The 144,179-nt window shown below is 38.8% G+C and overlaps 2 protein-coding genes and 1 long non-coding RNA gene across 4 annotated transcripts; all 3 read left to right on the top strand.

Annotated features, from left to right (window-relative positions):
* The first annotated feature begins 39,735 nt into the window (after positions 1-39,735).
* Positions 39,736-45,329, top strand: LOC139130020 (FAS-associated death domain protein-like). 2 transcript variants are annotated; one of them, XM_070695736.1, is made up of 5 exons: positions 39,736-39,816; positions 41,103-41,247; positions 41,493-41,656; positions 42,303-42,467; positions 44,127-45,329. In XM_070695736.1, the coding sequence occupies exons 4-5, from the start codon at positions 42,335-42,337 to the stop codon at positions 44,393-44,395; spliced, it is 402 nt and encodes a 133-aa protein (XP_070551837.1). In that variant the 5' UTR covers positions 39,736-39,816; positions 41,103-41,247; positions 41,493-41,656; positions 42,303-42,334; the 3' UTR covers positions 44,396-45,329. The 2 variants fall into 2 exon arrangements, with proteins under 2 accessions (XP_070551837.1, XP_070551838.1); XM_070695737.1 differs by having other exon boundaries at positions 39,758-39,816; positions 41,117-41,247.
* Positions 45,330-46,507: 1,178 nt separating this feature from the next.
* On the top strand, positions 46,508-51,894 carry LOC139130021 (uncharacterized). Its single transcript, XR_011551751.1, has 5 exons — positions 46,508-46,594; positions 47,441-47,576; positions 47,826-47,989; positions 49,566-49,727; positions 51,132-51,894. It is a non-coding gene; the product is annotated as an uncharacterized lncRNA (long non-coding RNA).
* Positions 51,895-68,996: 17,102 nt separating this feature from the next.
* Positions 68,997-114,009, top strand: LOC139130025 (E3 ubiquitin-protein ligase TRIM71-like). Its single transcript, XM_070695741.1, has 2 exons — positions 68,997-69,068; positions 111,832-114,009. Exon 2 carries the CDS (start codon positions 111,971-111,973, stop codon positions 113,636-113,638), a length of 1,668 nt encoding a protein of 555 aa, XP_070551842.1. The 5' UTR covers positions 68,997-69,068; positions 111,832-111,970; the 3' UTR covers positions 113,639-114,009.
* Positions 114,010-144,179: the final 30,170 nt, after the last annotated feature.

Genomic DNA, 144,179 nt, shown 5'->3' with positions numbered 1-144,179 from the left:
TTTTAAACAAAATACTTGCCCAGGGTGTTATTTAGTGAACCCGGCTAGGGCTTGACGCATTCCTCTTTCGACCGGAATGACTTGATGTTTGTTTTTCACGGAAGGTACTACACCCCTGCAAAAATCACTGATTTTGGGCGTTTTGGGACCTACATTTTTCTTGTTTTTCCTCGTTAGAGAAATGCTAGTCCAAAATACGATCCATCAACATGTAGATACATCGACCGTCTTTACTGCTTGTAAAATGCAGTAAAATTCGTTGGCTGTGAGAAAAGCCTTAAGGATTTTACTCTCGACCACTTATGTCGGTGAACTAAATCACCAAATTTCTGGCGTTCGGTAGAGTTTCCTTGGTTACTGAGCGCGATGGACGTCGTGGAATCGCAGAAGGTCATGCCGAACATACGGACGGAGCCATCTTGATAGAAGTACTCGAAGCCGGGCGACGTTTGACACGCTGACATTGACTACAAGTCAAGTATTGAGCGACATTATTCAGTTTCACTTGTAATGATAAGGAAAGTTTAATGATGTTGCTAATTTAGAGGGACAAAGTCGGCCATTTTTCGTAAATTTTGTTTGATACAAGATAATACTTACATTGCTTGACATGTTGACAGATACTGAATAAATTGGTGACCATGCGTATATTTGACCCCGGTTTTAGACACGATAAATGAAACTATGGCGAAATGATCATGACCATTAATTCATTTTCGCGATCGTTTCATTGATCGTGTGTAAAACCGAGGTCAAATATATGCATGGTCACCCATTCATTCAGTATCTTTCAACATGTCGAACAATATAAGTAGTATCTTGTATCAAACAAGATTCATGAACAATGGCCGACTTCGTCTCTTTAAATTAATAAATGAGTGTTTCAATGTGCCTATTAGAAGTCCGGAACACGTACGAATTTCACATCCGAAGTTGTGCAGTGTTTTTACTTCATTTTACCATAGACATAGAATTGCTCCAAGTCTGTGGGCATATTAATATCAAAACAGAATAAATTCGGAATGGACCTCAGAAGACTAAAAAAAGGATATGTGCCAGGCTGGTGCTTAGATCGTGGAGTGAACACCTTGGCCGGACAGTAACTGCTATGGGGAGACAAGCCGAGCGACTGGGGGTCAGTCTGCCAAAGACAGTCTTCCCCCTCTACTGTCTTTGATTTTACCACAAACAAAAAAAACAGACTAGCAACGGGTATTGTTCAAGGCGTGAAGCAGTTATGTAACTCATGCATGTTAGCCTCGCCTCAGGTTGCTCTCGCCTCTCTTTTCCGAAGAGTGCCGACCACTGATGCATTTTTCGGTAATTTTCGGATTTTCGCCAATTGTTAAGCGAAAGTATGTTCGGCAAAGTTTGTGTTGTTGTTGTCGTGTAGTGCTGAGCGGAATTGGCATGCTGGCGAAAACGGGAGTGTTTGAGCTTCAGGAAAGTGAGTTTTACCGTTTTAAAAATTCCTCTCATACTTTTATAAATATATAATGAGTGTGTTTGAACCAAATTTGATAGTCTTTTATCGATACTACCTGGTTTTACTCAATGATTTACGGTCCGACATACCGTCTTTTACACGTTTGTCAAGGAAGGACATGTTTATGAAACTGCTGGCGTGTTATGTTTTGATTGGCGTGAAGCAGTGTTTCTGCCCTGAGAGCTCACAAAGTAACTATGGTTGTTACGCAACTGGCAGCACGATGCCATCTCGTCGTATTTGCGCATAATCGCGTGCAGTTATCAACCACAAATAAAGTTTTCAAAAAGTTTAACACCTTTGAAGCTCATTTTGATATGAAATGGCAATAGTCTACCGAGACGACCATGGAACAAAAGGCATGCCGCGTTGCTAGTCTGTTTCTATATTTGTCTGTGATTATACTTGTGTTCTGTTGTGTAGTATGATATAACTCCGTTGCCGCGTTGATCAACTCGGTGACCTGAGTCAGTATCTGATGATAATCCGAAATACCTTGGGATGGCTGATATTGTGCCATGGCTGTGACACGTTATGCTGATGAGCATTGCTATGAGGATGTCTTGGTCGTAAGCGGGGATAAATTGCCGTATATACACAAATCTGACAGAATATATATACTTTTCGATATCGAATTGCAAAGTAAAACATTTTAATCAACCTCAGTTTAGATTTTCATTTGCACTACTACGCACATGTTGATATGGAAACACAAATGAGTAAACAAGTCAAAGTTTTGATGCACCATTGTCCTAATTTGCAATTACATTTCCTTTGCAGATAAAATTGTGCAGAAGGAATCAAATTTTTTTTAGACTTTTTATATCAAAATGTTACTATATGGTAATGGATAATGTGTTTTCCAAGTCATATTCAGCAATATTCTTGTTTTTTACAAATTTAAGATGCAGCTGGCTTAATTATTTCTGATGATCAAGATCATTTTATCACAGTTGCCGAAGAAAATGATACCAGTAATTTAGTTGCACACATATTTCTTGCTATAAACATGAAATTTATTTTCTACACTATCTATACAAATGATTCCTGGTTTTTCTTTTGTTATGCTGTAAGCTTATTATAATATGATATAATGATTTGATTGTATTCAACATGTTCTAGATCCTAAAGTTCCCACTTTAAATTGTATCAACCACAAAAAGACAAAATTTTAAAATTCAGGTCTAGATATTCTGAGTTATCTGACCTAAAATTACTATTTCACAAACACTAATATTACAATGGATTATGAAGTATATAATTATGTGAATTTCTACTCATGGAGAGAGATGTACATAAATTTGTATTTGAAGTTGTTCAGACAAGGATAGCATATATTACTATAAAAATGTAAGGAGTCAGTAAAATACGGAAACATAGACAAAGGATGTGGATGTTGTCTTCATTTTCTGATCAACAAAATCAAGAATTTCCGTCATTATTTTGCAGATATATGATGCATAGTGGAGTTAACCTTGAAATCTCAGGAGTATGAAAATTATCTGCCTTATCAGGAAGCTTCAGATCTTGTTCAAACCGGACAGCTTACCTAATGCCCCATAAGATATTTATGTTGATGCTTTGAAACATAAACCCTAGGGTCTATGTATGAAATTATAATTTTGTTTTATTTTGTAATTACAAAAAAATCACACTCTCTGTATGTATGAGAGGCATGTGAATAAACAAGTAAGTTTTAATTTACAAAGAGTAATATATATTTGTGACAGAGCCTTTTGTTGCTATACTCTTACTCAATGTGGATTTACCCCATTGCTACTACACTACACTCAGGTAAAATTGTCTGAAGTCTGCTAGTATTATGATGTGAATAAAGCATTCTCAATTCAAAATATTCACTTTTCTCAGTTCTATACGGCGCGAAGTAGTTTGTTGAAGTGAGTTTTGTTAATCTCCATTCTGAAACATGCCGCTGTTTTTCTGAAGATAGAATTCTACAGAATGAAAGGTTTTGTAAATAGTTATGATACAAAACACGAATGATAAGACTAGGTGACCAGCAAACACATCAGTAAATACTATCACAGAAGAAATAACGAAGAAAAAAATTTCACCTTTAAGACGTTTTACTAAGATAGTTGGCTCGTTCATAAGTATAGACTGAATTTCAGGATTCATAAAAATTGAAATAGAAGGAAAGGAAAAAATTGAATGTGAAAGTAACTTTGAATGGCTATTAGAGGGAGAAAGGACATCTAATGAAATAAAGTGTGAAATGAATCTGAAAATTGACCTCTGGATCATAAAACATATGTTTTCTTGAGAGAGAGAGAGAGAGAGAGAGAGAGAGAGAGAGAGAGATTTCAAACAATTCTTGTACGCCAGCATGTCAGATAATGTGCTGCGTAGTTGTTGTTTGTTTTCTGGTTTCGAAGAAAAACTCACTCCTGTCAAAAAGCTGCTACAATGTCTATATGTTACAAAAGATCAGTTTATTTTTAGGTGCCCTGGTATGTGACCATGATCAGTGGAGCTGAAACAAATGCTACTGCCTGCGTACAGGTCGAGGTCTCTGTGTTCCTGGCGTTATACGGCCTCCACCATAGGCCGTAAAACGTCGGGAACGCACAGACCTGTACGCAGGGCTACCGCCAAAGTTAGGAAATACTAGTAAAAATGTGTCACAGCCGCGGTGATGAGGGAAATGTGATACTAGGTAAATTGACTCCATGTTCATCTCAAATTTTCGTAAACGAAACATCAAAATACATTTTATATAGTTTGTGGCAAAAAAAGAAAAGAAAAAAATATCATGGTATAATCACGAACTGCAGTGGACACTCGGTGGACGGTCCTCTCACCGTGCACCAACAAGTGTAATGGCAGAGTAATGACCCAGATGATCGCGAAGCTGGGCCCGTAAACTTCGCTGTGAACCAATGTAAGTACTACAAAGGGACATGCCATAAAATTTTCACTAATGTCCCATAGCAACGGGGAGGCTTCAATGAAGGCGATTTGTAAAGTTATGTACTGTACAGTTTGTCGTATCTCGTAAGTAATTGCGTATCCCGCTCTTCACCGCCGATGTACTGCCAGGATAGGGTAGTACTCAACAATAAGCCTTCTATTTAAAGTCAAGTTTCGAGGAAAAACTATACCGCCATCACTCTTTCTAACTCTTTAGTCGACTCTGGATCAAAGCATTTATCGCTAATATAACCTGTACGGCATAGACTTCCATAAAGTACAAACAATACATGCCACGATGTCGGCACCGCTCGGTGTTCCGAAAGACGATGGATCAAACATGATCGATAACGGCCAATCTTTTGTAATTTGCTCGAAATATGGACAATCAAAATCCTGAAAGAAGAGTATGAAATTAAATGAGGATTGTATAAATCAAACAGAGCCGAGCAAGCAAGCAGACTGAACTTTTAATGCGAAGGAGAGCATGAAAACAAAGTTATCATCGTACGCGTTCGCGGCCCCGTTTATTACAGTGGTGCGCGCCGGGCATGCACATGTTCTTAAGAACGCCTTTCTCGCGAATGACGTGGTATTTAGGTTCCCGTTGCAAACATTATTATGCAAATTTTATGCTAAGATCACTAAGGTGGAGATCCCGGTGCCCCATCTTAAGCCGTCTTTTTGTAATTATCTTTGAGAATTCTACAAAACAGGCTGAATCAATATAACTTCAAAACATGTGCCTGTGTAAATTATTAATATTTTTGCAACATTATATTATAGTGCAGTTTCTTTACATAGATAACCTCTCTCGCGTTGCATAATTATCACCATAAAAACAGATTTTTGAAAGGTTATGCAAATTAAATGTCACGTGATAGGTATGTAAACAATGGTGACACTCTGGTTACAAAAATGTTCCCTATATCTAGGCTTTCTGAAAATATATAATTTACGAGGGATGTAAGCTTATTAACCACTAGAGAATTGTTAGCTTAAAAAGGTCAAACTCTTGTCTCGGAACCTTAAGCTTATGAATGGTCGATTAAAAAATCTTCTAAGTCACTCAGGATTAATTAATACACTCACAAGCAAATTTTAGATATACTTGTATCTTCGATTACGTCATTAATAGACAATATCAATAAACATTATCAATGAAATGTAACATGTGCACCATTTTAATATCTGTTATGAAAAAATTTGACAGGTTGCATATACCCTTGACATGGCATTTTATTTTCTAAAATACCCAAGCTACAACACATATCGAATGGTACACTCCATACTGTTACGAGGCAGGCTGATGTAAGCGACTGGACAGAAATTACAGGGGCGCCGTCTTTTCAACATTCCAACATTTTCCCACACTCATTTTGACGACGTGGATTGGCCACATTTAGGCAAAACGCTGCCAATCAATTATGTCTATTAATAATGTATGATTTGTCTGCTGCACAAAGTTTGAAATTGGACAAAATAGGAAACACCAGTGTCAACAAACGCATCCCCTGAGTGCTGATTGGAATTTTGCCATTCCTGGTAGTTGTACATCCCCCATTTGTAACCATAAACTAAAAGATAAGGAGAGATGGGACTTGTATGGGATCAACTATGCTTTACTAAAAAAAAAATGAAAACATATCGACTGCAGGGGAACTGAGTGTGATGATGTAGCGGATCAAGTACGTCCTCATAGTGGGGAACAATTTGTACACAAGTGGAGACGTTATTGTGGAAACATGAGATAAAAATAATGTTGTCATTGTGTGTATAAAGATATTAGCGGCGGAAAGTGACAGGTAGTCAATAATTTAAAAAAAAAAGAAATTTCAGTATCAAATATATTTCAGTAAAGAAGACTTAGTCTCGTGTCAGACGCAGCACAAATGACACTCATGCTGATACGTCACAGCTGGAACGAGCGATATTGGGTAATAACCTCTAATTATCGTGTATTACACTATTTGAAAAATTTGGTTGCGAGGCTTCGTTTTGATTTGAACCAAAAAAGTACAAAAATCAGATGCGTTTACGATACTCGAACAGGAAATATCGTAAATTTCTCAGACGTAGTAAACTTTGACCAATATGCAGATCAGAAATGCACCGCGTCGGTTATCGATACGACTTTATCGGAAGTATTGGGACATCCTTGGCCGGACACACGCTTGGCGTGATGAGCGATATTGGGCCCGAAAACAGCATCTGATGCAGGCCGATGACGTAGTCCTCAAAAGATGAAAATTGATATGTTATTTTGCATGACGTCGACTTCTCTCTTCCGATCGTTATATCCAAATTTGCCCGGCGTACCGTACACATTTGCCATCGTTGGGTGTAGGGTTGAAGCCACAAAACCAAACCATACGGCCTTTTTCAGGGCCACCAAAATTTTCAGAAAGAGAGTACCCAATAACACACATTTTCTTCTTCCTGGTTACTGAGATTAAATAGGCTTGAATGTAGTCTGATCACGTTTTTTACCCCCAGAAATGCGGCAGGTAGGTAGAAAAAGTTGGAGAACTGTGAAGAAACTATTGTGCACGTCTTTCGACACTGGAAATCTTGACACATATTTTATGTATTTTAATCACCTTTAGCAGATAAGGCGAACGCTAATGAACATAAGTACACATCCAGCTAACTCGTGTCTTACTTTGCACAAGGTTTGATTGACAGTGGTATTCAAATCCCCATCGGCGTCCCTTGGGTCGACGTTCCCACTAGCCACGCACAATTACTTACTAAAATTGTCTCGAAAACCTGTCGGTTTGAAAAATATGAAGTCATTATGCATTGATCAGGTATTCACCCTGCTGTAGAGCGTTCCCATTTCATGATTTTTCATTAAAAAACACGCAAAAAACCGCAATTTCTGGACTTAAGGTACTCGTACTGTGTCTCTTTGCATAACAATCGTCCTTTTATGTAATTTGGTATTTATAACCAATGGGCGTCTTTAAGAAGTACCTGAGGGGCACGCAGACAAAATTCTGAAAGTTATTAGTACGTGGCTTAGAATACAATACACATGACTGTATAACTTTAAAAGCAGTAAAAATATCATATGAAACGTGGAAAAAGATTTGGATATGTCAACTGATTTCAACCATAACATTCATGTGAAATATTGCAATTCATTGTAACTTTCGTCAAAATTTGATCTCCCTTACGATGGCAAATTGCCTATCAGGTTATTTTCGAATGACCCATTCATTTCTTTCAGATGCACTCATTAACAGCCATTGAGTTTGTAGCGTCGATAAAATAAAGACGACTGTATTTTTTCAGATCACCTACATATTTTTAGCCGAACTTCATTGAAGGAGGTTATTGTTCCCATTGAAATGTTTGGCTCTCCAGAGTTAGCCAATCTGTGGACAATATGTTTTCAATAAATGTTGCCTTTTAATCGATTTTTGTACGAATTAACATAAATGATACAAGAAGTGACTTAACAAATGCTGCCCTCCCACATTGTAATTTGTGTGAGAGTGTAGCATTACTTGTTGTACAAGAGACAGCGTATGGATGAAAAATGAAGGCATTATGACCTTTCTTAGTCAACGAATTCACATAATTAAGTTCTTCTTACCCAATGCATAAATTAATGATAGAAAAGTACGAAGCAATCAAAGGATTGCCAACAACCTTTCTTCCAGTTTTCACCATTTTCAACACTGAACATCGCAACCTAAACATTTTATTCCTCTCACAGAAATCATTCGTCTCATCAAAAGTGCTGCAACATACTGTTTCGTATAAAGATTCTTTTTTTTTCGAAATCGATCACATCGACTTTCAAATATAGCTGAGAGCGCCATCAAAAGAAGATCTTTCCACCAAGTCAAACTACATTTGGCACAATAACTCTGCGATTAATTCCCTCGCACTTGACCGAAATTCTGAAGCAAAGCATGTATCGTACACCCACGGCTTCTAAACTCATGCCCAGTCACATGATTGTCAGGGTGTCTATACAGTCATACCGAGTATATTACACCATGAATGATGTCGGCGGTATTACTTCATAAGATAGACATCACGGTAGTCATGAAAAACATGTAAGTGTACGGAAACTATTAATCCCCCTACCGCGCCGCAGCAAGACGTGTCTAATCATTGACAATAAGACTCGTGTATGTCATCCGAATTTCTGCAAAATAAATTACGCAAGTTTCTGCAATGTTCTATAAAACGAGGGGAATCAGTTTATATAAATTTTGAAAAAAAAATTGTTTCAATACTGCAGCCTCTGATAAGGGTCAAGCATTCCCTGTATCTCGTAACTGCAAGCTTTTCCAACTTCTGTCAAGGTTGTGATTTAATTCCATTGGACGCCTTTAGGCGCTGTGACCAGGCTTTATCAATGTACAAATAGCGATCATTCACTAAAAGGACGTGGAAGACGAACGAGAACGTCGTGTTTCCATGCATGCCGGAGTTTTTTCCAAACGCAATATGCACCATTGACGGGGGTATGTTGCACGCAATATATCGTCCATCAACGGGACCACAACACAACTTTTACAGCGGACATTCTCGTGTCATGCGATGAGCACCCAGTTAATTTGTGACAACAGGGGGAATATAATATATCTACACCCTTGATTTTGGGGCCATTTGAATGACAACGGACAATTTCAGTTGCTGCCAGGCATCGGCTCTGGACTGGAATTGGATATTCCGAATGATATATATTTGTTAGCTGATCATGGATACATGAACAAGTATCCTCTTAAGACAGTTTCCAGCGAGTCAGCCTGTTGGCGAGAATCGAATGGATTGCATAATATTTAATCGTGAATTTAATCAGTGTCGCAAAACATGGAGCACGTGATAGCATATTTCAAGACCTATAAAGCCACAAAAGAACTGTACCGCAAAGCTCGTTGGTTAATGCCTGTAGTTGCCGACGTGTGTGCCTTTCTCGCCCGGTGCCACATTAACTTAGTGCAAAAACGTCGCCAGGGAAAATCCCGCAAACATTGTCTATTTGATTTTGTTGTTTTTGCCTGGTTACTAATATATAAGAGAATTAAAACCATCGCTACTATCACCGTATATTGTGCGTGTAATAGACATTTTATCTTAGCAAAAATGAATGGTTTAGGCCAACCTCCTGGCCTGTGGAAGTCGTGCTACTCACGATGTGAACCTATCATCTAAAAATCTCACCGCCAATCCAAGGTTCCAAATATATACCCTAACATGACAATTTATCCCCTCCCGTCGACCGCATCAATGAACGGTCCCTTTTTGCAACTATTTCTGTCAATTGTCTTGTCCATGACACAAAGCAGTGCCCGAATATTATAATGAGACGAGAGACGACGAAAGGAACGGACGAGTTCTCGTCGGCTACTAATTAATTAGGCTGCTGTCCAACCGGGTTGCAGAATTTGCGACGAGACATGCAAATGTGACGAAAGCGGACCAATGGCATGCTTGGAAACACGACGTTCTCGTCCGTTTTCCACGTTCGTTTAGTGAAAGATCGCTATTGGAACGTGCCGTTTGAATGAGGCGAGAGGGAGATGAAACAGAGTTGACGGGCATTTGGTATACTGCTACAGTATAACTCGATTTTGAAGCTCTGATCTGACGACCTTTCAGCAACGCCTCAGCAAATGACCTTTCCAACCACTGCCTTCTTTATTGTGACCAGTCTTATGAAGACTGTGCGAAAATTATATCCATTTAGTATTTCTTACATGTCACGTTCATTACAACCTCATTAATAGATTCCTCATGGCGAATATGGATCCTTTGAAGGACTTTACGGCAATGACGTCGACGCATTGTCACGTCATTGAGGCCCTTTCCTGTGTTCCTAAAATGCCGAAATTCTTTGGCGCTGAAATTGTGGAAAAAGCTGAAACAAAATATCATATTTCAGCCAGATTATGAAAGTTTCAAGATTTATGACAAGTTTGTCGTCCAAAAGATGGGTTTCATTTTAATTTTAGCCTGGTATTCAATTTCGGTCATAATGTAGAGATCAGGAAATAAATCCTAATTAACCTTATTTACTTATTGCTATTTGTTGCCTCGTTCGTTTCACTCATTTCGCCCACGTATCCATGTAGGCCTACTTTTCTATTTATAACGAAAACGCTGTTCACTAAAAACATAAAGATCCAGAACAAATTACACAATACAACAAATTTAGAGACTAAAATATCTGACAATTGATCTTCCATTAAGAAATATGTGCATTCTTACAGTACAATGCACACATACACATAGGTACAAACACAGACGTACACATACACATGGGTACATACATATAGGCATATACAAATACATACCATTAGCTATATATACATAGCTACTACAATAGCTACATACATACATACATACATACATACATACATACATACATACATACATACATACATACATACATACATACATGCACACATACACGCAACTTGTCACCAATACAGTTACCACCCATTGGCGCCTCTCCTCCTCAGCGGCCATGCAACTGAAGTTGACGATTGCGGCTTCACCACCGGTCAACCGGAAATACATGCAGTGTACATGAAGAGTTCATGTATTTTGTGACATGCATATGACGTAACGATAGTAGATTGACGACGACACTCATAAAAACGCTACGACAGAACAGCTAGCCAGAATGAAGAGATGACCGCGAGTTGCTATCGTCACCGAGTCAGAATAGTTCTCCTTAACGCTATACTTTTACACGAAAATGATGAATGTCTCAACAGCTGATAACAAGACGGAAAACTATCAACTCTCACTACCTTCGGTGTTGGCAACCCAGATGACAGGGACCATTGAGGTAATATTCTCTGTCATCACACTCTTTGGCAACTTGGTTTTTGTGGCTGCCGTTATTTTGAAGAAAAAGCTGAGAACATTCACGAATATTTTTCTGGTTAATCTCAGCTTCACCGACATCCTCACTGTTCTTCTGGTGTCATCTTTTTCAATTGACTCATTTTTCCGCCGTGGTTGGCACTTCGGACAAACCTTGTGCGCAATGCATAATACCCTGCTCGTGCAACTCACTTGTGTTTCCTTGTACTTGACCGCTTTCATCGCAATTAATCGATGTATCTATGTCTTACGTCGTAACATGTACAGCCGTGTCACCAACAAAATAACGGTCGCTTTTGCACTGCTATTTGCCTGGCTGTTCCCTCTCGGAATGTTCGCCTCCAGTATTCCGCAACAGGCCAAGTATGTTCGACCACTTCTTCGTTGTCAAGCAACTGACGGCGCCGGGCGGCAGGTAATAATCTCTTTCTATCTTCCGTGTCTAGTCACACCCATTTGCTATACCTTGATTTTCATCCACGTGCGTAAGAGTCGTCAGCGTGTTCAATCTCATCTTGGCCAGAATACCAATACAAGCACAACACCAAGTAAACAAGAAGTGCGAATGATGAAAATCTTGGTTGCCGTGTTTTTTCTGATACTTCTGGGTTATTTGCCGTATTTGGTCGTCGTCAATGTTCACATTGCGCTTGGCATGCCTAAATCGACTGAATTCCTTGTCTTCGTACTTCACCCATGGATACACGTCGCTGGCGTTCTCAATCCTATCCTATACGGTGCAAGCAACAAGGATTTCCGTGACGCGTACAAAGAGGTCCTCACTGGAAAACTTTTCCGTTCCAGTACACCGACAGTCAGTGTAGATTTCCCAAGGCGTGGTAGTCGACTGCATCGGACGGCAACATCTGCCGATGTTAGTGATGGCATTAATCGATTGACACCTGCAACAACGAACCCGTCAAATAATTTATCTATCTTTACCCAAACTGGAGAAAGAGACGGTATTGTTGAGTTACAGCCGATTTCTAGTTATATTTAAGTTTGTGGTGTTTTTCAGAATAACTTACCAATACTAGATTATATGATAACGATAATATTAAATGATAGTACCCAGCGTCATTAGCAGGTTGATTTGCATGGCAAATGCCATTATTTTATCAGTTATTATCGAAAAAGTATGGATTGAAATCTGTGTGACGTTCACCTCATTCTAAAACTTCTTGCACACTTTATTGAGATTCAACTATCAGCATTAATGGCATCAATAACGAAGACAACGAGAGACTATTAAATATCCTAAATGTGTGGATGTGAAGATGAGGAAAACAATGAAATTCGCCAACTAATCATTATAAGACAGCGGACAAACGAAACTCATTGAATTTGAGGGGCAGTTTTAGATTAGTTTCAAGTTTTACTACACTGTGAATGCTTCAAATTCAAAAATTACACTTATTGTACTTATAAGTGTGCAATACTTGACAGAGTGACAAACTTTGAACCAAGTTGATTTTTCACAAAAGCATGTGTCAACAACTTAAAATATTGGTGAGTACCTAAGGGACTGGTCAGTTTATTGGGCTTATATATATGAGTGTTTACTATATGCATCAGTATCTTACAACGTAGTAAAAGTGATGAAAGGAACATCTTTTTTATGAAGTCGGGAAAGAAATCTTTCATTTTCATGTACTTGGCAATTACACACATTTACTAAAAATTGAAGATTTGTTCTTAAAGTAACAGTGGTGTCAGGAAATGTGGTGCTTCGATTGTATACAAAGTGCGAACTTTTCATGAAACGTATTAGAAACAAATTAACTTAATAAACACTTGTTGAGGTCACTATTCAATTCTAACGTGTGTAATATAATATATTATCGACCACAAAATTTCAATCTTAATAATAATTGTACAGTGGTGTCCGTAGGACATGAAAATGCTATTTTAATGATTCGGTGTTTTTGAATTTTTTTCTTTCTGTTAATACAAGACAAGATTTACTAAGAACCATTTTACCCTCTTTTCCTTCTGAGTTTGTCATTTTACAACCAATATTGTTATCACTTGCAGATTGTGATGTCGGAATAAACAAGCAATGTCACTTATTTTTCATTGATGCGTTCTTCATCATTACGGGACACTTGCATTTAAAAAAACAGAGCATTTTTAGCCCCCTTTCTGCACTGACAATATGCGATCCTAAGTAGTCATATCAGATATTACATAACGCTGTGCCATCAACTTCAAGGGCAAATGATTGTCTGTAGGAGTTAAGTGTATGAGGCATTGAGCTTTGCCCTACACAATCACTTATCGCTATCACTAATTGAATACATTGTAAACAGCTTACAAGATGGCAAACAATTTTAATTAGGATGAAAATACCCGACTTTCTGGTTCATAAGTCGGGTATTTTTGCTCTGTTTTTAAGATGGTAGTGTCCAATTATTTTCATTCCACGAATAAGGTATGTTATAATCAGATGAGCAAACTTATCGTGGAGGGAAAGATTCTGGGTAGCGCAGTTGTATAGATGTTGCCCGAAGAACAAGAGCTAGGTTTCACGTTACTATAAGAACGGAAAGCTATTTATTCTGTGATGCAAACATGTGTGACGACAGAAGGATTTGCTATTCAAACTCTTTTTCGACGACCCTCTAAGTCGACGATCGACGCAGAATTTAAAGGAATCCAGAAGGAAATAATGTAAACTGTGTCTGAACAATTAGAATGGTACGATATCCGTTTATGCGCTAATTTATGATGAAAGACATAAGTGGCATCAGTTGGCATGTAGTAATATTTTGTTGAGGACAAAAACATCCGCTACGACACTGGTGACAAAAACGTGTCACCTTGGACATTTTTGGTTAGTAATAAGACCTCGAATTCTTCATAATGACAATCACAAATGCATAGTTCTTTACCCAAAAACATGTGTCTTTAAACTAGCTCAACCTTTTCAGCCATTTCTAGTATGAAATTCATCTATTGCTTAAAATTTCAGTTTGGCTTCTGTAGTGTTGTGTGTTTTACCTGTAGAAATGCAGCATTCTGAAAGCATGATGGACTGCCTTAAACCTTTATGACTTACGTCGGTGACAAAACGGTCAGCTGCCGTATGAAAGACCCGCAGTGCAGTCCGGGTAACCAAGTGTAGTTGTTTGTGTGCCGTATATAATTACCGGATTTCACGTTCAGAAAACTATGCCATGGTAAAAGTACTATCATACTTCTCTTGGGGCATTATGTACGTGGTCATATACGCGGGTTTTTAAAGAATTTTTTATCAGGCTATAATATTTTTTGTTGCTATGGTCGTCTGTTGATACTTTGTGTAGGAAATCTGTTTGTTTTGCGATTTAATTACATATGCCATGCTTACCAACACAACTATGACGTTGGGGACTGGTTAATTTTTTCGGCGGGGGAAGGGGCGATTGATGACTTTTGGCGGACATAGAAAAGTGACTGACCGCCACTATTCGAAACTTCGAAAACAGGGTGACCCCTTATTCCGACTTTCGAAAACAGACCTGGGGGAACCCCCCGAGACAAAAGTAAAATAAAATGGTGAATATATTATAATATATTAAATATTATACAAAAAACGTTACCATTCAGATATTCCTGCAATGAATATTTGTTTTATGTTACGAAGTTTTATTTGTAAAAACGTCCATATATATAGGGCTCGGCGGCCTTTCACACTTCATAGCTAGCGCCCTCACTGGTACTTTTGTTTAATTTTGTATGAAAACTGCAACCTATCGAAATCCGTTGCATTGAGTGAATTATTTTAACATTATGATATTAAACATGCAAAGCAATATAAACACAGTCGACATTAAGACAATTGAAAATTGTTTTTATCTACAACCCAGAACGTCACTGCGAGAACATATAGGAAACACTATGTGAATTGAAAGAATCCAGAAGAGAGCACTACGAATTATTTACCCATTTTTGTCTTACAGTGAATCACTTTCTCTATTACAGCTAGACACACTCGAAACTAGACGTCAGAAAATTTGTAAAAAGTTTGCTGAGGAAATCATAAAACCAGACCATAGACTAAATTATCATATTCCCCCTAAATCAGGTCACGGATATTCGACAAGGAATAAAAGCTTGGTTAACTTTAAAATCCGCACAAAACGTAAAGAATCAAGCCCTGTAGTCTACTGCATTAAACTACTCCAGAGTTCATGATTCTCTGTCCTGTGTTGAGCTGTTGTGAATGTTGGTTTTGTCAAATTTCTGTTGTGTCTATTTTGATGTCTTGTCGTCGTTGTTGTTTTTTAATTTTTCAAATTCTTTTAGGGGGTTTTTGGTGCTCGTTTTTTGAAATTCCAGTTGATGTCTTGCTTCCTTGGGAGGTTTTTTTCTTGTAGTTTTTTTTTTTTTAGTGATGTACTGTAAATTTTTTTATTGACTGTGTTGTAAACTCATTTTATTTGACCATTTTGGGTCACAATTTGAGTATTAATAAACCATTATTATTATTATTATTAAACATTTTACAACTTCCTACGGGCATGCACCATGCCTAATGCAAGTAAATACGAATATGCCCCAAGCTTGTCGATCTTTAATGTCCTTTTCTGGCTTGTAGTGTAATCATCGTTCAAGTCAAGTAGACGGGATGCCAAAATAGTTTCACTGTATCAGCGTCCACGAACGTCGCTTGCCGTGTATGTACTGCACCGTGCTGTCCCGAGAATGAACATTGTACTTGCGCATGCGCGGGCCAATCAAACCTAGCCTGTTATGAGGAAGTAAGACTTTGGGGACATTTCCCTCATTATTACCCTGGAAAGGTAAGGAGTTGTTCAATTCTGCGTATGCGACGCCCTCAGTTGCAGACTCATGGAATGACGAAGGATAAGACTTGTGTCACACTTGCACAGCTCGAAGACTCTCCATACTTAGATCTTGCACGACCTGCTGCGACATTACATTCCGGGTGTGCACTTCCTGTTAACTAGTTTCATCCGTATATGAATTTAACCACAGAAGTGACAGATTAGAAGAAAATTCAGCGAAATTATGTCAATATGCCATATTTGTGTGGCTTTAAACAAAGGCATATAATCCTTGAAGTGTGGACAGAGGTTTATCCAGTGTAACCGTATGTAGGCCAGCCCAAAGGTGACTCAAGGTCGTGAGAACCAGTGAGGCATACAACACATATCTCTCTCTCACTCTCTCTCTCTCTCTCTCTCTCTCTCTCTCTCTCTCTTCTCTCTCTCTCTCTCTCTCTCTCTCTCTCTCTCTCTCTCCTCTCTCTCTCTCTCTCTCTCTCTCTCTCTCTCTCTCATTCCCTGATCTGTTTAGGTCCGCCATGATTCGTCGCATTCTCTTCATGAAATATTCATTTCAGTGCATCATATTTTATCTAACCGAATATTCTTTGAATATTTTCTACATGCCGGCGATAGCCGTACTTGCTTTTAACATGTGGAAGTTAATGTGAACTTCTTGTGGTTAAGACCTGAGTAAATGACATTGAAAATATTGCAAAGACAAAACTGTAGTTTATCTCGTCATTTCTGTTACTTGATGTTTGCTGTTTTACAATACTTTTCCTTTATATGACTAGCTATTTGTATCTAGCGGGTAAAAGATGTACCTCAGCAAATGTGTATCTTCTCTTTGAGCAAACATATGTTTCTGCTGTGCAGAGACGTACATGAGGCATACGGCATTTTCTTTTCTGACATACTCAAACTACAATACATATCGAATGGTGCACTCAATACTGTTACGAGGCAGACTGATGTAAGCGACTGGACAGAAATTACAGGGGCGCCGTCTTTTCAACATTCCAACATTTTCCCATACTCATTTTGACGACGTGGATTGGCCACATTTGGGCAAAACGCTGCCAATCAATCATGTCTATTAATAATGCGTGATTTGTCTGCTGCACAAAGTTTGAAATTGGACAAAATAGGAAACACCAGTGTCAACAAACGCATCCCCTGAGTGCTGATCGGAATTTTGCAATTCCTGGTAATTGTACACCCCCCCCCCATATGTCACCATTAACTAAAAGATAAGGAGAGATGGGTCTTGTATTGGATCAACTATGCTTTACTTATAAAAAATTGAAAACATATCGACTGCAGGGGAACTGAGTGTGATGATGTAGCGGATCAAGTACGTCCTCATAGTGGGGAACAATTTGTACACAAGTGGTGACGTAATTGTGCAAACATGAGATAAAAATAATGTTTTCATTATGTGTATAAAGATATTAGCGGCGAAAAGTGACAAGCAGTCAATAATTAAAGAAAAAGAAATTTCAGTATCAAATATATTTCAGTAAAGAAGACTTCGTCTCGTGTCTGACGCAGCACAAATGACACTCATGCTGATACATCACAGCTGGAACGAGCGATATTGGGTAATAACCTCTAATTATCGTGTATTACACTACTTGCAAAATTGGGTTGCGAGGCTTCGTTTTGATTTGAACCAAAAAAGTACAAAAATCAGATGCGTTTACGATACTCGGACAGGAAATATCGTAAATTTTTCAAACGTAGTAAACTTTGACTGATATGAAGATCAGAAATGCACCGCGTCGGTTATCGATACGACTTTATCGGAAGTATTGGGACATCCTTGGCCGCACACACGCTTTGCGTGATGAGCGATATTGGGCACGAAAACAGCATCTGCTGCAGGCCGATGACGTAGTCGTCACAAGAAGAAAATTGATATGCCATTTTGCATGACGTCGACTTCTCTCTTCCGATCGTTGTATCCAAATTTGTTCGGTGTATCGTAAACATTTGCCATCGTTGAGTGTAGGGTAGAAGCCACAAAACCAAACCATACGGCTCTTTTCAGAGCCACCAAAATTTGTAGAAAGACAGTACCCGATAATACATTTTCTTCTTCCGGTTTACTGAGATTTATCGACTTGAATGTGGTCTGATCACGTATTTTATCCTTAGAAATGCGGCGGGTAGGTACAAAAGTTGGAGAACTGTGAAGAAACTATTGCGCACGTCTTTCGACACTGAAAATCTAGACACATATTTTATGTATTTCAATCAAATTTAGCAGATGAGGCGAACGCTAACGGACATAAGTACATATCCAGCTAGCTCGTGTCTTACTTTGCACAAGGTTTGATTGACAGTGATATTCAAATCCCCATGGGCGTCCCTTGGGTCGACGTTCTCACTGGCTACGCACAATTACTTATTAAAATTGTCCCGAAAACCTGTCGGTTTGAAAAATATGGAGTCATTATGCATTGATCAGGTATTCACCCTGCTGTAGAGCGTTCCCATTTTATGTTTTTCATTAAAAAACACGCAAAAAACCGCAATTTCTGGACTTAAGGTACTCGTACTGTGTCTCTTTGCATAACAATCGTCCTTTTATGTAATTTGGTATTTATAACCAATGGGCGTCTTTAAGAAGTACCTGAGGGGCACGCAGACAAAATTCTGAAAGTTATTAGTACGTGGCTTAGAATACAATACACATGACTGTATAACTTTAAAAGCAGTAAAAATATCATATGAAACGTGGAAAAATATTCGGATATGTTAACATGTAAAATATTGCAATTCATTGTAACTTTCGTCAAAATTTGATCTCCCTTACGATGGCAAATTGCCTATCAGGTTATTTTCGAATGACCCATTCATTTCTTTCAGATGCACCCATTAACAGCCATTGAGTTTGTAGCGTCGATAAAATAAAGACGACTGTATTTTTTCAGATCACCTACATATTTTTAGCCGAACTTCATTGAAGTAGGTTATTGTTCCCATCGAAATGTTTGGCTCTCCAGAGTTAGCCAATCTGTGGACAATATGTTTTCATTAAATGTTGCCTTTTAATAGATTTTTGTACGAATTAACATAAATGATACAAGAAGTGACTTAACAAATGCTGCCCTCCCACATTGTAATTTGTGTGAAAGTGTGGCATTACTTGTTGTACAAGAGACAGCGTATGGATGAAAAATGAAGGCATTTTGCAAAATGATGACCTTTCTTAGTCAACGAATTCACAGGTAATTAAGTTCTTCTTACCCAATGCATAACTTAATGATAGAAAAGTACGAAGCAATCAAAGGATTGCCAACAACCTTTCTTCCAGTTTTCACCATTTTCAACACTGAACATCGCAACCTCAACATTTTATTCCTCTCACAGAAATCATTCGTCTCATCAAAAGTGCTGCAACATACTGTTCCGTTTAAAGATTCTTTTTTCGAATCGATCACATCGACGTGTAAATATAGCTGAGAGCGCCAACAAACGAAAATCTTTCCACCAAGTCAAACTACATTTGGCACAATAACTCTGAGAATAATTCCCTCTCACTTGGCGAAATTCTAAAGCAAAGCACGTATCGTACACCCACGGCTTCTAGACTCATGCCCAGTCACGTGATTGTCCGGGTGTCTATACAGTCATACCGAGTATATTACACCATGAATGATGTCGGCGGTATTACTTCCTAAGATAGACATCACGGTAGTCATGAAAAACATGTAAGTGTACGGAAACTATTAATCCCCCTACCGCGCCGCAGCAAGACGTGTCTGGTCATCGGCAATGAGACTCATGTATGTCATCCGATTTTCTGCTAAATTACGCAAGTTTCGTCAATGTTCTACAAAACGAGGGGGAATTAATTTATATTTTGAATTTTTTTTTGTTCAATACTGCAGACTCTGATAAGGGTCAAGCATTCCCTGTATCTCTTAACTGCAAGCTTTTCCGGCTTCTGTCTAGGTTGTGATTTAATTCCATTGGACGCTTTTAGGCGCTGTGACCAGCTTTATCAATGTACAAATGGAACGTGCCGTTTGAATGGGGCGAGAGGGAGATGAAACAGAGTTGACGGGCATTTGGTTTACTGCGACAGAATCACTCCATTTTGAAGCTCTGATCTGACGACCTTTCAGCACCGCCTCAGCAAATGACCTTTCCAACAACTGCCTTCTTTATTGTGACCAGTCTTATGAAGACTGTGCGAAAATTATATCCATTTAGTATTTCTTATATGTCACGTTCACTACAACCTCATTTATAGATTCCTCATGGCGAATATGGATCCATTGAAGGACTTTACGGCAATGACGTCGACGCATTGTCACGTCATTGAGGCCCTTCCTGCGTTCCTAAAATGCTGAAATTCTTTGGCGCTGAAATTGTGGAAAAAGCTGAAACAAAATATTATACTTCAGCCAGATTATGAAACTTTTTACGCGATTTATGACAAGTTTGTCATCCAAAAGATGGGTTTCATTTTAATTTTAACCTGGTATTCAATTTCAGTCATAAAGTAGAGATCAGAAAATAAATCCTAATTAACCTTATTTACTTATTGCTATTTGTTGCCTCGTTCGTTTCACTCATTTCGCCCACGTATCCATGTACTTTTCTATTTATAACGTAAACGCTGTCCAACAAAAAATAAAGATCCAGAACAAGTTACACAATAAATAAATTCAGAGACTAAAATATCTGACAGTTGATCTTCCATTAAGAAATATGTGCATACTTACAGTACAATGCACATATACACATAGGTACAAACACAGATGTACATATACACACTTATACATACATACAAGCATACATAAATATATACAATTAGCTACATATACATAGCTACATATATAGCTATACATAGCTACATACATACATACATACATACATACATACATACATACATACATACATACACGTACACGTACACACAAACTTGTCACCACAGTTACCACCCAAAGTAGAAATGAAATTGCCCTCTGTCCATCGGCGCCTCTCCTCTTTAGCGGCCTTGCAACTGAAGATGACGATTGCGGGTTACCAGCGGTCAACCGGAAATGCATGCAGTGTACATGAAGAGTTCATGTATTTCTTGACATGCATATGACGTAACGATAGTAGATTGACGACGACACAGATAAAAACGCTACGACAGAACAAGCTAGCCAGAATGAAGAGATGACCGAGTTGCTATCGTCACGGAGTCAGAATAGTTCTCCTTAACGCTATACTTTTACACGAAAATGATGAATATCTCAACAGCCTATAACAAGCCGGAAAACTATCAACTCCCACTACCTTCGGTGTTGGCAACCCAGATGACAGGCACCATTGAGGTAATATTCTCTGTCATCACACTCTTTGGCAACTTGGTTTTTGTGGCTGCCGTCATTTTGAAGAAAAAGCTGAGAACATTCACGAATATTTTTCTGGTTAATCTCAGCTTCACCGACATCCTCACTGTTCTTCTGGTGTCATCTTTTTCAATTGACTCATTTTTCCGCCGTGGTTGGCACTTCGGACAAACCTTGTGCGCAATGCATAATACCCTGCTCGTGCAACTCACTTGTGTTTCCTTGTACTTGACCGCTTTCATCGCAATTAATCGATGTATCTATGTCTTACGTCGTAACATGTACAGCCGAGTCAACAACAAAATAACGGTCGCTTTTGCACTGCTATTTGCCTGGCTGTTCCCTCTCGGAATGTTCGCCTTCAGTATTCCGCAACACGCCAAGTATGTCCGTCCACTTCTTCGTTGTCAAGCAAGCGACGCCGCCGGGCGGATGGTAATAATCTCTTTCTATCTTCCGTGTCTGGTCACACTCATTTGCTATACCTTGATTTTCATCCACGTGCGTAAGAGTCGTCAGCGAGTTCAATCTCATCTTGGCCAGAATACCAATACAAGCCCATCACCAAGTAAACAAGAAGTGCAAATGATGAAAGTTTTGGTTGCCGTGTTTTTTCTGATACTTCTGGGTTATTTGCCGTATTTGGTCGTCGTCAATGTTCACCTTGCGCTTGGCATGCCCAAATCGACTGAATTCCTCGTCTTCGTACTTCACCCATGGATACACGTCGCGGCGTTCTGAATCCTATCCTATACGGTGCAAGCAACAAGGATTTCCGTGACGCGTACAAAGAGGTCCTCACTGGAAAACTTTTCCGTTCCAATACACCGACAGTCGGAGTAGATGTCCCGAGGCATGGTGGTCGACTGCATCGGGCGGCTTTTGCAACATCTGCCGATGTTAGTGATGGCATCAGTCGATTGACACCTGCCACAATGAACCCGTCAAATAATTTATCTATCTTTACCCCATCTGGAGAAAGAGACGGTATCGTTGAGGTAGAGCCGATTTCTAGTTATATTTAAGTTTGTGGTGTATTTCAGAATAACTTATAAATAGTAGATTATATGATAAGGATTATTTTAAATGATAGTACCAAGCGTAATTAGCCGGTTAATTTGCATGGAAAATGTCATTATTTTAGTTATTATTGAAAAGTATGGATTGAAATCTGTATAAGTTCACACCATTCTCAAACTTCTTGTACACTTTATTGAGATTCAACTATCGCCATTATTGGCATCCGTAACGAAGACAACGAGAGACTCTTGAATATCATAAATGTGTGGATATGAAGAAGGGGGAAACAATAAAATTCACCAACTAATCTTTATAAGACAGCGGACAAAGAAACTCACTGAATTTGAGGGGGCAGTTTTAGATTAGTTTCAAGTTTTACTACACTGTGAATGCTTCAACTTCAAAAGTTTCACTTATTGTACTGATATGTGTGCAATACTTGACTGACTGACAAACATTGAACCATGTTGATTTTTCACAAAAGCATGTGTCAACTTCTTAAAATATTGGTGAGTACCTAAGGGACTGGTCAGTTTATTCGGCTTGGGGGCCGGCGGATTATTTTTGCTGACGTCAAGAAATGGCTGACCCCTCTCCTTCCAGCTTTCGATATATATATATATTATATATATATATATATATATATATATATATATATATATATATATATATATATATATATATAAAATATATATATGTGTGTGTGTGTGTGTGTGTGTATAGATATGTGTGTGTGTGTGTGTGTTTGTGTTGTGGTGCGCGTGTGTGTGTATTGTTGTGTGTGTATGTGTGCGTGTGCTTGTATAGAAGACATGTCATGCGGCCGGAGGTCGTGCAAAAACTGCAACTGAATGATGAAATTCGTTGCTGGTATGCTTTACTACATGCAAGTATGAGCCCATGTTATAAATAAAAAACTGCACTTGCCTCAATAACATGGTGAACCCATCATTCCCCGGCCAACCCCCAGGCCGAAGTAACTGACCAGTCTCTTACAACGTAGTAAATATGACGAAAGGAACATCTTTTTTTATGAAGTCACGAAAGAAATCTTTCATTTTTATTTCTTGGCAACTACACCCATTCACTAAAAATTGAAGATTTAAATTTGTTCATACAGTAACAGTGGTGACAGGAAATGTGGTGCTTCGATTGTATTCAACGTGCGAACTTTTCATGCGACGTCTTAAAAACAAATTAACGACGTAATAAACACATGTTTAGGTCAATATTTAATTCTAACGTGTGTAATATAATATATTATCGAACACAGAATATCAATCTAAATAATAACTGTACAGTGATGTCCATAGGACATGAAAATACTATCTAAACGATTCGGTGTTTTTTGAAAAGTTTTTCTTTCTGTTACAAGACAAGAACCATTTTACCCTTTTTTTCTTCAGAGTTTGTCATTTTACAACCGATATTGTTATCACTTGCAGATTTTGATGTCGGAATAAACAAGCAATGTTAGTTATTTTGCATTGATGCGTTCTTCGTCATTACGGGACACTTGCATTAAAAAATGATGCGTTCTTCGTCATTACGGGACACTTGCATTAAAAAAAAACCAGAGTATTTTTAGCACCCTTTCTGCACTGACGATCTTACGTAGTCATATCAGATATTACATAACGCTGTGTCAGCAACTTCAAGGGCAAATGATTGTCTGTAGGAGTAAAGTGTATGAGACGTTGAGCTTTGCCCTACACAATCACTTATCGCTATCACTAATCGAATACATTGTAAACAGCTTACAAGATGGCAAAAAAATTTAATTAGGATGGAAATACCCGACTTTCTAGCTCACAAGTCGGGTATTTTTGCAGTGTTTTTAGATGGGAGTGTCCCGTCCTGTTCATTCCACGAATAAGGTTTGAGTATGTTATAATCAGATGAGCAAATTTATCATGGAGAGAGAGATTCTAAATAGCGCAGTTGTAGAGATGTTGCCCGAAGAACTAGAGCTAGGTTTCATGTTACTATAAGAACGGAAAGCTTTTTATTCTGTGATGCAAACAGGTGTGACGACAGAAGGATTCGCTATTCGAACTCTTTCTCCACGACCCTCAAAGTCGACGATCGACGCAGAATTTAAAGGAATCCAGAAGGAAATCATGTAAAATGTGTCTGAACAATTAGAATGGTACGATATCCGTTTATGCGCTAATTTATGATGAAAGACATAAGTGGCATCAGTTGGCATGTAGTAATATTTTGTTGAGGACAAAAACATCCGCTACGACACTGGTGACAAAAACGTGTCACCTTGGACATTTTTGGTTAGTAATAAGACCTCGAATTCTTCATAATGACAATCACAAATGCATAGTTCTTTACCCAAAAACATGTGTCTTTTCAACTTTTCAGCCATTTCTAGTATGAAATTCATCTATTGCTTAAAATTTCAGTTTGGCTTCTGTAGTGTTGTGTGTTTTACCTGTAGAAATGCAGCATTCTGAAAGCATGATGGACTGCCTTAAACCTTTATGACTTACGTCGGTGACAAAACGGTCAGCTGCCGTATGAAAGACCCGCAGTGCAGTCCGGGTAACCAAGTGTAGTTGTTTGTGTGCCGTATATAATTACCGGATTTCACGTTCAGAAAACTATGCCATGGTAAAAGTACTATCATACTTCTCTTGAAGCATTATGTACGTGGTCATATACGCGGGTTTTTAAAGAATTTTTTATCAGGCTATAATATTTTTTGTTGCTATGGTCGTCTCTTGATACTTTGTGTAGGAAATCTGTTTGTTTTGTGATTTAATAACATATGCCATGCTTACCACACAACTATGACGTTGGGGTCTGGTTATTTTTTTCGGCGGGGGAAGGGGCGATTGATGATTTTTGGCGGAACTCGAAAACAGGATGACCCCTTATTCCGACTTTCGAAAACAGACTAGGGGGACCCCCCCCCCCGAGACAAAAGTAAAATAAAAATGGTGAATATATTATAATATATTAAATATTATACAAAAAACGTTACCATTCAGATATTCCTGCAATGAATATTTGTTTTATGTTACGAAGTTTTATTTGTAAAAACGTCCATATATATAGGGCTCGGCGGCCTTTCACACTTCATAGCTAGCGCCCTCACTGGTACTTTTGTTTAATTTTGTATGAAAACTGCAACCTATCGAAATCCGTTGCATTGAGTGAATTATTTTAACATTATGATATTAAACATGCAAAGCAATATAAACACAGTCGACATTAAGACAATTGAAAATTGTTTTTATCTACAACCCAGAACGTCACTGCGAGAACATATAGGAAACAATATGTGAAAACATTTTACAACTTCCTACGGGCATGCACCATGCCTAATGCAAGTAAATACGAATATGCCCCAAGCTTGTCGATCTTTAATGTCCTTGTAGTGTAATCAGTAGACGGGATGCCAAAATAGTTTCACTGTATCAGCGTCAACGAACGTCGCTTGCCGTGTATGTGCTGCACCGTTCTGTCTCGAGAATGAATATTGTACGTGCGCATGCGCGGGCCAATCAAACCTAGCCTGTTATGAGGAAGTAAGACTTTGGGGACATTTCCCTCATTATTACCCTGGAAAGGTAAGGAGTTGTTCAATTCTGCGTATGCGACGCCCTCAGTTGCAGACTCATGGAATGACGAAGGATAAGACTTGTGTCACACTTGCACAGCTCGAAGACTCTCCATACTTAGATCTTGCACGACCTGCTGCGACATTACATTCCGGGTGTGCACTTCCTGTTAACTAGTTTCATCCGTATATGAATTTAACCACAGAAGTGACAGATTAGAAGAAAATTCAGCGAAATTATGTCAATATGCCAAATTTGTGTGGCTGTAAACAAAGGCATATAATCCTTGAAGTGGGGACAGAGGTTTATCAAGTGTAACCGTATGTAGGCCAGCCCAAAGGTGACTCAAGGTCGTGAGAACCAGTGAGGCATACAACACATATCTCTCTCTCACTCTCTCTCTCTCTCTCTCTCTCTCTCTCTCTCTCTCTCTCTCTCTCTCTCTCTCTCTCTCTTCTCTCTCTCTCTCTCTCTCTCTCTCTCTCTCTCATATTACCATGATCTGTTTAGGTCCGCCATGATTCGTCGCATTCTCTTCATGAAATATTCATTTCAGTGCATCATATTTTATCTAACCGAATATTCTTTGAATGTTCTTTACATGCCGGCGATAGCCGTACTTGCTTTTGACATCTGTAAGTTAATGTGAACTTCTTGTGGTTAGGACCTAAATAAATGACATTGAAAATGTTGAAAAGCAAAACTGTAGTTTATGTCGTCATTTCTGTTACTTGATGTTTGCTGTTTACAATACTTTTCCTTTATATGACTAGCTATTTTATCTAGCGGGTAAAAGATGCACCTCAGCAAATGTGTATCTACTCTTTGAGCAAACATATGTTTCTGCTGTGCAGAGGCGTACATGAGGCATACGGCATTTTCTTTTCTGACATACTCAAACTACAACACATATCGAATGGTACACTCCATACTGTTACTAGGCAGGCTGATGTAAGCGACTGGATAGAAATTACAGGGGCGCCGTCTTTTCCACATTCGAACATTATCCCATACTCATTTTGACGGGGTGGATCGGCCACATTTGGGCAAAACGCTGCTAATCAATCATGTCTATTAATAATGCATTACTTGTCTGATGCACTAAGTTTGAATTTGGACAAAATAGGAAACACTAGTGTCAACAAACGCATCCCCTGAGGGCTTAGCGAGATTTTGCCATTCCTGGTAAATGTACACCCCCATGTCACCATTAACTAAAAGATGAGGACAGATGATATCTGTATGGGATCAACTATGCTTTAGTAAAAAAAACAAATTGAAAACATATCGACTGCAGGGGAACTGAGTGTGATGATGTAGCGGATCAAGTACGTCCTCATAGTGGGGAACAATCTGTACACAAGTGGAGACGTAGTTGTGTAAACATGAGATAAAAATAATGTTTTCATTATGTGTATAAAGATATTAGCGGTGAAAAGTGACAAGCAGTCAATAATTAAAAAAAAAGAAATTTCAATATCAAATATATTTCAGTAAAGAAGACTTCGTCTTGTGTCTGACGCAGCACAAATGACACTCATGCTGATACGTCACAGCTGGAACAAGGGATATTGGGTAATAACATCTGATTATCGTGTATTACACTATTTGCCAATTTGTGTTGCGAGGCTTCGTTTGGATTGGAACCAAAAAAATACAAAAATCAGATGCGTTTCCGAAACTCGGACAGGAAATATCGTAAATTTCTCAGACGTAGTAAACTTTGACCCATATGCAGATCAGAAATGCACCGCGTCGGTTATCGATACGACTTTATCGGAAGTATTGGGACATCCTTGGCCGGACACACGCTTGGCGTGATGAGCGATATTGGGCCCGAAAACAGCATCTGATGCAGGCCGATGACGTAGTCCTCAAAAGATGAAAATTGATATGTTATTTTGCATGACGTCGAATTCTCTCTTCCGATCGTTATATCCAAATTTGCCCGGCGTACCGTACACATTTGCCATCGTTGGGTGTAGGGTTGAAGCCACAAAACCAAACCATACGGCCCTTTTCAGGGCCACCAAAATTTTCAGAAAGAGAGTACCCAATAACACATTTTCTTCTTCCTGGTTACTGAGATTAAATAGGCTTGAATGTAGTCTGATCACGTTTTTAATCCCCAGAAATGCGGCAGGTAGGTAGAAAAAGTTGGAGAACTGTGAAGAAACTATTGCGCACGTCTTTCGACACTGGAAATCTTGACACATATTTTATGTATTTTAATCACCTTTAGCAGATAAGGCGAACGCTAATGTACATAAGTACACATCCAGCTAACTCGTGTCTTACTTTGCACAAGGTTTGATTGACAGTGATATTCAAATCCCCATCGGCGTCCCTTGGGTCGACGTTCCCACTAGCCACGCACAATTACTCACTAAAATTGTCCCGAAAACTTATCGGTTTGAAAAATATGAAGTCATTATGCATTGATCAGATATTCACCCTGCTGTAGAGCATTACCATTTTATGATTTTTCATAAAAAACACGCAAAAAACGCAATTTCTGGAGTTAAGTTACTCGTACTGTGTCTTTTTGCATAACAATCGTCCTTTTATGTAATTTGGTATTTATAACCAATGGGCGTCTTTAAGAAGTACCTGAGGGGCACGCAGACAAAATTTTGAAAGTTATTAGTACGTGGCTTAGAATACAATACACATGACTGTATAACTTTAAAAGCAGTAAAAATATCATATGAAACGTGGAAAGAGATTTGGATATGTCAACTGATTTCAACCATAACATTCATGTGAAATATTGCAATTCATTGTAACTTTCGTCAAAATTTGATCTCCCTTACGATGGCAAATTGTCTATCAGGTTATTTTCGAATGACCCATTCATTTTTTTCAGATGCACTCATTAACAGCCATTGAGTTTGTAACGTCGATAAAATAAAGACGACTGTATTTTTTCAGATCACCTACATATTTTTAGCCGAACTTCATTGAAGGAGGTTATTGTTCCCATTGAAATGTTTGGCTCTCCAGAGTTAGTCAATCTGTGGACAATATGTTTTCAATAAATGTTGCCTTTTAATCGATTTTTGTACGAATTAACATAAATGATACAAGAAGTAAATTAACAAATGCTGCCCTCCCACATTGTAATTTGTGTGAAAGTGTGGCATTACTTGTTGTACAAGAGACAGCGTATGGATGAAAAATGAAGGCATTTTGCAAAATGATGACCTTTCTTAGTCAACGAACTCACAGGTAATTAAGTTCTTCTTACCCAATGCATAAATTAATGATAGAAAAAGTACGAAGCAATCAAAGGATTGCCAACAACATCTAAGTCGGTTACTGTGACCAACTCTTTTTGGTTGGAAGCAGTGGCCGACTGGTTTTGTGTGAGGCCCCGCAGCTAGGCGATGTTGCCGTTAGTGTGTGGGGGTTCGAATCCCGTTTGGGCTATAGTATAATTAAGCAATAACCCCCGCCGCAGGAGGGTATACACGAGATTTTGGTACAATGCGCGACATATAGCACGAGCCGATAGGCGAGTGCTATATGGAGCGAATTGTACCAAAATCGAGTGTATACCCGACTGCGAAGGGGTTATTGCTATTATATTATATCAACTTGCGTGTATTTGTTGTCTTACTTGGGTATTTTCATCACTCTAAGCGCCAAATGCAGAAAACGGACGTCTGAGAGATCGAACGTTGGAAATTCTGCGCCCGAGACCGAGCATTTTTATAAGTTGGGATTCCGTACAGGCACACAGTATCCTACGATAAATACGCATTACGTCCATATCGGCATTGCATTTTATTCGCATGCAACACGAACGATACTTGTCAAAAATACCTGCTGCACTCACACAGAAAATGGGTCAAGAGTTCAAATCAAAAGAAAAAAGTAACAATTTTTTTCGTAAATTTACATAAGAACAATAGTCCTGGCTTTTTTGGCATACTAAAAATAGATTTGTCTCATTCTGTACCGCATACCGTCGCGACATTCAGTGGTGGCACAGTGAAGTTACAGGATCTATTTTTGATGGATAATTTGGACGTTAATTGTACCAGAAAACAAGCAGTTTTAAAATAATCCAGACTTGCGATGACTGCAACTGTGATGAACAGTTGTGCAGATTCTGAGTGTGTTGCCCGATGCAGGGAGAGCTGGACGCTGACACTGCTCGTTGCATTTGATGTCAAATATCGTCGCAGTCGCCAGGAGTCATCCCATTGTTATTTTGAACTTCTTGGTCTACATCGTTAGGACATCCCGATCTGTTATAGCCCAAACTTTGGTAAATAATATCTGACATACCGTTACTGTGAGGAAGTGTCAATTTATTTGTGTATGAACGAATACTATCTACATTTTAAAGAGTGGTACGAGGATATATCGCGTCTCGACTCCCGCAAAGTGCACGGTGCGCTGTCGCCCTAATATTTGTGTACATCATACCCCAAACGTGCTGCTTCAGAGATGTCTTTCATCATCGATCCCAACTTATTAACACCAAGAGGTGAGTTACAGACCCACACTTTATCTGTGTATCGAAATTCGGTCTTCGGTCACCGTCTTTCTCGAGGGTCTGTGGTTTAGATAGGTACGTTCAAATGCACCGACCGGGCAAGTTTCGAAAATGCTGGTTTAGGGGCCCGTTTTAGCACTGCTACCAGTGCTAAAACAGTATTTTAGCATCGGTGGAATGAGCTCTCGTCCAATCAGAATGGCGCATGATAGCATGATATAATATAATTTTTATTTCTTCCAGTTTTCACCATTTGTCAACACTGAAATCGCAACCTAAACATTTTATTCCTCTCACAGAAACCATTCGTCTCATCAAAAGTGCTGCAACATACTGTTTCGTATAAAGATTCTTTTTTTTTCGAAATCGATCACATCGACTTTCAAATATAGCTGAGAGCGCCATCAAAAGAAGATCTTTCCACCAAGTCAAACTACATTTGGCACAATAACTCTGCGATTAATTCCCTCGCACTTGACCGAAATTCTGAAGCAAAGCATGTATCGTACACCCACGGCTTCTAAACTCATGCCCAGTCACATGATTGTCAGGCTGTCTATACAGTCATACCGAGTATATTACACAATGAATGATGTCGACTCTATAACTTCATAAGATAGACATCACGGTAGTCATGAAAAAATGTAAGTGTACGGAAACTATTATCCCCCTACCGCGCCGCAGCAATAGTGTCTGGTCATCGGCAATGAGACTCATGTATGTTATCCGATTTTCTGCTAAATTACGCCAGTTTCGTCAATGTTCTATAAAACGAGGGGAATCAGTTTAATTTTTAGTGTTTTTTTGGGTTCAATACTGCAGACTCTGATAAGGGTCAAGCATTCCCTGTATCTCGTAACTGCAAGCTTTTCCAACTTCTGTCAAGGTTGTGATTTAATTCCATTGGACGCCTTTAGGCGCTGTGACCAGCTTTATCAATGTACAAATAGCGATCATTCACTAAAAGGACGTGGAAGACGAACGAGAACGTCGTGTTTCCATGCATGCCGTTGGTCCGCTTTCGTCACATTTGCATGTCTCGTCGCAAATTCTGCAACCCGGTTGGACAGTAGCCTAATTAATTAGTAGCCGACGAGAACTCGTCCGTTCCTTTCGTCGTCTCTCGTCTCATTATAATATTCAGACGTTGCTCTGTGTTGCCGCCACGGTAGCGCTTGATTCTTGCCTTCCAATCAGAGAATAGCCATGCGTACGACAGATGGGTGGCAGGACTGTGCATGAGTGAGTGTCGATATAAATGCACACCTGCCCATCGCGTTCCTGTAATTCTAGGGATTTGTCATTATGAAAGCATGTGGTTGTTACAAAGATTGTAGGCTGCGCAAACTGCTTAACTCGAGTCGTCCCTTGATACATTCACGGCGCCTTTAGTCTTGGAAAATTACGTTGCATATCTATCACTTGTTTTAAATCAAATTTTAAAAAGAAATAAGATGTATTTCTTTATTGCATTGTTCTGGATGCAAACTGGCGGAACTGAGGAGTCTTTGAATCAGATTGTCATCGATCTATATCCAAGGTTAAACTGTTCTGAGCGTCGAGCGATGACACCAAGAAATCGATTCTTAGTGGTACTGATCTGGTTAAGAAAGTACCTAAATTAAGATACACTGGCATTATTGTTTCAAGTTAGCATATAAACCGTTTCCAGAGAAATTACCCATTTGGTACCCTTGTTGTGGCACTATTTCAGAGGAATGGTTAGTTGGCCTTCAAGGGAGGATATTGAACTCTCCGAGGACACTGGGAGTTTTTTCCAAACGCAATATGCACCATTGACGGGGGTATGTTGCACGCAATATATCGTCCATCAACGGGACCACAACACAACTTTTACAGCGGACATTCTCGTGTCATGCGATGAGCACCCAGTTAATTTGTGACAACAGGGGGAATATAATATATCTACACCCTTGATTTTGGGCCATTTGAATGACAACGGACAATTTCAGTTGCTGCCAGGCATCGGCTCTGCACTGGAATTGGATATTCCGAATGATATATATTTGTTAGCTGATCATGGATACATGAACAAGTATCCTCTTAAGACAGTTTCCAGCGAGTCAGCCTGTTGGCGAGAATCGAATGGATTGCATAATATTTAATCGTGAATTTAATCAGTGTCGCAAAACATGGAGCACGTGATAGCCTATTTCAAGACCTATAAAGCCACAAAAGAACTGTACCGCCAGCTCGTTGGTTCATGCCTGTAGTTGCCGACGTGTGTGCCTTTCTCGCCCGGTGCCACATTAACTTAGTGCAAAAACGTCGCCAGGGAAAATCCCGCAACATTGTCTATTTGATTTTGTTGTTTTGCCTGGTTACTAATATATAAGAGAATTAAAACCATCGCTACTATCACCGTATATTGTGCGTGTAATAGACATTTTTATCTTAGCAAAAATGAATGGTTAGGCCAACTCCTGGCCTGTGGAAGTCGTGCTACTCACGATGTGAACCCTATCATCTAAAAATCTCACCGCCAATCCAAGGTTCCAAATATATACCCTAACATGACAATTTATCCCCTCCCGTCGACCGCATCAATGAACGGTCCCGTTTTGCAACTATTTCTGTCAATTGTCTTGTCCATGACACAAAGCAGTGCCCGAATATTATAATGAGACGAGAGACGACGAAAGGAACGGACGAGTTCTCGTCGGCTACTAATTAATTAGGCTGCTATCCAACCGGGTTGCAGAATTTGCGACGAGACATGCAAATGTGACGAAAGAGGACCAATGGCATGCTTGGAAACACGACGTTCTCATCCGGTTTCCACGTTCGTTTAGTGAAAGATCGCTATTGGAACGTGCCGTTTGAATGGGGCGAGAGGGAGATGAAACAGAGTTGACGGGCATTTGGTATACCGCGACAGAATCACTCGATTTTGAAGCTCTGATCTGACGACATTTCAGCAACGCCTCAGCAAATGACCTTTCCAACCACTGCCTTCTTTATTGTGACCAGTCTTATGAAGACTGTGCGAAAATTATATCCATTTAGTATTTCTTATATGTCACGTTCACTACAACCTCATTAATAGATTCCTCATGGCGAATATGGATCCATTGAAGGACTTTACGGCAATGACGTCGACGCATTGTCACGTCATTGAGGCCCTTTCCTGCGTTCTCTAAAATGCTGAAATTCTTTGGCGCTGAAATTGTGGAAAAAGCTGAAACAAAATATTATACTTCAGCCAGGTTATGAAACTTTTTACGCGATTTATAATAAGTTTGTCATCCAAAAGATGGGTTTCATTTTAATTTTAACCTGGTATTCAATTTCAGTCATAAAGTAGAGATCAGAAAATAAATCCTAATTAACCTTATTTACTTATTGCTATTTGTTGCCTCGTTCGTTTCACTCATTTCGCCCACGTATCCATGTACTTTTCTATTTATAACGTAAACGCTGTCCAACAAAAAATAAAGATCCAGAACAAGTTACACAATAAATAAATTCAGAGACTAAAATATCTGACAGTTGATCTTCCATTAAGAAATATGTGCATACTTACAGTACAATGCACATATACACATAGGTACAAACACAGATGTACATATACACACTTATACATACATACAAGCATACATAAATATATACAATTAGCTACATATACATAGCTACATATATAGCTATACATAGCTGCATACATACATACATACATACATACATACATACATACATACATACATACATACATACATACATACATACATACACGTACACGTACACACAAACTTGTCACCACAGTTACCACCCAAAGTAGAAATGAAATTGCCCTCTCTCCATCGGCGCCTCTCCTCTTTAGCGGCCTTGCAACTGAAGATGACGATTGCGGCTTCACCACCGGTCAACCGGAAATACATGCAGTGTACATGAAGAGTTCATGTATTTCTTGACATGCATATGACGTAACGATAGTAGATTGACGACGACACAAATAAAAACGCTACGACAGAACAAGCTAGCCAGAATGAAGAGATGACCGAGTTGCTATCGTCACGGAGTCAGAATAGTTCTCCTAATGCTATACTTTTACACGAAAATGATGAATATCTCAACAGCTGATAACACGACGGAAAACTATCAACTCCACTACCTTCGGTGTTGGCAACCCAGATGACAGGCACCATGAGGTAATATTCTCTGTCATCACACTCTTTGGCAACTTGGTTTTTGTGGCTGCCGTCATTTTGAAGAAAAAGCTGAGAACATTCACGAATATTTTTCTGGTTAATCTCAGCTTCACGGACATCCTCACTGTTCTTCTGGTATCATCTTTTTCAATCGACTCATTTTTCCGCCGTGGTTGGCACTTCGGACAAACCTTGTGCGCTATCCATATTACCCTGCTCGTGCAACTCACTTGTGTTTCCTTGCACTTGACCGCTTTCATCGCAATAAATCGATGTATCTATGTCTTACGTCGTAACACGTACAGCCGCGTCACCAACAAAATAACGGTCGCTTTTGCACTGCTATTTGCCTGGTTGGTCCCTCTCGGAATGTTCGCCTCCAGTATTCCGCAACAGGCCAAGTATGTTCGACCACTTCTTCGTTGTCAAGCAAGCGACGCCGCCGGGCGGATGGTAATAATCTCTTTCTATCTTCCGTGTCTGGTCACACTCATTTGCTATACCTTGATTTTCATCCACGTGCGTAAGAGTCGTCAGCGTGTTCAATCTCATCTTGGCCAGAATACCAATACAAGCCCATCACCAAGTAAACAAGAAGTGCAAATGATGAAAGTTTTGGTTGCCGTGTTTTTTCTGATACTTCTGGGTTATTTGCCGTATTTGGTCGTCGTCAATGTTCACATTGCGCTTGGCATGCCCAAATCGACTTCACCCATGGATACACGTCGCTGGCGTTCTGAATCCTATCCTATACAGTGCAAGCAACAAGGATTTCCGTGACGCGTACAAAGAGGTCCTCACTGGAAAACTTTTCCGTTCCAGTACACCGACAGTCGGAGTAGATGTCCCGAGGCATGGTGGTCGACTGCATCGGGCGGCTTTTGCAACATCTGCCGATGTTAGTGATGGCATCAGTCGATTGACACCTGCCACAATGAACCCGTCAAATAATTTATTGATCTTTACCCCATCTGGAGAAAGAGACGGTATCGTTGAGGTAGAGCCGATTCTAGTTATATTTAAGTTTGTGGTGTTTTTCAGAATAGCTGATAAATAGTAGATTATATGATAAGGATTATTTTAAATGATAGTACCCAGCGTCATTAGCCAGTAATTTGCATGGAAAAGTCATTATTTTAGTTATTATCGAAAAAGTATGGATTGAAATCTGTATAAGTTCACACCATTCTCAAACTTCTTGTACACTTCATTGAGATTCAACTATCGCCATATTGGCATCCGTAACGAAGACAACGAGAGACTCTTGAATATCATAAATGTGTGGATACGAAGAAGGGGGAAACAATAAAATTCACCAACTAATCTTTATAAGACAGCGGACAAAGAAACTCACTGAATTTGAGGGGGCAGTTTTAGATTAGTTTCAAGTTTTACTACACTGTGAATGCTTCAACTTCAAAAGTTTCACTTATTGTACTGATATGTGTGCAATACTTGACTGACTGACAAACATTGAACCATGTTGATTTTTCACAAAAGCATGTGTCAACTTCTTAAAATATTGGTGAGTACCTCAGGGACTGGTCAGTTTATTCGGCTTGGGGGGCCGGCGGATATTTTTGCTGACGTCAAGAAATGGCTGACCCTCTCCTTCCAGCTTTCGATATATTATATATATATATATATATATATATATATATATATATATATATATATATATATATATATATATATATATATATATATATATATATATATATACGAAAATGGTTTGCTTGTCAATGCAGGCAAAGTATAGTGCTCAATGTATTTCTGCAGGGCGGGTAATACTGAGAATCTTGGAACTTGTAGTTGTCACTCTACAGGCTGTTTCATGCGCTATGCAATCATCATCTGATGATTGCTTAGCGCATGAAACAGCCTGTAGAGTGACAACTACAAATTCCAAGATTCTCAGTATATATATATATATATATATATATATAATATATATATATATATATATATATATATATATATATATTATATAATATATATATATATATGTGGTGTGTGTGTGTGTGTTGTGTGTGTGTGTGTGTTGTGTGTGTGTGTTGTTGTGTGTGTATGTGTGCGTGTGTTTGTATAGAAGACATGTCATGCGGCCGGAGGTCGTGCAAAAACTGCAACTGAATGATGAAATTCGTTGTGGTATGCTTACTACATGCAAGTATGAGCCCATGTTATAAATAAAAAACTGCACTTGCCTCAATAACATGGTGAACCCATCATTCCCCGGCCAACCCCCAGGCCGAAGTAACTGACCAGTCTCTTACAACGTAGTAAATGTGACGAAAGGAACATCTTTTTTTATGAAGTCACGAAAGAAATCTTTCATTTTATGTTCTGGCAACTACACCCATTCACTAAAAATTGAAGATTTTGTTCATACAGTAACAGTGGTGACAGGAAATGTGGTGCTTCGATTGTATTCAACGTGCGAACTTTTCATGCGACGTCTTAAAAACAAATTAACAACGTAATAAACACATGTTTAGGTCAATATTTAATTCTAACGTGTGTAATATAATATAATATCGAACACAGAATATCAATCTAAATAATAACTGTACAGTGATGTCCATAGGACATGAAAATACTATCTAAACGATTCGGTGTTTTTGAAAAGTTTTCTTTCTGTTACAAGACAAGATTTACTAAGAACCATTTTACCTCTTTTCCTTCAGAGTTTGTCATTTTACAACCGATATTGTTATCACTTGCAGATTTTGATGTCGGAATAAACAAGCAATGTTAGTTATTTGCATTGATGCGTTCTTCGTCATTACGGGACACTTGCATTAAAAAAACCAGAGTATTTTTAGCACCCTTTCTGCACTGACGATCTTACGTAGTCATATCAGATATTACATAACGCTGTGTCATCAACTTCAATGGCAAATGATTGTCTGTAGGAGTTAGTGTATGAGGCATTGAGCTTTGCTATACACAATCACTATCACTATCACTAATCGAATACATTGTAAACAGCTTACAAGATGGCAAACAATTCCTGGCTCATAAGTCGACTTCCTGGCTCATAAGTCGGCAGATCGTCCATGTAGTCGACACGACACGAAGTGTCTGATACCGGCTACCGAAAACTATGAAAAATAGTAAAGAATGAGCTACAAAATTACTATCAGTTTAAGTTGCAGGTAGAATAAGTCTGTGCCTTTGTATAAAATACTATAAAAATAGTAGAAAGTGAGCAACCAGCTGAAAGTTAGTCGAGGAGACCTTAACCGCATATTCATTTGCATCTCATTGTCGGCTACATGGACTGTGTGCCCATAAGTCGGGTATTTTTGCACTGTTTTTAGATGGTAGTGTTCCGTCATGTTCATCCACGAATAAGGTTCGAGTATGTTATAATCAGATGAGCAAATTTATCATGGAGAGAGACAGATTCTAAATAGCGAAGTTGTAGAGATGTTGCGCGAGGAACTAGAGCAAGGTTTCGCGTTACTATAAGAACGGAAAGCTATTTATCCTGTGATGCAAACATGTGTGACGACAGAAGGATTCGCTATTCGAACTCTTTCTCCACGACGCTCAAAGTCGACGATCGACGCAGCATTTACTTGAATCCAGAAGGAAATCATGTAAAACGTGTCTGAACAATTAGAATGGTAAGATATCGGTCTATACGTTAATTTATGATGAAAGACATAAGTGGTATCAGTTAGCATGTAGTAATATTTTGTTGAGGACAAAAACATCTGCTACGACACTGGTGACAAAACATGTCATCTTGGACAATTTTGGTTAGTGATAAGACCTTGGATGCTTCATATGACAAAACAAATGCAATAGCTCTCAAGCCCCCCCCCCCCAAAAAAAAAAAATAATAATAATAATGATATTCTGTTGATTCACGAAACTAGCTAAACATGTGTCTTTTCAACTTTTCTGCCATGTTAAGTATGAAATTCATCTATTACCTACAATTTCTGTTTGGCTTCTGTAGTGTTGTGTGTTTTACCTAGAGAAATGCAGCATTCTGAAAGCATGATGGACCGCCTTAGACCTTTATGACTTACCTCGGTGACAAAACGGTATAGCAGCTGCCGTATGAAAGACCCGCAGTGCAGTCCGGGTAACCAAGTGTAGTTGTTCGTGTGCCGTATATAATTACCGGATGTGACGTTGAGAAAATTATGTACTAGTACTATCATATTTCTCTTGGGGCAGTATGTACGTAGTCATACACGCGGGTTTTGAAAGAATTTTTTATCAGGCTATAATATTTTTGTTGCTATCGTCGTCTGTTGATACTTTGTGTAGGAAGTCTGTTTGTTTTGCGATTTAATTACATATGCCATGCTTACCAAACAACTATGACGTTAGGGTAAGGTTAGTTTTTTTCGGCGGGAAGGGGCGATTGGTGAATTTCGGCGGACATCGAAAAGTGACTGACCGCCGCTATCGAAAGTTCGAAACAGGGTGACCCCTCATTCCGACTTTCGAAAACAGGGGGACCCCCGAGACAAAAGTCAAATAAAAGGTAAATATATTATGATATATTATATATTATACAAAAGACTTTACCATTCAGTTATTCCTGCAATGAATATTTGTTTTATGTTACGAAGTTTATTTGTAAAAACGTCCATGAGGGCTCGGCGGCATTTCACGCTTTATAGTTAGCGCCCTCACTGGTACTTTCGTTTAATTTTGTCATGAAAATTGCAACCTATCGAAATCCGTCGCATTGAGAGAATTATTTTAACATTATGATATTAAACATGCAAAGTAATATTAACATAGTCGACATCATCACAATTGAAAATACTTATTATTTACACCTCAGAACGTCACTGCGAGAACATAGGAAACAATATGTGTAAACATTTTACAACTTCCTACGGGCATGCACATGCCTAATGCAAGTAAATACGAATATGCCCCAAGCTTGTCTATCTTTAATGTCCTTTTCTGGCTTGTAGGTGTAATCATTGTTCCAGTCAAATAGACGGGATGCCAAAAGTTACACTATATCAGCGTCTACGAACGTCGCTCGCCGTGTAGGTACTGCACCATGCTGTCCCGAGAATGAACATTGTACTTGCGCATGCGCGGGTCAATCAAATCTAGCCTGTAACGAGGAAGTAAGACATTGGGAACATTTCCCTCATTATTACCCTGGAAAGGTAAGGAGTTGTTCAAGTCTGCGTATGCGACGCCCTCAGTTGCAGACTCATGAAATGGCGAAGGATAAGACTTGTGTCACACTTGCACAGCTCGAAAATGAGGACTCTCCGTACTTTGATCTTGCACGACCTGCTGCGACATTACATTCAGGGTTGCACTTCCTGTTAACTTGTTTCATCTGTATATGAATTTGACCACAGTAGTGACAGATTAGAAGAAAAGTCAGCGAAATTATATCAATATGCCATATTTGTGTGGCTTTAAACAAAGGCATATAATCCTTGAAGTGGGGACAGAGGTTAATCCAGTGTAACCGTATATAGGCCAGCCCAAAGGTGACTCAAGGTCGTGAGAACGAGTGAGGCATACAACACACATCTCTCTCTCTCTCTCTCTCTCTCTCTCTCTCTCTCTCTCTCTCTCTCTCTTCTCTCTCTCTCTGCAAATTAACATTACTGTTATCGTAGGTGCAATAATACTGAGAAAATCAAAACCAACGGTTTCATCACAGGTGGCCCATACACTATTAATAAGCTTATTATTGAGTTTTTGTCAGTTTTCTCTGTCACAGTCAGTCCCTCTCCTTTTCTTCATGCTCTGACTGATCGTAGTAAATAAAATAAATGACTATATAGCCTAACCTATAGCCTCTTGACTCTTTATTTATTTTACACCCCATTACAAGGACGCTTATCTCTAATATACACATCTTGTAATTAATTAGTCAACACAACTAATTATGCTAATCCGTGGACTTATCAAGGGTTGGTCAACATTGCAACCTTTCCTATCTTTCGCGATGTTGACCAACCCGTAAAATCCCTGATAAGTCCACGGATCAGCATAATTAGTTGTGTTGACTAATTAATTACTACATGTGTGTATGAGAGATATAAGTCCTTGTAAGGGGGTGTAAAATAAATAAAGAGTCACAGAGGCCAGGTTAGGTTATATAACCATTTATTTTATTTACTCCGATCAGTCAGAGTATGAAGAAAAGGAGAGAAATGATAGAGAAAAAAGTGAGAAAAATTCAGTAATAGTTTTTTGGCCGCCTGTGGTTTCATTTGGTAGTTTACACGCAGATTGTAGTAGTACGCTACATCATTTTGTTTTCTATGGCATTGTATCAAGTGTAATGGTCTAAAGAACACGTACAAGGTCGCGACGAATGCCGTCAAGATGTGAACTTAGGTCGCAGGTCAAAAGTCACATATTTGTTGTCGTCTTTTTTAAGTTTATTGATTTCTGCAAGCAGTACCACTCTAACGAGACTCAAATGCAGTTGCTTATCATCAGAATCCGAAGATGTCTTCAGGCCACGTCATGATCTCTTACTGTTGGAAGAACAAAGACATTGTCTGGAAAATTGAAGAGGCGCTGAGGACAAGGGGAAATAAATACATGGATAGACAAGAGCAATATTGGAAGTAAGTGTTGTATCACTTTCTAGGTGATGGCCTTTTATCATTTAGCTGTTTAGGATCATAAAATATCTTAATGAGAAGAAAATGACGATGAAAACGCAAGTGAACGAGCCTGATAGACGGAGAACAATATCAGGCAGAAACTTTATAGTTTTACATGGAAATATGGAATGCCTATATAATTTGGAAGTTTAATAAGATAAACTGGCACACTAACCTCTTTTCTGGGGTTCTTGTTTCAAATTCAGGTGAGCTTTATGAAAGTATGGCTGCAGGCGTGACGGTGCTAGTGCAGTCATATTATGCATATCGGATGATTACTGCAGAAGCAAAAATTGTGAAAGAGAAGCAAAGTACGCTGGTGATAAAAAGAAAGTTATTATACCTATCAAGTTAGAGAGGGCTTCAATAGGTAAGTGGTATTCATTAAGTCTTCAAGTTACCCATGCGTCCACCTCTACACAACCGTTCCGGTTCAAACACTCGCTCCACATGCCAAAAATGTCACTTTGCAAATATTTACGCTTATCAGAACTCATTCGACAATGCAGGTGATGGAAGCAATGCGGTATGGTAGAAATAAAGACAAATCGATTTAGTCAGATGTGTGAAAATGTGAAGGGCTGGGGAACTGTGTGGGATTGTTTATGAAGCAGGATCTTTTGAGTTCAAGTGATGGAGACAGAGGCGGCGGCTCTATTTCTTCAAACTTTATTACTACAGCTACGATGAACTACTGCTACAATAATATAATGTATCAGTGGGTGGATAAGTGACGACCAGATCCAGTGGTGAGCGATGCGCTCTGAGTATACGCATACACATACACTATACTGTGCATAAACATATACTAAAGTAAAGTGGCTAATTCAGGCTGTGATATAGCCGGTTTTGGCGGGAAAGTAAGAAGTGTCTTTGATTGGTCAGAGATGAGTCACACGTCAGAGAGAGAGAGAGAGAGAGAGAGAGAGAGAGATCTATATCGTCGTACCCTGCCATTTACTTACATGTCACATCGACTCCTGTGTCAGTTCTTCTCACTCCTTTACCCATTTCAGCTCCCTGGGTTGGACTGCTCATCGCTGGCAAAATGTACATATCTTTTAGCGATGGTGACAGTGGAGAGAAATTCAATGAGAACATAGAGAGTCTGACAAAGAATCTAAAGGATCAGCTCGATGATGATCTCAGAATAGACGGTGCAGTCCGAGCAGCGGTATCAGGTACGAATTTTGACATTTGAACAAGTCTTTCCTAAAACCTGTGTGATGCTTAAGTCGCGCTCGATAGTGTGTACTCTCGCCAACATGGAATCGGGGCAAGAGAATCACAATGTGCTTTTCCGTGAACTCTTAGCGAGAACTTCATGTACACTTACTGGAAAGTTGTTTTCGTGAGGTATAGCGAACTTGGACAGTCCACCCCTAACGGTACCTCTGACACATACATCTACTACTGTAAACAGAATTAGAACTTATTTGGGAGAATCGGATCGTCACATAATTCAAATTTCTCATAAGTGTTAGGTGCCCTATAGCTGAGTGTTGCAATATTACAAATTACTCATAAAAACAAGTGTATAGCTTAAAAAGAGAAGTAGACGAACAAGCATACGATGTTGTATGTATGTATGTATGTATGTATGTATGTATGTATGTATGTATGTATGTATGTATGTATGTATGTATGTATGTATGTATGTATGTATCTATGTATGTATCTATGTATGTATCTATGTATGTATCTATGTATCTATGTATGTATCTATGTATCTATGTATGTATCTATGTATGTATTATGTATTTACTGTCACTCATCGGCCCTGGCGTTTTGAAAATCTCCCAGTAATGCCATGGGCCCTAAGTTAGAATAACAATATAGAAATCCTTATACGGTTTGACGCACACAAGGAAGAATGTCGATGGTGTTTCAGCTAGCACCGTCGCTCCCCCAGGCCAATACCTGAATTCCAATTTTACAATCATGTTATGGTAAAGGCAAAGCTTTGGTTTGGTCGGACGATAGGGGTGAGACATGTATACACAGTGTAGTGTACAACACACAAGCTTATTTCGTATGGGCATTGTGTTGTGACAAATGCTTGCGAATGAAATGCGTGAAATCAAAAACAGAGATCAAGTTTTAATAGTAATGATGTTTTTCACGGCAAAAAAGTTAGTATCAATGAGATTTGGAAAAATTAAATGATTCACTACTCCTGGTTGTTGCCTAGTTGCCATAGAAATATTTAACTGGAAAACCGACATTACAAGTTTTTCACTTTGACTAAAAGTACACTTTATGTAAGTCTTTGACGAATCATGTTAACCTAGTTACCATGAACCTTTGGAGAAACCGATGATATTTTTTTGTCTGAATATGTGGCATGAAAAATTATAATACATGTGTATTCATAGAAATACAGGACATTAAAATTTAATGGAATTGTAGAATAACATTTTGAGCCCCTAATAGTTGCCTTAGAAATGCATGGCGAAAATGGAAATGATTTTCCTTTTCATCCTAAAATGTCCTTATTAAGAAATCGTCGTAACAAGCCTAGTTGTTTGCTATTCGCTTTTAAAAAAACCACTACAGCTGTAGAGCCAAAATGGTTGCAACCGTAACAGATGACGTTAAAATATGCATCAATTTTGTTTACTGCTATGCAAAAAAACATTTTGTATTTCTAACAATCATTTTTACATGGAATTTATTGACAATCGATATTTTTCACGCCCAATTGGTTGGCAGGGAAACATGAAGCATTAAGATAGGCGTTATTTTCGCTCGTTTCAAATCAACTTATCCTATTATAAAATTTCCGGAAAATGGAATATATTATTATTATTATTATTATTATTATTATTATCCTCATGCAGACACACCACACACGAGAGTCACCGAAGACAACTTAGACACCGTAGTAGATAATATCGGCAAGGATTGGAAACGATTGGGCCGAAAATTAGGTATTACAGACCCTGACCTCGATGTACTCCAAATGAACAATAGTCACGACGTAAAGGAAGCTATCAGACAAATGCTGAGACAGTGGCGAGAAGACAATGGAAAAATGGCTACAAAGGAGAAACTGAAGGAGGCTCTTGTCAATGCAAAGCGAAGAGATATAGCCGATGAGATATTGTGACTGTATTGATTCACGTAGAACTCTGCCTTGAACTATAAATAATCATATTGAAGGGACGTAAGCTGTAACTTGTGGCCAGTTTTCCAGTATTCTGCTTCTGTATATCAACTGCCATGTCTGACCCCAATCCGTATGTCATGCTGAAATTTTGAGTATTATTTTTTGGCAACACAGCTTGTATATGTGTAGTGATCATTGTTTATTGTTTACAAATGAATTCTAGTCCGGAATACATTTTTTAACAATAACAATGGAGATTATACTCATATAGGTTGTGTTGATATGCAAAAAATTCTTGGCATTAAATTACAGTTTAGGTATTCAATGCAGAAAGTGTAGGGAAACCACAAAACAAAAGTTCTGAAAAAATAGCCAAAAGATACAGCTTATGGAGCTTTAAGAGGGAAAACAGAGACACTTTGTGTAGCATTAAACTTTTGCAGAATCTCCCCTTAACAGTACTAGTACACACTTTGTTTTATACTCCTGTAAGATATAATAAGGTGGCCAACGCAGTCTGATCTTGATTAATTTTAAAAGGGATATCATGAATTCATTTGCTTAAAGTTTACAGATACGCAGCGTTCATTACAAGTTTGTCTAAAAGCACCTGGTAAAACACCAACACTTATTAAAGTTGTGACACCTAGTATTTAGTCATCAAAAAGCCAGAGACTCAATTTCATTAGGCCCGCTTCTTCGCCCCTTTTACGAAAGTCGTTGTAAAACTGTAATACGCATTTGTGTACTGTGATGCTTCTTTGCGGTGTGAGAGGCCATGGAAGCGTTACAGTACACAAACGCGGCCTCTAACTCTCAGTGCGCCCAGGGCTAATGTTAGACATTCTGAAGCTCAGACACTACTGGGCAGCTTAAAATAAACAAGTATTCAAGCATTTCTACTTATCATTAAAGCTGTTGTCAATCAAAGTGAGAGCCTACACATTTGTTTGGTTAATTTTTCGGTCTTTCCAAAAAACAAAACGTATTTCCACACCACACAAATCCCACACCCCTCCCCCCAGTTGAAGCTTGAACGTTAACAAGTCATTTGTATAAGTCTATAAGAAATGCTGAAATATCATAAAGGCCGACTGAGCATGTCAGTACGCTGCCACGTCAATTCTGGTTGATAGATTCTTATTATTTATAGCAATCTAAGGAGTCTGAAACTGGCCTATTTTCTTCCAAAATTTGGCTTGTGGGAAATAATCCGATATGAACCGTTAGATTCAGCCAACCATTTGGACAAACGCTTGCGAGACTCAGCACATCAGCCGTCGTGTCTCCCTAACAAATGCTGATGATCTGAAAAAAATCTTATAATTGCTGATTTATCGACATTGATTTGTCGACAAACGTCTACACGATTGACTGGATTTTAATCCCGTGATGATTTTAAACATATCAAGTGCATAGTGTAGTAAGTCGTTCAAACACCGATACCTTTTTGTTCCCCTAACCTAATTTGAGATTGCGTCTGAAGTAATAGTATCTAGACGCCATGTCATGGTTGTATGAACTTGTATACAACTTTTACGTCAATTTCAATCCAGCAACAATTTGAATTTTGTACCACGTTGAATTTCTGGTGTCGCAGCCTCGTTATAATAAGCGTGTTCTGAATTCTTTGTCCATGAAAAATGCCGACTCAGTTACGGTACTAAACATATTTGCAGAAATTTGGTTGAACAAAGTTCATTAGGCCTAATTATAATAATTTTTTCAGACGTAATCAGCTACAGATGGGTTTGCGGGAAAAATGAAAACTATTATATTGATATGCATGGTCCCATCAAGATGATTTTTCTCACCGGTTAATCATGATCAAGTATATTGTTGTTGACTGCGCACGGTGTGCATCATTTTCCGTCTGTGCATTTTGTTCGTTTCTTAAATTGGACTGTTAAGTTGGTGCTTTGTTAGTATTGATGTTGTTGCCCCCTCTCCGCGAAACCAGTGAGACCGTATCGTTAAGCAAGCAATTTTACCCATGTACTGCGAAGACAAGTTATTGCCCAATTGTAGTCAGCAACAGGTGTTCGAAAATCGTCTAGAAACCCGAGCAACGAGCGCCCCCACTGCTTGAGGCAAACTTCATGACTCACAAACATTCGTCCACGCATGCGTGGCCAATCGGCCTTTAACGAGCAACGCGGAAGTTACATTGGATATTTTGCCGATTCATAGTCTGGAAAGGTAAATAAAACATGTTGCTACGCATTCATTTTTATCATGCATGGAAACACTGGATGCACGAAAATATCTGAGTGAGATCGGTGACGGGAAAATGAAACACTGCATTGCATGGAAAACGAAACCCTACTCGTCATGAGACCAACCAGTACTTCCTGTTCACCAGTGTCATTTGTAGATTACTAGTTATCCTGCGGAATTTCGATCAATGTATATTTTAGATTTATCAGGGATCACAGATGAAACTAGTGTCAAAACTAATCTGTCAATTTTGGATGGATGATTACGCGTCCCAAATACAACAGTTATACGATTTTCGTGAGGGTCGATCGATGGCGTATGTTCTGACCTTGACAGTACGATAACCTCCTAACAAACATCCCTCCCCTCTCTCTCTCTCTCTCTCTCTCTCTCTCTCTCTCTCTCTCCTTTTATCGAGAGTGAAGTCATACCTAGGGTATACAAAGTGATAATTTAATTTCACATTTGCTAAACGTTCAATACATTCAAGTTGTGTGCATCAGAAATGTAACCAAAATCACAACACCAGAATTTCAAAGAATTAATAGGAACAGTAACCCTTTACGTCACACTCCTTTGCTTTAATCACAATATTTTATTATTTTTCTCTGATAAACAACCACCATTTAGTTTTTTTATACAAAATCCATGACATTGACAAGGATATTATTGATGACATGATATAAAATATCATTGTCTCAAAACCCGGGAGTCCTTTTAGTTCGTTTCTTAATGTGGACTGTTTAGCTGATGCTTTGATGTTGTCCCCCTCCGCCGCGAAACCAGCGTGACCGTATCGTTCGCAAACTATCGTTTTAAATAATATAGGGTCCCGATCTGAAGATGGCTTCAGGGCATGTTATGATCTCATACTGTTGGGCGAACAAAGACGTTGTCTGGAGAATCGATGAGGCATTGAAGAAAAAAGGGATAAAAACCTGGATAGACAAGGATAAGATGGGACGTATGTATATTTATTTCAATGTCAAAAGATGGCTTTTTATTATGTATTATTTACGGCATACTTGTATCCCTAATAAAACGAAAAGACGAAAGACGAAAAGACGCAAGCTCGACAGACAGACCAAAGAAGGTGGACGGAAAATCGCCGCAGCTTGCGTGAACGAACAAAACTTCCTTGCACGAGGAATTGATCAGAGCATGTACATTTGAAACACGGGCACTCATTTTTGTTTTTTTTTCTGACACCAAGGGAAACTTTATGAAGCGATGGCAAAGCCGTGGACGATGCTAGTATTGTCGTACTCTGTCTATCAAAGGCTTACTGCGAAAGTGAGAACTGCAAACGGGAAGCAAGCTACGCTGCCGACAAGAAGAAGATTCTGATACCCATTAAGCTGGACCAGACAGCAACAGGTATGCAAGTAATTTGTGAATGTTTGCTGCCACCTCTTCACTTCATATAACAAGTATTATAGGGATGACAAAATCGCTACATTGTATTCGTCCTTCACAGGATGCTAAATCAAAACGGAAAATAGAGTTGTCAACTTGAAAGTTTTCTCTGTTTTCAACACAACCCTTTTAGCGCATTAAACAATATTTCATTGCATTTTTTAAACTTAAATTTGAATCACCAGTTTCATCCAAGTTTAGCAAAATTATCCCTTCTCGGCCATGAGACAGAGGAATGACAAGTTTCGGGTCAAATCCGATCACGCCCTCAGTGTCTACACGACAGGGATAATTCACATATTGAAAAAAGGCGCTTTGAGACTGGTGCAACTATGCGGCCGACTTGTGTTTCTATGCCAACGCGGCAGGAACGTGTTACTGTAGCTTAGATAATCTTTACCCACAGTTCCTCCACCACTGGTCTTGAAAACCGCCATTTTTCTTGTAATTTTGGTGTAATATACTTTATTAACTTGGATAAATCAGAGACCTCAGGGTTTGTACAGTGCAGTAATTCTGTCAACACTCATACTTGTTACAGGTGAGTGCATTAAAAACACTACTCAAATCGAAGTCTGAAGTCTGTGAAAGGTTAAAAAGTACTTAGAATATTTTACACCAGAAGCATTGGAAACGTGAAAAGTGTTGTAGTATAAACCTGTACATATGGAATGTAAGCACATTCACAAAGTCGACTAAGGAGTTAATTGTTGTTGAGCCATATCAAGTATTGACACAAAGAAACCAGTGGCACGTTTCCAGACCGGAGGAAGGGGGACTGTGTCTCATTCTACATAATTGTCAGCGTCCCAGAAATCAATCGAGCCCTTGCATCCTCGACTCAAGAATATTTTACATATTTTTGGCATCGGTGCAGGGTTAACGCTAGGGGCTTTCATGAAATCCTGCTGGAACTGGTCTCAATGTTAAAGGACACACGCACACTAGCTGAACGGTGGAAACGCAGCTATCCAGCTATCGGGTAGCATGCGTCGCTATGCGCGTCATCAAAACGTCAACCCCGCCAAGGAGTAATCAAGATTTTTACTCTGACCGGCCGTCTCGTCACGCTATTCTACGTTCGAACGCGCGACGTCCTTATTAGCACATCAATAGAAGTAAACGTTCGCTGCTGGAGTGAAAATCTTGAGTACTCCTTGGAAAATCAGCCGAATTACGTAAACGAACCAGATATTTTGTTCACAAAAGGAGTTAGGGAATGAGCAATAATCAGAGTTGAGGCAGGTATAGGTCATTTTATTGAATTACACTCACTTTGGTTTATTTTGCCGTTCAAAGTTCCGACACAAATGGTGTCGTCGTAATGGACCCATTTTCACCGCAAGTTGGCCAGCAGCTATCCGTGGCGGGGTTGATCTTCTGAAGACCCGCATATCGACACACGCTACCCCGCCAACAGATAGCTGCGTTTCCACAGCTAACGCACGCCAATCAGCTTTCGCATTCAAACGCAATATGGCGCCGCTGTCATCTATTGTCAACATGACGTTTTTACTTCACCTTTGAACTCTTTCAGCCCCTTGGCTGGAACTGCTGATTGCCGGCACGATGTACACACGTTTCAGCGAACACGACAGTCAGGTCACATTCGACGAAAACATAACGAAACTGCTTAAGCATATACACGATCGGGCAGAAGGGCATCTCCAAGAAGACGGATCAGGTGCGCCTGTATCGGGTAAGACAGTATGGGCTCTGAATTTTTCTTGGATAGCCGATTGAGGGCTGGAGGTCAAACGTACTAGGTAATGGAAAGAAAGGTTAGACACCACTGATCGACGAGAAGTCCAAAGCCAACAGGATAATTAAATCATCCATTCTCAAAAAAAAAAAACCCTTAGTAATGTCAGCCTGGCGAAAATACATGCACCTCAGAGTTCAAATATTAATTCGGCATAAACTGCTTTTGATGGATATATGCCAAATCTAGGCAAAAATTCACTGTCGGGCAATTCTTCATTTTTACTTTGCCAGTCAGGGTTCCCCATTAGGAAGTGTAAAATCACTCCCATGATCTTGAATACGTGATACTTGATAATTGATTGATAGTTGAATAATTGACCCCAACATTTCTTATGGTTGCAGTGACGGACTGGCAATGTGAAGGAGTAGAATTACCTCGCAGTGGATCGTTCGTCGGTTTCTCAAACAAGTAAAGTCTTTTGTGTCACGTAGGCATTTCCCACGAATTACTACACTCCCTGTTTTCATTTGCCCTACAAACACTGCCATTAGGGTATTCAATGAAACTTTGACCTAGTTGAAAAGAGAGGTCAACGCACTATGCAGTTTATGCGTCAGTTTTGCGGTGAAATAAGAAGGCAACGTGAATGCCGATTAGTCCTATAGGAATGCAAGCGAACAGACAAAAAATAAGAAAATAAGAAATAATAAAAATAAAAAATAAGAAATGATTTGTGTTTTTATTGAATAGTCAATCACCAGAGCTGTGCCCACACCTTGCCTGTACACACAAACATACTGATGACATAATATCCGGTTGTTCGAATCCATAAAACATTGTTTATTCTTCTTCATTTATTCTTCTCTCTGCAAGCAGGGATCGAAGCAGCTAGAGATTTGAGGACTGTAAAGCTGCCATGTTTCCGTGAATAGAACAACATGAGAAAACAGTTGGTAACATGAAATCAACACAACTCAAAATTCGTGAAAAGATGGCGACTTTGCCCCTTTCGTTGTGGTACCGTACACCATGTCATCCAAACTCCAAAAGGTTGATGTCGTTGTTAGTTAAAACAAAATCTCTCTCCGATGAAAGAAAGATTTCACTTTTTAGTGAAGCTGAAGCATGGACATTTGGAAGTCGTTGAGAAGCACATTGAACTATAAATTTCTATAAAACTTAGATATTGATATGTAGCAGGACATATCCAAACACTGAAGTGCGTATAGGATGACTTCCTCCAGTATCGCAGTGATGCAAGATTAAAATAGAGAAACACAAATGTGCAGGGTAAGCAGATAGCCACACAGACTGACGAACATGCTTACAGACTAAGACAAAGAATGGTATCAGACTTAGATTAGGACTAAGTAATTTTTTGTGTTCTGTTTTCATTAGCGCCTTCAAACATGCAGGCGACAGACGGGGATTTCGACATCGTGGCAGGAGATAATGGCGTCGGGATAAGATGGAGGATCCTCGCCAGAAACCTTGGCTTCGCAAATCCAGCCATCGATATGCTGGAAATGGACAACAAACCCTATGGGATGTCCCACGTGATCTTCCAAATGCTCATAAAGTGGCGACAGCGGAACGGGAAAGTGGCGACAAGGAATGCGCTGATTGCAAAATTAAGGGTAAGCAACGAAGGGATGGTAGCTGACCTGGTTCAAGAGAACCACACCTGATCATTTTCGTAGTATTATCAGTGAATTTAAAGGAAGGACGCGGAACTCAGGGAGTTAAGCTGGCTTCTTATACTCTTAACCAGGCTTGATAAGACTTATAAAATGTCAATGTGTGCATTTCTCTTTCTTATATTTGTTTTCAAACGCTTTAACCGTGCTAAAGACATTTGCCGGTATCACATGTTTAACGCCGTATGAGGTAAAAACTTACAGGTATGCAGTGTCAATAGAGCATTCATGGCCAAAATATAATATAATAGGCTGTAAAAAGACGAATCGCAAATGAAACATTGAAAAATAAATCAATAGATCTAATTCGCCAAATTATTTACTCCCACATATCTAACTCAACCCCAATATCTCTTTATATGTAAATTTAGTTTTTATGTTATGTGTTTTCTGAACTGAAATTTTAATTGTAAATTATGAAAGTAAAACTAGGAAATAAAACATTGTGTGTTTAAAAGTAATAACAGAGCTCTATGTATTGTTTTCTTCTTCGTGTAAGTAAAGATCGTTACTAGTAATTTTATTTCCAGCAAACCAAGATATAAAGCTTCGACGGGCGGGGGTGCAACACGCCTTATTGCTTCTCCTCGCTGATTGGTGGGTCTTGGTTGGTAAGCGTCCTTTGCTGATGCATCTGTTCGCTTTAGACACCGTTTCCGGTTCAAGTACCTGCTACCACAAAACAACACTACCACTACCACTTGGCAAATATTTACGGTTAACAGAAGTCATTGAAAACTCAGGTGATGGAACCTGTGCACTATGGGAGAAATAAACCAACTGCATTAACTCAGAAGTATCAGCATGCGAATGACAGGGAACTTAGAATGAGAGGTGGAAACGGGAACAGCGTCGTAAACAAAATACTCAGAGAGAGAGAGAGAGAGAGAGAGAGAGAGAGAGAGAGAGAGAGGGGGGGGGGGGAGTGTGTTTCCATGACCTCGTACCCTGCCATTCACTTACATATCACATCGACTCTTATATCACTTTTTCACTTTCGTGTAACTTTTTTTCAGCGCCCTTGGTAGGACTGCTCATTGCTGGCTAGATATACATATATTTCGGTTAGGGTGACAGCCGAGACATATTCAAACAGAACATAGAAATCTGATTAAGAATCTAAAAGTTCAGCCTGATGATAATCTCATACAGACATTGCAGGAGAGGCGGTTTCAGGTACGAATATTTGACCTTTGAACGAGTCTTGCCCCTAAACTGTTTTATGTTTACGTTCGCACTCGATTGCACGTACTCTCGCCAACATTAAATCCGAGCAGGAGAATCACAGTGTGATTTTCCCCGTGAACTCTGCGCGAGAACTTCATGAACTTGGCTGGAAAAGTTAGTTTCGCGAGGTATAGCGAACTTGGACAGTCCGCCCCAAACGGTACCTCTGACACATACATCTACTATGGTGATAGCTGGTTGGCAACCCCGTGTTTATAAGTACAGATTACAGACGCCTGAGGTTTACATCATTTTTTATATTTTTAGATTAAAAACAGTGATCACTGCAAATAAGTTGGTTGGTAACTAGTGTGTTTTTACATGACCTTATAATGTAAGTTAAACTTTCATATATCATACGTTCCGAAGCTCAGCGACTACGAAGCAGCAATAACTAAACAGATACTCAAATAATTATACATATTAATGAAGCTTCGGAAAAACAAAATGAGGGCTTACACACTTGTCTGATTTATTTTTCGGCCTTTCAAAAAAACCCATATTTCCAACCAGCCCCCCTCCCCGTGCAATGGGCGCCCCTAACTGCCTGACGTGGAGAAGCTTAGTTCCATGATTAACGAACATGCGCAGACCAATCGGCCTTTGGCAATCAACGCGGAAATGACATTGAACATTTCGCCAATTCATAATCTTGAAAGGTAAATACATGTTGCTCCGCATTCTTTTTATCATGTGTGGAAACATTGGATGAAGCAATGTAACTGAGTGAGACAGGTGATGGGAAATGAAACACTGTATTGCATGCATTAACAACTTAAGAATGAAACTATCTACTCATCACAAGACTCCCCAGTAGGTGTATTATACCGCCTTGTTCGCCGGGGTCATTTGTAGATGAACAGTTATCCGGCCGTATTTCAATCAACGTATATTTAGGTTTATAAGTGATAATCTATGAAACGACCGTCAAAATAACTATAAATTTTGCAGTCGATGATTAACTGTCCCATCAAAACGACAAGAGAACAAAAGGAACCCGATTAACAATCTAAAGGACCAGCACGATGTTAATGCCCAGATAGACGGTGCAGTCCGAGCGGCGGTATCAGGTACGAGTATGACCTTTGAACTAGTCTTGTCCAAATGAAACTTCATGGTGTTTACGTTCGCGCTCGGTGACTGTACATACTTGTGCTAGCATGAAATTGGTGAAAGAGAATCACAAAGTGGTTTTCTCATGAATTATGGACGGGAATGTCATGAACTCGTGTGGAAAGTTATTTTTGCGAGGCATAGCGAACTTGCACAATCCAAATTACCTTTAGCTCTGACTGATAAATCTACCATGATATCCGAAAGCTAGGAGACGACTCTCCCCGGTGTTTACGAGTACAGATTTATCAGGGATAATTAATGAAATTACTGTCAAAAGCACCCTATCTGTCTATTTTGGATGGATGATTGACTGTCCCAAAACACGACCGTTATACGGTTTCTCGTGAGGAGGGTCGATCGATCGCGCATGTTTTGATGTTGATGGTACATTATCCTCAAAACATACTCTCTCCCCCCCCTCTCTCTCTCTCTCTCTCTCTCTCTCTCTCTCTCTCTCTCTCTCTCTCTCTCTCTCTCTCTCTCTCTCTCTCTCTCTCGAGTCGTAGGAAGTCATAGGGCAAGCAAAGTCATACTTTAATTTCACATTTATTAGACGTTTAGCTTTTGTGCATTAGAAATTGTTGACATGTCACTACGTGACATGATGTTCAGCAAATGACACCATTTCGCTGACTATACCGTTTTCTCTCGACAAGCTAGTAGGCGTTTACATCAATCAGCTACACAATACGACGTCTCGTGATTGACGATTCGACGTTTTTTTTTCTTCTGAAATCTTCATTTGTGACACTTGTATGACCCCCTTGACCTCTTAAGTTGTCGGGTGTCAGCGGGGCATGTTTGAGCACTTGGTATACGGCGCGCATGTGCATAGCCTGCTTTATTGTGTGACTGATACTTTATTCATCGCGAGCAATGATACCTTTAAAAACTCGAATATTTACTCTTTGACTGATATATGCTAAATCTAGGAATAAAACCACTGTCGGCCATTTCTCCATCGCCACGTTCTGACCAGTCCGCAGCGGCCATTGAGATGTGTTCTGTGAACTTGAACAATTGGCCCTCTGATTTCTAATGGTTGCTTTGGCGGAGTGGCAACGTGAATGTGGACAATTGCCTGGCAGTGAAGTTTTCGCCAGTTTGTCTTTCTTGCCATGCAGATATCCGAACGGCTCCAAATCCTGCTTTCATTTGCTCTATAAACACTGCCAAGAAGGTATTCAATTAAACTTTGACCGACCTGCAGAGAAAGGTCAACACGCCATGCTTAGTATGCGTGACGGCAGTTTTGCACCTAAATGGATTGGAATTTTCGACTCAAAGGTGGCGGTTTACGAGGGCGCCGTGAACACTGGTGCCTCCAGTGAAAACCGAGCAAGCAAACTGACAAAAGTAAAGAAATAAATTTTTTATTTATTTATTTTTATTTGTAAATGCATCATCTAACAAACAAACGCCCAATTACAGGATGAGGTACTCATATTCCACCGCCTAATGGAGCAATGAGGAGTAAAGTGCCTTGTTCCGGGGGCACAATCACCGTGCTTGAGTAGCTCGCACTCACCATCCTCCGACAGTGAGTCCTTTACTCTGGACTTACTGGGTCACAAACTCACTATTCTGTTATAGTGAGATCGGTAACCTAACCACTGCCCCACGGCGCCTCCTTATGTTTTCATTGAAAAACCAGTCATTTTAAGAGTTCTCACTACTCACATCTTGTGCATACACAACATATAATAATACAGGTGGTATAATTCCTGGTCAATTGGTTCCATAAAATAACGTCATTGAAGCATTTATTCTCCTCTCTGGCAAGTAGAGGTCGCAGCGGGGTAAAAATGTGACTGACAACTTTCCGGGTTTCCGCGTGAGTACAACAACATGATAACCAGTTGCTCACACAAGAACCCAAAAACTACCGAAACTTCGTGAAGCGATGGCGACGTAGTCTCTTTCGTTGATATAAAACTGGAAAAAGTCGACGTTAGTTAAGGTAGAACGCCCTTGGGGGGACTGATATTCCGACTCTCAAACTTTTACAATTCTTTTCTGATATACAGCTTGTGGGGGTTCATTTTAAAGGTCTTGGTGTAAGAAAACTTTTTACCCGCTTAGTTTTTTTCGAAATGCGAAAAGTTTATTTTTCTCCATAGAGTTAACACAGGGATGGCGGCCATTTTGAATTTTAAATATTGGTAAATCTTGGGTTATTTGTTTCTCTAGTACCAAAATTTGCACGCTGAACCCCCGATTTTCATTGTTGATTTTGAAAGAAAATGGTTGACAGATTCCTGAAGGAAAATTTGAGCAAAAGTTTAAGTCTTTCACTTTCGAGGTGCGTTCTACCTTAAATCAATAGTGCCCGTTTTACTACGTCTTCGCAAAAGACACCTCCCTTTCCGATAAAAAAAAACTTTTTAGTGAAGCTGAAGAGTTTAGACTTGGAAGATACTGATAGGTACCTTTAATTGTAAATGTTATTTAAAGGGATCGTAGGAAACATCAAAACAAATGCGTGTTAGATAACTTTCCTGACATCGCAATGGTGCCGCGGAGAGAAAAAAACGAAACAAGCGCAGTCACAATGTACAGAGTAAGCAGACGGCCACACAGACTGACGAACATACATACTGACTAAGACAAAGACAGCAACAGACTCAGAGTATGAAGTATTTCTTGTGTTCTGTTCTCATTAGAGTCTTCCCAAATGCAGGCGACAGACGGGGATTTCGACATCGTGGCAGGAGATAATGGCGTCGGGATTAGATGGAGGATCCTCGCCAGAAACCTTGGCTTCGCAAATGCAGCCATTAATATGCTGGAAATGGACAACAAACCCTATGGGATGTCCCACGTGATCTTCCAGATGCTCATAAAATGGCGACAGCGCACCGGGAAAGCGGCGACCAGAGATGCACTGATTGTAAATTTAAGGGCGAGCAACGAAGGGATGGTTGCTGACCTGGTTCACGAGAACTGCAACTGAGAGGAAAGTTTTGGTAGTATCACCAGCGAATTTAAAGACAGGGCCCGCATCTCAGGGAAAAAGAGAACTTCTTGTGTACACCCCACTTTCTTACCGGTGCTTTTAAGCGCTTATACCGTGCAAAGAAGCATTTGGTGGTATCATATTTAACGACGTATAAGGTATAATCTTATGCAGCGTCAACGGAGCATACATGTAAAATCAAAGAATAGATCTGTTTACCAATAAAGTAAACAGTGACTCCCTCATATCTAATCAGACAGAGTGATTAAATTTTAAGCCCAATATCTCTTTAGGTGTTAATTTTTTTATCTTTTGAATTTTCTAAACCTATAATTTTAAGTATATCTCTTGATTTTTGCGTAGGTCAGCGGAGCGGAAATTATTGCTCTGGCTCGCGAGAATGAATTTTTAGTTTCTTTGACGACTATATTGGACAAGGTCAATAAACTAGGACAGTAGGATAGAGACCAGAGAGAGAGAGAGAGAGAGAGAGAGAGAGAGAGAGAGAGAGAGGAGAGAGAGAGAGAGAGGAGAGAGAGAGAGAGAGAGAGAGAGAGAGAGAGAGAGCTTTATTACATGCCTCGATGTGAGTGCAAATAAGTGTATCGATTTGAATAGGAACATCCGGGGAGTTAGCGAGCCGTTGAATGATGTACTGACCGGTTTTTACGGCTACCCTGTCCTGTGAAGCCCTTCGACGTTTTCGACTTCAAAGTGGACGCTAGATGTACAATACCCATACGCGCACTGCTATTTTGACTTTCGTTAAAATCTGTTTGATGCTGGTCGATAATGGTAAAATTGTTTGAAAATGCCCTGCATGTAACTAAATGTCATATAACATTAACTGTGAAGATACATGTAATAAAAATATTATTGCCTGAATACATGGGTTTATGTGCCCTCGCAGCAGCAGACAATTTGCCCTCCTGGCGTCGGGCAACCTGCTCTCGGGCACATAAACCCAAGTATTCAGGAAATAATATATATTATGTTGTTCAGGGAAACCCTATCTGCAAACCGCTGCGTAGCCATCCATGAATCGGCCGTAGAGCGGTAATCATACATAGCGCACTGCTTGAAGCGTGATTTTTCTAGCTAGGTCATTGAATGAACCTGACATTGTAATGGCAAAAAATGACACTTGCTCTGCTGCAAAGATGCAAAAACGTAGAAATTACGTCTTAAAAATCAGTGACTGCTGCTATTACGGTAAGTGTGGCCTGCCGTGGCAGGCTCCTTGAATTTTACCGTTTCGATAATACAAGACAGTTTATGACCTTGTTGCAGTACACTTGGGTGATGGCAATTTCACTTACGGCGAGAAGAAAAGTATATCCGTTTAACGCTACCAACCGACCCTAATTTGATCTATTTCACATTTTTATCAAAAAATCTTTACATATGCAATACTGCTCATGTTAATCACTGCACACACTGCAATAACAGTGAACAGATGGGGCCGCATTTAGAGTACTGTAGCATTGATATTCAGCATGGCATCTGCCTTTGAACTTGTCTGTGACGGTTATTTGGAATTGATACAGAGTCATGGTATCTAGTAAAATCGTAGAAAGCTAGATCAATACAATGACACTTGTTGATTTTTTTTGAGAAACGTATTTTGAATGAATAAATGATTCTGAAAAGTTGAGTGGCAGAGATGAATTATGCAAATGTCGGGACAGTACTGCGTATTCAGCTTATTTACCATGTACATGAACGTATCTGATGAGAGCGTGATCCACGTCCAAATATAATGAATTAAGGAGAGTGTTCTGAAAAGAGTCAGTTTAACGACAAGCCATGGAAGCCAAACGTAGAGTGGGGACACACCATGATCATGGCATAGATACAAATATAAGTGTATAAAGGAGGCGGTTCAACGAGTACTTTTCGTCTTCTTATGATCGTTATTTAAAATATACCGGCTATTCGGCAACACAGAAGTTGCCTTCTTCAGGGCAAAAGCTGGATGTATTGGGTGGAATTATATGAGCTTAAGTTGAGGATCGGAATGGTCAAGTTCAACGTGGTGGGACTCCTTAGGTAGAAAAAGCATAATGAATTAATATTTAAAAAACAAATCAAATGCAAATCTATTGCACAGTTGCACAGGTAGAAAAGGTATTTTTAAATCTTCGCAAATTATATAATAATATCAGATTTATATTTGGTGAGCGTCGAGCCTCCTGTGCGTTTTGCAAAATTTGCAAAATCATAAACAGGTTCAATAGGGTGAAGTTTCCTTCCCACTCTTGCAGTAGGCCTACATCTATATGAAAACAAATCGCTGAATGCGCATGGATTACACTGAACGCAGCCGTTTATGGTGTATCAGACACACGGCTGTGTCAAGTGTAACCATGCAGTTCAGCGATTTTACCTGTGCAGCAGAAAACTTAACCACGTGAATCCGTTCAGTGATTTTTCAAGTGTTGCAAAAGGGAATCTCAATCATAATCGAAGAAAGATCTGCTTTTATTAATAACATTCATATCTAATAATACGTATATATCCTGCTGAGAAGAATGCATTCTCCGCTTGTGACGTACAATTGTAGTGCAGCGATAGCATTTAAAAATATTTATTTATTTATTTATTTATTTATTTATGTATGTATGTATGTATGTATGTATGTATGTATGTATGTATGTATGTATGTATGTATGTATGTATGTATGTATGTATGTATGTCTGTCTGTCTGTCTGTCTGTCTGTCTGTCTGTCTGTCTGTCTGTCTGTCTGTGTGTGTGTGTGTATGTATGTATGTATGTGTGTGTGTGTGTGTATGTATGTATGTATGTATGTATGTATGTATGTATGTATGTATGTATGTATGTATGTATGTATGTATGTATGTATGTATGTATGTATGTATGTATGTATGTATGTATGTATGTATGTATGTATGTATGTATGTATGTGTGTATTTATTTATTTATTTAAACTGCATGAAAACGCAATAATACAAATAAATTCACGGTAATGAATTGCCTGTATTATAGAATAATACATGTGAATTCACATGAATCCACGTGAATACAGGCTTTCTGAATACAAGCTATGGATTCTTGACTCTATTTATCTGTATATGCACTCTTCAGCTAAAATACAGACAATAATCCACGCTAATACAGTAAGTATTATCGTGTTTTTATGCAGTGTTAATTATTTATTTATTTATTTGCTCATCAACAGCGCCATCAGGCAGCCACTGACAGACAAGAAAATAAAGAAAAGGATAAAATACACTAAAATTCAAACAAACAAAAAAGTACCCTAAACATCAAACAACGACAAAAACAAATTGAAATATCTTTTAAAAGTTGAATGAGATTCTACAAAAACATCGATATCGCAAACCTTATCAATCAAATCATTTAAAAGTCGTGAAGTACGTCGAATCAGGCCATATTTTGTAACATCAACTCTACGGTAAGGATGTGTAATAGAGGTCTATGTCTAGCAGAGTATCTAGTTACGCATAGGTCATAAAAGCTTGTTATCTGTGGATTCATACGAAGATAAAAGGCAGTTCCGCACAAACATACAATCAAATAGTTTCCTACGCAAGAACAAAGGTTGAAAATTAAATAAATTACAGAGAAATTTGCATAATTTGCATAAGCTTTCAGAAATCGTTTTCGCTATGTTTTGTCTCAATACTTCAAAATATCTGACTTAAACCTGCTGGAATGCTAGCTGTCACAACGCTCTTTCACAGTGTGTCTCAGATTTTTATATCTTGCTTGGTTTTTTGGGAGAACAATTTTTAAAGAAATCAACTAGTGTTAAATTCACCGCTCTGGAAGTTTTTCTGGCATAAAATTGTTTTAGAAGGTTTAAAACAATCCTGACACCAACTTTGGACGATCCTTAGGACAGCTTGCACTCAAACAAATTTAAGCCACATATCTCAAAGCATTGAAACAAAACATACGGAAACCGATTTTAGAAAGGTTATGCAAATTACCTGTCACTTGATAATTATGTAAACAATGGTGACACTATCGTAACTAAAATGTTCCCCTATATCTATGCATTCCGAAAATATATACTTTAGCTTATTAACCACTAGAGAATTGTTAGCCTAAAAGGTCAACTACTTGTCTTGGAAGCTTTTAGTATTCAGGCCTAATGTAAGTGCGCCCCCTGATCCGATGAAAATGTCGTTGGTACACATACAACTAGGCGGTATCTGTAGGATAAACTGCTGTGTGCTTGGTACGCTTGTTCCACAATGCCCAAGTGACTTCCTTGCAACCGTTTAAGGAATTAATAAAGGGAAAACATAGATAGGAAAGAAGTCCATTGTGTCAGGATTCATCTCAGCGTAAGAGCGCTGGTATAGTGCTTCCGAAGGTAGCACCGAAACGCATGCGTCACTGCTGGACGATAAGGTGCTTTAAATAAAATCCTTTGTTTTCAGAGAAAATTAAAAAAAACACACTATGTTAACACTGTTACAAATAAAAATATTATTTTCTAAACGAAAAACAAATAAAAAATTGAGCTTATGTTAATACACTTTTGTTTTTCTCTGTGTATGTTTTTTTTGCTTGCCTGCCTGGCTGGTAGGTTTTTCAAAACATCAAAGGACGGTAAACAAAGAATTTTCTTTACATGGTCCAAGCATAATTTTCCAAATACTAGGTAACACGGTCGCCGCAAATGCAATGCTATACTTCTTGTAACTGCGTCCTCGTACGCCGAGGACTAACTTCAACTGTTTTTGCTTAATCGGAGTAAGATTTGCAAGCAATCAAGTTATAAAACCACAAAATTAACAGAAAATAACTTGAAAATAAATATAAAAACACAAATATTTTCGTTTGGGATGAACCACTTAACACCGACCGATAGAATCAGTGTACGCATTGCACCCGGCAGTCGTTTTAGGGGTCACCGACGTTAACACAAAGTACGCTGCAGTGTGTACTGAGTAGTGAGTCTCAGCGAGTTTCTCAACACATAGCCAGCTAGGCTGCAGAGGAAAATCAACACCGTGACCTGAGACGAAGTGGGGTATGTATCTTGAAAGTATCTTCTTCGACGACTCGGTGTTTTGCTCTGTTTTCTGTCCCCTATAAGAATCTTTCCACGGTTATTTATGAACGCTCTAAATTTCCCACATGTTTTGTTGTAAAAGGAGTCAACTTGCGGTTTGCCGCTCTGTTTGGCCATGAAGCATACGTATTGCGCACTGTTGCATTTGAATGGTCCGATTTGAATTTTGATCACGTGGTAACCCGCAAAAGTGTGGTACTTTAACTTTCGCTGAAGGAGATCTTGAAGTACGATGTGAAAGTTTGCCCATTTTTGATCTTTCAACATACTAGAGTAAATTACAAAATGGATACAGTTTGACCCCGTAATGTTCTCCGCATACCTACGGTATTTTATTTGTCGGGCGTTTATTTTGTGGGGTTTTTTTGCGTGACTTGAAAAGAGTATGGTTGGGCAATTGGCAAGCTCAGCTGCAATTACACCTTTGTGAGTTATTAAATACAAATAACCACAAGTAAGCAAACAAACACCGTTCTTTATTGACAAACAGAACACAAATACAAAGCTTTATTGATTCTTCATTTTACATAAAAATAATCATGTTACGCAATAGATAAATAAATACGCTTTAATAAACAAACAAGGAGCCAGAGTTCCTTATGGTTACATGTTGCTTCATATTTCCTCTTATCCTTATCCTTACCCGGTACCCGGAATCGAACAGAGTTCAAACATATTCGGTCGAATGTAGTGGACAGTTCCCTTTTTATTTGCAAAATGTAAAATGATCTCCCATTCCAATGACTGTATACAGGGCCAAACCTGGCGACACTGTCTGAAAAGTCGAATGTAATAACTTTCCTATGTGTCGTGTTCTCTCGAAACCTGGAATAGGTCATATGTTCATAGAAGGCGTGGCTTTCATCATGCAATGAATACACATCGAATTTAAGCAGTGGCGCTACCAAACATTGTCGAGCATTTGACATACGATCACAAAAGCTACACCCTATGACTCAGAGAATCTCGTAATTTACACTCGTTTTATAAACACCCTCTAAAAAGAACGTTCACGTGTATTGCACTTTTCTTGTTAATCGTTAATCTGGACAACATTCTTCACGACCTTGGTTATCAACCATGTGCTAAACGTACTGTTGACTTCGGGGCGTGCTGTAGACGTCATTGTAGATGGCTTGGGTCCATTTCTGTATCCACTGCAACTCGTTTGTGCATATGTTGATATTTCCAAGTAACATCATTAGGCGCTGAATTGTTTCAAAGTAAACAGAGGAAGTCTTCTCGAATTCATCATTATTTATCTTTCGGTCACAACAAAAGTGTACAATGTGAATGTGAATCAATATGAATTCATGAATCAGAAAGGAGTTATCAACCTTGGTGGCTCTGAAAGCAGTAATTTTATCCTGAAAATTGCTCTCTACCATTGCAACAGTAAATCGGCTTTATCTCTGATCAACGGTACGGAACTGCCTGCTACCCCTGAAATCGCTGCACTGTTACCTTCCCAGCTTCACCTAGTCTAGATAGCGAGGGAACGGTCACTACACAATCACTACCATATACCAGGTATTTAATAATCATGCCGTTTCCCCTACCACCAGGCTCCCATATTCTGTTTTTTTTTATATTGAGTCAAGAGGGGGATAGGCTGAACGTCTGCATAATCAATCACTATTTTAATTTAGATTTTGAAAGGCAATTTTTACATTGCTTTATTGTTAATGTAGTATGCGCCTGGAAAGTTTAAGACTTTAACCCCCTGTTAGCTTTATAGCGAAAATAAATTTTGGATTTTCCAAAATTAAAGATGGTAAAACTTTTCTTTCGTCAATAGCTTTACAATAAACCCCCGCAAGGGGTCAGATCAGAAAAGAATTGTAGGCATTTGAGAGTGCGATTATCTGTCCCCTAGGCGCGTTTAGCTTTCATCCTAGAGTTAACAAAGGAATGGTGGCATTTTGTATTTCAAATATCGTAAAATTTAAGGTAATTTCGTTGTTATGGTACCACTGCAAATTGTGCATGTCGACAAATGAAGTGCTCTTTTATTAATTTTTGAAAAGGAATGGTAGACCGTTTTGCAGATGTTTATTTATTCTCGAGACGCAGAGGAGGTCCCGGATGAATATCGTACGTTAGTGGCATGTTGTACATTGCACAACCCCAGCGTGCTCTGGTTCTGAGAAATTGATTGAGAAATTGAAAGATCTGTGCCGTTAAATGTCAAACGCTACAATCTGGGCGTGCCATCAAATGGTTACCGGACCTGATGGAAACAAGGTATCCAATAGTAAGCGGGCATGCAGATGCGCATGTCTGCTGAAGCGTTCATTCTATAGTTTGAAAACAGATCGTCTACTCGGTCGCACATCGCTTGAGTCAAACTCTGGTTCCTGTTTTGACCTAAGGAGGACCCTAATCTGTGTGAGTACAGAGACTTTATAGGGAAATTTACTTTGTTTTATGCGATCGTTTATTGAAGATGCATTCTAGTGATTTTGATAGCACTAATGGCGATAGAGAGCACTGGGAGACTCGAGAGGCATGACCTACGTAAACACTAGTGAAGCGGAAGTTAAAAAAATCACTTATCAAAAAATCCATGACTCGCTTCTACCTGAATTTCCTGCTATAATACGCCGATTTAAAGTGAACGTTAGGGTTCCCATGAATTGGGTTCAACAGACACTAAAGTAAGATTGCCAAGTGAAAAGCGTCACAGAAACGGCATCACAAAGAATGTGCCTCGAGGATAGATATTCTGATTCTCAAACTTTTAAAATTCTTTTCTGATCCACAACTTGTATGGGTTCATTTTTAAACACTTGGGGTAAGAAACATTTGCACCGTCCTAGTCTTCAAACTCTTTTGCTCATGGAGGTAACCCAGTGATGGCCGCCATTTTGAATGACAAGTATTGACATATAACAAATAATTTGTTTCTCTTGTTCCAAATTTTGCACGTTAACCCCTGATTTTCATTCTTGATTTGGTAAGTGAGTGATTCAAATTTTCATTGAGGGAAGTTTGAGCGAAAGCTTAAGTCGTTCCTTTCCGAGAAGCAAACTACTTTATGGCCTATGTGCCTTACATGTATGTGTGTCCTTTCATTGACTCGGCTGCCGGCTCCAAAATTCTACTTTGATGTAGAATTCGCCTTTTGTTTCAGATATCCAGACACTAAAACTTTTGCCGTGCTTTTTGTTTTGCCTAGTACTAGTGGAGTGACTTCAGTTTATATGGTCTAGGATTTGTGAAAATTAAAAATCTAATTTTTCTCTGAAAAGTTACCACAGAACAACGTCCATTTTGATTATTTCAATGTGTGTAATTTGTTTCCCTAGCTATTACCAAACTTTACACAGCGTCTAATGATTGTATTACTTGATTTAGAAAGAGCCTTAGCGACGTCAAGTTTTAGCAAAAACGTTGTCGATAATATTCGAGGAGCATGTTGCCTGAATTTTACCATGCTTGTGTGTCACGTATTCCAAGGCGTCGTTCTGCCTGGACGGGAGATAAAACCGGCTGTGATTTTGTTTCTGATTTAACTATTCACACTTTAAAAATGTACATTTCTTTGGACTGGCCTTACTAGATGCATTGCTTGCCTGTTAATCAATGATTTTGTTTCTTGTTTAACTGGTCACACTTTTGAAAATGTGTATTTCCTTGAGCCGAGCTACCGCAGAGGCGTTATTACTGTGCGCGCTCATCATTGAGCAACACCATACCATTGGTAGACTAGTTGGAGATAAACTTACACAGCAGTGTCACAAATAAGTCATTTAGTGACGGGGTGTTTTTCGGTTTACAACTAGATAAATTATCGGAGGTAGAATATTATTAATCCAGTGTTTACCTTAAAAATCACGGAATGTTTTTTGGCGCGAACAAACTAATTACATAGTTCAACACATTTTGCCATGTGATCGCAATAGATGACCTTAAATGGGTGACTGAACTCTCATTTAGAACAGCTTACTCTGAGTACTTCGTACGTTTCAAACTGCCATTGCCTGACATTGCAATGGTATTTGACCTCTGTTTCGTACTCTGAGTTTCTTTAAAGTGTTTTTTGTTTTTTAAAGTAGAAACAGAAAGTCAGAACTTAAAGTTTTGAATAGCGGATCAAGTATGGTTGAAATCAATACTTACATTACATTCACTATCAGAGAGCCGCTATTGTCCTTCGAAAGGATATGCAATTTACAAATGACCTGCTTATACAATGTTAGAGTGTGATAGTATTTGATAGGCTTATAGCGTTACTGTAATTCCACAAACACTTATAGTATGCGCGATACAAACCAGCGTATCCCCTGCTTCAAAATACCCGACAGGCTCTGGTAGATAAATAATGACACCCTTAAAAAATCAAACCATCATGGCAGTTTCATCTTGGACTGTGTTGTGACTCACAGTCTCCAACTTTATACTCCTTCGGAATAGAAAGTTTTACATTGTTTTCATCCGTTTGCTTATGTAATGTTGCCTTATCTACCATAGAACTTTCTGAAAGTCGTCATTAGTCTTTTACTTTTCTGAGTTTACATCAAAATTAGGCTATGTGTCCTGCTACGACCTTTTACAGGCTGTTGCTATAAAGTTTAATTTGTGAGTGATATTTTACCCCGTAAAACACAACAATCTCGCTACATTTCGTTCTAAGCACTTTGCATGTCCAAATCATTTTGTACTATCACATGGTGGGCTCATTTGAAGATTATGGAGCACTACTACTGAATATAGCACTTGCTTATTTTGTGAACACAGAAAATCTTATTTCCTCCTTAGCAATTACGCCGGAATGGGCTATTTGTTCCCCTCATATCACGTTTTCCGCGTTAAAATTCAGACGATGTATATCTTACACTCATCAAGTATATTTGTCACATTGAAATTCCTTATACGCTGTTCATCTCCTTCTGGACAAAACTAACATATCTAATAAAAAAATATCATTTATAAAAATACCTACTTAATTTTTTTGACAATTATTTATATTTATGTTCCATTTTAACCCAGTGAAAAGATTCTTGCTTTGTGTAACGAATGGCCTATCAATATCGCTGTACACTGTGTTTGTTATAATGAAACTTGTTCTGTGTCATTTTTATTTGTTTACTTTCATTCAACAAGTTTCAAAGTACAATCTCAACTGCCACTGGTGGTATCGAAGAGGTAACACAATCAGTTTAACAGCTGTAATAATGATGTAGCAATGGCAACTTACGGTGTGGTTAACCATATTTTGACAGTCGGGAGTAAGTTTTCCTTCGCGAATACCCTCGCTACGATCTGAATTCACCACTTTAAAACACAATTATAATAACACACTAGATGGGGTATTGAGCGGTATTGGCAGGTTTCACGATTGAATGAATGTTTGTTGACGACACGACACACTAGTGAACAAATGACAGGTGTCCTTTGACAGTTTGATTGTACAAGATATATGATGGGTAGAATCGTGACCTTCCTGCTGAATTTTAATGCACTTTCTTTCTGTGCCACTTGGCACTGCATCGCAACATCGCAACGAGTATTTTACAACCGATTCGTATATTGCATTTTCTAAGTAAAGTCATTTTGAAATTAGAAATTGATTAGACTTTAAAATCAGAAAACAAATTTCTAGAGTATTGATGAAATCGTGCTCAGTAATCGAACATGTGCTCTTATAACATCCATATGTTATGGTTCGTCGTTTCCTTAAATAATTATGATCTCAATCTAGTAGTTGAAAATGTAAACGTCACACTTTTGCGTTGCCTGCACAACAATGTATGTCGATCAACAAATTTAAGGAATTTTATATCTGTTACAATTTCTAAGTAAATATAAACAAGCTTCATTACATTAAAAGTAATAGATTTATCATAAGCTCTAAATGATAAGCTATAAACTCCTCTACCTTAAAAAACTATTGTTGTTCTCGCCGTCACCTTTCACATACAATGTCACTGTCAGCGTATTCGAGGATGTCTGTAAGCAAATTATTCTGTATATTGCGCAATATACACAATGGTTACAACGGTCTCACATAACTGATAGGTATCGTCAAACACATCATAGTGTAATAGTTGAAAACAGAAGTACCGTAACTATGGTGACAAAAAGACATGTCTAGACGGCTTTCAGAGATTTTTCTTCAATCCAAATTTATTCTCGTTTTATTATTGTGAATTTCCATTGTGTTGCGAAAGCTGTTGTGCGTAGATACTTCGAACTTATCTCGTGCAAGTTTATGAAAGGAGGACCGCAGAACCAAGTAGATCATCATTAGCCGCATTTTCATTTTTCAGGGGTGTTGACACATGGCCATTTTAGAGATAACTTTTAGTTCATCGAAAATTTTGGAGGAAGAAATTTTGAAAAGTGCATTTGGTATTTGATAAGGGAGATTCAAACAGGAAATCTCACTTCTAGGGTGACAATAATGTGGAAAATTTCCACTTTTTAAAATGTAGATATCTTAAAGAAGTAAAAGCTATTCTCTAGCTTAAAACCACAAAAGAATTTTCATAGTGGCTTAGATATAAACAAAATGAGTATCGCAACCTCTTGACATTTTTAATAATTAGCTGTGCATCTATTGAGGCTGAGTTAAATCTAGTTTCTTTAAATTTTGACGACCACAAAAGGTACAAAGATAAATAGAAAACTGACTTTTCGGTTTTCACTTGACGAAGTGCTGCGATGTTTTACAACGCATTGTTTGCACAACGGTCCTCCGACAACTTTACATTCATCAACTGTTACGACGTCTTGGATATATTAAGCAAAAACACACTAAATTCGAAAATAGCAAAATATTCGGGAAAAAGCCATATTCTAAGAAGTGGTGTTACATAAGAAGGAATTCATGCTCCTTGTTAATTTGTTTGCTTTGTTTGTTTGCTTTTGTTTGTTTGTTTATGCCCGTTTGACATTTTTTACTTACGATTATTTCCGTATAGAATACAAAATCGATAGTTGTATTTTCTGTTCAAGGACTAACTTCAACGGTTTTGCTTAATTGGAGTAAGATTTACAAGCAATCAAGCTTTGAATCCACAAAATTGACAGAAAATAATTTGAAAAGGAATTTAAAAACTCAGAAATATTTTCGTTTTGGATGAAACAATTTACACCGTCCGATAGAATCTTGAATCAGTGTGCGCGTTGCACCTGGAAGCCGTTTCAAGGGTCACCGACGTAGCACAAAGTACTACGCTGCAGTGTGTAAAGTGGGTCTCAGCGAGCTTCTCAACACATAGCCAGCTGGGCTGAAGAGGCAATCAACACCTGTGACGAAGTGAGGTATGTATCGTGAAAGCATATTCGACGACTCGGAGTTTTGCTCTGTTTTCTGTTCCCTATACGAATCTGTCCACGTAAACGCTGCAAATTTCCAATATGTTTTGTGCCAAAAGGAGTCAACTGGCGGTTTACCGCGCTGTTCGGCCACAAAGTATACGTATTGCGCACTGTTGCATTTGAATGGTCCAATTTGAATTTTGATCAATTTTTGTACATCACCCTTTGAGAGCCAAAGTCAATTTTTGTCACCTTTATAAAATGTAACCCCAGTCAGTTTTTTTCAGATTTTTGCCAACATTTTGATAAAAGTCTGTAGCCAATGAAATATGACGTCTGTTCGGTTCAAAATTATCATAACAATAACAGACAAATTCATAAAAACTGGTAAAATGTTACCCTAAAATTTTTGTGGGAAATATTACTGCGCTAAAAGGGTTAACTTTTGCTGAAGGAGATATTGAAGTACGATGTGAAAGTTCGCCCATTTTTAATCTTTCCACATTACTAGAGTAAATTACAAAATGGATACAGTTTGAACCGGTAATGTTCTCCGCATACATCCGATATTTTATTTGCCAGGGATTTATTCACTTTACTCTTCAAACAAACAAAGAAACAAACATACAGACAGACACTCAGACAGATAGACAAAACACAAATAATCACAAGTAAGCAAACATACACCGTTCTTTATTGACAAACAGATCACAAATACAACACCTTATTTATTCTTTATTTTGTATAAAAATAATCATAATACGTAATAGATGAATAAATACGCTTTAAGAAACAAACAAGGAGCCAGGGTTACTTGTGGTCACATGTTTTTTCATATATCCTCTTATCCTCCGGAGGCGCGTCGTCAAGTTTGAACTGAAAACAGAGACCAGATACGAACTGAAAATGCTCACGTGATTCATTATATATTGCAGTTATGTGTACATTGTAACTGTGCCACTTGTTTGCAACTTCATTGAAACTATGATGATCAACATAATGAACAATAATCACCGCCGATTAGCTCATGAAGTATACAAATATGTAATTAGCTGAAATAAAAATATTAAAGTTCTTTTACTGCTGTATTGTATTACCACTTTATATAGCAAGTGTAATTACCGTTGGCCAAGTCCTTCAAGTCATACATGCCGAGCTGTGAAAGTTCATTAGACATGCAAATTATAAATTAGCTGACATGAATATGTGAAATGACTTTTGATATTGTTTTATCATATTTTGCCAACTTTGATCAAGTAAATCTCAGTATATACCCATAATAAGTTCATTAAATATGTAAATTAGAAATTGGCTTAAGTAAAAATGCTTAATGATTTTCATATATTTTAATAATGTTGTATCATGGTCTGTGCAATATATGTAGCAAGTTTTGTCAACTGTGGTCAAGTTGATTCAGATATATATCTCTAATTAGGAAAGTTCATTAAATATGCAAGTTAGGAATTGGATGAAGAGAAAATGCTTGATGACTTTCAATAATATTGTATGATAGTGTCATTAATGTACATAGCAAGTTTCATCAATTTTTATCAAGTCAATTCAGATAAATATCCCTAATTATGAAAATTCACTTAATATGCAAATTAGGAATTGGCTGAAGTAAAAATGTCTTTTGATTTTCAATAATGTTATATCACAGTATCTTTGATGTATATAGCAAGTTACAACAACAACAATCAAGTTAATTCAGATATATATCCCTAATTGGGAAAGTTTATTAAATATGCAAATTCGGAATTGGCTGAAGTTAAACTGTTCAATGACTTTCAATAATGTTAAATCATAGTATCTTTAATTTACATACCAAATTTGGTCGATTTTGATCGAGTCAAATCAGAAATATATCTCTAATTCGGAAAGCTAATAAAATATGCAAATTAGCAACTATATTTCATGTCACCCCTTAATGGTTCCCCCTGCTGAAATATCTTGGTATGATCAACATTTGTAGCAAATCTCATCATATTGTGTCTAGTCGTTTTTAATGTATATCTGGGTTTTTTTTCTAAAATCATTAATTATGCAAATTAGCAAAAAGTATGCAAGCCACACCCACCAAAACTAATCAGTTCTTGCCATTTGCTAACTGAATCTATGTACAAGATTTAATTCTGATCTGATGAGCCGTTTTTGACATATTGGACCAACAGACAGACACAGAGACACACAAACACACAGAAAGACAGACAACAGACATTGCTGCGACATATGCTCGCGTGGGTAAACACGTGAGCAAAAAAAACCGACAACGTGTTTAAAGCGCTTTGCTAATAATATACTAACCGTAGTGTTGGATATTTTGATGAAATACGTCACTGGTTACACCCACTCCCAGACATTATTGATCTCTTGAAGATAAGGTGGTAGCCCCGCCGGAGCGCCAGTCAGGTATTTGGAATTTAGCAATCAGAAGCCGGTACCCTGAATCGAAAATAATATAAGCTCATGCATATTCCGTCGAATGTTGTGAACGGTTCCTTTAATATTTGCACAATTTAAAAGGATATTCAATTTCAATGACTGTGGACAGGGCCAAACCTTGCGACGCTATCTAAAACGTCAATCTTAAGGGTTTTAAATGTATATGTGCCATGTTGTCTCAAACCCTGAAATAGGTCATATGTTCATAGTAGGCGTGGCTGTCATTATGCAATGAAAACAGATCGAATGCAAGCAGTGGCGCTACCAATCATTGTCGAGCATTTGACATAAATCAAAAAAGCTACACCCTATGACTTGGAGTATCGCATAATTTACACTCATATTATGAACACCCTCTAAAAAGAACGTTGACATCTATCACAGTTTTCTGTCAGGTATTTGGAATTTAGCAATCAGAAGCCGGTACCCTGAATCGAAAATAATCTAAGCTCATGCATATTCCGTGAATGTTGTGAACAGTTCCTTTAATATTTGCACAATTTAAAAGGATATTCCATTTCAATGACTGTGGACAGGGCCAAACCTTGCGACGCTATCTAAAACGTCGATCTTAAGGGTTGTAAATGTATTGTGTCATGTTGTCTCAAACCCTGAAATAGGTCATATGTTCATAGTAGGCGTGGCTGTCATTATGCAATGAAAACAGATCGAATGCAAGCAGTGGCGCTACCAATTATTGTCCAGCATTTAACAATCAAAAAAGCTACACCCTATGACTTGGAGTATCGCATAATTTACACTCATATTATGAACACCCTCTAAAAAGAACGTTGACATCTATTACAGTTTTCTCGTTAATGTTTAGTCCGAACGACATTCTTCACGACCTTGGTTATCAACCAGGTAAAGCGTACTGTTCACTTTGGGGCGTGCTATTGACGTTATTATACATGGCGTAGGCCCACTCCTGTATCAACTGCAACTCGTTTGTGCATATGTTGATATTTCCCCGTAGCATCGCCAGGCTCCCGTATTCTGTTGTTTTGTTTGAGTCAGAAAGAGAACACATTGAAGGTCTGCGTAATCATCACTATTAAATTTTGAAAGGCATTTTTTACACTGCTTTGTTCCTTAGGTAGTATGCGCTTCGAAAGTGAAAGACTTAACTGTCGTTTCCTCAAAATGTTCCTAAATGAAACGTTCGACCATGACAATCGGGGGCCAACGTGCAAAGTTAGGAACTCGGGAAACAAATTACCAAACGTCTTGTGAGAAATTAACAATGGCCGCCATTCCTGTGTTAACTCGTTAGTAAAAAAAAAATTGGATTTTCAAAAATATTCGATGGTTAAACATTTTCTTTGTCCAAGAGCTTTGGAATGAACCCCCACAAGTAGGTAGATCAGAAAAGAGCCGTATACGTTTGAGAGTGCGGATATCTGTCCCCTAGGTGCATTTAGCTTTCATCCTAGAGTTAACACAGGAATGGCGGCATTTTGAATTTGAAGTATCGGTAACTTTAATTTTAGGTAATTTGTTGTTATGGTACCACTGCCAATTGTGCACGTCGACAAGTGAAGTGCTTTTTTATTAATTTTGTAAAGGAATGGTAGACCGTTTCCAGATGTTTATTTATTCTCGAGACGCATAGGAGGTCGCGGATAAATATCGTACGTTAGCGGCATGTTGTACATTGCACAACCCCAGCGTGCTCTGGTTCTGAGAAATTGATTGAGAAATTGAAAGATCTGTGCCGTTTAATGTCAAACGCTACAATCTAGGCGTGTCATCAAACGGTTACCGAACCGAGGGAAACAGAGTATTCAATTGTAAGCGGGCATGCAGTTGCGCATGTCTGCCAAAGCGTTCATTCTACAGATTGAAAGCAGGTCGTCTACTCGGTCGCAGATCCCTTGAGTAAAGATTTGTTTCCTGTTCTGACCAAAGGAGGACCCTAATCCGTGTGAGTACAGAGACTTTATAACGAGAGAAATTTACTTTGTTTTATGCGATTGTTTATTGAGGATGCTTTCTAGTGATTTTGATAGCACTAATGGCGATAGAGAGCACTTGGAGACTCGACAGGCATGACCAACGTAAACACTAGTGAAGCGGAGGTTAAAAAAATCACCTATCAAAAATCCCATGACTCGCTTCTACCTGAATTTCCTGGTACAGTACGTCGACTCTCAGTGAACGTTAGAGTTCCAATGAATTGGGTTCAACAGACACTAAAGTCGGATATTGCCAAGTGAAAAGCGTCACACAAACGGCATCACAAAGAATGTGCCTCGAGGACAGATATTCTGATTCTCAAACTGTCAAAATTCTTTTCTGATCAATAACTTGTATGGGTTCATTTTGAAATGCTTTGAGTGTGAAACATTAGCACCGTCTTAGTCTTCAAAATTCAACTTTTTTTGCTCACAGAGGTAACATAGTGATGGCCGCCATTTTGAATGACAAGTATTGATATATAACAAATAATTCGTTTCTCTTGTCCCAAATTTTGCATGGTGACCCTGATTGTTATTCTTTATTTAGCAAGTGAGTGATTCAAAGTTTCATTGACGGACGTTTGAGAGGAAAGTTAAGCCGTTCCTTTCCGAAAAGCATATTACTTTATGGCCCATACGCCTCACATGTACGTGTGTCCTTTCATTGACCCAGCTCTGGCACTGGACTCGAAAATTCTACTTGAGGTAGAATTCGCCTTTTGCCGGATATCAGGACTCTAAAACTTTTGGCTTTGCCGTTTTGTTTTGCCTACTACTTGTGGAGTGACTACAGTTTATTAGGTGTTGTATTTGTGAAAATTAAAAATCAAATTTATCTCTGAAAAGTTACCATAGAATGTCGTCCATTTTGATTATTTAAATGTGTGTTGTTTGTTTCTCTAGCTAGTACCAAACTTTACACAACGTCTAGTGATTTTTAATACTTGATTTAGAAAGAGTCGAAGTGACGTTTAGTTTAAGCAAAAATGTTGTCGATAATATTCGAGCAGCATGATACCTGAATTTTACCATGCTGGTGTGTCACGTTTTCTAATGCGTCGTTCTGCCTGGATGGGAGATAACACCGGCTGTCGTAAAATGCTATAAGTGTTATAGTTGAAAAGGTACCCTTCACCTAGCATGGAAACTTAACATAGAAAGAGGGTTGTCCAGATGAAGGGGGAAATTGGAGGTGAGAAAAAATGATTTAAATTCGAGTTTAGACAAAACAGTGTAAACTTTTCGTACCGGGCATGAAGACAATGTCTTGAGGCTTACAAGCTTCTATCACGTTGTTGAACGATATTATTAATTTTTGACCACGGGGTTACCATTTTATGGTTAGATTTTACTTTTTGCAATTTTCAATTTATCAAATTCGAAAATGGCGCAAGAATAACATACAAGTACACTTTAAGTATGCATGTCGATTAATCCCACCATTTCCGAAGTGAATATATTTAATCGTATAACATGAAACTTTCTTTGAAGTTTGTCACTACAGGTGTCTGCATTGATCTTAGTAACGTAAAGTCTAAGTACTTTGCTCATGTACACTTTAACCGTACTTCTTTGACAACGCGGTCACAAATGGCAAATTGTCAGCGGTGACTGTCATCGACCATGATGATATTTACTCATTCGACAATATACAAATAAGTAGACCTGGGCGGGAGCTAGAGCTATCTCATGTAGTGTAGTGACAAGATATGTCGATCATTGTGCACTGTAGGTGACTCGTTACAATGAATTATATTACCATGCCTTGGCTGTCGCATTTTGGTTGGTCGAGGTGAACCACGTGGCTGACCACAAATACACAGTAATGGTTTGTTTACAAGCCCGTGAATATGAATAATATGATAAACAACTCAAAGTATCGTAAATTTACAGCTTGTACGTAAATCATAATCAATCACAAAATAAAATGAAGCACTTGTCGGCCAAGTTGAGATACTTTTTTCTGAAAATATCTCCGGATTTGCCAATGTTTTACAGTGCGTGACATTTTGTCGAGTATTGCTCAGTTCTGGGTCCCAGTTGTCGTTCGCACCGGAAATTTTCGCAAGTTTTTGACGGTTTCCTTCGGTTCGTAGATAATATAATGGAAATAACAGACTCCACTCTGACCACTAACGTTTACTTATGGGCGCGGGCTCGAGGAAAGCCAAATTAACGGGCTCGGCAAGCCTCGCCCGTTAATTTTTGGCTTTCCTCTCGCCCTTGCCCATCAACAATTTGATAAATTTTATCGCTGAGTTGGACACACTGTTAGTAATACCAAATGTAAAAATTCGGTAGTTCTGAGGTAAAGTACACGGACTACTTTTTCTTTTTAAATCGAGTCAACACAAACATACGTATTCTAATCTGCACTATAGTGTCCTTATGACTGGTGTGTCACGTATTCCAAGGCGTCGTTCTGTCCGGGTGAGAGATAAAACCGGCTGTGATTTTGTTTCTGGTTAAACTACCCACACTTTAAAAATGTATATTTCTTTGGACTGACCCTACTATCAATGATTTTGTGTCTTGTTTAACTCGTCACATTTTTAAAAATGTAGATTTCTTGAGCCGAGCTACGGCAGTGGCATTATTACTGTTCGCGCTCTTCATCGATCAACACCATATCATTAGTGGACAAGTTGGAGATAAACTTATACAGCAGTGTCACAAATAAGTCATTTAGTGACTGGGTGTTTTTCGGTTTACAACTAGATAATCATCGGGGGTAGAATATAATTAATTCAGTGTTTACCTTACAAATCACGGAATATTTGTTGACGCCAACACACTAAATACAGGGTTCAACACATTTTGCCAGGTGATCACAACAGATGACTTTGAATGGGTGACTGAACTCTCATTTAGAACTATGAGTACTTCGTACGTTTCAAACTGCCATTGCCGACATTGCAATGGCATTACTGTGTTTCTTTAAGTTGTTTTTTTTTAATTAGAAACAGAAAGTCAGAACTTAAAGATTTAATTACCGGATCAAGTATGGTTGAAATCAATACTTACATTACATTCACTTTCAGAGAGCAGCTAATGTCCTTCGAAAGGATATCTAATTTACAAATGACCTGCTTATACAATGTTAGAGTGAAACAGTCTTTGTTAGGCTTATAGCGTTACTGTATTCCACTAACACTTAGTATGCGCGATACAAACCAGCGTATCCCCTGCCACAAAATACCCGACACACTCTGGTAGATAAATAATGGCACCCTTAAATAGTCAAACCATGGTGGCAGTTTCATCTTGGACAGTGTTGTGACTCACAGTCTCCAACTTTATACTCCTTCGGAATAGAAAGTTTTTACATTTTTATAATCCGTTTGCTTATGTATAGTCTTCATTTTTAAAAGTTATAGGGAATTCATATGATGATTAAATAAAAAGGGGGATTTAATTTATATTTGGTTTAAAACACAAAGCCACGTTTCTAACATACGTAACAAACGTATGAAACCGAAAATGAATTTCATTCCCGCAACCTCAGTTTTTGATGCATAGCCTAGTCAAACACATGCCAAGCTGACTTATAAACTATATTACATGATACAAATTCGCCTAAAATTGAAGATATGGCGACAGCATTCACATTGTCATTATGGGACATATTTGTCTTGGTTTGCGTTGCACTCATAACAGAGCAACAATATCCGTTGTTTGAATATCTTGAATGTTGTGTAAAGCTTCACTCTGCCGTATACTGTCGGCATACGGCTATTAATCAACCAAAATAAACGTATCCTAACCTTTTGATCTTTTGCGTCTGATGCCAAATGTATCGTGCAGCTAACCTTGTGTTACCTTTGACATCGTCTGACACCTTAGACTATAATAGTCTCCTCTAACACACGTTTCCACTCCTTTATTAGCTAAATTTCTCAGAGTTTTTTTCATGTTGAGCTCTTAAATATTGGACACACGCTGTCAATAATCTATCCGAGAAGGTTACATCAATAGAATATGACATAAGATTGGTCCAATTAACATTTCCATGCAAAGTAATGCATTTCCAGACCAATGAGACGTTTGTGATGCACAAAGTTTAGTAGGACCATCCTGAACCACTGGTAGTTAGTGGTGGTACCAGGTGTCCGGAATGGGTAAGCGTACCCTGCCAGCATGCTTCACCCGTCAGGATTGGTCCCAAAATTGTCTAAATCTTATGAAGTGATACCGGATATGAATCACTGTAATAAGTCAAAGTTAGGAATGCTGTCGCTAATCATTTGGGTGACTGAGGTGTAGTATTTGGCCACAATGTCGCCATATCTACCACAGAACTTTTTGAAAGTCCTCGTTAGTCTTTTTACGTTTCTTAGTGTTTTCATCAAAATGAGGCTATGTGTCTTGCTACGACCTTTTACAGGCTGTTGCTATAAAGGTTAATTGATGAGTGATATTTTACCCAGTAAAACACAACAGTCTCGCTACACTTCAGTTCTAATCACTTTACATGTCCTTTAATCTTTACAAATCTTTTTGCATGATCACATGTTTGGACTCATTTGAAGTTTATGGAGAACTTCTACGAAATATAGTTTTCACTTGCTTATTTTGTGAACTCTGAAAATATTTTTCCTCCTGAGCAATAACGAAGGGATGGGTTATTTGTTCCCTCGTGTCAAGATTTCCGCGTTAAAATTCAGAGGATGTATATCTTACATTCATCAAGTATATTTGACACCTTAAAAGTGCTTATATGCTGTCCATCTTCTTCTAGAAAAAATACATAATGCATAATAAGTACGGGTAGTTTTCAATCAGGTTCGAACCCACAACATACGGCATGAGTCGCCTAGCGGAGAGGCAGCGGACAGATCAGCACCTGCTAAATCCCCAACAATCATCATTTATAAACATATTTACTTTATTTACTTGTCACTACATCGACAATAACTAATATTCATGTTCCATTTTTACACAGTGAAAAGATTCTTGCTTTGTCTAACGAATGGCCTGACTATATCGCTGTCCACTGTGTTTGTTTGAACATTCCATTAATCAGCTTTTTCCGTGTCATTTGTTTTTGTTTAATTCATTCAACGAGTTTCATAGTAAAATCTCAACTGCCACTGTTGGTATCGAAGAGGTAATAAAACAAGTTTAACAGCTGTAATAATGATGTAGCAATGGCAACGTACGGTGTGGTTAACCATATTTTGACAGTCGGGAGTAAATTTTCATTCGCGAATACCCTCTCTACGATCTGAATTCACCACTTTAAAACACAATTATAATAACACACTAGATGGGGTATTGAGCGGCATTGGCAGGCTTCACGACTGAATGAATAATGTTTGTTGACGACGCGACACACTAGTAAACAAATGGCAGGTGCCCTTTGACAGTTTGATTGTAGAAGATATATGATGGGTAGAATCGTGACCTACCTGCTGAATTGTAATGCACCCTATCGCAACACCTGAGTATTTTACAACCGATTCGTATATTGCATTTTCTCAGTAAAGTCATTTTGAAATTAGAAATCTGTACCGTCATTAAAATTGATTTAGACTTTAAAATCAGAAAACAAATTTCTAGAGTATTGATGAAATCGTGCTCAGTAATCGTACATATGCTCTTATAACATCCACATGTTATGGGTCGTTGTTTCCTTAAAGAGTTATTGTTCTCAATCTAGTAGCTGAAGATGTAAAGGTCAAACTTTTGCATGTCCTGCCTCAACAATGTATCTGTCGATCAACAAATTTAAGGAATTCCACATCTGTTACAGTTTCTAAGTAAATCTAAACAAGCCTCATTAAATTAAAAGTAATAGATTTATCATAGGCTCTAAATGATAAGCTATAAACTCCTCTACCTTAAAACTATTGTTGGTCTCGCCGTCACTTTTGCACATTTAATGTCAGTGTCAGCATATTCGAGGATGTCTGTAAGCAAATTGACGAGTGTTATTCTGTATAGCTGAGTGTGGATTGCGCAATATACACAATGGTTACAACGGACTCACATAGCTGATAGGTATCGTCAAACACATCAGAGCGTAATAGTTGAAAACAGATGTATCGTAACAATGGTACAATGGTCAAGACGGCTCTGAGAGATTTTTCTTCAATCCAAATTTATTCACGTTTTATGGAAGTGAATTTCGATTGTGTGGCGAAAGCTGTTGTGCGTAGATAAGGTTTTGACCAGTTAACAACATATACGCACGAGTTACACTCGTCGTATATGGAGGGAAATGGTCCGAGTGGTACACCCGACCAAAGGTCTGTTTAATGCTAGTATATCATACCAGTGTATTGCAATTTGTAATAAAACCAAAAATAAAGCGCACGAAGTCCATTTTTGAGATCGGAAAGGCTAACTATGCAGTATATTATGAATACATACACTGTCTTGAGTCTGGAGCAATCAGGGTTCAGGATATACAGTATCAATACACTAGTCCACTAATGGTAAAAGTACATTTTCAGAATTTTACGACTAGTCCAGGAATTTGTCTGCACATGGGAGACATGGTAGACTTCACAGGGGAATCTACGTTGGTACAAATCATGATGTATTATGGGAAATCTCTAGTACTGTGGACCATGATAACAATCGGGGGTCAACGTACAAAGTTAGGAACTAGGGAAACAAATTACCAAAAGTCTTGTGAGAAATTAACAATGGCCACCATTCCTGTGTTAAGTCGTTAGTAAAAACAATTCTGGATTTTCAAAACAGTTAGATGGTTAAACGCTTTCTTTCTGCAAGAGCTTTGGAATGAACCCCCACAAGTAGGTAGATCAGAAAAGAGCTGTAGACGTTTGAGAGTGCGAATATCTGTCCCCTAGGTGCATTGTTGGTATCGAGGAGGAAACGTAATCGGTTTAACGGCTCTAATAACAACGACTCTGTGCCCCCTTAACTGTTGACCATATGTTGACGGTCTTGAGTAGGTTTGTCCTCTCAAATACCTTTGCCATGATCTGAGTCGACGACTTATAATTACACACCAGATGGATAATTTATCAAGAGGCAGTGGTAGGCTTCACGATTCACTGAATGTTTGTTGTTGACGCGACACATTTTTCATTAATGGCGTGCAGACTGCAGAACACGCATATGCCCAATGGCTAGAATCGTGACCAGACTGTAATGAGACCCTTCTTTCGGCGCCACCTGGTACTACATCGCTACACATCCAAAGTTTTCAACAGAATCGTGCAATGCATTTTCTTTAAAGTCATTTGTAATTGAAAATTTACTGAGTCATCAAAATTGATATACACATTAAAATAAGGCAAAAAAGTTATCTAGAGTAGCGGATACATCGTGTAATTGAAGATGTCTTATAACATCCATCGCTTATGTAATGGGTTGTTGTTTCCTTAAAGTATGCTTGATCTCAAGTAAATGAAGATGTAAATATCAAACTTTGACGTATCCTGACTCCAAAATCTAACTGTCTATCAGGAAATTAAAGGAACGTTTTAATTTGTCATCGTTTGTAAGTAAATCTTAACACGTGTCAATCAGTTTAAAGTAAAAGATTCATTATAGACTAAACTCTTTTACCTAAACTATTGCTCTTCTCGCCATTAACTTGGCACAAATTATGGCAGAGTCTGTGTATTTTAAGTTGTCTGTAAACAAATGGACGAATAATATTGTTGTGGACAAATGTAGATTGCGTTGAATATGCAGTAAGTACAATCATTCTCACAAGATTGTTAGAATTTGTCAACGAAATAGCGTTCATTAAGTTGAATGATAGAGAGCTTCTATGATAATGGCGACCACAAAACGTGTCTAGACTGGTCTTTGATATCTGTACTTGTTACAATTTGTCGACGAAATAAAGTGTACTTTTTAGGTTCAATAATTTGAATGATAAAGAAGTCCAATGATAATGGCGACAAAAAAGACCTGTCTAGGCTGGTCTTTGATAGCCGTCTTTTTTAGAATTTGTCGACAAAATAAAGTGTACTTTATAGGTTCAATAATTTGAATGATAAAGAAGTTCGATGATATATAGCGTCAAAAAGACCTATCTAGGCTGGTCTTTTATATCTGTCTCCAATACACGGTTGGTCTAGTTGTACTAAAGGTTATATCAATTGTGTGGCGAAAGGTGCTGTGTGTAGACCAATCGACGGTGATATACCCGGCAGTTCAAACATCTCACGCAAGCTTGTTATACGAGGATTGCAGAACCTAATAGGTCACTATTACCCCGTATTTACATTTATTAGTAGTATTGACACAGGGCCATTTTAAAGGTAACATTTAGTTCATCGAAAGTTTCCGGGTGAATAATTTCTGATAAGTGTATTTAAAGGGGTTTAAACAGGAAAGCTCACTCACAGGACGCAAATTATATGAGAAATTTGCAATTGTAAAGTTTAGATACCTTAAATAAGTACAGCTCTGATCAGACTTCTGTAGCTCATAACACAAAAGACTGTTCATGGTGGCTTATAAATAAACTAGTCATGTATGGCAACCTCTTGACTTAATGAATTATGAGCTGTACATGTCTTAGAGTTGCTCGGTTGCAACCTTTGACATTCGTAAACTTTGTAGCCTTGCATTGCAATGTCCATTCCAATATCTCGAATTTACTCCGATCCGTTTAATGTTATTCTATGGGTGCCAATGTCGTTGCCAACAGTCATTGTCAAAATTGCGATGCTATTCGCAAAAGAGCATTATCCTACAAGAACTAGTCACCGATATCTTACATGGGAAAGAATTCGCTTTTCGCCAAGATATTTGGACTAATGCTTTGATTTTGATTCACTACTATGGAGGGCCTATTATAACGCTTATTTTTACCGGCTTGCTTTTGTTGACATTAAAAATAAAATAAAATTTATCCCTAAGATTAACATAAGAATGGCGTCCATTTTGAATGTTCGTATATTGTGTTGTTTCTCTAACCTACCACCAAACTTTACACGGCGTCCCATATTTTTAATAATTGATTTGGAAAGGGAGAGACAAAGTTGTAATCGTTCAATCTCCTTTCGCATATTAGCCATTCATTGATTGGGTGCCTTTCAGTTCAGAACTTCATATATATAATAAGTTCTAACGACGCAACCTCCCACTGCGAAGACTTCATACAGCATTATGCCTTTACCTCAGGCAAGTTTTTTTTTTAAACTCCTCTTTCGTTTTTGTCGTTTTCATCATTCTCAATCAGTTGTATTGTATTTTTAACCAATACCACATAGATATCAGTTTTTACGTGTAAAATATTAGCCGCCTCTGATGACTACATTTTGTCGTCTGCCACACAGTTACGTGTGGTTCGATACATAGTGGCCGCCGCGCGCCGCGTGGTAAGCTTCTATGCATACCACGCGGCGGCCGCCGCAATGGCACGTAAGTGTGTTAGTCACCTATGCGATTTCTGGCGGAAGAAGCAAACTTTGTTTTCCGTTTTTTTCGCCAAGTCAGTAAGACTCAGCTTTCTCCAACGGGGCATGAACGATCACCGACGCGAGTAGTACTATGGCGTACAACAGCGCCAGCGGAGACTCGTACTCCATAGCTTAGTTGACAATGGCACCAGTGCCGAACGTTAGATGTTTGGAAGCTGAATTTAGGTGGGCCACCGGAATTCAAACTTTTACTTTTTTGAGGACATATTTTTATCTATATCTCGCGATCGGCGCAGTCGCCACGTCAAATATCGACCATTGGCATTAAACAATGTGTTTCAAAAATGTTACCAAGTCGGAGTGCCTCTTTAATCTACAATAACCTAACACGCGCAATAAAAACCTAAGTACTCCCTTCTTCAAAATATTTTGAAATACTTTCTTAGATAAATAGTTGCAACCTAAAATAATCACATTATGGTGACAGAGTACAGCTTGGACTGTATTGTCTTTAAATTTTAACGAAGACTCACACATTCTTTAAATTGTACTTCTTTGGAGTGGAGCATTCTACACTTCTTTCATCCGTTTGATTGTATAATCGTCATGTAGTTTAAAGTTCATGATTTCCAAGTCCCGGAGGTTGCGCTGTCCGGGCACATGCATCTTGTTCCCAAAATCAGGGAAAAGGGTGTGTGTGTGTTTTGTTCATCTATCAGGCAGATAAGATTTGAACCAGAATAGCGCGCAATCTTTGATTCCAAAACAGTATTCAAGTCGATAAAGGAGCATTTCATGATCTGAAGTTTCAAACACAGTAGAGAGGCCTAACAGGGTCAAAATGCTGAATTTACTTATATAATGCAGTGAGGAGGCCTTGAGGAATCTTCATGAGCGACGTTTTCGTGCAGGGCTGATTCAACAATGTGTTTGAAATCAGAAAACATTAGTCATTTTACTGCATAAGAATAATTCGTTCTGTGATTTTCGAAAGGAGAGGCAAGTTTGAGAAAGGTCGGTACTTCTTAAATCGTTTTGGTCAAGTGATATGTCTTTATGTGAGCAGTTTTATAGACGGCTGGGAATATACCAAAAGTGACAGGATACGTCATGTCTTTGGTAATGGTGGAAAATAAGATGTCTAAACTAATCAATCAAGAGACTGTTGGGCATAACATCGAGGTCACAACTTATTGCAGGTGTCTTTAGAATCATACGTTTCACGATATCATCAGCAACAGGTTTGAAGTAACTGAGATGTTCTCTGTGCATGCTAGGCTCAGTGCACATGGGAAAAGAGCATCAGTATACGTATGGTCCAGGTTTGCTCCTATGGTTCTGAATTCGTAAAAGTGATTTAGGAGATCAATAGCATGGTAAACTGTAGGAAGGGGGAGAGGGTTTCTTGTTGCCAAGTAAATCATGTGTAACACTGAACAATGCCTTTCACGTTTGACTGTTACTGATTTTATTAGCGTATTTATAACATGTGCGTTGACTGGTAAATACTGGTGCTGTTCTCTGCATTTCTCGGTTGCGCAGCCGCGCTTAAGGTAGAACGCACCTCGGGGACAGATATTCGGGCCTTCAAATTTTATCAATTTTCTTCTGACCTACCACTTGTGGGGGCTCATTTTGAAGCTCTTGGTGAAAGAAAAGTTTTCACCGTCTTAGTTTTTCGAAAATCGAACATTTTATATTTTCCGATAGAGTTAACACAGGGATGGCGGCCATTTTGAATTTCAAATATCGAGAAATCGCAAGTTATTTGTCTCTCTTGTACCAAAGTTTTCACGGTGACCCCTGATTTTTATTCTTGCTTCGGTAAGAGAATGGTTTAATGTTTCACTGAGGAAAGTTTGAGCAAAAGTTTAAGTCTTTCACTTTCGAGGTGCATATTACCTTAAGTAGTAGCTAGGGTGAACTTTGTGTAAACTGAGAGCCTTCACTCTCTGCCAGGTGGAGGTGTTCGGCCTTGGTAATAGGCCACTCAGCTACTTGGTGTTAGTAGCCTGTAGGTGGCCACGCTATATATTGAGATAGTACGCGCCTCGAACGTAAAAGACTTAACTTTTGATCAAACTTCCCTCAATGAAACTTTCAACCATTCTCTTACAAAATCAAGAAGAATGAAATTGAGTTTTGGAACTAGAGAAACAAATTATTTAATTTGTACCGATATTTGAAATTCAAAGTGGCCGCTATTCCTGGGTTAACTCTTCGTAGAAAAATACAAGTTTTGGTTTTTCGAAAAACTGAGAACGTGAAAATGTTTCTAACTCCAGGAGCTTTAAAATAAGCCCCTCATAAGTTGTAGATCAGAGAAGAAATATAAGACAATTGAGAGTCCGTATTGTATCTGTCCCGGAGGCGAGTACAACCTCAAGGAAGGCATTTCAGACAGGTGGTGAGAGTCAATGCTAAATAAATGAAGATATGTTTATCTTTCTGAGATAGTTTTAGTCCGGTAAATATTTCTCCGTAAAAAAAACAAAAATCAAAACCGGAACCAGCAGTAATAATGTTTTCCCAAATATGGACAAGTGGTGAACGTCGTCAGTTTACGTTCTGGTTACAAGAGTGATGAATTAGACGGTAAAACAAGGTCTTGATGAAACTCAAATGTCAAAGATGCTACTAGGAGCGCAACATCATGAATAGCCAATTATAGGCAACACTGATGTGATAATATTTTCAGTACTCTCGGTATTCTATTCGACTTTGACACATCTTTAATGCTTTGTGGCATTATCTCACCCACCTTTACTGTAAATTGTGGTGTTTTCTGTGATTATCCCTAAAATGTGTTTGTTTTGTGAACAAAGGATCTTTAAATCGCAAAAGGAACACAGATATCTCGAGATCCTAGAAGTGCAGCAACTAGGCGTACACTGTATATTTCAGACTGATTAGTAAGCTTAAATGTCCTATATTCATTTGACACACACTGGAACTGGTGCGTATGCTTTAACTCTAACATAGCTACCACGGAATTACGATAGACGTCAGAGACAGTTAAAGCGTTGACATTGTCCCTTAAAGGTATTCGGTCACCTGTTTTTAATAGCCAATCACAGATTTTACGCGGGTGACCGCTTTTTAAAAAGCGGCCAGCCATGTCATACTCAGTAGCGTCGTGTGCATGAACTTTGACGTATCAACTATGGAGAAGTGACAGCTACATGTGTTAGGGGTAGTGCGCTACGCCCCGCCCCTTTACCATATATGGAATACCCTAAAGTTAACACGGGGATAGCGGCCATTTTGAATTTCAAATATATGTAACTCTTGGGTAATTCTTCCACTTTCGAGACACATAGCATCTTAACTTTTGACATTTTTCATGTAGGCTCTTGTCATACTGCTCATTTCAGATTTTATTGTTTTTTTTTCACTAAGTTCGTCGTCACCTGAAGGGGGGTGCTTCAGATTAAAGCCAGCTGATTAGCCTCAATTTTTTGAGTGTGAAATATTTGCATCATTGCAAACTTTTGAATATTTCACAGTATATGCTGTCAATCTACGGTATGCGCGTATTGTATGGTCTACCTGCCTTTGCATGATTTTTTTTTTATAATTTTTATTTCAATTAAGAACAAAAAAACAAAGCAGAGAAAAACACATCACAAAGGAAAAAGGAAGAACAAACACAAGAAAAAAGAAAGTGTACGAGCCTAAACATTACAATTGGCCCAAAGGAGCCCACTTTGCTTCAAACTTCTTTTTGGTGAGAAATTTTTGTTCTATGTACATTACTTCTTTCACTTTTTGGACAAAGAAATTGACAGTTAACTTAGTATTGGCATATCTAATGGCGTAAAGTTGAAATTTTGCAATTAAAATAAGATGATTTAGAAGAATTGTTTCTTGATTATCGCGAATGCCAAAAAGTACAGTGTAACATGATAGTGAGAGCTTATTACTTAGTCTTGAATTACATAAAGCTTCAAAGCCTTTCCAAAAATTCTGCGCATTTTTACAATACCAGAAAAGGTGCTCAAGTGTCTCCTCTTGACTACAATATTTACAATTGCTATTTGGTTAATTTTATTACGAAATAAAAATAGGTTTGTGGGCAAGATTCGATGAAGAATTTTAAATTGGAAGACTCTGACCTTCTCTTCTGTTGTTATTTTATATGGAAGTCTCCATATTTGTTTCCAATTTACCTCATGCTGATCGTTGTCACTTAGGTTATAAAATTTGGATTCTGAAGTAGCACGCACAAAACCATTTTTTACAAAAAGTCTGTAGAAGTCCCTTGTATCACCTTTCCCTTTATCAATTCTAATTCTCTCAATCAAAGGTACTCTACATTCACTATTGTTCCCACGCATGATGCGTTTCCATGAATTTTGTATAGCATTGATGCAACCGTAATATGTAACAAAATCAGTACTTATATGATATTTATCTATAAACGTTCATAAGAAATAAAAAATTCACCCTTGTCATCTAATAAATCAGCAATGTGTTTGACTCCTTTGTTGAGCCAGTCATTATAGCAAACACTTTTACCACTAATCAAAATGTTTTCGTTATTCCATAGTATTTCTGAAATACCTTCTTGAAAATTAGTTGGTCGAGTATAACTGTACAATTCTTTCCAGAATATTAGAATATCTTTATAAAATGAAGGAATTACGATAGTCATTTTGTCTATGCTATAGTTACAACTAAACAAAAATTGTAGCCCTCCAAATCAAATAAAATAGCTTTTGCCAATAGTTCCCCAAGGTAAGCTTGTTTTGATAATTCTTTCTGCCCAAGCTTATTTGAAGGCTTTGTTCTGAAGTTACAAATCTATCATTCTCAAACCACCTTCATCGAGGTTGCCTATCAGAGTGCTACTTTTAATGAAATGTTTTTTCGCCCTCCATAAATAGGAGAATAAATACGCTCTCGCTCTCTAAATACAATCATCTGGAATAGAAATGGAATTCATAACGTATAGCAGATTTGAGGCCCCAAAAACCCTTGCCAGTGTTACTTTCCCTCTAATTGTCAAGTCACGTGATCTCCAAATATCTAGTTTGTCACACATTTTTCTTATCTTGGTATATACATTGAACAGATGGTTTTTCTTTTTATCGTGACCTAAAAAAATTCCCAAATAGGTCCACTAGTTGGTGTAATACAATCCAGAGCTATCCAATTGCGCTTTAAGCTGCCCAATAGTAGCAGTTCTGTCTTTTCTAAATTAATATCTAGGCCTGAGAAACTATGAAAGTCTTCCAACAAAGCAATAGCACGTGATACAGAATCTTGATTGCTCAGCGTTAGAGTAGTATCATCTGCAAACCCACAAATAGTTTGTACGTGACCATCTGGCAGGAAAATTCCTTAAATTTGAGTATTTGTTCTCATTGCCGTAACAAATAGAGCTGTAGACAAAGGGCAGCCTTGCCTGATCCCTCGTTCTAATTTAAACCATCCTGTTGAATAACCGTTGTTCAAAACACAACTTTCAATGTCATCGTAGAATACTGCAATCCATTTCTTAAAGGAGTTACCAAAGTTATATAAATCTAATGCTTTAAAAAAATTCAATTCAAGAGTGTCAAAAGCTTTGGTAAAATCAACAAATAACATAGCTCCTGGTTTTCCTGTATTTTCACATAGATCCACCATATCTAAAATCAATCGAAGGTTATCAATTATTTTCCTCCCTGGTATAAAAGCTGACTGATGAGAATGAATGATATCTGGAAGAATACCTTCAAGTCTTTTCGCAATACACCTACTTGCAATTTTATAATCAGAGTTAAGTAGTGAAACTGGTCTCCAGTTTTTTAAATACTGGTGGTCTTTTTCTGGTTTTGGCAATAATGTAATAACAGTTTGTTTTTGTGTTTTAAGACACCACCTTGATATCCACAGTTTAGGGAATTTTTAAAGCATCTCCCAATTCATCCCAAAAGAACAAATAAAACTCAGGTAGTAGACCATCGCTCTCTGGGGTTTTGTTTTTTGTTGCTTTTTTAACGCTTGATAAATTTCTTCCTTTGTTAGTAACCCCTCACAAAGGGCCCGTTTATCTTGCTTAACCTTAGGTATGTTTGCTTCCTGGAAGAAACCATAGATGTCAGCCTTCTCTAAATTTGGATGCGCAGACGTGTAAAGATGGATGTAATATTCTTTTATTTTGTACAGAATTTCCCTCTGGTCTGTAGTTTCACCATTCCCATCTTTTAACAAATTTATATTTTTCTTTGTATAATTCTTTTTTTCCAGGTTTAGGAAATATTTTGTACTTTTTTCACCATCTTGATACCATTGAGCTCTGGATCGTATGGCTGATCCTCGCACTTTCTCGTCTGTAATCACATCAAGCTCTCTTTTCAGAGTTTCATACGTATTTAAAACATTTTCATCAAGATTCTCATCAATTTGTTCTTCTAGTCTATGTAAATTTTGACGAATTTCTTTTTCTTTATCTTTTTTCTTTCGGTTTTCTTTTTAGAATAAATAACAGTGGCATCTCTAATTTTATATTTTAAAAATTCAAACTGTGATTGGTGATCGAGAGTAGCGAGTTCAGCGTCATTAAGAGTATCTCTTATAAGAGAATTCATTTTGTCAGTGTATACCTTGTCATGCAAAAGACTACAATTAAATTTCGAAAAACCAGGTCCTCTTGGTTTTTGTTTACATATTTCAATAGTAATAACAATAGTGTCATGGTCGGACTTTACCCCAGGAATGATGTTACATAACTTTACTTGTTTCTGAAAGCTAAATGGAATGAAAAAATAATCTAGTCTCGAGGCAACACCGCCTCTTCTCCAAGTTAATCTATGTCTGAAAATATCTATAAGATCATGACTTTCAATGAATAAAAAAATATCATTTCTAAATGAATTTCTTGGGTCTGGTATTTTACTCCTTTCTCCATTAGTAGATCTAAAGGGATGTTAATATCTCCTCCAACAATTATCTTACTGTATGGAAAATTACAATGCAGTACAGAGTTTACTCTTTTCAAAAAATTAACCTGTTCATTTTCCTTATTTGGGACATAGAAATTAGCCAGTACCACTTTAAAGTCATCAACGGAAATTTTCGCAAAAATATATCTCCCTTGATGGTCTGTAAAATAATTTTTTAAGGAAAAATCTAAATTTCTACGGAAAAGAATTGCTGTACCACAGCTAGAGTGAGACCCGTGTGAGTAAATAATATTTCCTCCCCATTCATTCTTCCATTTACGTTCTATTTCAACACTGCTATGTGTCTCTTGTAAGAAAATTACATCTGCTTTTTGATTTCTGCAGAATCTGAAAATTGCTTTGTGTTTGACAAAATCTCTCATTCCTCGTACATTGAAACTAAGAAGCTTAACGGACATAACTCACAATATTGAATATTTCACAGCATATGCTGTCTATCTACGGTATGCGCGTATTGTATGGTCTACCTGCCTTTGCATGATAAATATGTTTGAAGATCTAGTTTCAGGGGGAACAGACAGGATAGACCGGACGTCATCATTCGCACGAAAAGAGCTATAAAAATCCATAAAAAGAGCCATATATTGGACACTTTTTAAAACGTCATATTTTAGTTGATGATATGCTGAAAGTAATATGAAAATAAAAGAAATGAAGACACTGATTCCAAATCACAAGAAAGACGGATTGCAGTTGCCTATTTTGAAGTTGATATTTCTAACGTGCCCGTGTGCGTAGGTTTGGAGTTTTCATTAGAAATACACAGTGTCTTTGAATAGAACTTTACCGTGCAACTTTTTACCCACAAATCTCTGTTTAACTTAATTATACTACCCGCTTTTTTGCACAATGTCACACTTAAGTGTAAGCAAAAAGAAATTTCTGCTTTGTTTCTTGAATTTTTTTATCGGTCCATCATCCAACGGGCATTAGCCCAATTACAGGATGAGTTATGAATAACCAACTTACCCCAAAAGGAGCCCTGATGAGTAAAGTGCCTTTCTCAGCAGGGGCGCAGCACCGTGCTAGAATCTCGAACTCACCGTCGTCCGACAAGGAGTCCATTGTCGGACAATAAGTCCATTGAATTGGCATGGGAGAAATCTATCATAATGTAAAATGCTTTGTCCGTAACGTTTGGTGCTAGAGAAACAAATTACCCGATATTTACCCATATTTTGATATTCAAAATGGCTGTCATTCCTGTGTTATCTGTAAGGGGGAAATAAAGTTCCAGATTTTTAGAAAACGTGAAAACGTAGCCTGTCAATAGTGTGTATTCAGATTTGTAGGGGCTTAACGGCCTCAAGGGTTGCCACTACTTGTAACACGAGCCTGGTAAATAACGCTGCAGGGCTGAACACTTAACACATTCGAGACGGAAAAACGAAACTGTTCACTCGCGATAACTTAATAATTACCGTACAGTCCAAGGACGCTAATGGAGGCAGCAGTCAACCGTAGCCAGCCGGTCATAGCCACTACCACAGTCCACCAGTCACCTATTCTCAATATTTAACAATCAGCCGGATAGATTGACAATGCTTTGACACTCAGAATGAGCTAACGGGTGGTGAGCATCGAAGAAACCGGTCATTTTGTTTAAATACAAAAAATATCAAGGCTATAATCAACGTGGCCACCTCCGCGTTTTCCAGATACTGACAGCACCTAGGTTGTAAACCTTGACTCTATCGTAGAATTTAAAGTGAACGGTCCAACTAGTTCGAGGCTACCTTTGTCTAACAATGAGCGAATTCTGACGTTCAAATGACCATGAACTCAATTTGCCTTAGCTGACGTCGGTGTGACTACATTGTATTGTCTGCCATCAGCCGGACCGTCAATGGCCATGCGTGGGTACTTTCGTCTCCAACTATTATCTTGCCATCGCCTTAATAAATCTGTTCGCGTCAACAGTTTTGTTGCTAAGTAGAGAAGAGAGCGGAAGAAGGTGAAATAGTTTACATTCTTAAAAATTTACCCGAGTGTATAACGCAAAAGGTACAGCCTGAACGAAGATATAATATAATGTGATATGATATATATATATATATATATATATATATATATATATATATATATATATATATATATATATATATATATATATATATATATATATATATATATATATATATATATGTATTAATTTATACAGGCTACTTAGGGAGCGTTCAGTTATTATGGCCGGGTTGGGCAGGCGTTTCTTCCCGCGCATCAGTCAAAATAAGTGAGCCCCCCTACCCATTGCACCAAAAAATTGATGAATCCCCCCTTTTCAGATGACAAAAAAGTCATGACCCCCCCCCCCCAATTTGCTTGCGTAAAGCTGCACACACGAACACCTCTAGAGGGGGGAATATAATCCCAAAAAAAATCTTAGATTTTTTCAAATGACCCCCTTACAAACTCACAAGGTGTTTTTGTTCAAATTTTCCCGTCTGACTTGCCATAATTTTGACATTACCCCTCAGAGGGATTGGATAGAAACTACGGGTGGATTTCAATATTTTTGCGCAAGCGTGTGTTGACAACATTTTGATAATCAGCTGTTGATAATGTTGATTCACTATACATGGTAGTCTATGAGAAAACTATGTAATACCCTTAAAAACATTTTTACAATACTAAACTAAATTAATTTGTACTTTTATTGGTGTTTGACAATTGATACAAATCAATTTGATTTAAATAGGGTATTTGAACGTTCAGATCTTATTTATATTGGTATTTCACCTAAAAGTATAATTTCACTTTTCATGGTACTAGTAGTCTACAGGTAACTGTTAAGTAATTTCCCTGACAAAACTTGCTATATCTCTAATATGTAAGTAATAGGAATTGTTCATTGCCCTCAGTGAGCTCGATTTAAGTAACACAAACCTCAGAATTGCCAGGGCAAGATGTCCATGTGACAGATGATTATAATTTTGTTCAGATTTACAGTTAAATGACTTCAGAGGATGAAATCATGCAGTGAATCATTTTTATCTCCTAGAATATTTCTGAACACTGATAGTGCTTTTTGACGGAACGGATACTTATGAAAATTAAGTGCCCCCCTCCCCCTCTGAGCCGTTTGAAAAATACATGACCCCCCCCCTTTGCAATTTTCAAATTTAAGGTGATACCCCCTCCCCTGGATTTTGCCGGCCCATCCCCGGCCGTAATAACTTTGACATATACAGGCTCTTTGAGGATAATATCATTCAATATATCATTTAAACAAGTAAATATAAAACTGCAACACTGGATATCCTTGCGTATTTATTGACTTTTTTGTTGTTTTTGGGGGTTGCCCTAAGTAAATGCTATTGCTAGATGCCATTTAACCTGAACTAGGGAGTCCCATTGAATTTCGGGTAACCCAAAGGGTCCAGCTGGCCAGATGATATTGGGGAATTGTCTATCGTATGAACAAGTTTCGGTGCGGATTAGTATATGAGAGGAGATTCTGAGGTATCGTGCATCCAAATACCTTGAATCGTGGTCGGGTTCTCTGACGGTATTGTTACTGGTTTACAGATAAAGGTAAGCTATTCACATGGTGCTATTCAGTTGCCTGTCTAGGACGGACTGTGATCAGCGACATATTTTCGTCATAATGTGATGTATGTATGCGGGTCAAAACATTTCGCGTTTGGCAGGCGGTTTTGATGTGAAAACATCGCGGCGAACGATTCTTGCGGTTGACGGCAGTAAAACAATCCCATGGGGTGTGAAAATAGTAATTAAATAAAAATCTAATTTTTGGCATGCCGCCTGTGTGCAAACACATAAGCTTGATGATCAAAGTAGATTGTTTATTATAACGGAGCTATTATGATCCACATGGTACCTTGCTATATTCGTTTCTTCTATTTTTACATGTGTAGCCCGATTTTAAAAATATGCGTTTTTGCCCACACAGACAATGGGCGTCTAGCGTTGTTTATATGATATGTCTGTCGACATGTTCCACACAGTGCTTTCGGGGAACACTTGTATTGCAAGTAGTGTGGTTTTGAAGTCAAATAAATAATGTCTTGATCTTCAAATTGCAAACAATTTTGTGAATGGTAAAAAAGCTCCCCGGTGCGAAAGCCGGGATTTAAACTGGCGGAGTGAGGCACTGCCAGAAAACAAAGGGGCACTCAAACATGTAGGACCTTGTAAGGGCAGCGCTACCGTCGTACATCAGCTGTTTGTCGTATTCGGATGCCATTCGTTGTTTTGACAGGGGATTCCGAAGAGAATTCGTCTAAACTACCAAGCTATAAAAATGCCACTCGGTTTAACCATTTTTTTTTTTCTGTCATCAACTCCATGTATTTAGGAAAACAACACTGTATTGTATATAGCTTTAATCATAATATGCTTACATCTAACTTGTATTCAGGTCGACAAACGGTAAGCATATTTTAGCACAAAGTATATCCTCACTTCATGATCATGAGCTTTTCATTCGCAGAGGTGCGCATCCTTCCACCTTGAACTTAAGCGTAGAGCAATAGCTATATACAGAAGGCACATACGCTAATAACAATTGTTTGGCCTTGAATGTACGGTGTTGTATATGTACAGCAGTTAGTTCCATAATGGCCTGTTTTTTGGTACTGAATGTAATTTCCAAACATGCGCTACATTAAGCAAAGAAAGATCGTATTAAAGATGAAAAGAAGCTCTATGCTATCTAGGCCTAGGTCATGGGTAGTCGATAGCTTACTCTTTTACACGTACACGTTGCAGCATGTGGGCGTCAAGTACGCCCACATGCCACAACGTGTATGATGAGAGAGAGAGAGAGAGAGAGAGAGAGAGAGAGAGAGAGAGAGAGAGAGAGAGAGAGAGAGAGAGAGAGAGACGGCAGTTGTTTTATTAAAGATATTTTCACCATTGACTGATAGTTCAGTTTAAATTAATTCAAAAACAGGCATAAGTATTATAGCGTCAAAAGCCATGTTCGAATCGCAGCTCTGTTGGCCGATTTCACGTCTGTGGGAAACATTCTTTATCTACACGATATTTTTAAGTGTGCAGAATCGTGGTATATATGAATCATAATCGCGCTGTGGACATATTGAGGAGAGCTTGTCCAAGGCTGTGTTCTTTGACAGAGTGATCCACCAAAACTTTGGTTTTGACTCCAACTTGACATTGCCTATAGTAGAAGGCAAAGTTAAGAGGTGTGGTCGGTCCCTTTGTCTATTTTGTCCACACTGCAACTTTTCCCCAAAAATTCTGGGCACGGCGATTTGATTAGGCCTACTACTATTACGCACAAGTGGTGGAGCGGCACGGTCCCTCTCCCCGCTCGTGGTGAGGCTGGGGACCATGTTCTCTCCTCCGCTGGAAAATTCTCCGACGCCATGTATGCGTCCTGCAGACAAACGTGCAAAGACGTACAGCAAGGCACGTTAAGAACATTTACTCATAAAGTAACCTTAAACGTGGCTCAATTGGAGTAGGGTGAACTATGTGAGTAAAATGTAGCGAACGGTGGGGAAAAAATTCTCAATTGAAATGTCGGGCAGGGCGGGGCATTTAATAAGTCATTTGCGATGGCTTCAAAACAGGAACAAAAAGAACATAATAAAAGCTATTTTTCGAAAGTATTGTCCATTTCCAGTATTCCTTTGCAACCTCTTCATACATGCTTCTATGAGTTTTAGCGCGCGGGGTGAAGTAGGTCTCTTCTTCACTTACACATTTGAACTGCGTGTGGTCGGCTATTTGCTCTCATGTACACATCATTTCTTGTCTGTGTGGGTTGCAATATTGATGATTTTAACGTAACGATAAAAGTCCAACAGAGGTCATGCTCCCGCCCAGCCCAAGAAACGCATGGGCAAACTTTGGTGACCGTGTAATTTCTATTGAGGTTCAAGGCTATTGACGGTGTACTGTGGTAGATAGGCACGACCCTGACAATCGATTGACCTGGTTTGACCATGTCGACAGGTACAGTCAGCTGTCACGTGGTTGGCGAGCCGCGTCGTCATTGGCCATTTCCCCACTCAACGTTGCAACGGAACCGATAAAAAAGGCCATTGGCAGGTTCATAGCCACATAGAGAGGCGACGGCTCGTTTACGTTAAACTCAACACGCCAAGAAGTCTAATATATCAACGGTTCTCGATTACACCTGTGAACTGTTCTTGAAAGGCAACATCTTCACAGGGGTAATATTCGACCACACATCTGTGCAATTTCCAGCATCGTGGAGTATTTTCTGTACCGACGAATAGGAAAAAGGAGGCTACTCGGTTTACTAGTGAGTACATTTGTAAGATAACCACTATCAAATACCAGCGCAGCTATATATTATTTGCGATATCGAGCTTACAGTCAGTGTAAAACCTTGTTTCAAATCTTGGAGATATATTGTAACAGTTTGAGAGACCAAATTTTTTGTCCATGAGGCGCGTTATTGCAGATATCCCATCCACATGTAAACCAGCAACTCTTTGCTCATGTATCGTCCATGTTAGTACCTGCTGGTATGTATTAAATACTCACAGACAAGAACATCAAGCAGTCGATAAGCCAAAAGTAATCATGCGCAGGGATGAGAAAAGAGTGCTGCACTCAGTCTAACAAGAAGACTCCAGGTCTTTGGGGCACATTTCGTCAAAAAGATCGGCGAATTTTAACTTTGCAAACGACCGACCTCGGAAAGATTGACCGTACTACCTCTTACGTGTAGTGTATGTATCAGCTTACAACGTTTACATTTCGAGGTCAAATGACTCTATGGCTTGTGATATCAAAAAAGCATATGAGCTCACGTCCGGACGGATAACAAAAGTAGCCAGTATGACGGTGTAGTAAATAATTAAGAATTCCGAAAGATATTTTTGAGAAGAAAACCTGTCACCTATTTATCTTGCATTTATAGCATTCCTCTTGTTTACACTGCTTTTCACCAAGTAAAAGAACGACGCAGGCGCTAGAATTGCACAAGAAGCGAAGCGAGTATTTTTGCCAGTCTCCAAGGATTTTGAGATAAATTACATTCAGCTTGTCAACTCAGTCTATACATGTGTAAACTGCATTGTTGTCGCATGGCAAAGGAATTCTGGTCCGGACTAGAATTTCAACGTCAAAAACTACGTTGCATCTTGCACTTATTGCTCATCGTTGACAGCCTATCTGGAGATATTTTTTAATTCATCAGGGTGGGGGTAGAACAATAAAATGTGTGTTGGTATTAAAAGAAAAACGTCGTAAAAAGCCAATTCAGGCTCTTCGGGGATAATGCCATCAAAATAAATTTTAAAACAGTCAATATAAAACTCCAACAATGGATATGGTTGCTTATTTATTAGTTTTATGTCGCCGAAAGCCAATGGTATTGCTACAGATGCCATTTAACCTGAACTAGGGAGCCCCTTTGAATTTCGTAAACCAAAGGGTCCGGTTACCTAGTGATGATATTGAGAAATTGTCAATGAACTAGTTCAGTGTGGATTGGTATATATCGTATATGGTACTGTATTCGGTATAGCTCATCCGAATTCCGTGAAACTAGGTAGGTTTCGCCGTATTGTTACTGACTTACAGATAAAGGTAACTTATTCACGTGGTACTATTCAGTTGCCTGTCTAGGACGGACTGTGATCAGCGACACATTTTCGTTACTATGTGATCTATGTATGCGGGTCAAAAAATTTCGCGTTTGGCAGGCGGTTTTGATGTGAAAACATCGCGGCGAACGATTCTTGCGGTTGACGGCAGTAAAACAATCCCATAGGGGTTTAAAATAGTAATTAAATAAAAATCTAATTTTTGGTTTGCCCTTGCCGCCTGTGTGCAAACACATAAGCTTGATTATCAAAGGAGACTGTTTATTATAACCGAGGTATTAAGATCCACACGGTACCTTGCTATATTCGTTTCTTCTATTTTGTCATGTGTAGCCCGATTTTAAAATATGCATTTTTGCCCACACAGACAGTAGGCGTCTAGCGTTGTTTATATGATATGTCTGTCGAGATGTTCCACACAGTGCTTTCGGGGAACACTTGTATTGCAAGTAGTGTGGTTTTGAAATGAAATAACTTGATCTTCAAACTCCAAACAATTCTGTGAATAATAAAATAACTCCCCGGTGCGAAAGCAGGGTTTTAAACTGGCGGAGTGAGGCACTGCCAGAAAACAAAGGGGCACTCAAACATATATGACCTTGTAAGGGCAGCGCTACCGTCGTACATCAGCTGTTTGTCGTATTCGGATGCCATTCGTTGTTTTGACATGGGATTCCGAAGAGAATTCGTCTAAATTACCAAGCTGTAAAAATGCCACTAGAGGCTCGGTTCAACCATTTTTTTTCTGCCATCAACTTCATGTATTAAGGAAAACAACACTGTATTGTATATAGCTTTAAATCATAATATGCTTACATCCAACTTGTATTCAGGTCGACAAACGGTAAGCACATTTTAGCACAAAGTATATCCTCACTTCATGATCATGAGCTTTTCATTCGCAGAGGTACGCATCCTTCGACCTTGAACTTATGCGTAGAGCAATGGCCATGTACACAAGGCACATACGCTAACAACAATTGTTTGGCCTTGAATGTACAGTGTTGTATATGTACAGCAGTTAGTTCCATAATGGCCTGTTTTTTGGTACTGAATGTAATTTCCAAACATGCGCTACATTAAGCAAAGAAAGATCGTATTAAAGATAAAAGAAGTTCTACGCTATCTAGGCCTAGGTCATGGGTAGTCAATAGCTTACCCTTTTACAAATACACTTTGCAGCATGTGGCGACAAGTACGCCCACATGCCGCAACGTGTATGATGAGAGAGAGAGAGAGAGAGAGAGAGAGAGAGAGAGAGAGAGAGAGAGAGAGGGCAGTTGTTTTATTAAAGATATTTTCACCATTGACTGAAAGTTCAGTTTAAATTAATTCAGAAACAGGCATAAGTATTATAGCGTAAAAAGCCATGTTCGAATTGCAGCTCTTTTGGCTGATTTCACGTGTGTTGGAAACATTCTTTATCTACACGATATTTTTATGTGTGCAGAATCGTGATATATATGAATCATAATCGCGCTGTGGACATATTGAGGAGAGCTTGTCCAAGGCTGTGTTCTTTGACAGAGTGATCCACCAAAACTTTGGTTTTGACTCAAACTTGACATTGCCTATAGTAGAAGGCAAAGTTAAGAGGTGTGGTCAGTCCCTTTGTCTATTTTGTCCACACTGCAACTTTTCCCCAAAAATTCTCGGCACGGCGATTTGCTTAGGCTACTACTATTACGCACAAGTGGTGGAGCGGCACGGTCCCTCTCCCCGTTCGTGGTGAGGCTGGGGACCATGTTCTCTCCTCCGCTGGAAAATTCTCCGACGCCATGTATGCGTCCTGCAGACAAACGTGCAAAGACGTACAGCAAGGCACGTTAAGAACATTTACTCATAAAGTAACCTTAAACGTGGGTCAATGAGAGTAGGGTGAACTATGTCAATAAATGTGGCGAACGGTTGGGGAAAAAATTCTCAATTGAAATGTCGGGCAGGGCGGGGCATTTAATAAGTCATTTGTGATGGCTTCAAAACAGGAACAAAGAAGAACATATATAATAAAAGTTATTTTTCGAAAATATTGTCCATTTCCAGTATTCCTTTGCAACCTCTTCAAACATGCTTCGATGAGTTTTAGCGCGCGGGGTGAAGTAGGTCTCTTCTTCACTTACACATTAGAACTGCGTGTGGTCGGCTATTTGCTCTCATGTACACATCATTTCTTGTCTGTGTGGGTTGCAATATTGATGATTTTAACGTAACGACAAATTTGAGCAGCAAAATTACCTACAGGGAGTTATAAAATCGCAAGTAGGTCAATTTGCCCAACTTGATAAAAGACCAACAGAGGTCATGTTCCTCCGCAGCCCAAGAAACGCATGGGCAAACTTTGTTGACCGTGTAATTTCTATTGAGGTTGAAGGCTATTGACGGTGTACTTTGGTAGATAGGCACGACCCCGACAATCGATTGACCTGGTTTGACCATGTCGACAGGTACAGTCAGCTGTCACGTGGTTGGCGAGCCGCGTCGTCATTGGCCATTTCCCCACTCAACGTTGCAACGGAACCAATAAAAAAAGGCCATTGGCAAGTTCATCGCCACATAGAGAGGCGACGGCTCTTTCACTCAACACGCCAAGAAGTCTAATATATCAACGGTTCTCGATTACACCTGTGAACTGTTCTTGAAAGGCAACATTTTCACAGGGGGTAATATTCGACCACACATCTGTGCAATTTCCAGCATCGTGGAGTATTTTCTGTACCGACGAATAGGAAAAAGGAGGCTACTTGATTAACTAGTGAGTACATTTGCAAGATAACCACTATCAAATACCAGCGCAGCTATATATTATTTGCGATATAGAGCTCACAGTCAGTGTAAAACCTTGTTTCAAATCTTGGAGATATATTGTAACAGTTTAAGCGACCAAATGTTTTGTCCATGAGGCGCATTATTGCAGATATTCCATCCACATGTAAACCAGCAACTCTTTGCTCATGTATCGTCCATGTTAGTACCTGCTGGTATGTATTAAATACTCACAGACAAGAACACCAAGCAGTCGATAAGCCAAAAGTAATCATGCGCAGGAATGAGAAAAGAGCGCTGCTCTCAGTCTAACAAGAAGATCCCAGGTCTTTGGGGCACATTTCGTCAAAGATCGGCGAATTTTAACTTTGCAGATGACCGACCTCGGCAAGATTGACCGTACTAACTCTTACGTGTAGTGTATGTATCAGCTTACAACGTTTACATTTCGAGGTCAAATGACTCTATGGCTTGTGATATCAAAAACAGCATACGAGCTCACGTACGGACGGATAACAAAAGTAGCCAGCATGACGGTGTAGTAAACAATTGAGAATTCAAAAATATATTTTGAAAAAGAAAACCTGTCACCTATTTATATGACATCAAATCGATTCCAGCAATCATTATCATTCAAGGCAAATAAATTACCAGGTCCAATAAACAGTAAAAACAAACACACAAAGAAACATAAGATCACTGACAAAATCGGTAGTACAATCTTGAACCACTATATAAGTGGTGGTACCAGGTGTCCGGAATGGGTAAGCGTACCCTGCTAGCATGCTACACCCGTCAAGATTGAACTAGTGTGACAAAGTTATTGTACGGTAATTCAGCTATCTGCTAAATTACTGTTCTGAGTCAAAGTCGGGAATACTGTCTTTCATCATCTGAGTGACAGATTTGCCATATTTAGATATAAGATCTCCATATCTACCATAGAACTTCTTAAAAGATCTAACCAACCTACTTTGTGAAAATCCTTGTCTCACAAGCTTTAAGACTAATAAGCTGTGTCTCTCTTGAAAATCTCCATATGAATCACAAGCTCTACAGTATCTCAGTAGTTGTGAAATGTACACACCATAAGCTGGACTCGACGGAATATTACTGGTCAAGTAGGGAAAGTTAATGATTTCAAAATTAAAATCATCCCTTTTATCATACAACTTGGTGTGTATTGCATTGTGTCTAATTTCAATAAATAGATCAAGATACGATGCTGAGTTCATGCTCTCCGTTGTTTTCTTTAATTTCTAATTCATCTGGATATATGTGATGGAGGTAATTAGAAATTCCAGGATTGTTCAAACTGATGAGATCATCAATATATCTATAGGTATTATTAAAGGACTTTGCAACTCTTTTAGATCCTGAACTATGAAGAGTCTGCATGAACTCAGCTTCATATGAATACAAAAATAAATCAGCAAGAAGTGGTGCACAGTTTGTACCCATAGGAATGCCTATAGTTTGCCTGAATGTCATACCGGCAAATGAGACATATATTTGTCAATTAGGAAGTGTAGCATCTTAATTACTTCCGTATCAGTGTATTTGCATTTGGCATCTAAAATAGCCTGAATTGTGTTTGATGACAATGTAATCATACCTACGACTGCCATTCTTGTAAAAGAAGGCCTGCTTAACCAATGATGACAACCTAGTTTTAAGCTTGTTGTGTGGGATGGTGGTGTAAAGTGTAGAAAAATCAAATGTGCGGATTGAACCATATTTGCTTTTGTTGGTATCTAGAGTATGTAATAATTCTTTAGAATTTTTCAATATCCACATCTGATTAATCCCACTCGTTTCATAAACCTTGTCACAATAACGTACCAGACCAGATTTGATGGTTGACAAAATTGTGGTCAAGAGTTGTGACAAGCGTTTGGTTGTACATCTGCTGCAACCTGCTATAAAACGTTGCTTATATGGATTCTTATGGATTTTGGGAATCCAATATAGTCGAGGTAGAACATTGTCATCATTTGATAGCTTGATGCCAAATGCATTCAAAACCGATGAATGATTATCAAATATTTCCTGTTTGGACAGGCTTGATGGACAGTAGGTGGTATTACTGTCACCTGAATTAATTTTCAGTTCATTCATCAAACACTGAATGTAGAATTGCTTGCAGACAAAAATGATGTTATTAGAAGCTTTGTCTGCAGGCACGACAACATATTTATCATGCAATGCATCTAGGCATTCACGTATGGTGGAGTCATCAAATGAAGATGTTGTCTTGATGACAGTATATGAAGAACGAAGACGTGATATACGTTTCTGAACTTTATCTCTGACAGTACGTAACCAGTCAGAGAGGCACTCAACGTCTTCATCTTCTACAGAGGCCCACTTCTTTGCATAAGTCTCGGCAGCATCCATAATGATTTTAAAATTATAGTTCCAGTTTATGGTTGGTGGCTCACGATATTTAGGGCCATACTGGAACAACTGCCGAAGTTTATTATTCGTGACGATGTTTAGGTCACCAGTTATTACACGACCATACGGCTTGTAACAAAAGGAAGATGACGTGCAATCACAAGTAATGTCATGAATGTTCTCCAGGTCTAGATCCTTTAAAACCTTATCTTAACTTTATCTTGCATTTATAGCATTCCTCTTGTTTACACTGCCTTTAACCAAATAAAAGACCGATGCAGGTACTAGAAGCGCACAAGAAGCGAAGCGAGTATTTTTGCCATTCTCCAAGGATTAGGGACTGGACATAAATTACAGGGGGGTGGGCCGGTGTTTTTCGAAACACCGCTGCGTCAAAAATTATGACCCTTTAAAAGTTCATGCACAAAAATTAGTGACCCTCCCCCTTATCCGTGCATAAAAATTAGTTACCCTCCCCTGTAACTCAATACCCCCCTAACAAACCCGCAATGCGTTCAAGACCTCCTTCTGACTTGCTGTACTTTTGAAGTCCCCTCGCAAAAGGAAGGCGAAATGCGGCCGATATAACGCTTTGTCCAAAAAATATCAAATCATATGTGTGTGATAAGCCATGTAAATGTACTTTGCATAAAGTGGCAGATAAAAAGTACATGCATGTACAAAAAATGTAATATTTAGATTTCATCGGTAATGTCGATTTACTATGCATGGCAGCCTATGATGAAACTATGAATAATTTTTTTTAATACAAAACTAAGTAAATCTGTGCATTTATGTACACCTAAGTATAAGTATCAATGTTCATGATTAGACTACAGTGGTTTCAAGTCAATGGTTGTGCAAGAAATTTGATTTTGGAATTTCACTGAAATGTCCATTCACTGTGCATGGCAGCCTATGATGAAACTATGAATATTATTTTTCCAATACAAAACTAGGTAAATCTGTGCATTTATGTACACCTAATTATTAGTATTAATGTTCATGACTAGACTACAGTGGTTTCAAGTCAATGGTTGTGCAAGAAATTTGATTTTGGAATTTCACTGAAATGTCCATTCACTATGCATGGCAGGCCTATGATGAAACTATGAATATTTTTTTTTAAATACAAAATTCAGTAAATCTGTGCACTTATGTACACCTAATTATTAGTATTAATGTTCATGATTAGACTACAGTGGTTTCAAGTCAATGGTTGTGCAAGAAATTTGATTTTGGAATTCGTTCACTGAATGTCCATTCACTATGCATGGCAGCCTATGATGAAACTATGAATATTATTTTTCCAATACAAAACTAGATAAATCTGTGCATTTATGTACACCTAATTATTAGTATTAATGTTCATGACTAGACTACAGTGGTTTCAAGTCAATGGTTGTCCAAGAAATTTGATTTTGGAATTTCACTGAAATGTCCATTCACTATGCATGGCAGCCTATGATGAAACTATGAATATTATTTTTCCAATACAAAACCAGTAAAGCTGTGCATTTATGTACACCTAATTTTTAGTATTAATGTTCATGACTAGACTACAGTGGTTTCAAGTCTATGGTTGTGCAAGAAATTTGATTTTGGAATTTCACTGAAATGTCCATTCATTACGCATGGCAACCTATGATGAAACTATGAATATTTTTTTCCAATACAAAACCAGTAAATCTGTGCATTTATGTACACCTAATTATTAGTATTAATGTTCATGATTAGACTAGAGTGGTTTCAAGTCCATGGTTGTGCAAAAAATTTGATTTTGGAATTTCACCGAAATGTTGATTCACTTTAAATGTACATTGTAGGCTAAGAGGAAATTACAAATAACTCATAGGTTATCTGATCCTTAATTGTTATTCAAAAGTTGTTCGACCTGAAGCTTCCAGTTGTTATTGATGACATTTTTCACTATACTGAATAGTTTGTATTCCGTCAATGTCCTCAAAAAATGAAAAATGTACATACAACTTTATGAACATTTGACACCGACCTATACCAAATGTATTGTCAATGGTAGAATGATATCAAATAAGTGATCTCCCAAATTGTTATTTAAAGCGTCATTATAGGGACATTTTATATGTACAATAGAGGAGTTGGATAAGTAGAAACCATGACAACTTAAATCAATGTGGCTGCTTGGATCATCAATATATTGCTTATTATACCCTTAAACTTGTGCCCGAAGGGCGCGCCGAAAATGGAAATGACAGAAAATGAAAGTGCCAGGAGGTATGTTTTCTTTTTTCAGTATTCCATATTCTTTAATACATGCACATGCAATTTCAGCTTTGATGCATAAAAAAGGTGCCCTCCCCCATAGGCTTGCACAAAATTTTATGACCCTTCAAAAATGCTTGCGCGAAAAACACCGGCCCACCCCCCCCCTGTAATTTGTGTCCAGTCCCTTATGAGATACATTACATTCAGCTTGTCCACTCAGTCTATACATCTGTAAACTACACAGTTGTCGTTGGCAAAATAATTCTGGTTCAGACTAGAATTTAAATGTCAAAAATTACGTTGCATTCTTAACTTATTGCTCATCGTTGACAGCCTATCTGGAGATTTTTTTTAATTCATCAGGGTGGGGGTAGAACAATAAAATGTGATTTGTAGTTAAAGAAAAACGAATCGTGAAAACGTCGTAAAAAGCCAATTCAGGCTCTTCTGGGATAATGCCATCAAAAGTATATTTTAAACCAGTCAATATAAAACTCCAACACTGGATATCGTTGCTTATTTATTAGTTTTATGTCGCCCTAAGCCAATGGTATTGCTACAGATGCCATTTTACCTGAACTAGGGAGCCCCCCCCCCCTGAATTTCGTAAAGAAAAGGGTCCAGTTACCCAGTGATGATATTCAGAAAATGTAAATGAACTAGTTCAGTGTGGATTATATATCGTATATGGTACTGTATTCGATATAGCTCATCCTAATTCCGTGAAACGAGGTAGGTTTCGCCTTATTGTTATTGACTTACAGATAAAGGTAAGCTATTCACGTGATACTATTCAGTTGCCTGTCTAGGACGGACTGTGATCAGCGACACATTTTCGTCACTAAGTGATGTATGTATGCGGGTCAAGAAATTTCGCTTTTTGGCAGGCGGTTTTGAAGTGAAACGCATCGCGGCGAAGGATTTTGGCGGTCGACAGCAGTAAAACAATCCCGTGGGGTGCATACTATGACAATTAAAAGAAATCTTAGGTTTCCCAGCCATTTGCAAACACATTAGTTTGATGATCAAAGGAGATTATTGTAACGGAGCTATTACGATCCACACGGTACCTCGCCGCTATATCAGTTTTCATATATTATTACATGAGGAACCCAATTTTTAAAATGTGCTTTTTAGCACACTCAGACAATGGGCGTTCATGGTTGTTTACATGATATGTCTGTAGACATGTTCCACACAGTGCTTTTGGGGGGGGGGGGGAAATGATATTCAAGCAGTGTAGTTTTGAAATGAAATAAATAATGTCTTGATCTTCAAACTCCCAATCAATTCTGTGAATGATAAAATAGCTCCCCGGCGTGTAAGCGGGAGATTTAACTGGCGGAGTGAGGCACTGCCAGACAACAAAAAGACACTCAAACAAGAAAATTTGTGTGACCTTGTGCGAACACCAACTGGGGCAGCGCTACCGTTATACAACAGCTGCATGTCGTATTAGGATGCCTATCGTTATTTTGACAGGGGATTCGGGATAATCGCCGTCGGATCCCGAAGAGAATTTGTCTAAAATGCCAAGCCATGGAAATGCCACTCGAGTCCCCGTTCAACCATATTTTTTTCAGTCATCAAGTCCACGTATTTAGGAAAACAACACTGCATTGTATAAATAATCATGACATGCTAATAGATTTTTAGGTTTTACTCAGGAACCAGTACTTGCCGTTACTGTTGGTCGACAAACGGTAAGCACATTTACCACAGAGCATATCCTCACTGCATGATTCATGAGCGAATGAATGAAGCTCATTCATGATCATGAGCTTTTCATTCGCAGAGGTACACATTCTGCGACCTTGAACTTAAGCATTGAGCGATGGCTTTATACACAACGCACACACGCGAGCCTCGCTAACAATTGTTTGGCCTTCAATGTAAAGCGTTGTATGTGCGCAGCTGTTGGTGCTACAATGGTCTGTTTTTGCCAGTGAATGTAAAATCCAAACATACCATATTGCTATGATCTCGTGACAGAGTTAAAAGGCTTTCCTTTTTTCTGTCGCTACATTTAGCAAAGCCAGATCGTAAGGAAAAAACTCACTATATTTGGAGCAACAAACGCCACCTAGGCTTAGGTCTTGGGCAATCGATACCTTACCCTTCTACACATACACCTTGCGGCTTGTGTGCCAACCTTGTCAAAATGAGAGAGAGAGTGAGTAAGTGAGAGAGAGAGGAGGGGGCAGTAGTTTTGTTGAAGGTATTGTTACCATTGACTAGTCTATTGCCACAAGGAGTATTTTCTATACCGACGAATAGGAAAAAGGAGGCTACTTGGCTAACTAGGGAGTACATTTATAAAGTAACCACTATCAAATACCAGCGCAGCTATCTATATTATTTTGCGATATCGAGCTTTCAGTCAGTGTAAAACATTGTTATAAACATCATTACGGATATCCTGTAGTCCCATATAAGACAAGTTGAAGGTCCGAAACTTCATTACAAATCGGGCCCTGCTGTTATATAAAAGCGTGAAATATGTAAGAGACAAATTGCTTCAAAATCACGCCTGCTGGCGTGTTTGGCGATTAAAATCGAATATGGCTGCCGTATATGAGGTTTTGTTTTGTTGTTTTGGGTTCCAAAGGTCTGTTTTTGCTAATGTTTGGACCAAAAGACAGGAATCTGCAGCTGATAGGCAGTCCATTTGTCATTAGCAGCTGCCCGTGCTTAAAAGCTGTTGATGAGTGGGGTTTTTTTTTTTTAGTTTTTCGGGGTAGAAAAAGTTTTATTCTGTGCCATGGAGCGAAGTTCCAGCAGGTGGTCGTTTTTGTTTTGATAGGAGGGAAGAAACATTTCATTAGTTCGCCAGAACTTCTGAAGATGTTGCCGGGCTTATGCCAAAAACGGAAGCAGAAATATGTAGCAAATAGTGGGTAGTGGGGAGATTTTCAGTGAGTGAGAGGTGAAACAGGGAGCTTACGCGGAACGGGAGAGGTGTGATGGGCGTGGTGATGTTTACAAACCAACTATCAATTTTTGCTAAACATATTAATTTTGTCCAAATTGTGTTTAGAATATTATAGTTATAATTAATACACCCGTGGTAACGATTTATGAAAATTGGCAGGTGGGTTTGTGCCTGATTATACGTATTGCATATTCATCTCTCTGAACCGGCAACCATTGACATATCATTCAGGAGATTCAATCCACACCTCGCTGAGTTGACAACCAGACAAATATGTTATCTACAGCATGGTTTAGCTCATTTTTTCATTAAGGTAGTTCGCGCTTTGTAAAATGAAAGACTCAATCTTTACCTCAAATAAACTTTCAACAATTCTCTCCCAAAGGCAAAAATAAAAATAGTTGGCCACTGCAAATCAAGGTAGAAGAAAATAACCCGATGTTTACTAATTATTGAAATTCAAAATAACCAGTACCCCATGTTATCTCTAATTGGAAAGATAAAATTCCAAATCTCTAGAAAAGTAAGCCATTAAAATCTTTGGTAATATATTGTAACAGTTTGAGAGTCAAACTTTTTGTTCATCGATATGTAAACCAGCAACTTTTGCTTCACCTGCTGGTGTGTGTGTGAAATACTCACAGACGAGAACACCAAACAGTCATGCGCAGGGATAAGAAAAGAGCGCTGCATTCAGTCTAACAAGAAGATCCCAGGTCTTTGGCACCCATTTCCTCAATGGATGGCGACTTTTAACTTTGCAGACGACCGACCTCGGCATGATTGACCGTACTACCTCTTACTTGTAGAGTATGTATCAGCTTACAACGTTTACATTTCGAGGTCAAATGACTCTATGGTTTGTGATATCGAAAAAAAAACATACGAGCTCACGTCCGGACGGATGACAAAGCCAGCATGACAGAAAAGAGTAAAGAATTAAGAAATGCATTTTTGTCACCTGTTTATATATTTATCTTGCATTTATTGCATTCCTCTTGTTTACGGTTTTTTTAACCCAGTAAAAGCACGATGTAGGTACTAGTAGCGCACAAGAAGTGTGGCATCCGTCAACTGCACATACCGATAACTCCCGAGTGTGCGTCACGGTGTTCAAGTGTTGCCAACCAGACAGGACAAGGTCACCGTCGAGGACGGTTAACAATGTATAAAGTACAACGGCCTAGGGGGTACACCAATTGATACATATGGGGAAGGAGGAGCCGAAGGATTTTCGAGACAAACAGTATAACCGACTCTTCTCTCCCTAGTCTTTCCTAGCTGTTGCTTAAATTTACGATTTTGGTTCGAAAACCGTTAGTAAGCACAAATTATGAAAATCTGACATACTCCCCCGCCCATTTTTTCAATCACTTCTGGTTCTCAATGAATTATTTCAAGGTGGGAAATGATGAATGTATTCATGATAGGAAACTGAGGCAAAACCAGATAGACAAAGCAAAGTAATGAAAAAATTACATTTTGAATTTTTTACATTATCTTTCTTTATTTACACCGAACACTAAAGTTTTGATACACTTTTCAAAAGATCCATTGCATGACGGCACGTCACAAGTTATAAATGCTTGTTTGTTTCTTCCTTACTGACAGCTTTCCTTATTTCAAATAAAGTGTGCCATTTTGGTCAATCGGGCCATGAATATTGTTCAATGAACCAATTTTCATTACACAATACTCTCTAGTATATTGTAATATAAATAATAACTTCCTCTGTGTAATCACTGATTGATCAGTTTATGCAATATAAAATGGTCATTCAAATATATATATATATATATATGTATATGTATATATATATATATATATATATATATATATATATTATATATATATTATATATATATATATATATATATATATATATATATATTAATCAGGCTGATTGTTATCTGGTTCTCATACTTACTACTACTATTGATTTTGCAAATTCACTGAAAGCTAATTGGCAGCTCGCAAAAAAGGCAAATGTATGATCGACCAAACATTCCTGGGCTATCATACTTCTACCCCATACACAGACAAAAAGTTTGCGCTACTTGGTTCGACCACGGGCCGGATCGTTGTTCGACTCTCCTTGCCCTCTTGTGAGTGCTTGGATGTCTCGAAACTACCCCAATACAGAGTACGTGAGTGCCATCGAGGGATCTTGAAACCTTTCCGCGCATGCTCATTGTAGCTCTGGTCAAAGTCTACGGCCGTCACCTAACAGTTGCATGCCCGAGAACTTCGCTGTCGATCAACGGCCGATGAAAATGGCAGGATAATTTTTGAAAGATGAGATATGACAGTATTTCCCAAGAATTCATAATCTTAGTTCAAAATCAACAAAAACTGTCGTTATTCTCCGATCGTACTTTCATTATTTTCCCTAAGTTCATTTTCATTTTTGTCGTAAGTTACGAACGTTACGAGCGACAGTGAGAGCACAGTCTGCTAAATGGGCGAAATGATTTCAGCAGAATCTGACAACCAAACACATACTGCTTCTCCATGCACTGACACTGTACACTTTATATGAACGTGTGTCGCCGGGGGTAAGCGCATGCGCGGCGCAAAAGTTTTCAAACAGCCAGGCAGCGGTTATCACTGGTAGCATCAGATCGGATTTAATGTCATATTCAAATGTAAATATACTAAACGTTAAAGTGCTATACGATTGAGTGCAAGCTTGATCTGATTTTCCCTTTTCATTAAAAAAATCGCTTGCTACTGTACCTCTACTTGACAAAAACGCTTTAAAGCTGTAATTAAAAATTGTCGCTATACAGGTAAAATGATAAATTTTGTTTCGTGATCCAATCTCTTTTCGTCCCCGTCCCCACACGGATATCAAATGGTGAATCCCTCCCTAGTAGTGGCCGTGACATATGCACGAGTATGCTGCTGCTATATTTTAATTAAATTCTTGCCAAGGACAGCATGTATGCATACAGGTCGATAACACGGTCGATACCCACACACACTGCTACTGCACAGCCTTGTAACTAATTCTGTCGCTTGAGCAGAAACACAAACAGTATAGAAGGACAGGTATTGTGTGCCATGCAAATATACATTTCAGCTTTGGCGGCTATCCCGTGGGATAAAATTAAAAATTTATTTCTTTTTATATGTTGATTCTTGGGAAACTAATCGCCCTTTGTGCTTCCCATGTTGCAATTCTTACTTTTCGCTAGGGCGGGATACTGGTGAATGAGGTATTGCATGCCTCGAAATGGAAAACCTTAACTTAGCGAATGTTAGATATATTCCATTTTGAAAAAAGGAAGAAATATTAGGGGTTACGACTCATAACGTATGTACAACAAAGAAAATGCCCCACAGTTCCGGAAACAAAGTTTAAAATGGCCTCCATCCCTGTGTTAACTCTCTGTGGATGAGATCAATTTTCGACTTCAACATGGCTGGACCTGAGAAACTTTTCGCTCACCATGAGCTTCTAAATGAACCCAATAAGTGATAGACTAAAAGAGCACTAACATTTGGGAGTGCGAATGTCATTAAAGAGCCGAGGTGTAACACGGGATGGGTTTCTAATAGAGGAAATATTGCCACAGCATTAGATCTAGATGTGTAGACACAAACGCCTTATATTACTCATATTGATGATGAACTATGATAATCAATTTACATTTCAGTGCGTTTAATAATTTGGCAGTAGGTGCGACCAGTACTGAGTAGATTAACATTCTGGGTGATCGAGATCTGGTTCAGTTGTACGCATGGACGATTCCATTACAACGAGCAGAAATTACAGATCAGATTATTTTATCTTTTTTTTTTAAATCACAAACACTTTGGGAGCATACTAGCTGACATGTAGTATATTATCAAACCTCGGAAATCCATATTGCATCAAGAATCAATACCGTGACAAACGTATTATCTTTGCAGTTAGAATGATGGTTTTGGGTTCACATTAGTCGTCGTCCTTCGAAAACGACGAATTTTAACCTTTGCCTTGGAGTTGCGCACAGCACTGCAAATACGTCAAGAGGTCTAGACACTGTCAAAAATTTATACGTGTGTATGGAGCAATAGAAGATGTTTAAAAAGATAGGTAAAATTCAATACGTATGAACATTCTTACAGTTCAAGTGCGACAATTTTGACATGTTCTTTTTTATTTACTTTGTAGATTTGAACATGGATACCGATATTCTCCGCTGTTCAGTTTGTCTGGAGTTCTTCAAGGAACCACGCCTGCTTCCCTGCGGGCACAGCTTTTGTTTCACTTGTCTGTCCAACATCGCGACGGAGGACGGCCGCAGCCTCAAATGTGCACTCTGTCGTTCAATACTGCAGCTACCGGTCTTGGGCATCCAGGCTCTGCCCATCAACTACTATCTAACCAGCTGCGTTTGTATAGTGAATTCTTCAAAGCAAGTTACGCGGCGAAGGAGGAGGCTGGTGAAGATGGCTCGCCCATGCCCTGCGATGAAATCCTCGATCGCCTGCTGCAGCTGAAGTCCGCCTTTTGTGGGGTTCATGGAACGGACCAGGTGAAGGTCTTTTGTCACACCTGCAAGACTGCAATTTGCCTCGGTTGTGTGGAAATCGGGGATCACGCACGCCACTCTCTCGTCTGCCTGCCGTATATCGTGGAAAAGAGCAAAGACCGCTTCAGAGAACTGCGAGCAATGTGTTTGGGCGTGCAAACAGACGCGGACCAGAAAGCGGCTTTCCTGGCGACTTCTAGAATGGATATGGACGCGGGAATTGCCGGCGAAGACGACTCCGAAATCGACGAACACATGAGGGGTTTGTTGCAAGACTACAATCTGAACTGCGCTTCGTATGAAGAAGAGTTAATGAAAGGACAATCGAGAATTGCGGAGGCTATTGCTATTTGTGACAGGCTCTTACGTGAAACGGATGAAATTTCGTGCTTGGCGATGGAGGAGACAAGTTATGAGGAGGTAGCACTGGTTGCGCTTGACTTCAAATCGGGGAACTCTTCTACTTCAATAAATCCGGCGGAAGCCAGCGCGTCTCAAGTGCACCACGCCCCCGCAGCAAACGAACGTAACGGCAACTTCTCCGCAGAAAATAACCGAGAGGAGGTGTTTGTGGACACCTTCGATGCCCGGTGGCAAGTCGACAGAGTGGGAGATCCGAGCTACGGAGACGGAATGGTTCTGCCCACGGAACTCCGCCGACCCGGAGGCTGGCAGATGCCCTGGGCAGTCGCTGCCGTAGAGGAGGGCAAGTTCTTCGCGACGGACGCAAGATCGCTGTCCGAGTTTAAGTGCGACGGCGAATTCGCCGGGGACGTCCCGCTTCCAGGATATGAGCAGCCCTGCTTCCCCACCGGTATTTGTAAAGCCCCTGGTAACAAGTTGCTGATTACGGATTCTGCCAATGGATGCTTGCTTTTATATGACCATGGCAACCGCCGCATCCTCGGGAATTTCGGACTCGGACACCTTACGGAACCTTATGATGTGACGGTTTTGTCAAACAACCTGATCTACGTCGTGGACTGGTTTTGCCACGATCTTAAGGTGTTCAACGGTGATGGTCTCTTGGTAAACACTATCGGAAGACACGGAAGCCAACCGGGAGAATTCGAATTCCCGTGGTCCATAGCCTCCAACAGCCGCCAGCAACTGATCGTTGCGGATAATGGCAACAGTCGCATTCAGGTCCTCGAGGCGGACGGCAGGGCAGTCGCTCAGTTCAGCTGCATCGTCGACGGTGACCCCCGGGCGGACAGTGGGAAGCCTCGCGGCATTGCTGTCGACGAAAACGACGCCATCTACGTCTGCTGTGGCAACGGTATCCATATTTTCGGCGCAGATGGAAGGCGCTTGCGTAAACTTGACCTCAATGAGGAACGTGTGCATCCCTTTGGCATAGGTGTAATGACGTCTGGACTTGACAATCGAAAGTACATCCTCATGTCAGAAAGATATACAAACACTGTGAAACTTATACAGCTGTGATAAAACTATGCTCTACCTGTGGATATTCAGAGGTGGAAGAGAGAGAGAGAGAGAGAGAGAGAGAGAGAGAGAGAGAGAGAGAGAGAGAGAGAGAGAGCTTTCAGACCGTTGATAGAATAGTATTTGCACCAATTATTTCAAGTTTGATTTATACAGAATGTATGATATGTATCACTAACAATTTAGTCTCGTAAGACAGCCCAGAGATTTGTGTTGGGCGCCCAAGTGAAATACAATGAAGCTACAACCCAAATTATTTTGTCATAACGAATAACAAACCTTTAGAAAATAGCGGAGAAAGACAGGGGATTTTAGCAAAATACGTGAAGATGTTGAAGTCGAAAATAAAAGTAAATAATCCACGAAATAAATTTCTGTGGTATCAAATTTCTAAACTTTCTTTGCATGTTTTTGGAAATGCCTCTTCATTCTATCAATGGTGGGCCGCCTTTTACACCTCAATGAACGTGAAATGTCCCATGATTCAGTCTGATTTCCCAGTGGTCAGACTTTGATATGTAGCAGGTACAAAGAACTCGAATACAACTGATATCTCTAGTTTTTAAAGGGACATAAGCTGTAACTTCTGGCAAGTTTTTCAGTATTCTGCTTCTGTATATCAACTACCGTGTCTGACCCTAATCCGTTTGTCATGCTGAAATTTCGAGTATTCTTTTTGTCAACACAGCTTGTATGTGTGTAGTGATCATTGTTTATTGTTTACAAATGAATTCTAGTCCGGACTTGAATACAATTTTCAACAATAACAATGTAGATTATACTCATATAGGTTGTGTTGATATGCTAAATACTTGGCATTAAATTACAATTTAGGGATTCAATGCAGAAAGTGTAGGGAAACCACAAAACAAAAGTCCTGAAAAAATAGCCAAAAGATACAGCTTATGGAGCTTTAAAGTAAACCAACAGATTGCCTTTACTCACAAAACGTTCTCAATGCGATAAATCAATACTGCTGAAACACAGGAATTATGTGGACCGGGTAGTGTGTAAAAGTGTAGTTAATGCTGTGAGTTTATACTATGTTCCGACGTTATGATACGTAGCTTTACGACCGAGGTTTGAAACGGACTTGTCTGGCTTGCAAATAAAACTGCCAGTTCTAGTCGAAAGATATACATAAATCCTACAGTCAGTTACCTCGTTCGATGCGGAACTTTGAAGACTCTCTACAGTCAAAAACACTCTCGTGTCACAATAAAATGAAACATCAGGAGAAATTTGTCCGTGTTTTGACAACTCAGTGTTTCTGGAGTCCGCCGTTGTAATAACGCAACCCATTATTGTGTATTTTTTTCGACTAGAACGGGCAGTTTTATTTGCAGGCCAGACAAGTCCGTTTTAAACCTTGATGGTAAGACTACGTATCAGAATGTCGGAACGTAGTATAAACTACACTTTTTCAAACTACCCGGTTCACATAACGCCTGTGTATTGCAACATAATCAACTCGGAGGAGAGAGCAAATTGGACTTTGTTTGACAGACTTTCCGACCTTTGCGAATCATCGAAAAATTTCGATGTGAAATCAAAAATGAAAATCGCAAGAGATATTGAAACCCCACAGACCTGTGTTGTATACTTCTCAACATATTCGCATACCTGTGATATTAATCATTTTAATTTTATTTGGTCATATTTGGTGAAGATGGCCGTAAAGATTAGTAATTTCGGTGACAGGGCCGCGGCCCAACTAATACACGAGTTTTTGTGTCCAGGAGCATGTGACAATTGGCCCGACAGCAGGAGGGCAAATTGGCCCTTGCTACGAGGGCACATAATCTATGTATTCGGGCAATAATAGTTTTATCACATGCCTCTTCACAGTTAACACTATATGATATTTAGTTACATGCAGGGCATTCTCTATCGACCAGAATCGAACAGATTTTAACGAAAGTCAAAGTAGTAGTGCGCGCATGGATATTTTACATTTAGTGTTAACCGTCTAGTACCTCGACGTCAAAAACGTCGAAGGACAACGAAAACGTCAAAGGGGTTCACCCGACCGACTTGCAGTAACTATGGAAAACGGTCCGTACATCGTTCTCCCGGCCCGTTAACTCCCCAAATGTTACTAGTATTTAAATCAATGCACTGATTTGGGGCTAATAACATATGTTTTCTAGTCCGTTTGTGTTTTATATGACCAGCGACAGTTTTGCTTTCTCCGTTGTTTTATTAACTTTGTCTTTCAGTATAGTTTTGGTCGGGCCGAACCTCTATAACTTGACCTTGCCCTACGTCACTTCATCGAATTTGATTCGTTCTCCCTCTGCAAGTAAAGTATCATGTATCAATCTTCCCGTCTTTCAATCCTGAATAGCTTTCTGCATACATGATGTCAACTTCCGTCCTTAGCACGGACTGAAGGAAAAAAATCATGTTTAACTATAAAAATTATGCCTTTAACCAATGTTCGACCTTTCTATACAGTTGAGGCGCGGACTTTGCTGTTTCAAGATATTTCTGCAGGGTCGTTATCAGTACGGTCAGGGATCGGGGACGATGGGTAACTGCAAATTTATAGCTTTAAGGTGAAGCGGTAGATATAAATGGTGTATTTTGCGACCTTGCTCACCGTTAGCGCTACAATGCCCGGCCGGTTGGTATGTTTGTTTTCAAAATAAGCGCGAAATCAGTTTAGTGCACTCGGGGTACCAAATATATTCGTTCTACTGTGTATCATTGTACTTATCTATCAAAATAGAACATTTCAGAATCATCTACACTAACCTTGTCAGTTTAGGGGTTAAAAATCGCCTGGGTCACAGCGTTCGCACTCGACAAACATCATTGACAAAACGAAACATTAACGGTGTATCCGCTTTGCTTTGAGCTAAAACGCGCCTCGGGGACAGATATTTGGACTCTCAATTTCTACAATTCTTTTCTGATCTATCATTTGTGGGGACTCATTTCAAAGCTCTTGGAGAAAGAAAAATTTTCAACATCTTAGTTTTTTTTGAAAATTCAAACTTTATTTTTTCCCTATTGAGTTAATACAGGGATGGCTGCCATTTTGAATTTCAAATATCGCAAAATGTTGCGTAATTTTTCTCTAGTTCCAAACTTTTCACGGTGCCACCAGATTCTTATTGTTGATTTGGCAAGAGAATTGTTGAAAAGTGTTATCTGGGAAAGTTTGAGCAAAAGTTCCAGTATTTGTACAAATGGGTGAGTGACACAGGTGTTAAGATGAGTTTGAAACACACGTACCAACGGCAGTGTAGCGCAGCTGGTGAGCGAGGTCGCAAAAACCAAAGGTCTCCGCGACCCAATCATCGTATAGAGCTACAAGTTTGTAGCTAGATGATGGGCTATTTGTATCCCGATGACAGACCCGCCGGACGCATGACCGATGTTGAGTTCGCGGCTCCAGCACGGTGTTGTGCCCCTGAGCCGCACTTTTCTCCTCATTGATCCATTTTGTATTGGGTTATGGGTACCTCACCCTGTAATTGGGTTCGACTGTCTGTTCATCCCTTATAGCAGATTACGCACCTTTGGTTCACTTTCTCCCAAGGTTTTCTCATAACTTTCTTGAAGGGTCGATACAGAATCGCTAAATATAACTCGCTTTCTTTTCTCACGTCATGTCATTCAACTTCCATGTCACGTCTTGGGTTCTTCAATTCAGTTTGAATGTCCACCAGTATGTTCATTATAGAGTATTTTCAGGATCACGAATTGACGTTATATTGCTTCCAATGAGTGGCAAAAGAGAACCAGTGGACCGAAGATAATTGCTTCTTTTTTGTCAAAGGGCAAGGACTCAACTTCGCGTCACTACTCAATTGAAGTGATGTTTATCCATAGACTGGTCCCCTGTCACCTGGCTTTTCTCGACAGCTGAGTTACTGCTAGCCAAGTCAAGGCGTTTACTCCGCGATCTACGCAACAGCCAACTGTTTAGCGTGGCAGTCTTCTGAAACGCCCACAGACTTGGAGCAAGTATATTAATCTACTGCTCCTTGTTTTTGCCTGAACAGTGCTGTTTACGGAATGTCAATGTCAACTTGCGTATTAATTCTGCCACGCTGTAAGCACTGAAGAGAGGTGACTACAGCAAGCACTACATAGCTGACACCAAAGCTGCTTATACACTTCTTGTATATTCCGTTGATTTGGGTCTCCGTAGTGTAAGACGAGTAGGAATCCAGGCAGACAGTGCGCCAATATTTCTGGTGGCAAAAAACCACCAACTATAGCTCTCCACGCTTCAATACTGATACCCACTATTTCAGTTCCACTGATACAGCTTCTGCGCTTGACTTGATACAAAAAAGTCCCAGTGGTTATTAAAAAAATTAGTGCAAAATTTCAGGAGGCGATGTGTCCAGACTTCCTCTCTGCAAGAGGTCACGTGACCATAACTCGGCCGTATTTGAAAGCGATCATCACTACCTCACAACCGGCAGTACTGACCCGGTGACCCGGTAGTGTCTAGATAGCTACCTACTTCACTGCCGAGTCGCGGTGCACTGTGCATTAAGCTTACCTCATTGACGTCCCGTACATTTTGAATCTTCGCCCGATCGCAGTGTTTGTGATACGTTGAAAATGTCTGACATTTGACCACCTCGACAACACTCGCAACATGATAACGATAGCGGAAGAGAACGACTACTGGACGGTTTGTTAGCAGCTTAGCCGTGACTGTTAACCGTGACCTGCTGACTTTTTTGGAACTTTCCTCACCATCACTGCCCGATTGTTGGACTGAAACTGTCGGTCACATGATCACTGTGTATACAAATAGAGCTCAGTCAGGACTAAAATGTCATTGTGCGCAAAAAAAAATTCAGTGTATACATGTCATGGCTGCAATGCTTTTTATGTCAACATGGAGAGCAAAACAACAAACTATAGGGACACTCAATAAAAATACTGAAAAAATTAGCAAACGTTATGGCAACTTACTTTAAACATTAAATTATTTGAAAATACTAAGGTTCCTAGACAAGAAATTGACCTTTTAATCTCACAATTCTCTGGTGGTTAATAAGCTCAGAACCCCCTTAAATTATATATTTTCTTAGGGTACAATTTGGTAACCACAGTGTCACTACTGTTTACATAACTATCACATGACAGGTAATTTGCATAACCTTTCAAAATCGGTCTTCCCTATGTTTTGTCTCAATACTTCAACATTTCTGACTCAAACTCACTGGAATACAAGCTGTCACACAACACTCTTCTAAAGTGTGTCTCATATTTTTTATATCTTGCTTAGTTTTTTAGCATAATTTAAAAAAAATTAACTAGGGTTAAATTCGCTGCTCTGGAAGTTTTTCTGGCATAAAAATTGTTTAAGAAGGTTTAAAAAATTCTGAGACACACTTTTAAAGATCCCTGGGACAGCTTGCACTCACACAAATTTCAGCCATATATCTCAAAGCATTGAAACAAAACATAGGGAAAACCGATTTTTGAAAGGTTATGCAAATTACCTGTCACGTGATAGTTATGTAAACAATGGTGACACTATGGTAACAAAAATGTTCCCCTATATCTAGGCTTTCCGAAAATATATAATTTAAGGAGGTTCCGAGCTTATTTACCAATAAGATATAGTTAGCTTTGAAAGGTCGATTTCTTGTCTTGGAACCTTAATATCTTGCACATGTACATCACCGACTTTGTTTCAAAGTTATGCAACCTTCCAAGATGATATCAGAGATACATCTAGTTAAGTACTCAATTTCCTGTTTGATGTAAAGCACATTGCTTTAGAAAATGCTCGAGAGGGGGGGGGGGTGACTGGTCTTTAAAATGCTGCAAACTAGCCACTGCCGTCTCTTGTATTTTTTCATCAATCCATCACGGAATATACCACGGTAAAGCGACGCTAAATTTAAAAATGACCAGGACTGGTGTTCACTGTGTGGGAGCATCATTCGGGCCTTCCCAAAATAGATCCTGATACTTCTTGATCATGTTCCGATACTCAGATTGTAAGTTGTGACGAGATTGGCCTTGTTTATTTTAGGATATAGCTTAGCTTTACAGAATATCAAAACAATATTCTGCAGAAAAAAGTTTTCTGAGTGCTTGAAGTTTGAATGTTGAGATTAACATGAGAGAAAATGCCGAGAGAGTTTGACCGGTTTGACCTCGCTGTTAATTTTATGCAGGAAATTACAATAACAATGCTTGGTCGAATGACGCAGTGCCTTGAGGGTTGGATCACCAGTGGTATATGGGGAGGAGTACCTTCCCGATGGTGATAAGTGGTGCAGATTACCGTCGCCTAGGTGACTGGGTATACGCGTGCCAAAAGACACCTATGGTTGATTTCCTGTTGACCAGTCGGATGGCAGAGTTGCAAATACCTGGACTGAACCATTTGGTTTTTGTGGGTGTCTGTGGTACTTTGACAATATAAGTAAAAATGCACATATATTGAGTTTATTGTCTTGTTTATGAGCGGCCAGTATTTCCAACAGCATAAATTATGTGCATTTGCCCTTGAAGGAATAAATAATTTTCGAATAAAACATCGCGAATGTAACTACATTCCTTAAGCTCGACGTACACTTAAGTGCCCCAAAGAACATGAAATCGCCCGACTTTCGATTGAAGAGATGAGTTTTGCCAAACCGCGTATACAGAAAAAGTGGCAGATGACTTTATTTTTAGAATCATAGACAGTATAGCGAGATGTAAAAATGTGAAACAGGCTCCCCACCTAACTATCCTAAATGTTTTTGTGTCGAGTTTGTGTTTGATTCGTTTCGAAAATGTGTTCCTACATTCTTATCGAAAATGTGTTCCTACATTCTTATCGATTGTTTGTGTTAATGAAATGTTTGTTTCGCTTTGGATATTTGTAGAGAAGTTTGGATTAGTGTGTACGGTAATCTTTTGTTTGTGTGGGGAAAGCTTATGGCGAGACGCAGCCGGACCTATGTTGTTACAAAAGTTGATAGAGTCGCCCTTTGACGCTTGCGTTTCGAAACCCGAGTGTGGTTTCTCATCAGTCGCAGTGTAGATTCTTTCCTTAGTTTGTGTTTGTGAAAATTTATTTTAATGCATTTTAGTGGTCTTGCTTTCCGATTAGCGAGGCAAGTATATTAATTTTGGTCACGTTGTGAGTCCGTTTGGTGGTTCGGTTTGTTTGTTCTATATTTCTTTACTTCGGTAAATTTTGTTTTGACTGGTGTGTCTTTTAGATTTTTGCGGAGGTTTGTGAATTTTTAGGCAATAAGTACCACTGCGGGGTACGGATTTTATGTTTATTGGATCAAGATACTTATACAAGTATCCTGGTTGATGTGCTTGTTCTCGTACATTTTAAATAATAGTTTCATTTACTTTGTTTACTATTTGTTCTGGCTTGTTGTGTATAATACTGAGTGTTACGTAATTGCCTTTCGCATTCGAGTACGTAATCGTTTGTGTTGACAATAACGAAAAACCGACCCTTGTCGAAGGGTTATTTTCCCAAAATTTGTCCAATGTTTGCAAGCTGGTTTATCGCGATTCTTTTGGCACGCGACATGTTTTGTTTCCTTGTTTGAAAGGGTATCTCTAGAAGTGCGAGTTTAGCAGCTTCAGATAGCTTTCAAGTTTTTGTTTTTTTTGTTGTTCGTGGAGTCCAATTTGACTTTTCTTTGAATTGGTGTTGTTGCGATTGTTTGTGTCTCACGATGTAGCGTAGTCACATTATACGACTTAATTTGTTGAAATCCTGAGGTGGTTTTATTCTATTTGGTTTTGTTGGTGTCCGAATGAATTTTAAGGCTTTTGCCTAGTACTATTTTTCGGAGTTTCATAGTTTGAGCGATGATAGGTTGTTGTTGAATTTCATGTTGTTGTCGGCTTTTCTTTGGAAATAGCTGATTTATTCCACGTACGGCCATGTTTTCTGTTACGTTACTGTGATTGTTTATTTTGTATTTAATGTTGTGTTTCAGTTGTTTGTTATGTGTACGATTTTTGTTATTTCTTTTAAGTGTTTGTGTGTTCTATGTCATTTTATGGTATTTTTTGGTAGTTCCCTTTTTGGAGTATTTGGTGGCCCTGAAAAGGGCCGCTTGGTATGGGTTTTTGTTAGCGCTTGGCGCGTTTGTTTTGGCGATAAGCCTAGCTTTTACGCTTCTTTTCGCCGATTCGATGTGCTTGGTGAGTAGGTGTTTGCCGCCTTCTTGTCACTGTGTGTGCTTACATGGACAGTCTGCATAGCCCTTGAATGTGGTCTCGATTTTGATCAAACTTACAATTTAGGAGTATATATCAAAACTGATAAATGATTTATGTGATTACTGTAGCTATAGATAGGCTACATTCAGGACGGGCAGCGACGGACAGTAATTAGTAGGCAAAACAGGTGGTTTTCACCGTGGGCAGAACTCGGTGCAATGATACTGAACATTAATAGTAAGCCTGTCACCTTGAAGGTAATGCTGTAGGTGAAACAAGGACACACGATGGTACAAACAACACCACAAGTGAAACGTACACACAGAAATACACGCGTTCCTACGTTGTGCCCACCCGGGCCACGCGATTAAAATATGACTGATACTGCTGGATAGTGTTAATTGGGTCGGTAAACAGTCAATTAATAGTTTAATTGACTACCTGGGTGATTGGCAGGTCGTGTCTAACGACGCATATGCAAAGCAGGCCAAAAGACAAAAGCCCCAAAGTTATTGACAGCTGGCCAGGGGTCACCATGAATACGTAATGAAGCTTCACTACGCAGAAACTGCGTAGTCAAGCCTTCTTAACCGGTCAAACTCTCTCGGCATTTTCCGGCATGTATACCAAGCATTCCAAGACAGTTGCTCTTTATAAAACGTTTGTAGCAAATTGTTAAAGGGACAGAGTCACACCTTTCCAACATTTTTCCTGAAGTAGTTAGCTTTTTTAAGTTTGAAAGCATTGGCAGTAGTTCGTTTGTGAACAACTGGCAAGTAAACAGAATACTAGTACACATCCATGGATACTCAGGTTTCTCAATTCATGGCATAAAGTGATATACCCTATTCAGCAGATAGTTTATCAAACAATATTAGTGCCGTTTATACACAAGCCATTAAAACGCCTCTGAAACGGCTCTGGTCCAATACTGTCTTAAAAAGTTACGTGTGGACGCTGCCTAGTGGTTCTGAAACATTTCAAATTTGAGACAGTTTAGCTGACCAGACCTGAGCCGGTGTAGGGATTAACTCTCTCGGCAACTCGCTGTGTTGACGGACAGAGCCGCTTCAGAGCCGTCTTAAACGCCCTCACTCGACAGGTCTTTGTAACATATAACTAACAACAACCAACATTCAATTGAATTTCCTTTCATTATGGCTGCCGAATGAACAGAGCACTACATCTCGTGGCTATAATTGATCTGACGATGAGATCAGTCTGCTTCGCTCAGTCTGGGCGGACGAAAGTATACAGAGAATGCCTAACCGAACCTGTAGAGACAGGCTCCTTTACAAAAAGAGAAATTGCCGAAAGGGCTCTACAAAAAGTGATCAGTGCCACCGCAATCGCAAGATGAAGGTACTGAAACGTAAGTACAAAGAAGTTGTTGACAGCAACAGGCGGAGCGACAGTAAAACCATGTCTTACCTCCATGGCACCACATCGTTCATGTCAGCCATCTTGTTACAATGCGGTACTCTTTGTCATACTTTTGAATTTGAGAGAGTGCATGAGGCCGGCTTAAACACCAAAACAAAGACTTAATTTTGCGCGTGTGGACACAAGCGGAATCAAACTATTAATCCTTGTGTTTGCAAATCACAAATAGTGTCACAGAAACTTTTCAATTTTTTCCCTGTCTGAACGTGATGAATGTATCAAGGATCAGCCATGTTTAACGGCCCTAGGTGGCAGTTCGATACAGTCTACTGTCTCTGGGTACACGGGTACATGGTACATGGTATATAACAAGTGAAATTTTACAGCTTTCCTCGAAGCCTTTTCTGCTCACTTGGCACAATAATAGTTATTTTCCTAAAAATGGCCAGCAGCAGGTTTATTGGCAATCCTCCAACGGCTTCCCTTTAATCAAACGGTTCAACCCTCACTGAATGAATCGACCGAGCTCAGGTCAGGGGCCATCGGTTCTATGGCGATGACCCTTGACCTAAGCGTGATCAATATGCTACTGCACTGCTTGCATTTCCACAGCTGAGTGAATTTCCCTTTCAGTCTTTAACTGGCTCATGAGCGATGTGTCCAAGCTGACACACAGATGAAATGTTCTAAAATAATGAACAAAGCCCACTGCCATAGTTTTGAAAATCGAGGACAGTACTTTGTTAACAGGAATAGCAGTGACTGTTTTCTTATCTCCTGCGCAGAGTCCACCCATGATAATACGTACGCATGGACCCCGATGAAGGCTTGAAAGCTTACAACCCGTTTGGAATGCCTGTATGATGGCGCACTAATATGCAGAATTCAGTCCCAAGCATGGCAGGGATCAATCTAAAAACGCTAACGGAACCTTAGCCCTTGTCTTCTCAGACAAAATCCATGTGCGAAGCTGAAGCGTAAATGAATTTTCGTTTTTCATTTGTTCAGTATTTTGACCTATAAATGCCCCTGTTTTTGTGATCTTCACAGTATATATTTGAATGGCATGCAAAAATCCAGAACATTCGAGTTCCACACAAGTTTTGTGACTCAACAAAACAGTAACTTTTTGCAAAAGGTATTCAGAGAATGCCTAACCGAAACTGTAGAGACAGCCTCCTTTACAAAAAGAGAAATTGCCTAAAGGGCTCTACAAAAGGTGATCAGTGCCACCGCAATCGCAAGATGAAGGCACTGAAACGTAAGTACAAAGAAGTTGTTGACAGCAACAGGCAGAGCGACAGTAAAACCATGTCTTACCTCCATGGCACCACATCGTTCGTGTCAGCCATCTTGGTACAATGTGGTACTCTTTGTCATATCTGTTGAATTTTAGAGTGTGCATGAGGCCGGCTTAAACACCAAAACAAAGACTTAATTTTGCAAGTGTGGACACAAGCGGAATGTAACTATTAATCCCTATGTTTGCAAATCACAAACAGTGTCACAGAAACCTTTCAAGTTTTTTTTTCTGTCTGAACGTAATGAATGTGTCAGCCATCTTGTTACAATGCGGTACTCTTTGTCATATCCTTTGAATTTTAGAGGGTGCATGAGACCGGCTTAAACACCAAAACAAAGACTTAATTATGAAAGTGTGGACACAAGCAGAATCTAACTATTAATCCCTGTGTTTGCAAATCACAAATAGTGTCAACGAAACGTTTTAATTTTATCCTGTCTGAACGTCATGAATGTATCAAGGATCAGTCATAATTAACGGCCCTAAGTGGCAGTTCGAGACAGTCTACTGCCTCTAGGTACACGGGTACATTGGTATATACAATTGAAATTTTTCAGCTTTCCTCGAAGCCTTTTCTGCTCACTTGGCACAATAATAGTTATTTTCCGAAAAAGGGGCCAGCAGCAGGCTTATTGGCAATCCTTCAACGGCTTCCCTTTAATCAACGGTTCAATCCTCACTGAAAGAATTGACCGAGCTCAGGTCAGCGGCCATCGGTTCTGTGGCGATGACCCTTGACCTAAGCGTGATCGATATGCCACTGCACTGCTTGCATTTCCACAGCTGAGTGAATTTCCCTTTCAGTCTTTAACTGGCTCATGAGCGATGTGTCCAAGCTGACACACAGATGAAATGTTCTAAAATAATGAACAAAGCCCACTGCCATATGTTTTGAAAATCGAGGACAGTACGTTGTTGACATGAATAGCAGTGACTGTTTTCTTATCTCCTGCACAGAGTCCACCCATGATAATACTTACGTATTGACCCCGATGGAAGCTTGAAAGCTTACAACCCGTTCGAAATGCCCGTATGAGGGCGCACTCATATGCAGAATTCAGTTCCAAGCATGGCAGAGATTACACTAAAAACGCTAACGAAACCTTAGTCTACGTGCGAAGCTGAAACGTAAATGAATTTTCATTTTTCATTTGTTTAGTATTTTGACCTATAATTGCCCCGGTTGTTATGATCTTCACAGTATATTTCAATGGCATGCAAAAATCCAGAATATTCGAGTACCACACAAGTTTGTAACTCAACAAAACAGTAACTGATATCAAACAGTGTCACACTATCTCTTTTAGTATGAGAGTAATGATAAATCTTTCATCAAGGTTTTCGTGGTATACAATTCTTCCAAAATAAGCCAATTCCATACTGAATACTGAAAAAATGGTTGAAACGTTATAGGTGCAAGTTGTTGGCCTTGAATCGTCACTTGATCTCCTGGCGCTCCTATTTTCTCTATCACTTCGACATCAGGCGGTCGGTCTATCCTTGGCTAGAACAAAATTACAAAGGGGGAAAGGTTATTCCAAGCGAATAAAAGAATAGTGGTTGAAGAAAATATTGCACCCATTCTCTTCAAAAATTATAGGCACACCCTCTCTCTCTCTCTCTCTCTCTCTCTCTCTCTCTCTCTCTCTCTCTCTCTCTCTCTCTCTCTCTCTCTCTCCATATATAATGCATAAACAAACACACGTGTGTGGGTGGTGTGTGTATGTATATGTGTGTGTGTGAGTGGTGTGTATGTGTGTTATGGCCACAACACCATGTCAACATGACCTATTAATTTATTACATAGCTCGATCAGAACGCCCAGTTAATGCAGTGTATTGAATAGGGACACTCGAGGACTTTATCTGCCGGGTGAGCTTTGTGTGGACAGTCGCCCATGGTTCAAACATAAGTGAGACTGAAAATCCAAAACAATTTCGAACAAATTGTGAGAATAAAACATTACACTGTTGTCATTCCGATTTTACTGACTTTGATGCTTGCAGTGACACTTATCTTGCATGCAGATACCTTTAAACTTTTGTTACTTGACGGAAACTGTTTTATTTCTAATTTAATTAATAGTATATGGACAGCGCTCCAGAGCTCAAAGCAACAGCTGACAGCTGATATCTTCCCGACCCCTTCGATAGAGGTTCAATTACGATTGATAATTTATGAATTTCATTGAGTAACAAAGGAAATGTATCGTCTTTTTTTCCAATGACTTGATGATTAAAGCCTTCTGTGTATTACCTTTCTTAAGATCAAACTGTAAGATCAGTGAAGTTGCCTTTAGGTCACAGCTTTCAGATTTGTCAAAGGTAAGCTGTCTGCTTTGAAACGTACGACACTAGGCACTGGGTTTGTATCAAATGCCCACAGACTTGGAGCAAGTCTACATATCTATTTCTTCTTATTTTTAAGGACAGAGCACTACGTACTGACGGTCAATGTCAAATTACATATTAACTCTGCCGGGATTTTCCATCGACCCTAGCAGGTGAGGAGAGGTGACTACAGCAAGCATTACATAGCTGACACCAATGCGGCATATACAACTCCAGTACAATTCGTTGATTTAGGTCTACGTAGTGTAAGACGAGTAGGGATCGAGGCAGACAGTGAACCAAACTGAACGTTTCTGGTGTCAAAAACACACAAACTACCGCTCTCCACGCTCCAATAGTCATACCCATCCACTCATACAGCTTCTGCACTTGGTACTAGAAGTCCCAGCAGTACTAGCTTACAGTGAACATTTCCCTTTGTAAAGTTTTGGAAGTTAAAGTTTAAAAGGGAAAATCATTTCACCGAATTTTTATTTCGATTAAAGAGTTATATTTGAAAAAAGTCTCCCATGGTGTCAGAGTTATTTCATTTGCCCATTGCGTCTTGCTGGTTCCTACAGATGTTCACATTCAGATACTACATATTGTACTTTGTACTACATATTGTACTTTGTGACACAATTGGCCGTGTTGATTTTATGGATAGCTATAGCTTTTCAAAATATCAAAGAAACATTCTGCAGAAAATGATCTTCAGAGTGCTTGAAGTTTGAATGTTGAGTTTCAGATCCCAAGCATTCCAAAGCTTTTATTTGAATAGGACCATCCGGGGAGTTAGGGCACCGTGTTAGCGATGTACTAACCTGTTTCCATAATTACCCGGTCCGATGAATCTTCGACGTCAAAGTAGAAGCTTAACGCTAGATGTAAAATATCAGTGTGCGCACTGCTATTTTGACTGTCGTTACAATCTGTTTGATGCTGGTCGATAACAGTAAAATTGTTTGAGAATGACTTACATGTAACTAAATCTAAATTAGCGTTAATGTGAAAAGCATGTAATAAAAATATTATTGCCTGAGTACATGGCTCTATGTGCCTTCGCAGCAGGAGACAAATTACCCTCGCGTCGGCAAATTGTCACCTGCTCTCGGGCACACAAACTTATGTATTCAGGCAATAATCTATAACATTCAGCAGATAATGTATCAACAAAAATATATCAAGGCTTGGCCATAATTAACCAACCTACGCCGGCGGCAGTTTAACTTTCTCTGGGTACATGGCAACAAATTAATTTCTACAGCCTTCCTTGAAGTATTTTCGCCTGCCCACTGGGAACAAAAATACTAATTTTCCTAGCATGCCCAGCAACGGGTTTTCCTGGCAATCCTCCGGCCGTCTCCGAGAAATCTAATTGTTCAACCCTTACTTAATGCTTACAGGGTACACTTCCATCGATACTAGTTGTGAATACGCAGGCGGTATACGTATGGCGTATCGACCGCCTATGTTCAGGGGTCATGAGTTTATGGTGGTGACCCTTGACCCGAGCGTGATTAATACGCCACAGCATCCTTTTTTATACACAGCTAGACTGGTTCCCATTAAAAGTCTTCAACTGGAAAATCAGCGATGCGTCCAAGCATAAAATGGGATGAACACATCTTGTAAAAGTATTGCAATAACCTGGACGCTGACACAGAGATAAAACGTTCTAAAGTAATGAGTTACGCCCACTGTCGTATATTTTGAAAATCCGGGACAGAACCCGAGCAGGTAAGCTGTTGACATGAAAAGCAGTGACTGTTTTCCTCTTTCTTGCGCAGATTCCACACATTTGAATGCGCATGGAATCCGAGGAAAGCTCATAACTCGTTTGGAATACCTGTATGAGCGCGCACTCATATGCAGAGTTCAGTCCCGAGCATGTCAGAGATCATCTTAGAAACGCTGACGGAACTCTTAATCACTCAATTATCTACAATTGTCTTTTCTAACAAAACCCAGGAAGCTGAAGGGTAAATACATTTATTCAATATGTTGACCTCTTGTTTCTCCCGATTTTTCACTTTATATTTCGATGGCATGCAAAAATCCAGAAAATTCGAGTACCAAACAAGTTTGTGGGTCAACAAAACAGTAACTGGTTGCAAACATATTCTTTCTGATAGGCAGCCGTCATTAAATACCACCTAGGGTCAGAGGAATATGAGGGGGTTACTCAAAAAATTGAAAAGTTCAAGGAGGTTGCTCAAAATATGGAGAGAAAGAAGGGCCGTTATTCAATCATTCATAACACCCATCTAAATCTGAACAATATACTATATGGCCGGATACTGGTTTTATCTTGATCTTGTATATCTGTATTTTGTTGTCACTTCGAAATTCAATTTGTTGATTTCACCCGTTTCAACCGTCATGATATAACCCATGATAATTTAGCAGGGTACATAGGGATTGGAAAGGTCTTACTATTGCTGTTTTTTTGTAAATTTTACAAATACATGTATTGGTATTTAACTTGTTTGTAAGTGGGAAGGTGTGTCAAAATTTCTGAGTTACAGAGGAGTTACTCAAATTCACCATGGTTGGCGGGAGATGGGGGAGGGTTTCCGAAGAAATTCCTCCACCTTCCCCGGGGCCGTAAATAATGACGGCTCCCTTAGTATGGAACCAAATGGTATATCTTTCATCAAGGCTTTCTCAGTACTGTTCTTCCAAAACAGAACTATTCATCGCCGATACGACTGCAGTGTGGTCGAAAGACTCTATCTGATATTGTTAGTCTCGAATCCTTGATCTCCTGGCGCTTCTATTTTCGCTTTCTCTTTGACAGCAGACGGCTATCTTGAGCGAAGGATTGGTCGGTCTATCCTTGGTTTAAGGTTCCAAGACAAGAAATTGACCATTTTAAACCAACAATTCTCTAGTGTTTAATAAGCTCAGAACCCCCGTAAATTGTATATTTTCGGAAAGCCTAGATATAGGGGAACAGTTTGGTTACCATAGTGTCACCATTGTTTACATAACTATCACGTGACAGGTAATTTGCATAACCTTTCAAAATCGGTTTTCCCTATGTTTTGTTTCAATGCTTTGAGATATGTGGCTGAAATTTGTGTGAGTGCAAGCTTTCTGAAGGGTCTTCAAAAGTGTGTCTCAGAATTTTTTTAAACCTTCTACAACAGTTTTTATGCCAGAAAAACTTCCAGAGCAGTGAATTTAAGCATAGTTGATTTCTTTAAAATTGTGCTTCAAAAAAACTAAGCAAGATATAAAAATCTGAGACACACTTTGGAAGAGCGTTGTGACAGCTTGCATTCCAGCAAGTTTGAGTCAGATATTTTGAAGTATTGAGACAAAACATAGGGAAAACCGTTTTTTGAAAGGTTATGCAAATTACCGTGTCACGTGATAGTTATGTAAACAATTGAGACACTGTGGTTACCAAAATGTTCCCGTATATCTAGGCTTTCAGAAAATGTATACTTTACAGGGGTTCTGAGCTTATTAACCGTTAGAGAATTGTTAGATTAAAAAGGTCAAATTTCTTGTCTTGGAACCTTAACTACAAGTGGGATGGTTTTTCAATATGCATAAGGAAAACTGGTGAAATCAAAACAGTGATGCACTTATTCTAATAAAAATATAAATTAGACATCTCTCTCTCTCTCTCTCTCTCTCCTCTCTCTCTCTCTCTCTCTCTCTCTCTCTCTCTCTCTCTCTCTTCTTTCCCCCTCTCTCTCTCTATCTCTCTCGCTCTGTACATTTGTATACATATACACGCATAAATATACATGCAATACACCCATATATATATATATATATATATATATATATATATATATATATATATATATATATGTATATATATATAATATATATATATATATATATATATATATATATATATATATATATATATATATATATATAATATATATATATATATATATATATATTTAAGTACATAGTAATCTGTTACCTAATTTTCATTCATCCAGCAATCTTTAGACAGTAGATTACAGGTACTGCAGTACCTGAGGTGACTACAGCTGCTGCAGGCACTACATAGCTGACACCAATTAAGCGTCATTCACACCTCCGAATACTCACACGGTCATATAGCTTCTGCACTTGACTTGGTGTTTAATGTCCCAGGAGTACTAGCTTAACAATTCTCCTTGTAATGTTTGGTAAAACGTTCAAAAGAGGAAATCATTTAGCCGATTTTTTTCTTTCGATTTAAGAGAAGTCTTATGAAAACGATTTGCCCATGGCATCACAGTTATATCAGGCAGAAGTTTTAGGCTGCAAATGATACTGCACCAAGGGTTGTTTGAACGCGTCGCCTAAAATTAATATTAGTAGTGTCCCACGTGAAGTTGCGATATACAAGATCATAGAGACGACTGCAGCAGCTGTTGAAATTGCCATCATGTTCGAGAACTTTCCTGAATACTAGACATAGTGAATACCTTATAGTGCAGATGAAATCACGACGAATTTGATTCGATCCTCTTGAGCTGGTTTGAGAAAGAACAAAGTGAATATAGTTCAATCCCTTGTACGGTGTAACCAGTTATGTAGCGCGCAACTCAATAGACACATGCTGCCGTTCCAAGGCATACTTGATTCTGTCGTTGACATTCATAATAATATCCTCTCTCCCGTATATCCATTTCGAACTTTATTCTAAGTTGCCATGCACGTTAACTTTGAGAAGTACAGATGAGTTTGATTAAATCTGATGGCAAACGACCGACACGGATTTCCCATGCTCTAATTTAGAACGTCAGAGACGATATAGGACATATAGAAAGCTTACAAACATAGGCTCATGTAGCGATGGATTATTTTGATGGATGGGGGGGGGGGGGGGCGAGCTGGAGGAAATGTGTATGACAACATTTTTTCTCCCATCATAGCAGCAAATTTTCTTTTCCAAAGGTTACCATGAAAGTGTTTTCAAGTAGAATAAAAGCAAATTGTTAATAAAAAACAAGTCATATGAACATAATCTTTAAAAAAGTGTGTGCACTGTATGTGTAACTATTGTTGATTTTTTTTCAGTTTTAAAATGTTCACTGTATGAACAACAAATGCTCTCCAGAGTTGATTGAAATGCCCTGTATTCGGCTTGTGAACACAACCAGTATACATGTCAAGTACATTCATATTGTGTACAAATAAATCTCAGTCCGGACTACAATTTCATTGTGCGCAATAACAATGCAGTGTGTACATGTATTGGCTGCAATACTTAGTATGTAACCATGGAAAGCAAAACAACAAACTATATTAATAGTGACACTGAATAAAAATACTGAAAATAATTACCAAACGTTAGAGCTACTTGCTTTTAACACTTAATGACGTGAAAATATATAATATCTTTGCACAGGGACATCACTGACTTTATTTCGAAGCTACCTTTATAGATGAGTTAAGAGATACATTTGGGTCAGTCAATGTCCGTGATTGATGTACAGCACATGGCTTTACAAATGTAGAAGGGGATGACTGATTTTTACTATGCTGCAAGCAAGCCACTGCCTTCTCTAGTATATTCCATCAATCCATCATGGCATCTACTTTGGCATAGCAGTGCTTAATATGGAAATGACCAGGACTGGTGTTGAGTGTGTTGGTATATCATGCATGCCTTTCCGAAACAGACCCTTAGCCTCCTTGATTATTTAATATGTATGAATCATGAAAAACGTTTCCTCTACCTATCAGTATTTCCTTTAACTTTTTGTATTTTTTGTAATCGGTAGTCATAAATCTTCATAAAAACAATTCATGTAGATCTTTTGAAATTCATTTAACTGGTTGCTACAGTTGTTCACGTTCCGATACTCCAGCTTGTTGCTTGTGACAAACTTGGCCGTGTTGATTTTAGAATAGCTTAGTTTTCCAGAATATCAAAGAAATGTTCTGCAGGAAATGCATTTCGAAGAGTTTCAGATCCAAAGCATTCCAAAACATTCATGTTTCATAAACACATTTGCAGGAAATTGTTGAACGGACAGAGTCACGCTTTTTCACAATTTTCCTGAAGTAGTTGGGGTTTTTAGGTTTGAAAGCATTGACAGTAGTATGAACAACTTGCAAATAAACAAAATGCTAGTACACATCCATGCATACTCAGGTTTCTCAATTCATGGTAGATACCCTATTCAGCAGATAATTTATCAAACAATGTATCAAGGCTTTGGCATAATTAACTACCATACACGGTAGTTTTAGAGATCATAGAAGAAACAGTTTCTTTGTACATGGCAACAAATAAATTTTCACGGCCTTCCTTGAAGCATATTTTGCTTCCCACAAGGCACAAAAATACTTAAATTCCTATAGATGCCCTGCAACAGGTTTTCCTGGCAATCCTCTAATCGTCTCCCAGAAATCAATTGTTTCAAACCTTATTGAATGAATGCTTACTACACTGCTACGGATACTAGTTGTGAATACGCAGGCTGTATGGCGTATAGACCGCGCTAAGGTCAAGGCCCATCGGTTCAAATGGCGATGACCCTTGACCTGAGCGTGATCGATATGTCATTGCACTGCTTGCGTTTCCATAATTGAGTGAATTTCCCTTTAAAGTCTTAACTGGCTAATTAGCGATGTGTCTAAGCATAGAAAGAAGTGAACACATCTTTTAAAGTTAGTGTAAGAACCTGCATCTGGACGCTGACACAAAGATAAAACGTTCTAAAATAATGAGCTACGCCACTGCCGTATGTTTTGAAAATCCAGGACAGAACCTTGGCAGGTACGTTGTGGACATGAATAGCAGTGACTGGCTTCTTATCTCTTGCATAGATTCCACTCATACTCGTACGCATGGACCCCTTTGAAAGCTCGAAAGCTCATTTGGAATGCCTGTGTGAGGGCGCTCTCATATGCAGAGTTCAGTTCCAAGCATTGCTGAGATCATTCTAGAACGGCTAAAGGAATCTTAGTCCCTGTCTTCTCTGACAAAATCTACGTACGAAGCTGGAGCATAAATGAATTTCCGTATTCATTTGTTTAGTATTTTGACCTTTAATTGTATATAATTCTTCCAAAATAAAACAAATCCATCCTGAATATTGAAAAATGGTCGAAACATTATGTCTGCAAGTTGTTGACCTTGAATCGTCACTTGATCTCCTGGCGCTCCTATTTTCTCTTTCACTTCGACATCAGGCGGTCGATCTATCCTTGGCTTGAACAAAATGTCAAGGGGAAAGGTTATTCAATACGAATAAAGAATTGTGGTGGGAGAAAACAATAATGCACCCATTCTCTTCAAAAATTGAGAGCCTCTCTCTCTCTCTCTCTCTCTCTCTCTCTCTCCTCTCTCTCTCTCTCTCTCTCAATAATGCGTTACAGTGGCTATTTATTTATTATACAGCTCTAGCAGAACGCCCAGCTAATGCAGTTATTGAATAGGGACACCTGAGGACTTCGTCTGTCGAGTGAGCCTTGTTTGGACAGTTGCCCATGGCTCGAACATAAGTGAGACAAAAGATCCAAAACATTTTTGAACAAATTGTGAGAATAAAACATTGTACTTCTGTCGTTGATGTTATACAGACTTTGATGCTTGCAGTGACACATATCTCGCATGCAGATACTTTGAAACCCTTGTCACTTAACAGAAACTGTTTTTTCTACTTTAATTAACAGTATATCCATAGCGCTCCAAAACTTTAAGCTACAGCTGACGGCTGGTGTCTTCCCGAGCCCTTCGATGCAGGTTCTATTCCGATCGATAATTTAAGAATTTCCTTGCGCGAGGAAGGAAATTTATCGTCGTTCGTCCAATGAGTTTATGATTTGAACCTTTTGTATATGATTTTCTTATGATCAAACTGTGCAGTAGAACTTGCGTTTACATATATATTGGGCATCTCTCTCTCCCTCTCTCCCCCTCCCTCTCTCCCTCTCTCTCTCTCTCTCTCTCTCTCTCTCTCGTATATTTATATACATATATTATGCATAAATATAAATGCAAATACACACCCATACACACACAAACATATATATATATATATATATATATATATATATATATATATATATATATATATATACACACACACACATTACTTTAAGTACATAGTAATCTGTTACATAAGTTTCATTCATCCAGCAATCATCAGACAGTAGATCGTAGGTACTGCAGTACCTGCTTGCAGGTACTGAAGAGGGGTGACTATACAGTAAGCACTACATAGCTTACACCCCTGTACTGAAACTACCAAGCATGTAATTTAATCACCGTAATTCAAACACCATACTCAAGCGGGGACCGTGTCATCAGCGATGACTTGTTTTCATTATCTAATGAACGCAATCTCGATGGTTTGATATATAACTGCAATACAATGGTCACGTGACTTGAGGGAAAGTTTACAAAAGATTCTTGATTTCCGGTACTTGGACGGCATGAGTTTTCATCAAAGCATGACTCGGACACCTGGACAATCGGTCGTTCAGATCAGGGCCCAAGTTGCGCCTTGACCTTGATGTACGGATAAGGCCCTGGAAGAAGGTTTTTGAACTGTAATCATGGAGCGCCGTTCATGACATCTCCGTTTGATGTCGGGACATGCGAACAAAATAAACGCTGTGTTGGAGTATGAAAATTCCTTTCACGAAGGAAGCAAAGCCAGATGAAAATCTCAAAGATTTGAAAGCGATCGAACTTGACTTCACAACCAACAGTACTGACCCAGTGACCCGGTAGTGTCTAGTTAGCTACCTACTTCATTGCCGAGTCACGATGCACGTTCGCCAATCAGTTTACCCCATTGACGTCCCGTACATTTTAAATCTTCGCCCGATCGCAGTATTTGTGATACGTTCAAAATGTCTGACAGTTGACCACATCGACAACACCCGCAACATGATAAAGATGGAAGGCGACGAGAACGATTGACTGGACGGTTTAGTAGCTTGACCATGACTGTGAACCGTGACCTGCTGACTTTTTTGGAACATACATTACCATCACTGCCCCATTGTTGGACTGAAACTGTCGGTCACGTGATCACTGTCGGTTGAAGCAGAATAGATTTCACTACCGTCACACTCGGGCCCGCACGTATTGCCGACGATAAGATGGTTTGTTTTAGTCTCAATGTTATGCGAAGGGAAGAAAACGTATACCGGATTCAAGTTTGTTCCAAGATCAACGAGGTTTAAACTTCTGTTTCAACCACTGGACCGTGGTTTCAATCAAAACTTATATCAGGCATGAGTTTAGCTTGCAAGTGATGCTGCACTGAGGACTGTGTAAAGGCGTCCGCCTGAATTAATGTTATTTCCCACGTATAGGTTGCAATATATAAAACCAAAGGGAGTACTGCAGCTCTTGAAATTGCCAGTCATGTGTGAGAACTTTTCTGAATTACAGACACAATGACTATCTTACAACACAGATGAAGTCATAGACGAATTTGATTTGATCCTCTTGAGCTGGTTTGAGAAAGAACAAATAAAAGGGATTTTGTGAACATAGTTCAAACCCTTGCACGTTGTAACCAGTTTATGTAGCGAGCAACTTAATAGAGTCACTCTTCCGTTCCAAAGCAAACTTGATTCTGTCATCGACAATCATGATAATATCTTCTCTCCAGTAAATCCATTCCCAAATTTATACCATTCTTTGGGTATTCCAAGTTTCCATGCACGTAAACTTTGAGACGTACAGATAAATTTCATTAAATTTGATCGCAAACACCAAAACGGATTTCCAATGCTCTAATTTAGAACTTCAGAGATGATATAGGTCATACAGAAAGCTTACAAACATAGGCTTATGTAAGCGTTGGATTATTTTGATTCGGATGAAGATCGGGCGAACTGGAGGAAATGTGTATGACAACATTTTTCCTCCCATCATGGCAGCAAATTTTCTTTTCCAAAGGTTACTATGAAAACTTTTTTCAAGTAGAATAAAAGGAAATTATTAAATACAAATCAAGTCATATGAACATAATCTTTAAAAAAAGTGTGTGCAGAAGCTGTAATTATTGTTGATTTTTTTTTTAGTTTTAAAATGTTCTGTGTATGAACAACGATTGCTCTGTGCCCAGTATTCATCTTGTGAACACAACCAGTATACATGTCAAGTACATTCATATTGTGTACAAATAAATCTCAGTCCGGACTAAAATTTAACTGTGCGAAATAACAATGCAGTGTGTACATGTAATGGCTGTAATATTTAGCATGTAACCATGGGGAGCAAAGCAACAAACTACATTAATGGTGACACTGAATAAAAATACTGAAAAAAATACCAAACGTTTGAGCTACTTGCTTTTAAAATTTTATGACGTGAAAATATATAATATCTTTGCACAGGGACATCACTGACTTTATATCGAAGCTACCTTTATAGATGAGTTAAGGGATAAATTTAGTTGAGTCAATGGCCCTGCTTGATGTACAGCACATGGCTTTAAAATGCATGAGGGGATGACTGATCTTTTAAATCTGCAAGCAAGCCACTGCCTTCTCTAGTATATTCCATCAAGCCATCATGGCATATACTTTGGCATAGCAGTGCTTAATTTGGAAATGACCAGGACTGGTGTTGAGTGTGTGGGTGCATCATGCAGGCCTTCCCAAAACAGATCCTGACACTTCTTGATTATTTAATTTATACAAATCATGTGAAACCCTACCTCTACCCATTTATGACTTCCTACACCTTTTGTCTTTATTTTTAATTTGAAGTCAGAAAATCTGTACAGAGACGGATTATGTCGATCTTTTGAAATTCACCTTGCTGGTTCCCACAGATGTTCATGTTCAGATATTTTAAATTGTCCGTTGAGACAAAATTGGCTGTGTTGATTTTAGAATAGCTTAATTTTTCAGAATATCAAAGAAATGTTCTGCATTTCAAATGCATTTCCATGCAATGCATTTCAAAGACTTTCAGATCCCAAGCATTTCAAGACATTCACTGTTTCATAAAACATTTGTGGGAAATTGCTAAAAGGACAGAGTCACGCTTTTTCACATTTTTCTGAAGTAGTTCTTTTTTTTAGGTTTCAAATCATTCATCTGTGAACAACTTGCAAATAAACGGAATACTAGTAGACACTATGCATGGACACCCGGGTTTTTCAATTAATGACATATACCCTATTATATTCAGCTGATAATTTATCAGCCAATGTATCAAGGCTTTGCCATAATTAACCACCATACATTCGGTAGTTTTAGAGATCATAGAAGAAACAGTCTCTTTGTACATGGCAACAAGTGAATTTTCACGGCCTTCCTTGAAGCATATTTTCCTGCCAATTGGGCACAAAAATACTCATTTTCCTATAAATGCCCAGCAACAGGTTTTTCTGGCAATCCTCTAACCGTCTCCCAGAAATCAAATGGTTCAAATCTTATTGAATGAATGCTTAGGGAGCCTTCAGTAATTACAGGGGGGTGGGCCGGGGGAATTGGGGGGAGGGTCACTTTTTAGAAAACAGTTCAAGGGGGAGGGTCACTTTTTATAAACCTATCTTGGGGGAGGGTCACTTTTGACAGAAGCTGATATTATGGCCAAAACTTTGATTGTCCGTGTGATATTTCCTGAATCATAAGGAAATCACCAACAAAATACGCACACACTTATAGACCGCCATGCATAGTGAATTGACATTGGGTGAGATTCCAAAATCAAATTTCTTACACAACATAGACTTGTAACCACTCTAGTCTAATCAAGAACAATAATCTTAATAATCAAGCATACATAAATGCACAGATTTATCTAATTTTGTACTGAAAAAAATTATTCATAGTTTCATCATAGACCCCTATGCATAGTGAATCGACATTTGGTGAAATTCCAAAATCAAATTTCTTGCACAACCATGGACTTGTAACCATTCTAGTCTATCAAGAACAATAATGTGAATAATCAAGCATGCATAAATGCACAGATTTATCTAATTTTGTACTGAAAAAAAATTATTCATAGTTTCATCATAGACCCCAATGCATAGTGTATGGACATTTTGGTGAAATTCCGAAATCATATTTCTTGCACAACCATAGACTTGTAACCACTGTAGTTTAATCAAGAACAATAATGTGAATAATCAAGCATGCATAAATGCACAGATTTATCTAATTTTGTACTGAAAAGAAATTATTCATAGTTTCATCATAGACCCCAATGCATAGTGTATGGACATTTTGGTGAAATTCTGAAATCAAATTTCTTGCACAACCATGGACTTGTAACCACTGTAGTCTAATCAAGAACAATAATCTAAATAATCAAGCATGCATAAATGCACAGATTTATCTAATTTTGTACTGAAAAAAAATTATTCATAGTTTCATCATAGACCCCAATGCATAGTGTATTGAATGACATTTGGTGAAATTCCAAAATCAAATTTCTTACACAACCATAGACTTGTAACCACTCTAGTCTAATCAAGAAAATTAATATCAATAATCAAGAGTACACAAATGCAAAGATTTACCTATTTTTGTATTGGAAAAAACTATTCATAATTTCATCATAAACACCATGGATAGTGAACCAACTTTTTAGATGAAATTCAGAAATCAATTTCTTGTACACAAGTGTTCATTTTACTTCTCTATTCAAGCAAAGTACATTTAAATACATTATCAAACATATATAAAATACAGATATAGCATGTTTTGTGGGGGTAAATTGTCAATAATTTGCCTGATAGACTCCATGTATTATGATTTGATATTTTTGGATGAAGCACTAAATCAGCTACATCTTGCCTTCTTATAGTTGCACAAAATATGGTGACCCTCCCTAAACTGTATGAAATACCATATCTCTTCAAAAATTCTTGCGTGATAAATTGCGACTGTCCCTCCAAAAACACCAGCCCTCCCCTCTGTAATTTGTCCCTAACATAACAATTGAACCAATCGTTATGTAAATTAGCTGATACTGTTTTAGTTATTCCCGGGGAGAATACCGCAGTGGTTGGGGGGGGGGGAGGGTCAAGTTTTAGAATGTCGGACAAGGGGGAGGGTCACATTTTAGACAGGAGGACAGGGGGGAGGGTCACATTTTACGGTACAGGTGTTCGCGAAATTCCCCCGGCCCACCCCCCTGTAATTACTGAAGGCTCCCTTACTACACTTCTACGGATGTAGTTGTGATACGCAGGCTGTATGGCGTATAGACCGCGCTAAGGTCAAGGCCCATCGGTTCAATCGCGATGACCCTTGACCTAAGCGTGATCAATATGCTACTGCACTGCTTGCATTTCCACAGCTGAGTGAATTTCCCTTTCAGTCTTTAACTGGCTCATGAGCGATGTGTCCAAACATAGAAAGTAGTAAACACGTCTTTATTGTAAGAACATGCAGCTGGACGCTGGCACAGAGATGAAACGTTCTAAAATAACGAGCTACGCCAACTGCCGCATGTTTTGAAAATCGAGGACAGAACCTTGGCAGGTACGTTGTTGACATGAATAGCAGTGACTGTTTTCTTATCTCCTGCATAGATTCCACTCATACTCGTACGCATGGACCCCTTTGAAAGCTCGAAAGCTCATTTGGAATGCCTGTGTGAGGGCGCTCTCATATGCAGAGTTCAGTTCCAAGCATTGCTGAGATCATTCTAGAACGGCTAACGGAATCTTAGTCCCTGTCTTCTCTGACAAAATCTACGTACGAAGCTGGAGCATAAATGAATTTCCGTATTCATTTGTTTAGTATTTTGACCTTTAATTGCCCTCGGTTGTTATGATTTCCACAGTATATTTCAATGGCATTCAAAAATTCAGAAAATTCGAGTACAAAACAAGATTGTAACTCAACAAAACAGATACTGATTGCAAAGAGTGTCACACTACCTCTTTTAGTATGAAACCAAGGATAAATCTTTCATCAAGAATTTCTAGGTATATAATTCTTCCAAAATAAAACAAATCCATCCTGAATATTGAAAAATGGTCGAAACATTATGCCTGCAAGTTGTTGACCTTGAATCGTCACTTGATCTCCTGGCGCTCCTATTTTCTCTTTCACTTCGACATCAGGCGGTCGATCTATCCTTGGCTTGAACAAAATGTCAAGGGGAAAGGTTATTTCCATACGAATAAAAGAATTGTGGTGGAAGAAAACAATATGCACCCATTCTCTTCAAAAATTGAGAGCCTCTCTCTCTCTTCTCTCTCGCTTCTCTCTCTCTCTCTCTCAAATAATGCGTTACAGTGGCTTATTCATTTATTACACACCTCTGTCAGAACACCCAGCTAATGCAGTTTATTGAATAGGGGCACCCGAGGACTTCGTCTGTCGAGTGAGCCTTGTTTGGACAGTTGCCCATGGCTCGAACATAAGTGAGACAAAAGATCCAAAACATTTTTGAACAAATTGTGAGAATAAAACATTGTACTTCTGTCGTTGATGTTAATACAGACTTTGATGCTTGCAGTGGCACATATCTCGCATGCAGATACTTTGAGACCCTTGTCACTTAACTACGGTGGCCCCTACACGCCACGGAACTCTATTACTTTTGAATATAAACTCTAATTTTTCTTGACAATATCTTTAATATTTGTGAGAGATTTTATTTCTCCACCGCAAACTTTTAATTTTGTACGGGCAACTTTATCTTAACATTATCTTAACTTTAACTTCTCGAAAGTAGCTTTAGTTTTAACAATAAAGAAAATATGTTTCTCAAAAGTATTTTTTATTTTGTAAAACAAACGTAAATTTTTTCAAGATAACAGACTCCCCTACACGTCATGGAAATTTATTACTTTTGAACATAAACTCATATTTCTTGACAATATATTTAATATTTGTAAGAAATTTTATTTCTCCACAGCAAACTTTTATTTCTGAACGCAGAAACTTTATTTTTGGGGTAAACTGTTTTTAAAACTTTTAACAAAAAAACTTTAACTTTTAAAAATAACTTTAACTTTGAACAAAATATTTGTTTCTCAAAAGCGTTTTTTATTCGAAAAGAAGTAAAAATTGTTCACAGCAAGAGTTTAAGATTTTTGCTGAGCGCGAACAGAGTTACTTAAATGACATAACCTTATGTCCTTAGAGCAGAAAACTTAAATTCTTAAAGAAAAGTTTTATTTTTCAAGAGTAAAATTAATTTCTTTATGGAAAAAAGATTTTCTCAGAGCAGCAAATTGAAATATAGTGAATAAATTTTCTTTCTCAATGGAGAGAAATTATTTTCTGAAGACAACAAAACTAATTCCTTCAAGATATATTTTCCACATATGAGTGTGGTTTAAGAATTTGGTAAAACTGAACTGAGAGAGAACGAAAAAGGGATGAAAAAGTCAAACTTACTTTTCTTCAGAGCGAAATTTATTTCTGAGAGGAGAAATATTTCATGTGAGGGCGCAATTACCTATAATGCATAGCAAACTCTTTCTAGCGAGAGTAAACATATTTTTAGGAAGAGTAAAACAATTTTTCCGACGAGCAAAACTATTTTAACGGCGGCGGAAGTTATAAAGTATCCCACCATGCAACACCCAAGTTTGATGACCCAAGTTTGATGACCCAGAGTCTCCGAGTTGGTAGCCGGTATCAGACAGTTCGTGTTCATGTCGGCTACATGGACGATCTGCTCTCCGAGACAACCATGACTGACTTCATCGGCGATACGGGCACGCCTGCCCGGCCCTACCCTGCCTGCGTACGATGCTGGGTGTTGGGGCCGTATAACGCCGGGAACTCACAACATCGTACACAGGGCTACGGGCACGCGGGTCAGTTGCTGCGGATCCATAGCCCTACCATTCCCTGTGCTGGTTATGTTAACCAGCACAGGGAGTGGTAGGGCTACGGATCCGCAGCAAGCGGGTCAGTTGCCACTGTCTGAGTCCCCGAAGAACGGTTTTATGTTTGAGTGATTCGTCCTGATGGCAGACGGTGTGCGACGGGACCGCATTGGGGCACAGGGAACAGATGAAAGGACCCTGGGGTGGGGAGGAGGTTTTTTTTGTGCAACGGTTTACCTTATTTGATTTTATTAATTTTGACTGTGATATTTCAAATAAAGAGTTCAACTCCACACCGTCTGACTGCTTTATATATTACCGACAAGTCCTTATCTCCTCTCCAACTTGTGTATACACCACTGTAATTGCTCCGAAAACATTGCCAACTTGCTAATCCGCTGTCCGTATCAGCGGATTAAGTGATTGAGTCAACACCACAGCCGTCACACACGTAGTAAAATAAGTCCTTATTTTAACTTTCGAGAAGTTAAAGTTAAGATAATGTTAAGATAAAGTTGCCATACAAAATAAAAGTTTGCGTTGGAGAAACAAAATCTCTTACAAATATTAAAGATATTGTCAAGAAAAATTAGAGTTTATATTCAAAAGTAATAGAGTTCCGTGGCGTGTAGGGGCCACGGTACTTAACAGAAACTGTTTTTTGCTACTTTAATTAACAGTATATCCCTAGCGCTCCAAAACTTAAAGCTACAGCTGACGGCTGGTGTCTTCCCGAGCCCTTCGATGCAGGTGCTATTCCGATCGATAATTTAAGATTCCTTGCGCGAGGAAGTAAATTTATCGTCGTTCGTCCAATGAGTTTATGATTTGAGCCTTTTGTATATGACTTTTCTCAAGATCAAACTGTGCAGTAGAACTTGCGTTTACGTCACAACTTTCAGGTTTGTCGCTCGGTACGCTGTCCGCTTTTAATTGTACGGCATGAGCCAGTAGGTTATTAGCGAATTGATCGACGGATTGTAGACTTTATTGGACAGCCCTGGCAACTCGTTCGGTTATTGGGAATTGGTAGAATGCGCCTCGGGGACAGATTTCGGACCTTCAAACTTCTACAATTCTTTTCTGATCTACCACTTGTGGGGGTTCATCTTAAAGCTCCGATGCGTGCGTACGGAAACTTTTTACCGCCTTAGTTTTTCGAGAATTGAAAATTTCAACTTTTTTCTACAGAGTTAACACGGGGATGACAGTCGTTTTGAATTTCAAATATTTGTCTCTCTAGTACCAAAATTTGCACGGTGACCCCCGATTTTATTCTTGAATTTGAAAGAGATTGGTTGAAATTTGAGCAAAAGTTCAAGTATTCACTTTCGAGGTACAAACTACCTGAAAAGCTTTAGCGACTTAAAATTTCGTTAGACATAACTACCATATTTAAAATCCAGCCATCATTTTTTTGCGAGAATATGCAGTAGTCGATCTTCACCAATCGGTCATCTGCTCGAAAAAATGTTCCGGTAGAACAGGGATAATATGGATTTTTATACGTGTCCTGGTGTACGTCACAAAGGAGGTTATCCGGCCACTTTTGTCTTTATCATCGACTGACATGATCGAGATGACAAATTTACTCTGTAACTCACTCAAGA

This window comes from Ptychodera flava, chromosome 3 (genome assembly GCF_041260155.1).
Source record: "Ptychodera flava strain L36383 chromosome 3, AS_Pfla_20210202, whole genome shotgun sequence".
In the NCBI taxonomy this organism is placed as follows: domain Eukaryota; kingdom Metazoa; phylum Hemichordata; class Enteropneusta; family Ptychoderidae; genus Ptychodera; species Ptychodera flava.
This window is presented reverse-complemented; position numbering and strand designations above follow the sequence as displayed.

Coding starts and splice junctions, on each gene's coding strand:
- LOC139130020 (XM_070695736.1), top strand. CDS start 42,335: ATGTACATATCTTTTAGCGATGGTGACAGTGGAGAGAAATTCAATGAG. Junction 42,468..44,126: donor AGTCCGAGCAGCGGTATCAG/GTACGAATTTTG, acceptor ATCCTCATGCAG/ACACACCACACACGAGAGTC.
- LOC139130025 (XM_070695741.1), top strand. CDS start 111,971: ATGTGCACTCTGTCGTTCAATACTGCAGCTACCGGTCTTGGGCATCCA.